The sequence below is a fragment of the Neofelis nebulosa genome, chromosome 3, assembly GCF_028018385.1.
Source record: "Neofelis nebulosa isolate mNeoNeb1 chromosome 3, mNeoNeb1.pri, whole genome shotgun sequence".
NCBI lineage: Eukaryota > Metazoa > Chordata > Mammalia > Carnivora > Felidae > Neofelis > Neofelis nebulosa.
The window spans coordinates 130847417-130991595 of NC_080784.1; the positions used below are offsets into that span (position 1 = coordinate 130847417).

At 35.5% G+C, this 144179-nt stretch overlaps 1 pseudogene; it reads right to left on the reverse strand.

The window, feature by feature from the left end:
• Positions 1–34864: 34864 nt before the first annotated feature.
• Positions 34865–92316, reverse strand: LOC131508045 (protein SET-like; annotated as a pseudogene).
• Positions 92317–144179: the final 51863 nt, after the last annotated feature.

Sequence of the window (144179 nt, forward strand, 5' to 3'; positions counted from 1 at the left end):
AATATGTGTATAATGTAGAATGATTTTTGATGTCCTATCTTTTATTCTCATTATTTGATAAGTTTTATCTTCTCTCCTCTCTCTTTTTTCAGTCAGTGTGGCTAGAGAACTATCATTATGATCATTTTAAGAAATAATGTTGCTCACATTCATTTTTTCTTATTTTTGTCTTGTCTCTCTCCCTTATTTTTAGTTTATTTATTTATTTTGAGAGACAGAGTGTGCAGGAAGGTAAGAGAGAGAGAGAGAAAATCCCAAGCAGGCTCTGCACTGTCAGCACGGAGCCCAATGAGGGGCTCGAACTCACGAACTGTGAAATCATTACCTGAGCCAAAATCAAGAGTCAGACACTTAACCAACTGAGCCACCCAGGTGCTCCTGTGTTGTCTCTTTTAATAATTCTTACTCTTATCTTTATAATTAACTTCTACTTATTTTGGTCTTAATTTGCCTTTCTTTGCTTTCTTGTTTCTTAAGTTAGAAAGTTACTTATTGGCTTTAACAATTACATGTGAGAAATTTTCCACAAAATCTCACTGTTCAACATTCAGCTGAAGACTTGAGGGAAAACCTCTGAAGTTCTTGAATATGTGTGTTGTGTTGTTGAGTGTGTGTGTGTGTGTGTGTGTGTTTGTGTGTGTGTTCATTCAGCTCTTTTCCTCTTTCCTCTTCAGTACTCTGCCCTCCACATTTTACCTGCCTTGGCCTCCCCAACTCTGACCTCTGTTTCTTCACTTAGATTGTGAAAATCTGTTTCAGTTTTTCTTTTCTATACTGCTGCCTGGAAACTCTCTCTAGACAACAAAGTATGACTTACCTCATATGTTTTTGTTCTTTCATAAATTAATGTCTGTTACCCCAAATTTGAAAACTATTGTCTTACCTATTTTGTCCAGTTTTTTATTGGTAAGGATAACATGGTTTCTATTAGCCTATCCTGGCCAAAAGCAGGATTGCTTATTAACTGTTGGATATGGCCCAACATTAAGAATTTATTTTTTTCTGTTTTAATTATTGTGCTAACAAATTTATTCAGAAATGTATCACTGCCTTAATTATCAGTCATGTTATCACAAGTATTGATAGTAGAACATAACATCTAAGTTGAACCCATAGAAATAACCCAAAAAAGAGTAAATCTTTTAGCTATCACTTTATGTTAACAAGGGCTCAGACCAAGATCAAAATACTTATTCAAAGTATAGTCTGTGCTGGTTCACATGGTGGAGTGATTAAGCCAATTATTTTCTTAGTTTTTATATTAAATAAATCTTAATTTAAACATTAAATTTAAGCATTTAAACATGGCTCTCACGATATATATATCTTAACATTTATTTTGCTTTTGTGACGTGAATACAGCTGAACTCCTTTTGCAACTTCACATTCTCTGTCCCCAGAGATTATACATCTTCCTAATAAACAGTGGTCCCCACTTTCCATCATACACTCCTACCTTAAAACATCCAGATGTTCTGAATTCTTCTGAATTCTTTTTTTTTAAATTTTTTTTAACGTTTATTTATTTTTGAGACAGAGAGAGACAGAGCACGAATGGGGGAGGGGCAGAGAGAGGGAGACACAGAATCGGAAACAGGCTCCAGGCTCGGAGCTGTCAGCACAGAGCCCGACGCGGGGCTCGAACCCACGGACCGTGAAATCATGACCTGAGCCGAAGTCGGCTGCTTAACCGACTGAGCCACCCAGGTGCCCCATGAATTCTTCTGAATTCTATGTGGCACACTGTGTAGCACCCAAAATCTGAATCCAAGAACTTTTGTCTAAGTGGCCAGGAGCATGGTATTGATCATGCTACCTTGAAAATGGTACATTGACCCCCATGACATACCATACCCTGGTATATCAACATACTGTTCCAACCATTATAGGAGGAAAGCAGAATTCATTAGTATGCACACAAAAAACTAATTATTAAAGTAAATAAATCATTCCTATGCATTTTTAAAATGTAAATGTTAATTATATTTTTAAGGAGGCTGCATAGAAATAATAAGTGTCCCTGCATTAAAAAATAATATTCTATTAATGCCATATCACAGAGAAACCTATGACTGCTATGCCATAGGTCTAATCTTTTATTCTCTTATTCATATATATTTATTCACAGACTCACATACACATATAGACACACACACACACACACACACACAACTCTTTCTCTCCGTCATTTTTGGTGACAAATGCAATAAAAAATAATATATTGAAATGTATGAACTACGAGTGTTCTAATATCCACTTATACTCAGATGCATATTTAACTAAAATGGAATTTAAATCAATAATAAAAATGCTCTATCAAAAATATTTTGGTATAATTCAGTGATGAATAAATAATCACTAAGTACATATTCTGTCTTGGAATCATTCGATATTTAAGTAACAATGATATACAGTTTGAATTTAGAATGTATGTTCATTTATGATTCTCATGACGATGCCTAAATCTTCCATATTTTGGGTATAAATCAATATTAGTGGAGAAGAAATTCCAATATAACAGAGGTACTAAAAAAATGCCCAATTTCCCTTTATCTAATCATTTGGATTGGTAATTTATAGATTAGAGATTATAGAAAAAGCTGAGCAAGAGTTCACCAGCAATAAGAAATTAAAATTATCCTTAGATTCATACATGCTGCCCAGAATTTTTAGAGCTTCCTAGAAATTGTACTAATTCCAGATAGCATAGCAATAATGTTCATTCAGTGCAAATTCTGCTAACAACTCTTGTCAGCAAGAAGAGGAAATAGATTTGATCTATTTAGTCACTAAAATTGTACTACCTGGAAAGAATTTCTGAGATACTTATAAGTCCTCAATGAAATTCTAGTAGTTCTGGTTAACATACAAATTACAGAGAAAGAATATTCCATTTTCTGGCTTGTTCTGAATTTACAGAAATTAACATTGAGTTAAGGAGATCAAACATTTAATTGTGACCTTTTCCAGTATGCGTTAAAATTATCCTACTGCAAAAAAATCAGCAGAACCATAGTTCATTGGGTTGGTTAAATGCCCCTTTTTATAAAGAAACTTTATAGAGTCTTTCCTTCTACCTAATTATAACCAGTTTTTTATCCATAAAGTGTGCTTTGTAAAGTGATCGTTTTTCATAATATGGAAGAACCACTCAGAAACAAATTTTGAAAAAACTCATAGAACTTTAGTTATGAAAGGAGCCATGGAAAATATCTACTTCAGTATCTTAGATTTTATATATAATGAAATTGTCCTCAGTTCTTATTGAAGAGATTTTTAAAATTTACCTCCTCCCTTTTTTGAAATTTCTCTCACCTAATCACATTATATATTGAAATGATAATGTGTACTTATACTGGGTTAAGAAAGATATTTAAATAGTCCCAAATTTTATCATTTATGCTCTGAATTTGAGCACTATTGCTCATCAGTTTCTATAATTTTATATTTGTGCTTTCAAAAAGTAATTGGCATTGAGTTTTTGAGTAAAATTGGTGTGTACATATAATTTTAAGTTTTAGGTATACTTCATTATAATTCAACATCTGATCACCAAAATGATCACATAGTCTAGTTACCAACCATAAACATTCAGTTGACCCCCTTCACCCATTTTGCCCACATCTCAATCCTATTCTTTTCTGCTAACCATCAATTTGTTCTCTGCATCTATGAGTTTGTTTTTATATTTGTTTGTTTGTTTGTTTGTTTAGATTCCACATGAGTGTAATTATATGATAAATATTTTTCTCTTTCTGCCTACTTCACCTAGCGTAATCTCCTTAAGTTTCATCCATATTGTCACAAATAGGAAGATTTCACTTAATTGTTTATGACTGAGGAGTATTCCATTGTATATGTAAACCACATTCTTTTTATCCATTCAATTCATTTATCAATGGGCATGTAGGCTGTTTCTATATTTTGGGTATTAAAAATCATGCTGCAATGAAAATATTTCAAATTTGTGTTTTCATAATCTTTAGATAAACACCAAGAAGTAGAATTGCTGGATCATATGGTAGATTTTTGTTGTTCTTGTTTGAGAGAGAGAGAGAGCAAGAGAGAGAGCACAAGGGAGGGGAGGAACGTGGGAGACAGAAAGAATCTTAAGCAGGCTCCATGCCCAGCACAGAGCCCTATGTGGGGTTCGATCTGATGACTGAGATTCATGTCCTGAGCCAAAATCAAGAGTCAGATGGTAACCAACTGAGCCATCCAAGCACCCTTGGTAGATCTATTCTTATTTTTTTTTAGGAATAGCCATGTTTTTTGTCATAGTTACACCAATTTATACACCAATTAGTTATACCAATTTATATTTCCACCAACAATGTGTGAGGATTCCCTTTTCCTCACATTCTCTCACATTTATTATTTCTCGTCTTATTGATAATGGCAATTCTAATAGATATGAGTATGAGGTGGTATCTCATTTTAATTTTAATTTATATTTTTCTAATACTTAGTGATGTTGAACATCTTTTCATGTGCCTGTTGGCCATTTCTATGTCTTCTTTGGAAAAAGTGTCTATTATATACACTGCCCTTTTGTTTTGTTTTTAAAGTTTTTATTTAAATCCCAGTTAGTTAACAAACAGTGTAATAATAGTTTCAGGTGTACAATATAGTAATTCAACACTTTTAGTAATTCAATACTCAGCTCAGCACAACTGTACTCCTTAATCCCCATCACCTATTGAACCCATTCTGCCACCCACCTCCCCTCTGGTAACTGTCAGTTTGTTTTTTATAGTTAAGAATCTGTTCCTTGCTTTGCTTCCCTTTCTCTTTTTTCCCCTTTACTCATTTGTTTGTTTCTTAAATTTCACATGAGTGAAATCATATGGCATTTGTCTTTCTTTGACTGATTTATTTCATTTATCATAATATTCTTCAGCTCTGTCCATGTTGTTGCAAATGGCAAGATTTCATTCATTTCTATGGCTAAGGAATATTCCATTTAAAATATATACCACATCTTCTGTATCCATTCAACAATTGATGGACACTTGGGCTGTTTCCATAATTTGGCTATTGTAGATATTGCTGCTATAATCATCAGGATATGCCTATCTCTTTGAATTAGTATTTTTGTATTCTTTGGGTAAATACTTAGTAGTGAAATTGCTGGATCATAGTATAGTTCTATTTTTAACTTTTTGAGGAATCTCTATACTATTTTCCATACTCCATATTCTGCTGTTTTAATCAGCTTGCTTGTGTTTTTTTTTTTTTTTATTGTTGAGTTGTACAAGTTCTTTACATATTTTGGATAACCCCTTACTAGATATATGATTTGCAAATACCTTCTCATTATCAGTGGGCTGTCTTTTTGTTTTAATGATGGTTTCTCTTGCTGTGAAGAATTTTTTTTTTAATTTGATATGGTTCCATTTATTTATTTTTGCTCCTATTACCCTTGCCATTGACAGCAGATGCACAAATACATCACTAAGATCAATGTCAAGGCTTCTTGCCTGTATTTTCTATTAGGAATTTTTATGGTTTCAGGTATTACATTCAAATATATAATCAGTTTTGGGTAAATTATTGTGTATAGTGTAAGATAGAGTTCTAGTTTCATTCTTTTGCATGCAGCTATCTAGTTTTCCCACCATTTATTGAAGATATATATATATCATTTCTGTATTGTGTGTTCTTGGTTTCCTTGTTACAAATTAATTATCCATATATGAGTGGATTTATTTCTGGCGTCGCTATTCTGTTCCATTGAGTATGTGTCTGTTTTTAAACCAATACCATACTCTTTTCATTACTATAGCTTTGTAGTATAGTTTGAAATCAGTAAGTGTGATACCTCCAACTTTGTTTTTCTTCCTCATGATTGCTTTGGTTATTCAGAATCATTTGTGGTTCCATACAAATTTTAGAATTATTTGCCCTAGTTTTGTGAAAAATGTCACTGGAAAGTGATAGAGGGTGCACTGAATCCATATATTGCTTTGGGTAGTATGGATATTTTAATAATATGAATTCTTCCAAAACATAAGCACTGAATATATTTCTATTTATTTGTGTCTTCAGTTTCTTTCATCAGTGTGTTACAGTTTTCAGAGTACAGGTCTTTCACCTCCTGAGTTAAATTTGTTACTATGTATTTTAATATTTTTTATGTAATTGCAAATGATATTGTTTTATTAATTACTTTTTATGGTAGCTCTTTATTACTATATAGGGATGCCACAAATATCTGTATATTGGCTGTTTCCTGCAACTTTACTGAATTTGTTTATTAGTTCTAACAGTTTTTTTTTTTTTTTGGTGTGGATTTCAGGATTTTCTATATATAGTATCATGTCATCTGCAGATAGAGACAGGTTTACTTCTTCCTTTCTGATTTGGATGCATTTTATTTATTTTTCTTGTATAACTGTTGCAGTTAGGACTTCCAATACTATGTTGAATAAAAGTGGCAAAAGTGGGCATCATTGCCTTGTTCCTGGATCTTAAAGGAAGAACTTTTAGTTTTTCACCATTAAGGATGATGGTTGTGGGTTTTTCATATATGGCCTTTATTATGTTGAGGTATAGTTTCTCTGTACCCACTTTGTTGAAAGTTTTTAATGTTTATTTATTTTTGAGAGAGAGAGAGAGAGAGAGAATGTAAATGGGGAGGGACAGGGAAAGACAGGGAGACACAGAAGCCGAAGCAGGCTCCAGGCTCTCAGGTGTCAGCACGGAGCCCAATGCAGGGCTCAAACTCACGAACTGTGAGATCATGACCTGAGTGGAAGTCAGACACTTATCCGACTAAGCCATCCAGGTGCCCCTTGAAAGTTTTTACTATAAATGCTGACTTTTGTCAAATGTATTTTCAACAACTATTGAGATGATTATATGACTTTTATTTTTAATTTTGTTAATGTGGTATATTGCATTGATTGATTTGTGGATATTGAACTATCCTTTGCATCCCTGGAATAATCCCAGTTGATCATGGTGTATGATCTTCTCAATGTGTTGTTGAATTTGGTTTGCCAATATTTTATTGAGGATTTTTGCAGTTGTATTCATCAAGAATATTGGCCTATAAATATTTTTTTGTGGAATGTTTGCCTGGTTTTGGTATTAAGGTAATGTTGGCCTCATATAATGAGTTTGGAAACATTTTCTACTTTTCTGTTTTTTAGAAGAGCTACAGAAGGATAGTTATTAAATCTTTGAATGTTTGGAGAATTCACCAGTGAAATCGTCTGATCCTGGACTTTTGTTTGTTGGGAATTTTTGCCTTACTCATTCAACCTCCCTAATAGAATGGTTCCTGCTGTATCAATTTTGTTTATTTTTTCAAGGAATCAACTCTTAGTTTCATTGATGGTTTCTATTGTCTTTTAAATCTCTAATTTATTTGTGCTCTGGTTTTTATTGTTTCTACCAAATTTGGGCTTTTTGTTTTTCTAGTTCTTTAAGTGTAAAGTTAAATTGTTAATTTGAGATTTCTCTTGTTTCTCGAGGTAGGCTTGTATTGCTATCAACTTCCTTCTTAGGATCATTTATGTTATATTCCATAACTTTGATATGTCATATTTCTGTTTTTATTTCTATCTAAGATTTGTCCCTTGGTTTCTTTGATGACCCACTGGTGTTCAGTAGCATGTTTTTTAATTCCCACATTTCTGTGTTGTTTTTTTCCCCAGTTTTCTTCCTGTAACTGATTTCTACTCTCATAGCACTATAGTCAGAAAAGATTCTTGCTATGATTTCAGTCATCTTGAATTTACTGAGACTTGTTTTGTGGGCTAACATATAATCTATCCTGGATAATGTAGAAGAATGTATAGTCTATTTTTTTTGATGGAGTGTTCTCTTTATATTTATTAAGTCCATCTGGTCTAATGTGTCATTTAAGGATGATGTATCCTCTTGATTTTCTGTCTGGATCCAATGCTTTAAGTTGGCTGTTAAAGTCCCCTGCTATTATCATATTCCTGTCAATTTCTCTCTTTAGGCTCGTTAGTATTTGCATTACACATTTGGTTCTTCTAAATTGGGTGCATGTATATTTATAAATATTATGTATCCTTACTGGGTGAACTCTTTATTGTTATGTAATTCCCTTCTTTGTCTTTTATTACAGTCTGCTTTAATGTCTCTTTTGTCTGGCCTGAGTATAGCTACACCAACTTTCTTTCTGTTTCCATTTGCATGGAATATCTTTTTCTATCTCTTTACTTTTGGTCTGTGTGTGTCTTTAATTCTTAGTAAGTCTGTTATAGGGAATATATAGATGGATCCTTTTTGAAACTTTTACCCAGTCACTTTATGTCTTTTGATTGAAGAATATAGTGCATTTATATCTAAAGTAATTATTGATAGGTACATACTGATTATCATTTTGATAATTATTTTCTGGTTTTTTTTGTAGTTTCTGTTTCTTTCTTCTGTTTCTCTTTCCCTTGTAGGTTCATGAATTTCTTTATTGTTATATTTGAATTCCTTTCTCATTTGTTTTTGTTTTTGCTTTGTGGTTATTATGAGATTTGCATATAAAACATTGGTTTTAAGTTGATAGTAAGTTAAACTTGAAAACTTTTCAAACTTATATTTTTACTACTCCTCCAATTTTATGTTTTGATGTCACATTTTGCATGTTTTTTATGGATCCATTAATTATTGTAGTTTTAGGTATTTTACTGCTTTTGTCTCTTAACCTTCATATTTGCTTTATAAATGATTGATCTACTATTTTTACTATATATTTACTTTTTCAGTTGAGATTTTTACTTTTGTAAAATCATTTATCTGTGCACTACTTTTCAGCTTAGAGAAGTCTTTTTAACATTTTTTGTAAGGCTAATTTAGTGGCAATGAACTCCTTTAAGATTTGCTTATCTGAAAAATCCTTAATCTCTGTTTCAATCTGAAACATAATATTGCAAGATAATTCTTGCTTGGAAGTTTCTTCTTTTTAACACGTTGAATATGTCATGCTACTCCATTTTAGCCTGCAATTTTTTTTTTTTTTTTTTGCTGAAAAATTAGCTGATAGTTTTATGGGGTTGCCCTTGTATGTAGCAAATTTTTCTTCCCTTGCTGCTTTTAAGATTCTTTCTTTATCTTTAATTGTTACTATTTAATTTTTAGAAAATATTTATTTTTTAGAGAGACAGAGCATGAGTGAGGGAGGGTCAGAGAGAGAAAGGGAGACACAGAATCTGAAACAGGTTCCAGGTTCTGAGCTATCAGGACAAAACTTGATGCAAGGCTTGAACTTGTGAACCTTGAGATATGACCTTAGCCAAAGTTGGACACTTAACTGACTGAGCCACTCAGGTGCCCCTAATTTTTACCATTTTAATTTTAATATGTCTTGCTGTAGCTCTCCTTGAATTCTTCTTATTTTGAACTCTCTGGGCTCCTGAACATGGATGCCTGTTTTATTCACCAGATTAGGGAAATTTTTTTTTAATTTTTTTAACGTTTATTTATTTTTGAGACAGAGAGAGAAAGAGCATGAACGGGGGAGGGTCAGAGAGAGGGAGACACAGAATCTGAAACAGGCTCCAGGCTCTGAGCTGTCAGCACAGAACCTGACGCGGGGCTTGAACTCACGGACCGCAAGATCATGACCTGAGCCCAAGTCGGACATTTAACCGACTGAGCCACCCAGGCGCCCCAGATTAGGGAAATTTTTAGCCATTAATTCTTCAAATAAGCTTTCTAGTCTTCTCTCCCTCTTCTCCTTCTGGGACCCGTATAATGTGAATGTTATTATATATGATGTTGTCCTAAAGTTCCCTTAAAATACTTTATTTTTTAATGTTTTTTTTGGTCAATCTGTGTGCATTCCATTTTTGTGTTCCACTTCACCAATCTGTTCTTCTGCTTCATCCAGTGTTCTGTTGGACCCCTCTAGTGTATTTGTCAATTAATTTATTGTGTTCTTCAGTGCTGTAACTTCTGTTTATTTGTTTGTTTGTTTATATGTATTTTCTTTCTCCTTGTTGAAGTTCACACTGTGAAACAAAGCTCTTGCCTGACCTGGTTGTGACATGCAGTTGTAGTACAAGTATAAACTGGGGATCTTGCTTGACCCAACTATGACACAAAGCTATAGTAGGGGTGTAGGCAAGGCATTCAGTGGGTACACTCTCAAGTTCTAACAGGTTAGAGGTAGAGTTCCAAATGGCTCCCACCATTGCCATTATTAGAAGCTAGAGTGAGATCATAAAAATGGCACCCTCTGGTGTCTCTGCCTCAGAGAGAACCTAACAGATTTCTTGCCTTTCTGATAGACGTTTTAAGTTTAATAAATGGGTCTCCTTCACATATAGTCTAAGTGATTTCAAACTGGTATTTCTGTCCAAGGGTCCAGTGCAAGTGAATTTGTGTGTGAGCCTTTTAAGAGCAGGTTCTCTGTTTCCTACAGTTCGTATAATTCCTGTTTATTTCCAAAGCCAGGCATTTTGGTTGCTCATCTCTCCTGTGCAGGATCTATGGGTTGAGGCACTTGGTATGGTAGACCCCTTATTTATCAGGGGAAAAGTTCCATATTTTTAAGATCCCTTTGTTTGAGGATTCATTGCCTGGTTTTCTTCCTTTCGAGTTGGTGACTTGTTCTTAATCTACTTTACTGCTTCTTCCTCATCTTACTGACATCTTAAAGTTGGTGGTTTCTGGCATTCAATCTTGATTGTCTTTTCTTCTTATAAAATTCACTCTTTGGTGTCTTAAGTCTTAAAACTTTAAATATTATCTGCTTGCAAACAACTCCCCAATATGCATCTCTGGCACAGACATCTCTTTCAGTCCTTTACAACTGCACATGGATATATACAAAATGTCACAAAATACTATAACTAATTTTTTAAAGTTAGTTTTTATTATTTTCTTGAGTTTTTCTTTTTTATTTCTTTATTCATCATATTTTTCCTTTTACTCAATATTTCTGTGTGCATGAAGTTTGATCCAAACTTTATGAGTGTTCTATAAATAAACCATAGCCTGGCTTTAAAAAAAAATGGTTTATGTAGATTCATTGCAATCACTGATATACTTCATTTTATTATTTTACATTCTTAGCTTACATCTTCTAATGCAACATATTTCTAAAATTTTTTTTAACATTTATTTATTTTTGAGACAGAGAGAGACAGAGCATGAACGGGGGAGGGGCAGAGAGAGGGAGACACAGAATCTGAAACAGGCTTCAGGCTCTGAGCTGTCAGCAGAGAGCCCGACGCGGGGCTCGAACTCACGGACCGTGAGATCATGACCTGAGCCGAAATCGGCTGCTTAACCGACTGAGCCACCCGGGCGCCCCTAATGCAACATATTTCTATTTTATTTCTTTTCAAATTTTTATTTAAATTCTAGTTAGTTAACATACAATGCAACATTGGTTTTAGGAATAGAATTCAGTGATTCATAACTTACATACAATACCCAGTGCTCATCATGACAAATGCCCTCCTTAATACCCATCACCCATGTAGCTCATTTCCCACCCACTCCCTCCCTTAACCCTCTATCTTTAATAGTTTGTTCTCTATCATTAAGTGTCTCTTTTGGTTTGTTTCCCTCTTTCTCTCATTTTTCCCCCTCCCATATGTTCATGCTTTGTTAAATTCCACATTATGAATGAAATCATATGGTATTTGTCTTTCTCTGACTGACTTATTTCACTTAACAATATACACTCTAGCTCCATTTGTGTGGTTACAGATGGCAAGATTTCATTCCTTTTGATGGTTGAGCAATATTCCATTGTGCACGCGTGCACACACACACACACACACACATGCTACTTCTTCTTTAAACATTCATCAGTTGGTGGAAATTTGGGCTCTCTCCATATTTTGGGTATTGTTCATAATGCTGCTGTAAACATCAGGATACATGTACCCCTTTGAATCTGTATTTTTTATCCTTTAGGCAAATACCTAGAAGTGCAATTGCTGGATCATAGGGTAGTTCTATTTTTGACTTTTTTTTTTTTTTTTTCAACGCTTTTTATTTATTTTTTGGGACAGAGAGAGACAGAGCATGAACGGGGGAGGGGCAGAGAGAGGGAGACACAGAATCGGAAACAGGCTCCAGGCTCCGAGCCATCAGCCCAGGGCCTGACGCGGGGCTCGAACTCACAGGCCGTGAGATCGTGACCTGGCTGAAGTCGGACGCTTAACCGACTGCGCCACCCAGGCGCCCCTATTTTTGACTTTTTGAGGAACCTTCATAATGTTCTCCAGAGTGGCTGCACCACTGCGCAGTCTACCAACAGTTGTTTCAATATACTTCTATGTCCAGCCACCATAGCAATATCCTCCTTTTGATTGTCAGAGTAATTTTTTATGTTTTTTTTTTGAGAGGGGGGGCAAGCAGGGGAGGGCAGAGAGAGAGGCAAATACAGTTCAAAGCAGGCTCCATGCTCTTAGCTGTGGGCACCAAGCCCGATGCAGGGCACAAATTCACGAACTGTAACATCATGACCTGAAACCAAGTCAGACACTTAACTGACTGAGCAACCCAGGCACTCCCAGAGTAATTTTTAATCTATATTTTTTACTAATTAGAATGTTGTACATTCTATTTGTAATCTTTGTAGTTATATTAGATATTTTATAATTAATTTTAAGTTATCAAAATCTAAAATTAGTCAATATCCTTATTAATGTCCCTTAACACAAGAACCTTAAAGTCAAACACACACCTCAACATTTTATACTGGTTTTATTATGTAAGTTATTTCCTTATTTTTGAAACCCACAGAAGAGTTAATTATATTGTTTTTATAGATCTCTCTAGATTTATTCATGAATAGTATAGCTTTCTATGTTCTTTATTATTTTTGCATCTCAGAATTTTCCTTTGATATTATTTTCTTCTGCCCACTACTTACTTAAAAATTTCCTTTGGTAGCAATTCATTTGTAATAAAATCTCTATTTTTGCTTTTGGCAAATGTCTTTTTTCACCTCATCCTTACAAAGGATATTTGCCAGTTTAGGGTAAAATATCATGCCACTACTTTCTGACTTCCATTGTTTCTTTTAGAAAGCCAGTCAGTAATTTTTGTTCCATTTAATTTTCTGTTTGATTTTTCTCTGCTACTATTACAATAAATGTTTATGCCTTTCAAAAATGTTTACTTATTCATTCTGAGAGAGAGAGAGAGAGAGAATAAGCAGGGAGGAGGCAGAGAGAGAGGAAATCCAAAACAGGCTCTGCACTGACAGTGGGGCTTGATCTTCCGAACTTTGAGACCATGACCTAAGTTGGCTGCTCAACCAACTGAGCCACTAAGGCACCCTATATGATTTTTTAATTTAAAAGCAATTTTCACAACTTTTCATATATATTTATATTCCTATATTACTAATTAACTTGGTAAGACATTGATAGATTTTTTCAACTGCTATCTAGGCTTCCAGCTTTTGATCTGATATGTAAAGAGCTTAGAAGTTGTGACTCCAGGGACACCTGGGCGGCTCAGTCAGTTAAACATCCAACTTTGGTTCAGGTCATTATCTCACAGTCCACGAGTTTTGTCCCCATGTTGGGGTCTATGCTGACAGATCAGAGCCTGGAGCCTCCTTCAGATTTGATTTCTCCTTCTCTCTGCCTGTCCCCTGCTTGTGCTCTGTCTCTCTCTGTCCCTCAAAAATAAATGTTAAAAAAAGAAAAAAAAAGAAGTTGTTATTCCAAACCTTATAATGAGAAAATATCTGAACACACATAAAGTCAACAACTCTTTTTAGGTACATCAGAGAATTGAAGATACCGATGTCCTCACAGAATCATAGCTTATCAGGAACAGAGGTCTCTGGAGTTTGAATGTGGACTAGCTTGAAAGTTAAAAACTCCTGGGTGCCCAGTCTTAGGGGACCACACATTTTTGTGAGATTTATCTCTAGGAGTCAACACTAGGAGTCTTCACCATGGTGAAAATCAGAAAAAAAGTACTCTTGTCCTTTCAAAAGCAGGGGAGTGGGAAAATAACCATTTGATGTAAGCTCAGGGGACAAGTAATCATTTGAAAAACATCCAGAGAATTTTGCTCTCCTCCCTCCCCAAAAGGAAGTTTCTTTGCCAGATGCCAGAGCTAGACCCATGTGGGAAAAAGGAAATACCTAATTTCAGCACATTTTTACCTTCCTATCTCTCTTGAGAGGGAATAAAATCTGAGAAGCATTTGTGAAAATTATAGCTCTGGGACACAAACCCAGTAAAATACCTAGACCTAGTCATAGAATTATATAATAATGTCTCCTCCTCACCATAACTTATGATCACATCAAAAGGACTCCTGTAAAATAACAGAAAATTACAGATTAAAAAGCTGCAAATTTTAGATTCCATTTAAGAATAATTTAGTAAGGAAACAAGAATAACACAGGGGAGACAAAAAACAAGGACACTAGAGAAACTGAAAGATTAGATACATATGGTTAAGACAATAAATTCAACATATCTCCTATAAGATAAAACTAAAGCCTCACATTAAAGGCCTATTTGTCTTAGTTCCTATTACCCAATATATAATGTCCCTTTCAACAAAGAATTTTAAGACATGCTAAACAAAAAGAGAAAAGACAGTCTAAACAACAAAGCAAACAAGAGGACCAGATTTGCAAATAACAGAAGTTTGGAATTGCAAGATAAGGAAGGTGAAATAACTATGATTAAATACACTAAGAGGTTCAATGGAAAAAACAGAAAACATGCAGGAACAGACAAGTAATGTAAGCAGAGCTATGGAAACTCTAAGAAAGTAGCAGAAGGAAATGATAGATATTACAAACTCTGTAACAGTAATGGAGAATATCTTGATGGGCCAATCAGTGGACTTGACACAGATGAGGAAAGAATCAGTGAGCTTTTACATATGCGAATAGAAAATTTCCAAGCTTTAATTTAAAAAGGAAAAAAAAAAAGAATGGAAAAGGAAAAAAAAAACATATCTAAGAACTGTGGGAAATTACAAAAGATGTAATATGAAAATAAAGAAGATAAGAAAAAACAAAGAGGAAAAGAAATATTTGAAGAAATAATGACTGAGAAGTCCCTCAAATTAATGCCAGACATCAAAGCACAGGCATAGGAATATGAAAACCCCAAGCAAGTTAAATTCCAACACAAATATAAAACTGGCATACTGTATTCAAACTTCAGAAAATGAAAGACAACAAAAAAATCTTGAAAGAGGTCATGATTGGGTGGGGAGATGGGGTAGAAGGTTCAGGGACTCCTGATCTACAGAGGAACAAAGAAAAAGGGTAAGAATTATGTTGGACTTCTCTTTACAAACCAGTAAATCTAGAAAAAGATGCAGTGGATTGTTTAAATCATTGAAAGAAAAAAAACCCACCAACCTACAATTCTGTATCCAGTGAAAATATTATTTAAAAATGAAGGAAAAGTAAAGAACTTCTCATAAAACGAAAACTGAGGGAAGTTTTCACCAGCATACATGACTTGCAAGAAAGGTTGAAAGTTCTATAGAGAGAGGGAAAATAATGTAGAAACTCAAATCTACATAAAGAGAAGAACATTAGAAAACAGATAAATGAAGATGAAATAAACACTTATTTTTCTTTTTCTTAATTTCTCTACTTGATAATTGTTCAAAATAATAACAATGTATTATGTGATATAGCTTATAGATAAATGAAATAAAATGATGGAAATGCTTTAAGAAACAGTAAGTAGGAATTAGGATAATCCATTAAAATGTATTGGTGTTATCCATGAAATAGTGTACTGCCATTTGAATGTTAACTTATATAGTTGTAAATGTGTATTGCAAACTCTGGACAATCCCAATAAAACATACATTTGCTTATTTATTTTTTTAATAATTATTTATTTTGGGGAGAGTGCAAAGAGGGGCAGAGAGAGAGGGGACACAAGATCTTAGGCCAACTCTGTGTTGACAGGCTGACAACAGTGAGCACGATATGGAGCTCCCACTTGAGAACCGTGAGATCATGACCTGAGCTGAAGTTGGAGGCACAAGTGATTGAGACACCCAAAATATTTAAAAATGCATATAATTCATATGTTAAGAGAGAAAATGGAACTGTATAAAGTACTCAGTTAAAATCACACAAGGTAGTTGGAGGGAAGATGGCGGCGTAGGAGGACGCTGGGCTCACCGTGCGTCCTGCTGATCACTTAGATTCCACCTACACCTGCCTAAAGAACCCAGAAAACCGCCAGAGGATAAGCAGAATGGAGTCTCCAGAGCCAAGCGCAGATGAGAGGCCCACGGAAGAGGGTAGGAAGGGCGGCGAGGTGGTGCACGCTCCACGGACTGGCAGGAGGGAGCCGGGGCGGAGGGGCGGCTCGCCGGCCAAGCAGAGCCCCCGAGTCTGGCTGGCAAAAGCGGAGGGGCCGGACGGACTGTGTTCCGACAGCAAGCGCGACTTAGTGTCTGGGAGGTCATAAGTTAACAGCTCTGCTCAGAAAGCGGGAAGGCTGGAGGACAAAGGGAGGGAGAGCTGCTGAGCTCCCGGACGACAGAGCTCAGTTTGGTGGGAAACAAAGGCGCTCTCCAACGCCATCTTCCCCGCCCATCCCCCAGCCAAAATCCCAAAGGGAACCAGTTCCTGCCAGGGAACTTGCTCGCTCCGCACAAACACCCAACTCTGTGCTTCTGCGGAGCCAAACCTCCGGCAGTGGATCTGACTCCCTCCCGCTGCCACAGGGCCCCTCCTGAAGTGGATCACCTAAGGAGAAGCAAACTAAGCCTGCCCCTCCTGCCCCTGTGCACCTTGCCTACCCACCCCAGCTAATACGCCAGATCCCCAGCACCACAAGCCTGGCAGTGTGCAAGTAGACCAGACAGGCAACGCCACCCCACAGTGAATCCCGCCCCTAGGAGAGGGGAAGAGAAGGCACACACCAGTCTGACTGTGGCCCCAGCGGTGGGCCGGGGGCAGATGTCAGGTCTGACTGCGACTCCGCCCACCAGCTCCAGTTATACACCACAGCACGGGGGAAGTGCCCTGCAGGTCCTCACCACTCCAGGGACTCTCCAAAATGACCAAACGGAAGAATTCCCCTCAGAAGAATCTCCAGGAAATAACAACAGCTAATGAACTGATCAAAAAGGATTTAAATAATATAACAGAAAGTGAATTTAGAATAATAGTCATAAAATTAATCACTGGGCTTGAAACAGTATACAGGACAGCAGAGAATCTCTTGCCACAGAGATCAAGGGACTAAGGAACAGTCACGAGGAGCTGAAAAGTGCTTTAAACGAAATGCAAAACAAAATGGAAACGACGACAGCTTGGATTGAAGAGGCAGAGGAGAGAATAGGTGAACTAGAAGATAAAGTTATGGAAAAAGAGGAAGCTGAGAGAAAGAGACATAAAAAAATCCAGGAGTATGAGGGAAAAATTAGAGAACTAAGTGATACACTAAAAAGAAATAATATACGCATAATTGGTATCCCAGAGGAGGAAGAGAGAGGGAAAGGTGCTGAAGGGGTACTTGAAGAAATAATAGCTGAGAACTTCCCTGACCTGGGGAAGGAAAAAGGCATTGAAATCCAAGAGGCACAGAGAACTCCCTTCAGACGTAACTTGAATCGATCTTCTGCACGACATATCATAGTGAAACTGGCAAAATACAAGGATAAAGAGAAAATTCTGAAAGCAGCAAGGGATAAACGTACCCTCACATATAAAGGGAGACCTATAAGACTCGTGACTGATCTCTCTTTTGAAACATGGCGGGCCAGAAAGGATTGGCACGATATCTTCAGTGTGCTAAACAGAAAAAATATGCAGCCGAGAATCCTTTATCCAGCAAGTTTGTCATTTAGAATAGGAGAGATAAAGGTCTTCCCAAACAAACACTGAAGGAATTCGTCACCATTAAACCAGCCCTACAAGAGATCCTAAGGGCGATCCTGTGAGACAAAGAACCAGAGATATCGCTACAAGCATGAAACCTACGGACATCACAATGACTCTAAACCCGTATCTTTCTATAATATCACTGAATGTAAATGGATTAAATGCGCCAACCAAAAGACATAGGGTATCAGAATGGATAAAAAAACAAGACCCATCTATTTGCTGTCTACAAGAGACTCATTTTAGATCTGAGGACACCTTTAGATTGAGAGTGAGGGGATGGAGAACTATTTATCATGCTACTGGAAGCCAAAAGAAAGCTGGAGTAGCCATACTTATATCAGACAAACTAGACTTTAAATTAAAGGCTGTAACAAGAGATGAAGAAGGGCATTATATAATAATTACAGGGTCTATCCATCAGGAAGAGCTAACAATTATAAATGTCTATGTGCCGAATACCGGAGCCCCCAGATATATAAAACAATTACTCATAAACATAAGCAACCTTATTGATAAGAATGTGGTCATTACAGGGGACTTTAACACGCCACTTACAGAAATGGATAGATCATCTAGACACACAGTCAATAAAGAAACAAGGGCCCTGAATGATACATTGGATCAGATGGACTTGACAGATATATATAGAACTCTGCATCCCAAAGCAACAGAATATACTTTCTTCTCGAGTGCACATGGAACATTCTCCAAGATAGATCATATACTGGGTCACAAAACAGCCCTTCATAAGTTTACAAGAATTGAAATTATACCATGCATACTTTCAGACCACAATGGTATGAAGCTTGAAATCAACCACAGGAAAAAGTCTGGAAAACCTCCAAAAGCATGGAGGTTAAAGAACACCCTACTAACGAATGAGCGGGTCAACCAGGCAATTAGAGAAGAAATTAAAAAATATATGGAAACAAACGAAAATGAAAATACAACAATCCAAACGCTTTGGGACGCAGCGAAGGCAGTCCTGAGAGGAAAATACATTGCAATCCAGGCCTATCTCAAGAAACAAGAAAAATCCCAAATACAAAATCTAACAGCACACCTAAAGGAAATGGAAGCAGAAAAGCAAAGGCAGCCTAAACCCAGCAGAAGAAGAGAAATAATAAAGATCAGAGCAGAAATAAACAATATAGAATCTAAAAAAACTGTAGAGCAGATCAATGAAACCAAGAGTTGGTTTTTTGAAAAAATAAACAAAATTGACAAACCTCTAGCCCAGCTACTCAAAAAGAAAAGGGAGATGACCCAAATAGATAAAATCATGAATGAAAATGGGATTATTACAACCAATCCCTCAGAGATACAAACAATTATCAGGGAATACTATGAAAAATTATATGCCAACAAATTGGACAACCTGGAAGAAATGGACAAATTCCTAAACACCCACACTCTTCCAAAACTCAATCAGGAGGAAATAGAAAGCTTGAACAGACCCATAACCAGCGAAGAAATTGAATCGGTTATCAAAAATCTCCCAACAAATAAGAGTCCAGGACCAGATGGCTTCCCAGGGGAGTTCTACCAGACGTTTAAAGCAGAGATAATACCTATCCTTCTCAAGCTATTCCAAGAAATAGAAAGGGAAGGAAAACTTCCAGACTCATTCTATGAAGCCAGTATTACTTTGATTCCTAAACCAGACAGAGACCCAGTAAAAAAAGAGAACTACAGGCCAATATCCCTGATGAATATGGATGCAAAAATTCTCAATAAGATACTAGCAAATCGAATTCAACGGCATATAAAAAGAATTATTCACCATGATCAAGTGGGATTCATTCCTGGGATGCAGGGCTGGTTCAACATTCGCAAATCGATCAACAAGATACATCACATTAACAAAAAAAAAAGAGAAGAACCATATGATCCTGTCAATCGATGCAGAAAAGGCCTTTGACAAAATCCAGCACCCTTTCTTAATAAAAACCCTGGAGAAAGTCGGGATAGAAGGAACATACTTAAAGATCATAAAAGCCATTTATGAAAAGCCCACAGCTAACATCATCCTCAACGGGGAAAAACTGAGAGCTTTTTCCCTGAGATCAGGAACACGACAGGGATGCCCACTCTCACCGCTGTTGTTTAACATAGTGCTGGAAGTTCTAGCATCAGCAATCAGACAACAAAAGGAAATCAAAGGCATCAAAATTGGCAAAGATGAAGTCAAGCTTTCGCTTTTTGCAGATGACATGATATTATACATGGAAAATCCGATAGTCTCCACCAAAAGTCTGCTAGAACTGATACATGAATTCAGCAAAGTTGCAGGATACAAAATCAATGTACAGAAATCAGTTGCATTCTTATACACTAACAATGAAGCAACAGAAAGACAAATAAAGAAACTGATCCCATTCACAATTGCACCAAGAAGCATAAAATACCTAGGGATAAATCTAACCAAAGATGTAAAAGATCTGTATGCTGAAAACTATAGAAAGCTTATGCAGGTAATTGAAGAAGATATAAAGAAATGGAAAGACATTCCGTGCTCATGGATTGGAAGAATAAATACTGTCAAAATGTCAATACTACCCAAAACTATCTACACATTCAATGCAATCCCAATCAAAATTGCACCAGCATTCTTCTCGAAACTAGAACAAGCAATCCTAAAATTCATATGGAACCACAAAAGGCCCTGAATAGCCAAAGTAATTTTGAAGAAGAAGACCAAAGCAGGAGGCATCACAATCCCAGACTTTAGCCTCTACTACAAAGGTGTCATCATCAAGACAGCATGGTATTGGCATAAAAACTGACACATAGACCAATGGAATAGAATAGAAACCCCAGAACTAGACCCACAAACGTATGGGCAACTAATCTTTGACAAAGCAGGAAAGAACATCCAATGGAAAAAAGACAGTCTCTTTAACAAATGGTGCTGGGAGAACTGGACAGCAACATGCAGAAGGTTGAAACTAGACCACTTTCTCACACCATTCACAAAAATAAACTCAAAGTGGATAAAGGACCTGAATGTGAGACAGGAAACCATCAAAACCTTAGAGGAGAAAGCAGGAAAAGACCTCTCTGACCTCAGCCGTAGCAATCTCTTACTCGGCACATCCCCAAAGGCAAGGGAATTAAAAGCAAAAGTGAATTACTGGGAACTTATGAAGATAAAAAAGCTTCTGCACAGCAAAGGAAACAACCAATAAAACTAAAAGGCAACCAACGGAATGGGAAAAGATATTTGCAAATGACATATTGGACAAAGGGCTAGTATCCAAAATCTATAAAGAGCTCGTCAAACTCCACACCCGAAAAACAAATAACCCAGTGAAGAAATGGGCAGAAAACATGAATAGACACTTCTCTAAAGAAGACATCCGGATGGCCAACAGGCACATGAAAAGATGTTCAACGTCGCTCCTTATCAGGGAAATACAAATCAAAACCACACTCAGATATCACCTCACGCCAGTCAGAGTGGCCAAAATGAAGAAATCAGGAGACTATAGATGCTGGAGAGGATGTGGAGAAACAGGAACCCTCTTGCACTGTTGGTGGGAATGCAAATTGGTGCAGCCGCTCTGGAAAGCAGTGTGGAGGTTCCTCAGAAAATTAAAAATAGACCTACCCTATGACCCAGCAATAGCACTGCTAGGAATGTATCCAAGGGATACAGGAGTACTAATGCATAGGGGCACTTGTACCCCAATGTTTATAGCAGCACTCTCAACAATAGCCAAATTATGGAAAGAGCCTAAATGTCCATCAACTGATGAATGGATAAAGAAATTGTGGTTTATATACACAATGGAATACTATGTGGCAATGAGAAAAAATGAAATATGGCCTTTTGTAGCAACGTGGATGGAACTGGAGAGTGTGATGCTAAGTGAAATAAGCCATACAGAGAAAGACAGATACCATATGGTTTCACTCTTATGTGGATCCTGAGAAACGTAACAGAAACCCATGGGGGAGGGGAAGGAAAAAAAAAAAAAGAGGTTAGAGTGGGAGAGAGCCAAAGCATAAGAGACTGTTAAAAACTGAGAACAAACAGGGTTGATGGGGGGGTGGGAGGGAGGGGAGAGTGGGTGATGGGTATTGAGGAGGGCACCTTTTGGGATGAGCACTGGGTGTTGTATGGAAACCAATTTGACAGTAAATTTCATATATTAAAAAATAAATAAATAAATAAATAAATAAATTAATTAATTAATTAAAAAAAAAGAAAAAAAAGAAAAAAAAAATAAAAAAAAAAAAAAAAAAAAAAAATAAATCTTACCTACTTGTTAATTCAAAACCTCAGATGATATTATTCTACGTGTCATTTGAGGATTTTGATCATGCTTCATTTAACATATTTTCAAATATTATATTCTCTCCATTTTTTTGAATGTTTTTTTAATCTTGGATTTACATCTCATGGCATAGATTTTCTTAATGAATTTTGTAATTTTTGTTTGAGATGCAGACTTATGAGAAGAGCTTTCTTTCCCTGTTCAATAGTCTTTATCAACTACTTCGTTTCAAGGTCTTTTCAGTTCATTTCTCCAAATTGAATCTTGTATTAACAGCTATAGGTCAGAGGCTCTTTCTGTCTCCAACCTTTAATATGTGCCTCTGATTCTTTTTTCTGCATGTAAGCAACTGTAAATTTTCTGTTGAATCTTCCTAGGTGAATGGGTGGAGACATTTTCTCTCCTGTTTATCATTCACAAGTGTAATCTGAGTACTCACCTGAAACATGGATGTCAGTATCATTTTTCTGACATTGATCATACGTACTTGACCTGACGGTTCAGGCATAAAAACACTAGTTCTTAAAGCTTGTACCTTATGTCAACTTTTATAGGACCTTGTGACTTCAATACTAACTCGGAAGCTTGGCTTTCCTTTTAATATAGGTTTATGGAAAACTTCATCTTGTTTTTACACACTGACATTTATTTTAATAGTTTTTTTTAATTACTCTCATAAGTTTGAAACAGATGGTCAAGTTTTAAAATGTGTTAATGCTACCATCTTGTCTCAAAATTCCAAGAATAAAAAAAAATTCCAATAATACGTAGGGGATTATAAATGCACTCACTATTCAGTAACCCAGCATAGAGATCTTTCTTTTAAATGTTAGCCCAACTAATTGCAGCTTTATTATTGATCCCATTTGTGACAGCTAAGCAACTCAGTTTATGTGCTTACACATGATGTGTATCTTAAATTTTGGTCCTGTGTCTATCTCCCTATTTCACCAAAGTTGAGAATGGCCATTTTATTCTTGCAGTTAGCCTAAAAATGAGGTTGTACATGTCTTCCTCCAAGGAAGATGATGAGTTTGTGAAGGCAGAAATAGAACACCTTACTTCCAAAGAAGGCAATATAGGGATGAGCAAAGTTCCTTCTTCTCTAGGTCACTTGCCAGATGGATCACCACACGCCTCCTAAATATTCCTCCTATGATTAATTAGTCACTTGGCACAACCAAACATGGCTTAGTCATACTTTCAGGGATGAAACCCGTAAGAGACTATTATATTTGGACGCCAGAAAGGTCACAGTTCAGAATGGCTCCAAGTGACTTTTCACTAAAAATTTTGTGAACTTGACAATATTACTAAGTTTATAAAAGTATTAATTTGTCCTAATTATAGGTCCTAATTATAATTCAAAAAGAGTTTCATAATTTTAGACAGTATCATAAAAAAATTAAGAAGCATGCATGTGGCTACCAGCTCTGCCGTCATACAAATATAGTTTGCCATGTAATAATTTTAATGCTTGAAATTAAATTTTATGTAAAATATGAAAAGTCTAGAATAAGTTATCCTAAAATTACATTGTAGCAAGTCAGTGGCAATATCTGCTAAGGTAATCAGAAATGTCAGGTTTAATTTTAACATGCTTGAAGCATTTATTTAACCATCTGCCTACCTCCCTTAGTAATATAGAAAAAAAATTAAGAAATCATGTGGATATCAGTGAAACACACAAGGTAAGAACAGACCTTCAATGAAATGTTATTATGCTGTTTAAAAAATATACTCTGGGGCGCCTGGGTGGCTCAGTTGGTTAAGCGTCCGACTTCAGCTCAGGTCACGATCTCGCGGTCCGTGGGTTCGAGCCCCGCGTCGGGCTCTGGGCTGATGGCTCAGAGCCTGGAGCCTGCTTCCGATTCTATGTCTCCCTCTGTCTCTGACCCTCCCCCGTTCATGCTCTGTCTCTCTCTGTCTCAAAAATAAATAAATGTTAAAAAATTTTTTTTTTTAAATATACTCTAGGCTAACCTTACTCTACATCATGGGAGTACAGAACTTTAGGAACTCATGAGCAACAAACACACTAATATTGAACTAAAGCCCATAGCACATATATCAGAATTGTTGGCTAGAAAGAAACACACAAATTCTTTTGTTTATATTTTACCCTTAAAAAAACTTGTACCTAGTTACATACTCCTGAAAATTCACATCAATCATAAAGCAAACCAAATTTTCCAGTTTCTATAAAAGCAGCCATTGTGTCAAATCTTTTATTTTTATACCAGTGTTCCCCAAAATACATTTAATGGAAAAATGGTTTTGCAGCATGTTGACAGGTGTTAGAGAAGTTCCCTTTATCTCAGTAAAACTGGTAGCAGGAAAAGTCCAATTTAACTGAATCCACTTACAGAAGGTAATTGCATGGTAAATAATTATAATACTTTGATTTGCACACATATCCTACAAAATAAGATGAAAAATAATGCAAATCAGTTAAGAGCATTACCTTTTTAACAAATTTTAGGTTATTATTATACTAATTTTAGAAATGGGATAGCATCTTGATTTTTGCACCATTTTTCAATACCATGCAATAGGATGCTATCACCTACTGGATTTCACATTTGACTTATATACAAAACCGTGATCATTTTGCAAAAATATCTGAAAATGAATTCAGTTTTCTTAAAGGCTTCTTAACATTTTGATATTCAATCAGTCATTGTGTTATTTGCAACATTTTCCTTTCATTTGCACCGATTGTGACTGTATTTGCTTTGTTTAACCATACAATACGATCAGCCACAGGCTGTGCCACTGCTGTGTTAGCTCGTTACCTGTCTTTCAGTGTCAGACTGCTGAGGATGAGAGTCTCACACTCTTTCCCAGTCTGCCTTGCTAAGGGCTTTCTCTAGGCACTGCCAACAGGAAATAGTGGTGGGAAATCACAAGGCAGAAAAAAGAGAGAAACATCTGTCTTCTTTCTCTGTAAATATGTGAGTTGCTGGAGGTCGCCTTGTGCAACAGGAGGGATAAGGTAAGTTTGGATTCCTGCAACCTGAGCAGAGGCAGAACGCATGTTGACACCCTAGCTCTGGTCACAGCTGCACTGTTTGGGCTGGATCCAAAACCAAATGTAACAAAGTGTCCAGAATATGGCAGCAGTTGCACACTTCTGAGTTCCAGAATAAGAGTGGAACAGTTTCTCAATATTACCTTTCTTTCTTTTGCTCATCTAAGGACCCTTTGTTTTTCCTTTGCTCTTGTAGCCCTTTCAACAACTTTAGAACTATTTTTTTTTAATCTGGGTTAAATTCTGCCTGTTTGAAATTAGCAAAATGACTTCTGTTTTCTTGATTGTGTCACACTGACCCAATGACTGAAATGTCAATCACATTGGGCAGGGATAAATTTTCCTTTGAAGACTGTGGGAGTAGACACTAATTTTGAAGAGACTGTTTTGAGAATATTGTAGTATAAGAACTACTTTTATTTCTCCCAAATAAAAGGTACTTTGGGAACCAATCTGATGAATTCTTAGACATCAGAGATGTCCTTTAATCTGAGTAGAGGTTACCACAGTCAAATCATTTCTGGAAAGGTGGGTGTTATGGACTGAATCATGTTTCCCTTACATTCAAATGTTGAAGCCTTAAACCCTAGTACCTCAGAATATGATTATATTTGGAGATAGGGCCTTTACAGAGGTAATTAAAGTTAAATGAGGTCATATAGGTGGCACTAATCCAAAATGCCTGGTGTCCTTATAAGAAGAAGACAATAGGACTTACAAAAAAGAGACACCAGGGAACATGAACACACAGAGAAAAGGACAGATGAGGACATAATAAGGCGGCCATCTGCAAGATGAGAGAGGCCTCAGCATCAACCAAAGCTGCCAACACTTTGATCTTGGACTTAAAGGTTCAAAAGTATAAGAGGATAAATTTCTCTTGTTTAAGCCATCCGTCCTGTCCTGTGGTATTTTGTTATTGCATTCCAAAGAGACTGACAAAGAAGGTGAAAATTAGGTAAATAAATTTCTTTACTGTGCAAATCCCCATTGTGATTTTTTCAAAGAGATTGTGCTGTATTATCAAAACATCTCACTCACCTCTTTTTCTTCCCAGAACATTTCACACATCTGGTATCAGCAGAACACTGATACAAAATCTTAGCCCCATGCCTTTTGCTCCTTGTCTCATTTCTTCTCTTTATCCCCAAGTTTTCAATTCATTGATAAGACATTTAGGTCTGTGACTCTTGAATCCAGGCAGCACTTTTTTTTCATAATTGTAGCTACAGATGTCACATTGCAAGTCCTAATACATACTTCTCAGACAGCCTCTCCATCAGTCCCTTTTCAAAGGTGAATTTCCATCTGTGAGCATGAATTTATGACTCCCTTGTCTCCTCCTCAACATACACCAGAAAAAAATAGGAAATTAACTAGAAGTCTCAAAACAAACAAAAGGATATATTTAACATAATGTCAGTAGACTTGAATCTCAAGAATATATCAATACTTTGTCCAAGTGTATAATATAAAACGCTCACATATTTGAAAGATTTATTAATTTCTTGTATTTTTTAAATAACATATTTGTTTTTATTGTTATATAACAAATTTCCCCAAAACGTACAGTGTTTATTATCTCACAGCCTCCATAAGCTGGGAACTTGGTAATTGGGGCTCAGAGTTTCTCATGAGGTTTTAGTCCAGATATTGGCCAGAGATGCAGTCCTCTGAAGGACTCAGGAAGGCTGGAGCATCTGCTTCCTAACTCATGTGGCTGCTAGTAGGATAGGATGCCTTTGTCCCTTATTAGCTTGTCTCCAGAAACCTCAGTTCCTTACCACACGGACTTCCTACTTTGTGAGAACTAGCTTTCCCAGAACCACTGATCTGACAGAGAGGAAAAAGCCACAATGTCTTTAAAGATCTATCTTAGAAGTGACATGCCATCATTTCTGGCATATTCTATTGGCTATAGAGACTAGCCATGATATAAGGTGGGAGGGGACTGACTGTAAAAGAATGTGAATACCAGGAGGTCAAGATTATTGGGGCCATCTTGGAGATTAGCTCCCACAATAGAAATATGTAAAATAAATTGTCAAATTAAATTTTGACCCAAATTACTTATGTCTTCCTTAGGTTTTTATTTTAAATATCTTGCCAATGTAATCTATTTGTCAGGATTTTTACTCTGTGATTCTTGATATTTTCATTTCATGAGCTGTTCCAATAATTTTATACCAACCACAATAAAATAAATATTAAGAAAGCTTTGCTCACACTTGTGGAAAAATAGAGTATCTGAAAAAAATGTGGGTGGTATGAACTTGTCTTGCTTCACTCAGATCCCACACATTAATTTTATATCAGACTTGTTCTTCATGTTACAAAAAGGTAATTCATAATAGACTGGAAAATGAATAATAAATTTATGTATCAGATAATGCACATTAGACTACTTCTAACAATTTAAATAATAGAAAATTCCCCCTCCCAAGACAATATTTTCCTTGTGAGTATCCCTAGGATTTTTAGTTGTCAGAGAAATTCATTGTGTCAGCCTCCATCATTATAGAACTTGATAGTATTTCCCGCAATCTTGGTGAATGTCTCATCATACATAAAATTGCTTGAGCCTGAAATCTGAGCCTTCCTTTTTGATTTCCGATTTTACCTCATTCCTCCACATTCATTTCATCAGCAAATTCTGTTGATTCGACCTCCAGATTACATGATGAATCTATCCACTTTTATCAGTCTCCGCCTCATCAATCCTACAGAATGTCATTAATATTCCTTCCTTGGTATATGTGACATTCTCTTGTCTCCTTTCCTACCATTTCTCTTCAATCCAATTTAGTCTTCACTCAGGAACCAGAGCCATTATTTTAACAGAAAACACAAAGTTTACAATTATCAATGGCTTCCCATTGCATTTAGATTAATATCCAAACTCCTTACAATGAACTTCAAGGCCTATATTATATTTGCATCCTGGACTCATTTCTCTTGAAGTTCCAGGCCCACTAGTCCTTAATTTACTCAAAATGAACACTTTTTTGTAATTCCTTAAACTCTTCACACATGCACTGTTCTCTTTTAAAAAAGTTTTTCCGTACTTTTCCTATGATTGATGTTTCTCACTCTTCAAGTTTCAACTTAAATATTATCTCCTCAGAGGTTTTCCTGAACAACTCTCTCTTGTTAGAAAGAGGTAAATTCTCTTGATAGCAACATCTTTTTCAACCAATAATCCCTAACTTCTATGATAACAATATCCACCCCATTGCTTCCCTTACTGATTTTTCTATTTTTTCATTGTCATCTAGAATGTACAAATTCTTTCATTCATCCTGAGGCTGAAATGCCTACCACCACGGCCTTGCATACTTTTGAATAAATATATGACTAAATATATAGCCAAAGATTCATGACAAATTATTACACAAATCAAATAATTGGAGCAGTTCCTCCTTAGCAGATCCATTCAGAGCCTGGCCATTTGACCTGTTAGTCTGCCCCGCTGTCTTTCTGCCCTCCACCGTGCATAGCTTTATCAAGCAGGGAAATTTTCACATCTCAACCACGTTCTTTCCAATTTCCAGTATCGCATCAGACACAGTTTTTCTATATGGAAAATAGCTTTTGAGATCTGAAAAAAAATTCAAATAATTAAAATATTTTATTGTAAGTCAAGTGTTTTTTACAAGTCAAAAACTTAAATGTTAACTGGGCTGGAGCCAAAAATAAAATATAACCTTAACTTACATTTTAAAAAAGCTGTATATAGAACTATTTCCCTGTGGTCTGGAAGTCACTCAGTACTCTTGAAAGGTTTTTACCCACTGAAACTAATGTGACATTAGAGACACTAAAAACATTTGCAGATAACAGGGAATCCAACTCGTGGAAACTAATAAAAGGTATTACCACAGTACACCATTTATAAACCTTATAAAATGTCTTGGGGTCATTCATGCTTCCTAGCAGTTCAAAAATCATGAATGCTTTCAGCATCTCAGAAGCAGCAGACACAGCAGGATAAAGAAGTGTGTACTCTATTACTTTCAGCCATGTTTTTGGATGACCTTACTCAGACAAATGTTGACATATTTAAATAAAGTGCCTATGTCATGGCTAATAGGCAGGAAATGAGTCAGACCAATAAATTCAAGACAGAAACATCCGAAGTCAGAACAAGTAGTTGATTGTTCAGATACTTAAGACACTTTTTAAGTTTTAAACATCATAAACATCATAAAAATAATTCATTTATATACCAAAATAAAGCAATTTTCACTTTTTCTTGTCCCATAGTTCAGCGAAGAAATTTTTACATTTATATTTATTATTTGACATTCTAGTCAGATATAGGATTTGGAGTGTTTTGAAATAGTTACTTAGAGTAGGTTTTTATCTCTCTTCCCTGACAAATAGTTTTACTCCGAATGTTGTCTAGTAAGTCTTTCCCTAATGATTTTCATTTTTATTGAATGTAAGAGTGTGATTATTATACTTTGGTGTATTCAGTTGGAAGATTACCTTGTTCTCAATCAATACCTAATACTAATTGAATGTCTATTATGTCTATTGTGTGTTAACTATACATTATTATGTGCCTGGCAATTTGTTACGCTTTGTATAAAACTCAGACGGATTTATGTCCTGGAGACGAATCAGGCAGAGATAAATCTGAACACCTCAAGGCTTTATTCTTTCCACTCTGGCCCCTGAAAAATCTCTAGTTTCACTTGGAAGTAATGCTGCCTTCTGAATTTGTTTCAGAGATCTCTTGGATCAAATACATGGACTCCATCTCCATTTTATTCTGAAATGTGTTCTTCAGAACAGAAGAGCACAGTGCAGATGCCATGAGAAAGACTCATGATAATCCTTCTGCATACAACAGATATTGTCTTAGCACAACTCACTTTTAGACCCTCTCAGTTGCACATGACTGAAGGCTTCCACTAGATTTTTATCGCAAGAAAAATTCAACCTGTATAGTAGAAAAGTTATAGCTATAAAAGTATGGTATCAAATTGAGCTAGACTGAAAATTTGAATCAATCTAATGTTGGCTTTCAATGAACATACTCCGTGAAATTATGATTCACATAGTATAAAGATATAAATAGCCTGCTATTAAAAACAGACACATATAAGATATTAGTTTAAAAGTTGCATTTTATATTAGTTTATAGGTAACTCACCTCACCTTAACACTGTGCATTCATAGAAAAAAATTCCTCCTCTATAACACTTTATAACCACCACTATTTCAACCATATTGTTCTGAGGTTTTGTTAGATATTTTTTCCAGGTTAATGAAACGTCTAAATATCATAAAGAAGACACTGCCTCCATCAATGTCTGAAATTCCCAGGAAGACTTGGCCCATTAATAAAAATCCGAAACTATTCAGACTTGAATACTTATCATTTCTCTAAGAGGCTTATTAAAGATAACAACACTAAGTATTTGTTTACAACTGAATTGCTAGAAACATGTTCCAACACTCCCAAGGAGGCAATCATCCAAGAAACATCTTGCACAACAAATCTCTTTGGAATGATCTGACACTATTGTTGGCCCCTTGATTTCTCTGATGACTAGAAACAGAGCATAGTGTGTGTTTTGGAGGTATTCTGTGATTTATGTGGGAATGATGATCTTACTTTCCTGGCTCAACAATTTGCTCATCATTGCTTTCCTACTTTATCTTTGTTATGCTTATCTGCTTCACACTCATGAGCCATTAATATACCTGTATGTTTTTGAAGTTATTCTCTTAGTAGAACAAATGATCTGAAAATTAGTTCTTTAAAACCGGCAATTAAATCAAGGGGAATGTTTTCTTTTTCTAAATTAAAAAGGGAAATTTATAGAAATTATGTATTTTTGTTAGCATAAATGTAAAAATTGAGGTTTTTTTCTAATGAATATGGAAGTCAGTACTCTACAAATGGCCCTCCAAGATTACCTGCACTAATACTTGAAACTGTGGACATGATCATATTTCATGACTGTGAATATGTTACACACCATAGCAAAAAGGATTTTGAAGAGGGGTTCCTGGCTGGCTCAGTCTTGATCTGTGACTGAGAAAGAAACTGTGACTCTTGATCTTGGGGTTGTAGATTTGAGTCCCAGGTTGGGTGTAGAGATTACTTATAAATAAAATCTTAAAAAAAATTTTTTAGATGACCCTGCATATATAATTATGGTCAATTTACATTACAATCAAGAGATTACTTTGGATTATCATGTGGGCCTAATCACATAAACCTTTTAAAAGAGAGTTTTCTCCAGCTACTAAGGAAAGGTGGAAGTTAGAAAAATAGAAAGCCTGAGATTGACATGCTATTGTTGACTTGAAATGCAGGGCATCATGTGGAGGGACTGGAAAGTGGTCTCTACTCGCTGAGAATGGTCCATGCTGATAGTCAATAAGGAGGGACTTCATGTCTCCAAGTCATGGAACTGAATTTAGCCAACTTAGGTGAGCCTGAAAGGGGATTCTTCCCCAAAGCCTCCAGAGAAGAGCTCATCCTTCCCAACACCTTGATTTCCACATTGTAAGACCACAATCAGAGACCCCAGTTGAGTCTACTTTTTCTGTCCTACAGGAGTTTTGAGATAATACACGAGTGTTGTCCTAAGCCACTAAAATGTAAAACAGCAAAGGATAATTAATGCAGAGATATTCTGAATTGACCTTTGGATTCCTTCTTAGAATTTTTATAAGATTTATTGTAACTATCCAAAATATCACAATATTCATTAATTTCCTTTGCAATGAATTTAATGAGAATGTTCTCTATACTGTCAAATTAGAGAATAGTTATCACTTAGGATATTTAGGATATTTCAGTCTATACATCTTCAATAATTATGTTAGGGTGTGTTATTCAAGCATAAAAGTAAGCAAAAATCCACTATGAGTGGTAGCTATAAAACATTAGGATTATATCTAGTGTCAAGGTTGCCGCAATGAATCGCTAATAAATTAATCAACATCAAGCTTTTCAAAGAACAATGAATGACAGCAGATTCATGAGAGGAAGTTTAAAAAACCCTTCATTTCAGAAAGTTGCCATGTTAACAAACATCATATTTAAAAAATAAATGTTTTTAAAATGTTAAAAAAAAAAACATTAGGATTAAACTTTAATGAAAATTTAAAATGGAAAACTTTTATTTTTAAAGTTTGTACATTTGATTTATGTCACTCCTGGCTTCTACCTTATCTCTAAGCTCAGAGAAAGTATATAGAATGGTACTTATAAAATCAGTTTTCATCAGATTTGTATTTTAAAAATTCTATTATAAAATGGAATTTCATATGAAAACTCCCTGCAGTGAATTGCATATATTTAATTTTTCTTGAGTAAATCTGTTTCAGAACCATGTACATCAGTCAGCACTGTTTATTATGTATTAACTCAATTCTACCATTATTTCCGTGCCCTCAAACTCTGAAAAAAGTTCAAATTAAGTGTAATGAAAATAATTTTACTTTGAGAAAAATCACCTATTTCATTCACAAGAAGGTTAATCTATTTCCTATCTTTTAATTGTGTTTCTCAAAGTTCCCTTATCCTTATTTTCTCAAATTCAAATCTCTTTAATATGGAGAGAATTAAAGAAATAACAGCTCAAAAAATTTAGTGAAATACATATCACCTTTTTAATCATGATTATATATTTCTGTGTCTATAAGGTGCCATTTGAGCTTTATATCCCATTGAATTAGTGTTGCTTAAAAGGGTTAGATTCATTAAATCAAAGAATTAATTTGGTACATCTCATAATTAACATATGAATTATTATTTCCTGTTCTTGTACTGTCTCTGTAGCCAAGGTAAGATTTTAGGATAAATTGAGAAGTGCTTACCTAGAGGCATAATTTGAGGGATGTTTTATAACCTAAAAATATTTTGACTCCTTCCACAGCCTCTATTCCAATCCCTCTTTCTGAAAGAGTTTCTTTTTGGGAGACACAAAATGTCATTAATTCATTCATTCATCTATTCATCTATATTCATTCTTTCAATAAATTTTTATTCAGCATTGGTATAGATTATGGAGGCTAAAATGGTGAATAAGAAGTATTTATTGCATTTCTATTCCATTTTGAAGGTAGAGAAAATGATGACAATAACATGTAATGTGTGCTAACTTGACAGATGAAAATAGTAATATGGGATCATGAATATTGTCTTAAAATATTAGGAGATGCTTCCTAAGATGTGAAATTTAAGGAGGATCCTTAAGAACAATGTAAGTTAGATAAGCAAGGTGAGAAGCAATTATATTTATTTCTGTGAACTTTCCTGGGGAAGAACAGGACAAATTCTATGTGTAGAAGGTGGGAGAGGTTAAGAAAATTACGATACCTCTAAGGAACAGCAAGACTGGTGCCTTTGGAAATATACAAAACCATGTAGTCCATATGGCTAGGAGTGTAGAGTATAAAGCCGGATTTGAAGTTAAGATGTTGAGGTTGGAAATATAAACTTATCCATACTTTAAAGGACTTTGCTCTGTTGAGAAGTTCAGAGTGCAGATGTTACCAATATAATTTAACAATGTATCTTGATATTTTGCCTCATTAGATTCTGTGTGTCTGTGCATGTGAGTACACATATGGTTTTATTGTAACAAAGAAACTTGTACACTTTTAACATTTTTTTTTAATTTTTTAACATTTATTTATTTTTGAGACAGAGAGAGACAGAGCATGAACAGGGGAGGGGCAGAGAGAGAGGGAGACACAGAATCTGAAACAGGCTCCAGGCTCTGAGCTGTCAGCACAGAGCCCGACGCGGGGCCTGAACTCACGGACCGCGAGATCGTGACCTGAGCCGAAGTCGGCCGCTTAACCGACTGAGCCACCCAGGCGCCCCCACTTTTAACATTTAAAACTGAGCATCCTTTTTCCTCTCCAGTGAAAACAAAAAGAAAATTTAAAAATAAACAGGATACTTATTTACTTAAAAATAAATAAAAATAAACATTGTCTATTACAATAGACAGTGTCAATTCCAAATAAGATCCTACAGGTTCTGCCGATTCTCCCATCGAGTGACAGGGCTCAAGTCATCATTAGGAGAGAATTTTATTTTAAAAAGTTACCTTCAACTGCAAGGATGTCTGTGAAACATCACAACCGAACATGCCAAAGGAGAAGCCATGTTGTCAAAATGCCCACTCAACCCACCCAAACATCTCAAATCCTGAACTTCTAAAACCCCATTTTTAAAAGTTTTTTTTTTCTTTTCTTTAAACAAGAGAAAGTAGACAGATACATGTTGGTGAGTGCTAACTGTCCATACTCACATAGAGACACAGTGTAATCTCTGAGCCCAATATACAAAGAAGGGAGGGAAAAGGCTAGATCTATGCCCTACTACACAGGGGCCTAGCACCCTCCAGCTTCCAACAGAGCTAGGGGAGCAGAAGGTTTTTCTTTTTTCCCCACAGAGCACGGTGGTGTTGATTCCATCAAGTTTTTGTTGAGACAGAAAGGAATATAAACAAATTTGGGTCAGAAAGGGGTAGAGATTCTTTTCCCACTGTATTCTGCTCAAGGTATCTCCTTCCCCAACCCCCCAAAATAAATTGAGAAACATGGTATAAAGGGAGAGAAAAAAGTCTTCAAAAAATAGGGCAAATGAGCACAAGAGGAGGAAAAAAAAAAAAAAAAGACTGCAACTGCCTCCCAGGGACTGGAGAAAATTAATAAAGAAGGTTGGAATCCATTAGTGTTTCATTAGTCATCTCCTTCATCCTCCTCTCCTTCCTCCCTCTCATCATCATCTTCATCTTCTTCAGCTTCATCCTCATCTCCTTCATCGATATCTTCCAATCCTTCATCATCATCATCTTCTTCTTCTCCTTCCCCTTCATCATCCATATAGGGAACCAGGTAGTACTGTAACGGATTTGGCCAAATATCACCGTTGATGACCTCTCCTAACTCATCTGCACCCACATCAGAATGGTCAGTAAACCAGGTGAAGAAGCTCTCTGGTTCCTCACGCTGTCTCTTCCTGCTGGCCTTATTCTATGTTTGACTTGAACGTTTGTCAGATCCTTTCCAGATTTCCATTTGATTTCAGTGGACTTTAAAGATAAATCATCACTCTCATTCCTACGATATTCTTTGGAGAGAACTTTATTTTCGAAGTGAGGGTTTTCATCAAAATAAAAATCTATTCTGTAAGCTGATTTAACATCTTCAAATTCTGTCACTTCAACTCTTGTCAAATAATGCAGCGCCTCTTCATCCTCCTCCCAAGCAGTGAAAGCACTTGTGGATGGTTCACAAATGTGGTTACCCCAAATTTGGGATTTGGGTGATGAATTCCAACCAATCTCTTCTGAAAAAAAAAGTTTGGTGGAGTTTGTTATATTTCTGTTCTACTTCAAAAACCTTCCCACAGGCTTCTTCATTAAGTTTGTCTATTTCATTTTGTACTTCATCAATATGCTTAGTTGTTTCTTGCTGTCCTTTTTCTTCCTTTGGCAAGTGCTGAGAGGACAACGTCTCTTCTGGCTTGGGGGCATGAGGCAGTAGCGGTTTCTTGGTTTGAGGAGGGAGTGAAGATGTGTTTGGGGCCCATGCTGCGAGGAAACTCCACAAAACAAAGGCAGGCACATGTCTTGGAGAAACTCAGATTATTTGCCTAATTAGATTCTTATCACAGTGTTAAAAGTTATCAAAATGAAATTCTCATGATGTAGAAAACCTTTGGAAGTTATGATAAATATATCCCTAAGCTGGAAGATTATTTTAATGCTTTCTTGAAATGCTTGTTTATATGTGTATTAATTAACTTATGTATTATTTCATATGTACCAATATTATCAGAATATCTTGTACTGGAATAACTATTCCAAGATAGCAATGATAAAATTGGGACAATATGTTTAAAATATACATTTCAAGGTACTTGTGGATGAATAAACAGACCTGAAGGTGAGCCAGATTTTAGAAGAGGATATTTGATCCAAGTGAGATTTACATTTATGTGGCATTTTGCCTGAGGGACTCATTAGTACTCAGGGCTCAGGATAGGTGGAACTTAAGGAAAAAGCCAGGGGGTTATTGATTTGGGGAGTCAATGGATGGAGACCAGGATTGCTTAGGTAGCTGAAACATGAAGTTGAATATGCCACAAAAGTACAGAGCTACAGAAAAGGTGACCCCAAATATCTGGGTTTCAGTTAATTTGGCTTATTTATAAATGAGGTATTCTATATAAAGTTTCTCACCTGAGGCCTGATGTTAACATTAGCTGAATAGCTGAAAAAATTCAGGTTTCAACTGTTGCCCACTGCATGGAATGACAGTTTAGAAAATGAGCCCAGTGAAGTTAACTGACTCTTTCAACATAAAGCAGTACTTTCCAGAGCAGGATAACAAAATCCACTGTCTCTGCAATATCTCCCACAATGTTCAAAAAACAATAAAAAAAGATATTAGTTATCCAAAGAAACCACAAAGTGGGACCCATAGCAGAGAGAATATGCTGCTAATAGAAATAGGTCTTCATATTTGTTGATTATTAAGGAGACAGGAACTTTAAATTGGATTAGGAGGCATGAATGTTAATTCAGCTAATATAAATATGTTCAAGAACATAGATAACCTTATCTAATGTGTTGCCAAATACTATTTATATGTCTGCATAAACCAAATAGTGTTGCTTTGTACAAATGCATTTTTAGTTATGTAAATGGAATCGCTTATGTATTTTGTTGCTTTTTGCTTTTTTTCATGGAACAAGATGTTTTTCAAGATCTATAGATGCACCATATATACATCATATTTCTCTAACCCCCATATTTTACCTCACCTTTGTCCCAGGAATGGTCACATTGATTGACCGCATTTCAACCATAATGATAAAATGAGCATTCTTGTAAGTTGCTTTTATGGCCCTGTGTGACAATTTCTTGGAGTATATATCCATGAATAGAATTTTTGTGTAATAAGGTAGGTGAATACTTAGTGGGGTAAAGTTCTATAGCTAACCCAAATGATTATACCAATCTACATTCCTGGTAGCAGCACATAAGACTTCTTATATTCTCTTATCTTCAAAAATGTTTGGATTAGCCAGCTCCCTAATTTGCATAAAGTAAAATCTCCTTATAGATATAGTTTGCCAATGAATGTGACCATCTCTTCAATATGCATATTAGCTTTCAGGATTTTCTGTTCTGTAAATTACCTGTTCATGATCTTTGCCAATTATTTTTTCTGACAGAGTTGTGTTTTTCTAGTTGTTCTGGAGAAGCAACACATACATTGTACATATTAATCAACTTTTACTTTTGGATATTGCAAATTCCATTCCCTAGTTTGCCTAATAAATTTGTCCTTGGTTAACTGTGTTGAACATAAAACCATAATTTTGATGTCATACAATTTGTTCCTGACTTTAATTTTTGCAGTTCTTCTCCACTCCAGTTCACAAAGCTATTTTCCTAAATTTTCTTCTATTTGCTTTGTAGTTTTTCCTTTCAAAATTATGTCTATAATCCATTAGAAGTCCACTTTTGTGCCTGTTTCTTAATCAAAACTGAGGAACACTGAAGACAACCTATTCTTTCTTAAGTTTAATTAATTTATAGTGCTAGTCATAGGGGTACACACTGTCCCTCAAGAACATGTGTCAGCTGTTCTCCCTTTTAGAGCTTCTAGAATGACTTCCTGATAAATTAACAATTGTCTACAACCTTGCCTTCTGTTGGGTAACTGAAATCTACAATAAGGCAATCCATTGTAGAGAGAATATCGTGTTTTAAGTTTGCTTTCAGATTGATTTTAAGCAAGTTTTCTAATGGTGAGCACTTCATGATAAGGCAGAGCCATGCTAAAACAAGCAAACACAAATGCAACCCCCCAAAACCAAAAGCTTTCTTCTAAGGACCATGGAACAATGATCTATCTCACTTTATTTTTTCCTTGCTGTCTCCAACTTTTCTCCCATGCAAACATAATGTAACATATGTGTGCTTCCCAACCAAGGAACAACTTTTACAAAACAAAAACAAACAAAACAACTTTTAGGGGTTGCCAATTTGTTAAGTTTCAACCAGAGCCTGAATTTTATGATTTCTATACCGATTTTCTATTATGTTCAAATTCTATATATCTTGTCGTAGTCACATTTTGAAAATTTATCTTTAGTCTGTCATATTTTGTTCCATCATGAAATACCAAAAATACTTTAATTTTTTAAAGTATAGTTAGATATACTATGACAAATATTACACTTAGGGTTTTTCCGTAGATGAAGATTGAATAAGTAAATGGAACAGTTTAAAACACAGAAAATATTTTGTGTTGAAAAAGACAATGCTTTTCTCACTTAGTCTTCTGTAAGCTTTTCCTTAAGGATTTGTAGAAACAGAAGAATCATAAATACTTTCATATGTACATTATCTGCACTAGCAATTTCATTTTAATATTAATGTCATCTTCATTTTTCTGTCAATGTAACTTTGCCTGAAAAGCTTTTGATTTAGTATTATATCCTTTTCTGTTTTGTTTCTCTTGATACTCACCCTCTTCTCTCACTTTCTCTGAGTTTAAAGTAAATATTTAATAGATAATATTCAGAGAAGGAAATACGGATGCATTAAAATATTGTTAGGATAGTACTCTGAGCAACCTTGCAGGAAAATATTTTAAAATAAATATTGTAATGCCATTAAAAGGTGGTTTTGTTTGTGTGTTTGTTTGTTTTACTTAGCCTTATAATTCCTGGTTGAGGGCATACAGTGGTAAAATTGTAAATCTATTTATTGAAAATAAATATTGATATTTTGACACTCATGTTATAAGGGCCAATGATAAAAGCCGTAGTACTAAAGATTCAATTTGTGGTGACAAACAATTTAGTAATGACATTAATTTATCAAGTTTTCAAAACCTTATGTAGAAAGAAAAATAGGAGGTCAAAAGGACTTAGGTATTTTGAGAATGTACAGGATTGATCCTCAGATAGTCACCCTTGAAATATGAAATTATTTTCATTGTAAAACACACACACACACACACACATACACACACTCACATATGCCATAGATATCAGAACATTATCTCTTCAAAACACATTTAAAATACATCAACAGAAATAATAATAGAACTGCATCTATTAATGAAGCTTAAGACATTTTTTCCTGATGCCATTGAATTTCAGGGGTTCTTATTATCTGTGTAAGAAAATATTATAGCTGTTTAAATTATCCCTGTTTAATCTAAAACCTATAATAATCAAAATGACTAAGAATGATTTAGACTCCATGACAGAAGTGGTGGTGATAAAATTGTGGAGTTAATGCATTGTGCAGATCAGAATGTTTTTTGGAGTTAGATGTAGGAAGGCAGATTAATAAGAAATAAGGATAATGCATTTGAATTTATACTTTCATAAATCTTTTCCCTGAACAGCAGTAGGAATTTACAGAGGATACATCTAAACTATAGACAGTGCTCCAAAGATAATCAGGGCTTAGAAAACTAATCATAGAATAGTATTCAAGTTTTTGTGTTGAGTTGGATTTCTGGGATAGGATTTAATACATTCAAATGATTATCATCATATTAAAAAACCAAAAAAGAAACAAATAAACAAAAACTTTCTTGTGTACTACTCACAAGGAAGAATGAAATTTCGCATCTCTTAACCATAAAACTGCCTTTCATACACGTAATATCCATAACTCATGTTGACTTTCACTTTCAAATTCTGACTGATCAAGCACATTGTGTTTTGATCTTTGAGTCAGTAAAATTTATTTTATAAAAATCAATCAGTTTTATATTTTGTTAAAGAGATGGAAAAGAAATGCAAAATTTGTGCTTTTCCTGTATGGAAAATATGATTAACTTGCTCAACATCCTTTCCAATCTCCTTAAAGTTTCGGTTCTGCAACCAGGTCTGCCAATTCAAAGCTGAGGCATGTGAAAAGGGAAGTGAAGTGCAGGATACATATTTTATGCACATTCATGATGGGATGGTTTTGAAACTAGAATATTTTTGATTCCGCAGCTTACTACAGCGATGTACCTTTCCGATATCACAGCTCTGATTGCAATAGTGATAGCAGTGGCCTTGTGCACAAAGTGGTAGTTGTAGCTATCTCAAATTTGGCAACGGCAGAGAGCACTTACCTGGGCTTTGCTTTAGAATTTTATTCCTGAATAATATTCCATCGTGTGTTCATCCTAGAGCTTGCTCCTCTAGCTCCCAACAATGGTTTTGTATGCACTTATCAAACCTTTTGCATAATATAAACCACACAGAGGTATGAGAAGTGTTTGTAGTCACTGAACTTCAAAGAAAGGAAAATCTGCGATTGCCTCTTTGACCTGATCTGATTAGTCTTGACACTAGTGAAAGTCAGCTTACTGTTAGTAAATGCGACACAATTCCCATAAGTGTCAAAGAGCTCAAACAGAAAAAATTATATATTTATGTTTCAATCTTCAGATCAAGACAAATTCAGAAAATCAGAGTTTTTATGACTTGCCCAAAGATGATTTCTTAAATTTTTTCATCAAAACTTGTTTTAATATTCACAATAACACCAACGACAGTGTTCCAGTTTTGGCATATTAGGAACAAGGTCATAAAAAGAAAACTTCTTCCTAAATTGTCTCTTTAATATTGATGCTAAGTATCTTATAGGCAAACTCTAATTTGAGATAATAAAATTGGGAAAATATATGATTAACTTCTTAGTGTAATTTTTATCAAAACTACCCTAAATTACTTAATATAAGCATGCTCATGTATCTCAACTCTCCTTTGGAAAACAGTGATAGGACAGTTTGGATAAACAAGGCTTCATATTTTTCTTGCTATCAGCAGTTTTCCAAAGTTTAATGAGACTTTCCCAATAAAGTATCAGAATTCCATGGCCTCCTCAACAAATTATACCTAGAAGTAGAGCTTAGTATACATTATCTATAGGATGCATACTTTTGGATAAAGTTTTGTTAGGTTATTTCTTTTATTGAGTTATCTTTTATTTAATGTAAAATTTACCATATTTACCAGTTTTACGTGTACAATTCAGTGGCAGTAACTACCTTCATAATGCAACCATCACCACAATTTATTTCCTTTTTTTGAGGGGGGAAGTCCATTTAAACCCAAACTCATGGTTATGTTTCATACAAATAGAATCACACAATAAGCGTTTCTTGTGTATCTGGCTTATTTACCTAACAATGTTTTCAAAGTAAATCCAGAATTTTATTCCTGAATAATATTCCATTGTGTGTATATGCCACATTTTCTTTATCCATTCTTCAGCTGATGGACACTTGGGTTTCATCCACTTTTGACTATAAGAGAATGGAATAAGCTTTTATGAATATTCATTTACATATAGTTGTCTGAAAATTCCTTTCCAATCATTTGGAGATATGTACATAGGAGTGGAATTGGGGGAGGTAATAAATATAGTAATTTGACATTTAAGTTTTTAAAAAGTTATTTATTCAATTTTGAATGAAAGAGCATGAGTGGCATCCAGGCAGAGAGAGAGAGGGACAGAAGATCCAAAGTGGATTCTGTGCTGACAGCAGTGAGATGATGTAGGGTTTGAACTCATGAACTGTGTGATTATGACCTGAGCTGAAGTTGGACACTCAACTGACTGAGCCAACCAGGCAACCCGACATTTAGCTTTTTGAGGAACCACCAAATTCTTTCCTATGGTGATTAAGCCATTTTATATTCTCACCATCAATTTATGAGAGTTCCAATTTCTTTCCATGTTTACCAACTTATTTTCCTTTTTTAAAAAAATAGTTATTCTAATAAGTGTGGTATGATATCTCATTATTGTTTGATATGCATTTCCCTAATGATTAGTGATGTTGAGAATCTTTTTATGTGCTTGATGGCCATTTGTATATATTTTGGGGGGAAACGTCTATAATATTTTAGCTTTTAAAAAAAATTGGGTCATTTGTCTTCTTGTTAGTGAGTTGTTTGTTTTCACATATTTTCACACTGGACCCTTATTAGATATATAACTGGTAAATATTTTCTCTCATTCTTTAAATTATCTTGTTGCTATATTGATAATATCCTTTGATCCACAAAGGTTTTTAATTTTTATGAAGTCTTATTTATCTATTTTTTCTTTTGCTGCTTATACATTTGGTGTCACATCAAAGAATTCATTGCCTGATCAGGATCATGAAGGCTTACTCTTGTGTTTTGTTCTTGAGTTTTATGGTTAGAGCTGGTATATTTATGTCATTTATTATGCCATCCATTTTGAGTTAATTTTTATGTATGATGTGAAGGAGGAATCTAACTTCATTCTTTTGCATATGAACCATACCATTGTCCCAGCAATATTCATTGAATAGATTATTTTTTTCCCTTTGAGTGATGTTGGCATGTTTGTCAAAAATAAATTGGTTGGGGCGCCTGGGTGGCTCGGTCGGTAGAGCGTCCGACTTCGGCTCAGGTCATGATCTCACAGTCTGTGAGTTCGAGCCCCGCGTTGGGCTCTGTGCTGACTGCTCAGAGCCTGGAGCCTGTTTCGGATTCTGTGTCTCCCTCTCTCTCTGCCCCTCCCCCGTTCATTCTCTGTCTCAAAAATAAATAAACGCTAAAAAAAAATTTTAAAAATAAAAAATAAAAAAAATAAATTTTTTTAAAATAACAATACATGATTGTATTGTTAGACTCTCAATTCTATTCTATTGGTAGATTTATCCATCCGTATGCCAGAGCAATACTGTTTAGATTACTGTAGTTTTGTAGTAAGTTTTGCAATCAGGAAATGTGAGTCTTGTACCTTTGCTTTTATTTTTCAGTATTTTTTTTGGCCATTTGAGATTCCTTGAAATTCCATATAAATTTGAGGATCAGCTTTACCATTTTTGAAAAAAACACCTTTGGAATTTTGATGGAGATTGTATTGATTCTATAGATTGCTTTGGATAGTCTTGACATCTTAGCAATATTAAGTCTTCCAATCCATGAACAAGGGATTTCTTCCCATTTATTTAGTTCTTTTTAATTTCTTCCAACACTGTTTTATAGTGTTTAGTGCAGAATTCTTTCATCTTCTTGGTTAAATTAATTCCTATTGATTCTATTCTTTCGGACGGTGTTGTGAATGTGATTGTTTTCTTATTTTCCTTTTTGAAATATTCATTCCTAGTGTATAGAAACCAATCCTGCAATTTTTTCAGATTTCATTTATTAGCTTTACTAGCTTTTTTTTGTGGATTCATTGGCATTTTGTATATAGTGGGTCAGATCATCTGTGAATAGAAATAGTTTTACTTCTTTCTTTCCAATTAAGATTTTTAAGAAAGTCTTTTCTTTCTTTCTTTTTGCTTTTTTTATGTAGAAAATCAATTTATTGTATTATAAGCACTTATACAGTTAGTTATGGACAATAATGGGCCTGGTGGTGAAACAGATCACCCAAATTAGAGATGGTATCAAACTGGTGGTCAATAACTAACTCCTAAAAATGTAACACTTATTCATGATTAATTTAATTTAAAAAAAATGCAAGATTTATTTTATAGACTTAACTAGACAGACCTCTTCACTAACTAAAGAGGTATAGCGATCAGGTAAAAACATACATCTTTACAAGTTGGTTAGGGTTAAAAAAAAAAATCCAGAAGGGAAATAAATACTATGAAAACAGCTTTAAAAATTCACTCCTAAGCAAAAATATATGAAGAAAGTGGAACACATAGTTTTGCCTTAACTGAAGAACAGGAGAGGAGACTGGTTTTGCCTAGGAAAATGTGCATCTTGTGAAGTAAGATATGAAGGTATTAGACTAGGAATATGTATGTCTTGAATCTTTCCTATTTGCTGTGTAAAAATAATAGTCTGCAGTGTTATACATCATACCTCATACCTCAGACACCTACCTCTCTTGGCTTTATTCTTATTCAAGCGTTTACCTACATGAGACTAAAAACTTAGAGAAATAGCATAAGAAAAATAACCACACACAATATTTCCCTTTATGTGACTACTTTAGATGTGGCTTGATTACTAGGAAGTTACTGAAGAAAATTTAAGTATAAATCTGTGGCTTTGCTGAATTAAGCCCCCCAATTAATGTCTAGAAAACATTCACTCCTCGGGCCAATACCATTGCTAGTGGTACCTGTTATAGAAGGATATTCAAACAAAACTCTGAGTGTCTCAAAACCATTGTTAAATAAATCTCAGAGTTAAGAGTGGGGGAAAGGAGAGTCTAAAATCACAAGAAATGCAGAAATATCTAGGAACTTGTCTTTCTGGATCCATACTTCCCTTCAAGGTCTTCATCACTGTAAATATTCCCTATCATTTCCACATTTGCATAATGTTGTGATGTGACACAAAACAAATTACCCAAGCCTCATTAGGATTCCAGGAGAAATCAGGTATTGGTAATGTGATCACTATGAATAAACAATTCTGGTGGCCTATCTTCTCCATTGTCATGGGATCATTCCTCTCAATTTTACTTAAGTCTTACACATTCAGTCTGTGATCAGTACTATGGGGAGAGGACCCATTGTCACAGAGAAGAAAAGAGATAAGAACACACAGGGGAATGCACAAGAAGGTTTCCCTGAAGCCACTGGCTTGCTAAACAAGACAGGCTGAATTTCCTGAGTTTTTACAGCTAGCAGTCTTAAAGCCTTGTGTTGAGTTTTTACAACTAGCAGTCTTAAAGCCTGGTGTTTAAAGGTCAGCAGGCATGACTAGGATAGAACCTGGAGAGTACCGCTTGCCTGCTCCTGGGAAGAAGGCAGGCAAACAGTACAAGGGCAGGTAGCATGGAAACAACAATCTGAAGAATGCCTGGGCCACACAGGATGGAGATTTTTCACTTTTCCCAGGGTGCATCTCTGAGAGGCTGTGTTCACTCTTCACAGAGACGCCTCTTCAGGAACAAAGGCACTGGCTGGCACCATTGCCATCCCCTGCCACTCAGCATAAGCACAGAGTCACTGCTGGAAGCAGAACAACACCACACTGGCTGCCTAACTTGCTTACATCAAGCTCTGTCCCTAAGCACTCTGGTGGGACTGGCCTTCTCAGTCAAGCTTGTGTCATTCCTAGCATGGTGCGCCTCTCTCCACAGAAGACAGGACCAAACTCCTACTCACATCGTGTCTTCCTAACAGAGAGCTCTGCAGGGACTCAGTTCCATGGATATTGGCAAGTCTCATTTCACAAGCAGACCAGAGCACACCTAGTTAAAACTCACCACATTCAGACCAGAGACCAAACACTGCCCACAGCAGGCAAGGAGAACCTCTGCAGACAACTGGCGTGAAGGATGGAGCAGCCAAACCACATCAGCAGAGCACACACAACACACGCTAAAGACACTTCCTGAAGCCCCAGGACCTGGCAATACATGACTCTTCTTCATAAAACCATTACTTTCAGTAGCAGGGGACATAACTAGCTCTTCTAACACAGAGAAGGAGCCAGAGACTTAGACAAAATGCCAAGACAGTGGCACTTATCCTAAGTAAAAGAACAAGATAAGGCCATGGCCAGAGATCTAAGTGAAACAGATATAAGTAACATACCTAATGGAGAATTTAAAGCAACAACCGTAAGAATACTCACTGGGCTTGAGAAAAGAATAGAAGACATCAGTGAGACCCTTACCACAAAGATAAAAGAATTAAAAAGGAATTAGTCATAGATTAAGAATACAATAAATGAGATTAGAAACATGCTTCATGCATGCAGGGGGCTGGAAGAAGCAGAGAAATGAATTACTGACCTAGAATGTGAATTAATACAAAGCAATAAAGCTGAACAAAGGAGAGAAAGAAGAATTATGCAACAGGAGCATTGACTTACAGAACTCAGTGATACCATCAAAATTAAAATACCATTCATATTAAAGGAGTCTTAGAAGAAGAAGAGAGGGAGCTCCTGGGTGGCTCAGTTGGTTGAGCATCTCACTTCGACTCAGGTCATGATCTTGTGGTCTGTGAGTCTGAGCCCCATGTTGGGCTCTGTGCTGACAGCTCAGATTCTGTGTCTCCCTCTCTCTCTGCCCCTCCCCCGACTCATGCTCTGTCTCTCTCTCTGTCAAAAATAAAAAAAAAAAAAAACATTTAAAAAATTTAAAAAAAAAGAAGAGAGAGCAAAGGGAGCAGAAAATTTATTTCAAGAAATAACAGCAGGAAACTTCCCTAATCTGGAAAGGAAACAGACATTCGGATCCAGGTGACATAGAGAACTCTCTTTTGAGAAAAGCAGCTCAACACCAAGACATATTGTGATTAAACTTGCAAGATACAGTGTTAAAAAAAAAATCTTAAGCAGCAAAACAAAAGAAGTCCTTAACTCGTGGGAAAAACCAATAAGAGTAGCTGGAGATTTCTCAACAGAAATTTGGCAAGCCAGAAGAGTGGCATGATATATTCAAAGTGCTGAATAGGAAAAATTCTGCAGCCAAAAATAGTCTATCCAGAAAGGCTATCATTCAGGAAAGGAGATGTAAAGTTTTCCAGACAAACGAAAACTAAATGAGTTCTTGACCACTAAACCAGCTCAGCAAGAAATTTTAAAGGGGACTCTTTGAGTGGAAACAATAACAAAAGTGACAAAGACAAGAAAAATTCAGAGGAAATCTCTAGAAACAATGGCAAAACAAGTAATAATTGGCCATAAATACATATATATTGATAATTACTTTGAATGTAAATGGACTAAACATGCCAATCAAAAGACATAGTGTGCTGGAGCGCCTGGGTGGCTCAGTCGGTTAAGCGCCAGACTTTGGCTTGGGTCATGACTTTGCAGTTCGTGGGTTTGAGCCCTGTGTCAGGCTTTGTGCTGACAGCTCGGAGCCTGGAGCCTGCCTTGTATTCTGTGTCATCCTCTCTCTCTGCCCTTCCCCTGCTCAAGCTCTCTTTCTCTGTCTCAAAAATAAATAAAATAAAAAAAAAAAAGACAGGGTGCCAAAATGGATTAAAATAATAGACTCATCTAGGGGCACCTTGGTGGTTAAGCGTTTGACTTCATCTCAGACCATGATCTCACGGTTGGTGGGTTTAAGCTACACATTAGGCTCTGTGCTGACAGCTGGGAGCCTGGAGCCAGTTTTGGATTCTGTGTCTCCCTCTCTCTTTGCCTCTCACCCACTCACGTTCTGTCTCTCTCTCTTTCTCAAAAATGAATAAACATTAAAACAAAGGCTCATCTATATGTTGCCTACAAGAGACTCGTTTTAGACCTAAAGACTCACCTGCAGATTGAAAGAAGTTAAATTAAGCCCAGAGTGATAGAAGGAAGTAAATAGCAAAGATTAGAGCACACTTAAAATCAATAGAAATATATAGTATTTTCAATACAATATCATCTTATGCTATTAACCAAAATAGGAAACAGTAGCACAAATTAATGAAATTAAGAGTTGGTGTTTGGAAAATGTTGACAAGTCTTTAGCTAGACTAAGCAAAAATAGATAAGACTCATATAAATACTTAAAAATGAAAGAGGAGACATTCTAAATAATGCCAAAGATATAAAAAGGATTAAAAGGAACTACTATGAGCAATTTTATGCCAACAAACTAGGTGATCTTGAAGAAATGGATAAATTCCCAGAAATATTCAACCCATCAAGATGAAATCATGAAAAATAGAAAGTTTGAACATATCTATAACTAAAATGGAGATAGAATAGTTAATGAAAAAAACTATCAATAAGAGACCTATTAGAGTAGCTCAGTTAGTTAAGCGTCCAGCTCTTGGTTTCAGCTCAGGTCATGATCTCACAGTTTCGTGGGTTCAAGTCCTGCATTGAGCTCTGTGCTGACAGTGTGTAGCCTGCTTGGGATTCTCTGTCTCCCTCTTTCTCTGCCCCTTCCTCATTTGCGCTGTATCTGTCTCTCTTGAAATAAATAAATAAATAAATAAATAAACAACAACAACAACAACAAAAAAGCCCTATCAGTAAAGCAAAGCTCCAGATAACTTCGTTGATGAATTACACCAAATATTTAAAGAAAAATTAATAACAGTCCTCAAACGCTTCCACAAAATTAAAGCAGAGAACATATTTATGAACACATTTTAAAATGCAAGCATTACCCTGATACTAAAGGCAAAATGCCACAAAAGAAGAAAAGTATAGGGCAATATCCGTTACAAAACAGGTGCAGAAATCCCCAACAAATTACTAGGAAATCGAATTCAAAAACACATCAAAAGGATCAAGTGAAAATTATTCCTGGCATGCAAAGATGGTTCAATATGTGAAAATTGGTTAATGTGATATATCACATTAACAAATAAATAATGCAAATCACATGATCATCTCAAAAATATTAACTAATTTCAACAAAGTTTTATGATAAAAGCTCTCAACAAACTAATAATAGAAGAAAAACATCTCAGTATACCGAAGACCACATATGAAAAGTCCACATCTAACATCATACCTAATGGTGAAAAATTGAAAACTTTTTTTCCAAGATCAGGAACAAGGCCAGGATGCAAATGATATGACTTCTACATGGAAAAATCTAAAGACTACAAAAGAAATTCTGTTAGAACTAATAAATTAGGTAAAGTTGCAGGATACAAAATGTACAAAAATCAGCTTTGTTTCACAAACTAACAACAAACTATTTGAAAAGGAGATTAGGAAAACAATCTTATTTACAATACCACCAAAAGAGAATAAAATACTTAGGAATAAATTTAGCTAATGATGCGGAAAACATATGTAATGAAAATTCCAAAACATTTATGAAATAATTTAAAGAAGACACAAATATGAACAAAGTATCTCATACACATGGATAGGAAGACTTAATAGTATTAAAATGTACATACTACACAAAGTGATCTACAAATTCAATATAATCCTTATAAAAATACCAGTGAGAATTTTTTAGTATAAATAGAAATTGCAATTCTACAATTCATATGAAACCACAAAAGACCACATAACCAACCTTGAGAAAGAACAGCATGCAAGCATCACTCTCCCTGATTTCAAAATATGTTGGAAAGCTACAATAATCAAAGTGGTATAGATGGGCATAAGAACTGATGTATCAATCAAAGGAACAGCATAGTGAGCCCAGAAATAAACAAACAAAATAAACATGCATGTTAGGTCAAGTGATCTCAAAGGTGCAAAAATTTCACAATTGGGAAAGAATAATTTCTTTAATAAATAGTGTCAAGAAAACTGGATAGCCGCATACAAAAAAATGTAACTGGATCCTCATCTTACCATAGTAAAAAATCAACTCAAAATTGATTAAGGACTTACATATAAACTTGAAACTAAAAATCTTAGGACAAAACAGGAGGAAAGTTTCAAGACATTAGTCTTGACAATGAATTCTGGGATGTGACACCAAAAGCACAGGGAATGAAAACAAAAATTAAAAAGTGGGGGACCACATCAAACTAAAACGATTCTGTGCAAAAAAGTAAACAATCAACAAAGTGAATGCCAACCCTCAAATTGGGAGAAAATATTTTCAGTCTTGGTATCTGATAAGGGGTTAATCTCCAACACATATAAAGAACCTCTAAAACCAATAGAAAATAATAACCCAATTAAAAATGGGTAAAGGACTTGAATTGGCGTTTCTCCAAAGAAGACACACAAATAGCCAACAGGTATATAAAATATGCTCAGTGTCATTAGAGAAATACACATCAAAAGCACAATTAAATATAACTTCACACCTGTCAAGATGGCTATTATTAAAAAAAGAGAAAAGCTTGGAAAAGATGCTAAAAAATTGAAACCCTGTGTGTTTTCTGACAGGAATGCAAAATGTTACAGCCACTATGGAAACAGCACAGAGGTTACTTAAAAAAATTAAAAATAGATCTCCAATATGATTGAACAAAATCTTCTGCAAATTTATCCAAAAGAATTGAAATTAGAATCTCAAAGAGAAATTGGTAACCTCATGGTCATTGCAACACTATTTGCAATAATCATTGATAAATGGAAAAAGAAAATATGGTATGACTTTTATTCCTTTATTTTCTTTCTGATCCCCAGTATCATTTCAATAGTACCATATTCGAGTACATTGATTCTTTGTTCCGTCTGCTTAATTATGCTGCTGAATACTACTAATGAATTCTTCATTTTAGTTATTTTACTTCGTAGCTGTGTAATTTCTGTCTGCTTCCTTCTGATAATTTCAGCTTCATTATTAATATTCTTATTCAGTTTATAAATCTTTTTCTTGATTTTCTTCTCCACTTTTTCCATGTTTTTTTTCAGCTCTTGGAGCATATTTGAGGCTGTTTATAGAAGTATTTGTCTAGTAAACCTAATGTTTGTGTGTTTCCTCAGAAACAGTTTCCATTAATTTCTTCTATGAATAGACTATGCTTCCTTTTTTCTTTGTATACTTAGTATTTTTTTCCTGACAGTGGCAAATTATGAATATTATAATATGGTGACTCTGGAAATCATATTCTTTCTCATCCTCAGAGTCTGTTTTTTGGTTGCTGTAGGCAGTAGTTGCTTAATGATCTTTCTAAACAACTTTTGTGAAATTTGTATTCTTCGTCATGTATGCTCTCTGAGATCTCTTATCTTTTCGATTATTGGCTAGTGGTTTGATAGGGATTTTCTTGAAAACAAAATGCCAAAAAAAGAGACAATGAAAATTAAAGCAAGAATAAAAGGAGGAAGTGAGGGGGGGGGTAGAGAGAGAGAGAGAGAGACAAGAAGGAGGAGAAGGAGGGAGAGGAGAGCAGGGGAGAGGGTAAAAAGAGGAAAGAAAGAAAGAAAGAAAGAGGAAAAGGAAAAGGAAAATGAAGGGAAAAGCAAAGAAAGGGAAAGGGAAAGAGAAAGGGAAAGGAAAGGAGAGGAGAGGAGAGGAGAGGGAAGGAAAGGAAAGAAAAGGAAGGAAAAAAAACCTCTCCTAGTTTTGGAGATGGGTTCTGTTATGTGTTCTCTTTCAATACTTGGCTAGAATTGCTCTGAGTCTGGAGATGAGCCAGAGGTGAAAGTTTAGGGTCTTCTCAGTTTTTTGCATCAACAACAGAGTTAAAATGTTGGTAAGATTTATTCATATTATCATAGTGATGTGAGGTTTTTCCTACACAATGGGGGCATAGGGTGAATGGAATTAATATTATTTCTATGCCTAATATTAAAACCTATGAAGACAACAGCAGAATAATATGGGTATATCATCAAGGATTCAGAAACATCAAAAATGAAGGTTAGGTTATACTATAAAATAACCTATCAGTTCAGCTAAAATTCTGAGAAAACAAATGCATGGAATATGTATAGAACAAAATTATGAATACAAACTATGGTCTTATGCTTGTTGTAGCAACAAAGGCTATATGAGCTACTCATATTTTTATTAGTTACATATTTATACAATTTAATTTTCTTCTGTATTTTCCTCTCTTCTTTTACAGTATTATTTTATATAGGATGGAGTAGTGGTTTTATTTCATAGGTTACTAGAAATCAAGGATGGATTGTTACTGGACTAAAAGGGATAATGAACATCACTCAGATACGGAAATGTGACAGATGAGAGTTTAATCTCTTCTTTGGGAAAAGGGTGACACCATACAATGAATTATTTGTGTTAGGTTAATTGGTAGCAGCTTGTTGCTCTAACTGTTATTCAAGAATTTAAGCTTAAGAAGAAAAATGTGTGTTTAGATGTGGCCATTGAGTATTTTGATGGTGGCAAATACTAGAATTGGCTCACTCAACATCCACTTATGTAATCTCTCAGGAGCCAATAGCAGACAAGTATAAAGTACTTGTCCCGATTTCTTTGTATCTAGACTTTGGAATATATTTCAGTTTATAGCAATTGGATGCATTTATGCAAGACTGATCAGATAAAGAAAGAGTATACGGTATTCATTTTTCTAGCATTGGTCATGGCAATGGTGGAATGGTTCAGACGCCAGCAGATTTCTTGATTAATCAATTTCTGCAATGATGAGATAACTTTCTTGATCTGGGCAGAGGCACAACAGATCTGGGTACTGAAAATATTTCCTGGAACCTCAACGTAGTCACCTCTCTCCATTTCATCAATTATATATGCACCAAATTTTCTGTATTCTTTCCGAGCTTAGACAGATTATAATGCATTCTGTTTGTAATTGATCACTCTCCAGTACAGTCTCTAAATGAAAAATTGCGTAATTTTTATCAGAACAAAAGGGTTCAAACTGTAACAAGAATAGTCAGTCAGTCACCTGACAAAAAAAAAAAAAAAAAAGAACATTGGATGTTGAAAATCCTTCCATGAACTAACAATGTATTTCCAATCTATTAAGGATAGGCTTAGGTAGGTGAAGATAAAATATATTACAATGTTAAAAGAAAAAAAAAAAGAAAATATATTACATGTTTCTCAAACTCAGCAATGGTAAGTAGAAAATGGAGATAGCATTATTGTAGTTTTCAATAAAAAAATATGGTATTTAAAAAACCTGAAACCATGCTCTGCAAGTGTAGGCAGTGGACACTTGCTAAGCAATTTGCAATTATATCTTTGGGTCTATTTTAGTTATCTATTAATCTTATAAGATTTATAACTGCCACTATGCTATATCTCACCATCAATTAGTAAAATGAACCGGAAAAACTTATGTGATTTATCTACATACATCCTAATTGTCTCAAAAGCACTATGACAAAAGAGATTATATAACATGAAGTATACAGACAGCAGCAATTGCTAAAATGAAAAAAGCAACATTCAAATATCTGAGCTTTATAGTCAGAAAGACAAAGTGAGGGGCGCCTGGGTGGCTCAGTCGGTTGAGCGTCTGACTTCGGCTCAGGTCATGATCTCACGGTTCCTGGGTTCGAGCCCCGCATCGGGTTCTGTGCTGATAGCTCAGAGCCCGGATCCTGCTTCCAATTCTGTGTCTCCCTCTCTCTCTGCCCCTCCCCCACTCACATTCTGTGTCTCTCTCCAAAAATAAACATTAAAAAAATTAAAAAAAAAAGACAAAGTGAAGATGCAGATATGTTAGTGTAAAGAAGTATGGAGTTAGCGCCAACCCCTTCAGATCTCTAGCAATCATAAATACGAGTTTCCTACAGAAAGTATTTTAAAATTCACCTTATAGCTCAATTTACACTTAAGATAGTTAGAAATGTACACATTAAATAGATACAGGTATCTTGTGATAAGCCATACTTAGAATTGAGAGTCTGTTCTATATCCAAAAAATTGAAGTAGAAGCTTAACATAGACAATACATATAGGATTTGTAAAAAAAAATAATCACAAGAATATGAAAATCACCTTGCAAAGAATAGTCTCATTTATTCTATCAGTCAGTCCAACTAATTGATACTTTGCAAAATATATTCAAATTAGTTTAAACAGTAATGTTAATATGTTTGTTAATATTTTTATAATACATTAAAATCTTTGACTTTACAAAAACATAATTTGCAATTATACAGAGATTAAAGCACTAGAGATCACTAGAAATTACATACATGTTATATATATATGATATACTTATCATACATCTACATATGCGAAATTTGATTCCAGTTTTTCATAGTAGTTATATTGTATAAAGTTGTTGTGAACACCAAAGTAGGCAATATGAAAGCATTTGAAACATTGTTCCTGGGAAAATAGGGTTAGGTTCATGCTAACAGCTCTGGTTACATTTTCATCAATTAATGAGTATGTTTCTGTTTAAATAAACCTTATTTAATATATATTGTTGATCCATACCATTGAGCTCACAGCCAGCTGCACTATAACTCATGTGTGAACAAAGTGTATATAACACATGCTTTTTTTTTTTTTTCCTGCAAGACATATCACAGCCTTCATGCATTTAGCAACATTTCAGGCACTATACTCAGGGACTACTTAGACAGTGATGAAATCACTAACAAAAAAACAAAAAATAATGTGAGAAATGTGGAACTATATAGATTATGAAAAGGACATTCGTTTAAAGTATGAGAATTGAAACAAGAAGGGACAGCATCACTTTGTTCAACCTCAAGTGGTAATGTGTATTGGGCTACTCAAATTTTTCACTGCTCTGTATATATTCTTGAATGACTGAATAAGTGCCACAACTATTGATTTAAAGGTTACAAATAAATTTTAGCAAGACCCTCACACAAACCACTCTGTATATATGTGTATATATATATGTGTGTATGTGTGTGTGTGTACGTATATATATATACACACACACGTACATACACGTATATACACATACACACACGTATATATATATATATATATACACACACACATGTGTGTATGTATATATATAACTATGTATCCATATATGTATAAATATATGTATACATATTTGCAGCATAAAGTACACAAAATATTACATACAATATACAAAATAATTCTATTAATAATGTTAAATTAATGCTACCTAAAAATAGATAAATTGCCAGAAGAAACAAGCTACCATCCATCATTTCAATGAGATTTCAGATCACTTTACTTTGTTGGACTGAAGCAAACAAAAGGGAAAATTAAAAATATGAAATTCTCAAAGAGCGCAATGAGAGTGTAGGTCCATTATTTTCACATTTAAGAAAATACTCAATTTCTTCAAAAATACATGGAACTTTATGAACACTAACCATATAATAAAGCTTGTTTTGATGGATTTTAATTTAAAGAGTCAGGTATAGGCTACATTATCTGTCATGCAATTAAATTAGAAATTGATAGAAACAATAACAGACCAATAGATTTAGAACTCAAAAAGAAAAGTTCATTTTGGAAATTTAAAATTATTTAGACATTACAAAAAATATGCCAAAACTTACACAAAACAGTGTAAGTGGTTCCTAGAATATTATTTAAATGCTATTAGAAAACAAAAAAAAAACCAAAAAATAATTTTTAAAAACCTAAAATTCTCCTTTAATGATTACATGAAAACAATAAAACAATCTCAAAAAAGAAGAAATAAAATAATAAATATAATATGTGTATAGATAAAATGTAAAATAAAGATAATAAAAAAGCAAAATCTTTGAAAAAACTAGTAATATTGGCAATTACTCATGACAAACTGAGAAAAAAAAGGAAATCAAAAATTAAAACTATTAGCAATATAGAAGAGGTAATACCAATACTGAAATATAAAAATTACAAAAGTAAAAATGAAAAACTATACCTAAATAGTTGAATACCAAAAATGGACAATTTTCTAGAAAGATACTAATTAAAAAACATTACTCAAGAAGAAATAGGAAATAAGAAGCATCTTTAATCACCAGAGAAGTTTAGACAATAATTAAAAATCTATTCACCAAAGAAAACAGTCCTAGGTTTTTAGGAGATTGATACCAAATATTTAAGTGGAAAAAATTTCAATATTATAAACATTCTTCCTGAGAAAAACCAAAAAGGGAAAACAGATCTTATGCATTTTATGATACCAACCTAATCAGGGTCACACAATCAGAAAGGCCCCTACCAAAAAAAAAAAAAAAAATACACTCTATCTCATGAACATGGGTGCAAAACTCCTAAATAAAATGTTACTAAACCAAATTAAGCATATGATCATTTTACTATTTACAGAATTAGTTTCTAAAAAAATTCAAAAACATTTTTGATAAAAACTGTTAACAAGTTAGGATGGGAGGAAATTATCCTAACCTGATTAAGGATATCTTTATCTTTTATAGCCCTACAGAAGATATACTTAATAATGAAAAAAGAAGGGTATCTATTAATATTATGCTCGTCCAGCATACTACTGAAAGTCCTAACTAGTGCTATGGGAAAAAAAATATGTATATATGCATGAAAAAGAAAAAAAAAACATAGCTTTTATTATTTGAATTGTATAATTATCTAAATAAATAGCTAGGGGCGCCTGGGTGGCTCAGTCGGTTAAGCCTCCGACTTCAGCTCAGGTCACGATCTCGTGGGCAGTGAGTTCGAGCCCCGTGTCGGGCTCTGTGCTGACTGCTCAGAGCCTGGAGCTTGTTTCAGATTCTGTGTCTCCCTCTGTCTCTGACCCTTCCCCGTTCATGCTCTGTCTCTCTCTGTCTCAAAAATAAATAAATGTTAAAAAAAATTTTCTTTTAAAATATAAATAAATAAATAGCTAAACAGAATCTATAGCAGAATTATTGGAAATTTTAAAAAGTGTAATAATTTTCCTGATTGTAAATTTTAAAATTTCAATTGTGATGCTTTATATGAATAATAATCATTTAAAATGTAAAAAAAAATGTAATACAAAATACTGTTCAGCAGTAAAAATATATAATTAGAATAATTCCAATTAAAAGCATGCATTACTTTTTAGGCATAAATTTTAACATCTTATTCAAATATATGACATACGATTTCAATAAATGGAAAGGGAAGTTTCCTGGATGGAAATATTTAACGCTACGGAAATGTCATTCTTACAAAATTAATTTATATTTTCAATACACTTTTCTATTTAAAGTTTCAACAAGGTCCTTCAAAAAACTTGCTAATATAATCCCAAAATCTATAGGGAAGAGCAAAAGACTAAGTATAACTGAAATAATTCTAAACAAAAAAGGGGGGGGAATAATTATGAGAAAATTCTCCTATCAGATATCAATATCTGTAGAGACCTACCGCATTTAAGGTAGTAAGGTGTTGGCACAGGAAGAGATAAACCAACAATGGAAGACATTATTAGAACCCCTCCCTCAATATTAGTACATATCTAATAGCTTGGTTTATGATAAGGGATTGGGGTAACAGAGGAATTGCATATGAGTGGGGAAAATAATACAGTCTAAAATAAATAATACTAGGAAAGCTTATTATACTTACATTAAGAGATTGAGTCTTACTTTAGACTACAGACACACATATAAAATCTCAGCTGCAAATGGAAAATATATCTAAACTTTAAGAATAATATTAAAGTTTCATATAACTTCAATGTAGAGATGTATGGTGACTCAGTATTTGCATCAAATGGTACAATTACTTTGATACCTTTAATTAAATGATGATATATAAGTTAGCTATTAATGTATAACAAACCACCATGAAATTAATGACTTACAATAACAACCATTTATTTTTGTGCATGAAATACAGAAGGCCGGGAAATTAATCTGGGCAGGTTTGGTGGATTTTGCTTGGGCTTGTTCAGCATCTGTTATAAACTAGTGGCCCTACTCATGTTTCACTGGTTTGGAATGGCCTTGGTGGAAATGATTGGGCTCTGCCGCATGTGGTTTCTCATCCTTCTATAGACTCACATAAACTTATATTCATGGCAGAGGTAGGTTCCAAAGTCTTTTGAGGTCTGTTATTATAACCAACACAGTGTTATTTCCTCCACACTGTATCAGTCAAAACAAGTCACAAAGACAGATATGATTCGAGGAGTAGGAAACTAGACTCTACCTCATGATGTGTGGAGCAGAAACATAGAAATGTCCAAGAAGGTAGATTCAGAGAAGGGTACAGAATTTTCTTCCACTTTTGTAATCAATGTAACTTCAGAGAGTACAATTTTCTCTTCTTTATTTAATTCCTTTTAATTAGAAGTAAGTATAATAGTAGAGATGTTTCTTAGAAGACATCTTTTATCTTTCCAATATTAGGTAGTAATGTAATTTTTTTTCTATCATTGATATGCACTAATAATATATTAAAAGGAAACAAAGTAAACTTCTCACCTAAGAAACTTCACTGGATCATCACACTTTCTCACTTCAATTTCCATCTTGCTTTTGTGGAATTTAATGAGAACCATATTATGTGTCTGGTTATAAACTATCAAATTTATTCTGGTTATACCACGTGAAATACAGATCAATCACAAACCTATGTTTTAAGGGGTGTTTGGTAATATATGGTTTTAAAAACATATACAAATGTATAATTTAGGCAAATACATTTAAGCTTCTGTTTAGATGTATTTCAGTAAACATTTACTTGTTGCCAACAGAAGACACTGAAAGAAAATTAATTTAACTCTTCGGGCAAATATTTCATGGTATTGCTGGCCCAAAAAAGTTAAAAATACAATAAGTAAATAAAACTTTTTAAAATCTAGTGAAAAATATCATGTTTGCAACAAACATTATGAGAGTATTAGGTGTTTTCTTGAATTGCATTATATTTTACTAGAAATGAATTATGAGAAGTTTGAAACGTGGTTTATCCTCTGATAAACTTCTCTTTTTTGTATTTTACTATGTCTTTAAGTAACTTAAGTAGAATTAGGAAACAATTTTCAGTGAAACAGAAAAGAAAGAAAACAATTTTCAAAATATTATTCGTAGCAAGAATTGTTCAAAGGATAAATGTTTCTAATTATTTACTTCAAAATAGGCCAGACATCCAATTCTTTTTTGGTTCTCATAAATTTTGCTACAATTTGGTACTAAAAGTATGTAAAATTCCACTTCTCCTGATAATTCATGGTTATTATTACTAAAAATCCACATTAGAAATTTCCTAAAAGTACTTTTAGACAGCAGCATAATAATGAAGTTTCAAAATAGTTACCACTTTATAAAAAATATTAATTTTGTCTACGAAGGAATTAAAAATTTATGGAATGTTTATAAATGTATGTGCTAAAATTAGGATATAAATCTCTTGAAATTATACTCTAAAAGTAGCTATTTGCTGGGTGCCTGGGTTGTTCAGTTGGCTAAGTGTCCAACTTCAGCTCAGGTCATGATCTCGCAGTTTATGAGGTTGAGCCCCACGTCAGGCTCTGTGCTGACAGCTCAGAGCCTGGAGCCTGCTTCAGATTCTGTGTGTGTGTGTGTCTCTCTCTCTCACTCTCTTTCTGCCCCTCCCCAACTCACACTCTGTCTCTCTCTCAAAAATAAACATTATAATTTTTTTAAATAAATAAAAGTAGTTATATGCTGAAAACATGAAATAAACTTTTCATGATATAAACAATTATAGATGGAGAGAAGTCTGAAATTATGTGCCAAATGAGTAATGCAAATATTTTAACAGGCTGAAATCCTTCACCAATTTGATTGCCTTGATAAAACATGGCAAAAGGTAAAATGCTAAACAACTTTTAATTAATTGTAACTTACAATGAACTTTTATTAACATTATTGCATTTTTTAAAATCCATGAAATCAGCTTTTGAAAAAGAGTAAACCAAAATGTAGAGTTTTTTGTAATTTTTTATTCATTTATTATATCTTTTTAGTAGAGATGAGGTTTATATCTGGAAAAATGTACAACCTAAGTGTATAATTTGATTAATTTAAATGAATGAATATACTCATGAAACTACTACATCAATCAAAATATGGCATATTTCCATCACACCAAAAAGGCTCATTTTGTGCTCTCCAGTCAATTCCCATTTCTCCAACACAAGCATTGTTCTGATTTTTAATATCATTATTTCGACTTCTTGATCTTCATATGAATGGATTATACATTTTAAAGCATGAATTAAATTTATCTGCATATTTTGACATTTAAAGATTTTCTCTTTCAAATTGTTTTTTTTTTTTATGTATTGAGATATAATTGACATACAATATTATGTTAGTTTCAGGTATACAACAGAGTGATTTGTCATTTCTATACATTGCAAAATGGTCACCACAGTAAGTCTAGTTACCATCTATCACATTAGAAAGTTAATAAAATATTATTGAATATTCATATGGTATATATTATATCTCCATGACTTATTTATTTTATAGCTGGCAGTTTGAACTTCCTAATCCCCTTCACCCATTCCCTCTGACTCCCCAACTCTGGCAACCACCAATCTGTTCTCTGTATTTATGAGTTTAGGTTTTATTTTATTTATTTATTCATTCATTCATTCATTCATTCATTCCACATATAAGTGAAACAATGCAGTATTTGTCTTTCTCTGACTTATTTCACTTAGGACCCTCAAGGTTCATCCATGTTGTCACAAATGGCAAGATTTCATTCTTAATGACTGAATAATGTTCCAGTGTGTGTGTGTGGGGGGGGGGGGGGGCGGGGTATCTCACATCTTCTTTATCCATTTATCCATCAGTGAAATGCCAGGTTGTTTTCATATCTGGGCTATTGTAAATAATGTTGCAATGAACACAGGGGTGTATATATCTTTTTGAATTAGTGTTTTTGTTTTCTTTGGATAGATATACAGTAGTGGAATTGCTGGATAATATGGTAGCTCTTAACTTTAATTTTAAGTTCTTTGAGGAACATCCATAGTGTTTTCCATAGTGACTGCACCAATTTACATTACCAAAATTGCACAAGTGTTCCCTTTTCTCCACATCCCTGTCAACACTTGTTTCTTATGTTTTTGATTTTGGCCATTCTGACAAGTGTAAAGTGGTAATCACATCGTGGTTTTAATTAGTGTATCCCCAATGATTAGTGATTTTGAGCATCTTTTCATGTGACTTTTGCCCAACTGTGTATCTTCTTGGGAAAAAAAATGTCTATTCAGATACTCTGTCCTTTTTCTTAATTAGATTGTTTTTTGTTATTACATTTTATGAGTTCTTTATGTATTTTCTGTATTGATCCCTTATCAGATTTACCAGTTGTAAATATTCTATTCAGTCGATTGTCTTTTCATTTTGCTGATGATTTCCTTTACTGTACTGAAGCCTTCTACTTTGACATAGTCCTATTTATTCATTTTTGCTTTTGTTTCCCTTGCCTTTGGAGTCAGATTCAGGAAAAAAAACAAAACAAAACAAAAAAAACATTGCTAAGACTCATGTCAAGTATTTAACCAACCTTGTTCTCTTTGAGGAGGTTTATGGTTTCAGGTCTTACATTCCAGTTTTTAATCCATTTTGAGTTAATTTTTGTACATTCTGTAAGGTAGAGGTCTGGTTACTTTCTTTTGCATGCAGCTGTCCAGTTTACCCAGCATCATTTATTGAAGAGAATATCCTTTCCCCATTATATATTCTTGCCTCTTTTTCCATGGATTATTTGACCTTGTATGTGTGGGTATATGTCTGAGATGTCTATTCTGTTCTATTGCTTCCTGTCCATTTGCATGTTAATACCATACTGTTTGGATTACCATAACTGTGGAAGATCTTTTCTACAAGTCTTTGGGTCATTTTGAGAGTGAGTTACATCACAGGTAGTTGTTGCCTCAGTATGTCAGTGGGAGCAGAAGAGCTAAGGATCCTCCTACTCTGCCATCTCCTGAAATATCTTCAAAACTTGTGTTTCGTTGTCCAGTAGTTCATAAATATTTTTTGAGTTACATGTTTGAGTAGTGGATAAAACAGATGGGTCACTTTTCTCATGGAACTCAATTTAACAGGGAAAACAAACTTTAAACAGCAAAATCACAGAGTAGTGAGTTCCAAGGACAGATACAGGGAATCGTTATCATAATCTATAGTCTGTCTTCTCCTATCTCAGAACTACCCCACATCTGTTCACTCCATGTAGAGTTATTCCTCCTTTGTACCTCCTTAATATAGCTAGTCAATTTTCTAATGTCAGTTTAATTACCATATTTTAAAGGAAATTTTCTCTGGTTTATCTTTTTTTTAAACAAAAATCTCTTGGGGCGCCTGGGTGGCTCAGTCAGTTGAGCGTCGGACTTCGGCTCAGGTCATGATCTCGCGGTCCATGGGTTCGAGCCCCGCGTCGGGCTCTGTGCTGATGGCTCAGAGCCTGGAGCCTGTTTCAGATTCTGTGTCTCTCTCTTTCTCTGACCCTCCCCTGTTCATGCTCTCTCTCTGTCTCAAAAATAAATAAATGTTATAAAAATACATAAATAAAAAGAAAAATAAAAACAAAAATCTCTCAAGTCTAGATTAGAAAATTTTGCTGGGCTTTATAGTACCTTAAATCCCATATCAGAGCAATTCGCATAGTCTATTATTATTGTCTGTTTGCATATTTGTAATTCCTACTAGGCCATATTCTATTATTTTCACCTTAACTGTAATCTGTTTCTCACAAAAGCTATATGTGATTGGTATATTCAGTCCCATTATATACATGAGCAAATTGAGATTCAGAGGGATTATATATTTGTCAAGATAATGAAATTTAGTGAGTAGTAGAGTCAGGATTAAACCCAAGTAAATGAAGGTTGGCTATTGTGAGTAATCACAAATAAGTCATCCTCAACAAAATCATGACTGACTACTTTTTTTTTTAAATGTTTATTTGTTTTTGAGAGAGACAGAGTGTGAGTGGGGGAGGGGCAGAGAGAGAGGGAGACACAGTTTCCTAGGCAGGCGCCAGGCTCTGAACTGTCAGCACAGTGCCCAACGTGGGGCTTGAATTCACAAACCGTGAGATCGTGACTTGAGCCAAAGTTGGATACTTAACTGACTGAGCCACCCAGGCACCCTGATGACTGACTACTTTGAAGGGAAATGCTTTCAGAAATAAATAATCAAGGAATAATAACTTAGAAACCATTATTTGTAATTGTGCTTTTCTTTAAAGATATCCAGATTCTTAAAAAAAAAAAATTATTTATTTCTGAGAGAGAGAGAGAGCATGCGTGGACAGGGGAGGGGCAGAGAGAGGGAAACAGAGACTCTGAAGCTGGCTCTGTGCTGACAGCAGAGAGCCCCATGTGGGGCTTGACTCACAAACTGTGAGATCATGAGCTGAGCTGAAGTCAGACACTCAACCAAATGAGCTCCCAAGTGCCCTATCCAAAATTTTCCCCTAATAAACTCCCCAATTTCTTCTTGTATATTCCTACATGCCAAATTTAAGATATTTTCTTTTATATTAGTTTAGAGCCAGAGTATACAAGAAAGTGCTTTGTTAAAGAATTTTCAAGAGTCTTGTAATATCCCCAACATACATTTCATAGAACTTATATATTTCCCTTATGGTTTATTTTAATCAAAAGATATAGTTTCAGTACTCCATGAAGAATCACACACAGATAATATTGCAATTTCAAGAGAGAGAGAAGTGACCCTTATGTCCATTATTTAATCATTAATTATACTCTGATCTTGATGGTTGAAAGGGATTTGGCAACGGAGGGTGAATGATGCAAAATACAATACATTGGTTTTATATTTGTAACAAGGGGTATTTTCTAAGAATATCTCTGCACAAAAAATCCAGTTATGCTATGAAGTGACTTATTCTTCATTACTCTTCTCTCTATTTTATATCTGTCAAGAGCATGATGTCTTTTCTCCAACTGCTAGCAAAACCAGATCTTAAAGGTAAAACAACTGATTGCATCCATCCTTCCATGTATAGGAGATGTAGGCTATAATATTAAATGTAACCTGTGTCCCATGGGCAGCCTCTGTTTTCTTCCAAGCCAACTTTGAAGTAGTACTCAGCACTTCTTGGCATCTTTTTAAAATAACTCACCACACAAAGGTGGTAATGACTAACAGAGATTTCAAAGGGGAAGAGTGTGTGGGCTTGCAATACTTCTTCCATGGAATAAAATTTTCTTAATCCTCTCTTAACAGGACTCCACTTCAAGTGTCTCTCTAACTGCCCACAAACATGACGTTCTTCACCTGCCTTTGTACATTCAAGAGTCAGTGTTACTTCTTCTACCCTTCTCTGTTCTTTATTTCCTCTGAGCATTTTCCTGTGCCTCTCTTTCTTCTTCTTAAAATACATTAATTTTACTGTTATATTTCTCCCAAATTCACATATTCAGACATTTTGCTCTTCTATCAAGTAAAGAACCTTCTAGATTTCTGGGGTCCACCCACCTTAGAAAGGAGTAGAGAATTATAAATATCACTTTCTTCTCAATCAGCATCATGCCATTCAAAGAGACTGTCCTTTTGACAATCAAGTCACATGGCTTTCTGGTACTCGGAAATAACATTATATTGACTTCAACTTTACCGGTTTTCAAAGATAGTACTGGCTTTGATATTTTGGGGAAAAATATACATACGGCCATTCTTAATTTTTTTAATGTTTATTCATTTTTTTAATATGAAATTTATTGTCAAATTGGTTTCCATACAACACCCAGTTCTCATCCCAACAGATGCCCTCCTCAATGCCCATCACCCACTTTCCCCTCCCTCCCACCCCCCATCAACCCTCAGTTTATTCTCAGTTTTTAAGAGTCTCTTATGGTTTGGCTCCCTCCCTCTCTAATTTATTCATTTTTTGATAGAGAGAGACAGAGCGTGAGTGGGGGAGGGGCAGAGAGAGAGGGAGACACAATCCAAAGCAAGCTCCAGGCTCTGAACTGACAGCACAGAGCCTGACACAGAGCTCGAACTCATGGACCGTGAGATCATGACCTGAGCTGAAGTCAGACACTTAACTGACTGAGCCACCCAGGTGCTCCACGTACTGCCATTCTTAAATAATAAATATGCCTACAGAAAACTCAGCTCAGTTGCCCTGAGTCATCAAAATGGACAATTATATAAAGGCAAGAGTATAAAAATAAACTCTAAACATTCTAGTGGATCGAGTGGAGTCCACCCAAAATATGTGTCCACTGAGAATTTGTGAATGTGACCTTACTTGAGAAAAATGTCTTTTATTTTTTGAAAGAGAGTGGCAGACAGAAGATCCAAAGTAGGCTCTGATCTGACAGCAGAGAGTCTGGTGTAGGGCTCAAACTAACAAACTGTGAAATCATAACCTGAGCAGAAGGTGGACGCTTAACCAACTGAGCCACCTGGGTGCTCCAATAGCAAGCTGTTCTTAAACCAGGATTTAACCAATCAAGCAACCCAGGCACCCCTAGAAAAAAAATGTCTTTTGGATGTAATTGCATTAATGATCTAGGATGAGATTATCCTGGCTTAATCAGGGGGGTCCTAAATCCTTCTATGAGTTAGAAGAGAAGACAACAGAATGACATATAAAGAGGGAAGTGATGTGAAGACTGAGGCAGAGATTTGACTGATGTGTTTACAAACTAAGTATGTCAATGCTGGCAGCCACTGGAAGCCAGGATAAAGGCATGGAATGTATTCTTCCTCAGAGTTTCTGGAAAAAATCAACCCTGGCTTTCTGACCTGTGGAAATATGAGAAAATTAATTTCTGTTATTTTAAAACACCCAATTTCCATTCCTTTTTTTTTTTTTTGTGGCAGTCCTAGGAAGCTTTCATATATACTGTTTTAAACTAACAATACTGCATAATAATATATATTATTGTTCATAATCCCTTACTTTGGTTGGAGTGTGGGGTAGGAAATCAGGGACAGACTTTGAAACCATATCAACAAATTTAAACTTGAGCCCCAACTTTACCTTTTATAAGCTTTGTCAATAATTTATGTCCTTAATATTTCATCAAAAGCATGGGATAATAATATTTATTACAATATATATAGTGAAGGGTACATGTTCTTATTTTCCTAAAACTTTAGTTTTTAATTATTTTATTTATAAAATTATATAATTACACATTTAAATAAAATTAACTAACACTATAAGATTTATTACAGAGTGAAGCAATTTTCTGCTCTATCCCCTCTCTTTCCCTGTATCCTTAGTCTTATTTACTATTATTTCTTCCTCCCTTGCTTTTTAAAGCTGTTCATGTGTTAACTCTATAATCGTAGATAATATGACTACATTGTTAACTTTTTATGTATCAATTTTAGATACATACTTGCTTTCTGTTTTACTAGTTCATGATTTGGCATATTTATTCTCTTCACCTTCCACTTTCTATTCCCCATTAATTGTAATTTTATCACACTTTGGTTGAATCAATAGCCTGAGTATTTGTATTAGCCAGGTTCTTCAGAGAAACAGAAAAAAGAAAAAAAAGATTTATAGATAGATAGATGATAGATAGAAGATAGATACATAGATAGATGATAGATTTATTATAAGAATTGGTTCAAGAGATTATGGAAGCTGAGAAATTGCAAGATCTGTCTGCCAACTGGCAAACTAGGAAAGCCGGTGGTATAATTCAGTCTGAATCTGAAGGCTCAAGAACCAGGGAAGTTTATGGTGTAAGTCCCAGTCAACTCTGAAGGCCTAAGAGTCAGTAGTGCTGGTATCTGAGGACAGGAGAAGACAGATGTGCTAGCTCAGAGAGCAAATTCACCCTTTCCTCCACCTTTTTGTTCTATTCAGGTTCTCAACAGATTGGATGATTCCCACTTAAATGAGTGAGAGCTATCTTTACTCAGGCTACTGATTCAAATGATAATCCCTTCTGGAACATACTTAAAGACACACTCAGAAATAATGTTTTACCAGCTATTTGGGAATTGCTGACAAATAGACATATAAAATTAGATATCGTAGTATTTGCACTTTTTTGACTATGTAAATAGTTGAATCAAATAATTTACTTCAATTATATCTTATTTATTTTACAATTTTCCCATATTTTTGTGTCCTTAACTTTCAATATGTATATCACAGACTTTCCCCGAATCTTCACTGTAATATTCTGACAGTAAAATTTTATTTTCTTCTTTATTTTTGAACTTTATTCTCTAGGAAGTTTATTAAAGGGTGCACTGGAAGTGTAGTTTGAAACTTGAGTATCAGAAAATGTTCTTATTCTTCCCTTACACTTAATTTAAGTTTAATATGGTTATAGAATTCTAGTTTAAAATTCTTTTCTTTTTCACAAGTTTGAAGGCATTACAGTCTTCTAATCTAGTTAACTATGAGTTCTTTTTTTATTTTTCCTATTTATTTTGGGGTCCTGTTTCCCTTGAAATTTCTTCAATGTCTGGCTATTATTGACTTCACATCTATTGATAGATGGCTACATTGACAGACAAATAAGAAAGTTGCCTTTTTGGGGGAAGACACCCAAATGCCAGTCCATCAAGTTTCTTTCTTTGGAACTGAGCAGTTTCTATAAAAAAAAAAAAATAGTCCTACAATCTCTGGCTTTATGTGTACCTCTGAGAGAAGTGTTTCTGCCATCCCAATTCTAAGTCTTGAAATTCATCCCACCTTCTACAGTTCTCAATATCCTTTTTAATGTTTATTTATTTTTGAGACAGAGAAAAAGCATGAATGGAGGAGGGTCAGAGAGAGGGAGACACAGAATCTGAAGCAGGCTCCAGTCTCTGAGCTGTCAGCACAGAGCTCGTCGCGGGGCTCAAGCTCACGGACTGTCAGATCATGACCTGAGCCGAAGTCGGATGCTTAACCAACTGAGCCACCCAGGCGCCCCATATGGTGGTCAGTAGTCTATGTATAGGGATGCTCTGGTTAAATTTCTCCAAAAATTAAATCTCAGTTCTTCAGTAGTGATGGTGAAGGGAGAAAGTGGGACCTTTAAATCCATCCTCTTTGGTACTGATTACCTCCACCTCCTTTGCCTTTCAGTTACAAGTTCCAGTACTCTGTGGGGTTGAATAAGCTCTTTATTTTTAATCATTACCTACTTCTATTGGCATGCAGAATTCATTTTATTTGGTCCTTAGTTATAATTATTTGGATTATTTTAGTCTTTCAAAAAATTGTTGACCTTTCTCATGCACCGCTATTCCCTCTCCCAACAACATTGTCCCTCTAATGGATATATTGCTTCCTAAAAAAATACTATAGGGCCACGTGAGTGGCTCAGTCAGTTAAGTGGATGACTTCTGCTCAGGTCAGGATCTCACAGCTTGTGGGTTTGAGCCCCGCATTCAGCTTCAGCTCAGGTCATGATCTCTCAGTTTACAAGGTTGAGCCCCACATCAGGCTCTGTGCTGACAGTTCAGAGCCTGGAGCGTGCTTCAGATTCTCTGTCTCCCTCTCTCTCTGCCCCTTCCTCTCTCATTCTTTTTCTTTGTCTCTTTCTCTCAAAAATAAACATGAAACAATGTTTACATACTATAAACTTAATATCTTAAAATAATATCAATTTATTATCTCACAGTTTATGTGGGACAGGAATCTAGACATGGCTTATTTGAGTCATCTACTCAGGGTCTCATAAGGCTAAAATCAAAATGTTGGGTGGGGTTACAATCTAATCTGAGGTTTGGGATCCTCTTTCAAAATTACCAGTTGTTGACAAAATTTAGTGTCTTGCATATGTAGGACTGATGACCCAGGGTTCTTCCTCTCAACAACATAACACTCTTAGCTCCTAGAAGCCATAAGAAAATCCTTGCCTCATGAACCCACTACAGGCAGCTCACAACATGGTTATTTTCTTCTTCAATGTCAACAGGAGAACTTCTCTTACTTCAAATCTTTCTGATCTTTTTGAGGGTTCTCTGCTTAGGTCCGACCCACCCAGGACAATCTCCCTTTGAATGAAATCAAAGTTAAGCAATCACGCATCTTTTTTTTTTTTTAATGTTTATTTTTGAGAGAGAGAGAGAGAGAGACAGAGACAGAGACAGAGTATGAGTGGGAGAGGGGCAGAGAGAGGGAGAGGGAGACACAGAACTTGAAACAAGCTACAGGCTCCGAGCTGTCAGCACAGAGCCCGACACAGGGCTCGAACTCATGAACCGCGAGACCATGACCTGAGCCAAAGTCAGACGTTTAACCGACTGAGCCACCCAGGCGCCCCTAGCAATCATGCATCTTAATTTCATCTGCAAAATATCTCTTCCATGTAATTTAACAGTTACAAGAGTGATATACCATCATATCTACAACATTAAAATGTGGGGATTTTATGGAGTGTGTACAGTGGCAGGTAGGGATCTGTAGCACCACCTTAGACTCTTGCCTTCCATTATCTGTATTATTTATTGGGAAAAAAGGATTAAAATATTATTTATTGAAAAAGGAATGTATATATGGTGTGTTATAGTACACACACTCACACACACATCATTTGCTGACAAGTTCCTAAAATTTTAGTGGTCATTTTAGATGGGCCAGAGATAAAAGTGTGAAGGATATGCTCAGTACTGAAAATCTATCAGGACTTAAATTTTTTATAAGAGACTTTACATAAAATTAACTAGAATCTTGAATCCTGTGTTTGGATAATCTTTCTCTTCTATAGAGAAATGACTCTGCTTTATCCATACTATCACATCATCAAGGTGAAACTGTAAGAAATCTTAATGATTGTCTTGCAAGAATATTTTGTATCTAATTATTGTGCCCCTGAAACAACATACAAAAGACTCCATAATAAATTATGGATCATTTTGTAGAATTACCACAGACCTACAGATTAACAATTTATTTACAATAGAGCATGGTCATTTTTGAACTTACCATGGCAAGCAATTCTTAAATACATCGTTAGCTCAAAGGTAAAAGCTGTCACTAAATTATGCTATGCTGTGATTCCAAATGGAGTATCAATAAACCGGAATTAGAAATTCATATGAAGAGAGTCAATGTGTCCTCTTGGCAGACCAATATTTTGATATTAATCTGCCTTTGATTTTCAGAATAGGTTCACAAGGTATAATGGGGCCAGTACTGATGCCAAGAACATCACCTGAGAAGTTGTTAAAAATGCAAAATCTAGGGCCTCATTTCAGACTTATTTAATGAAAATGTGAATGTTAACAAGATTCCCTAGGTGATTCAAAGGAACATTCAATTGCAAGAAGCACTACTCTAGTTTACAATATTCACCGTACAGTGAGGGAACTATGTGTCTCAAATGGTGGAATTTGTCTGAGACCCACAGCTGGTTAGAGGCAGAGCTGAAAGTAGTACCCAGTTCTCCGGACTCCTAGCCCATCATTCTTCCAACACCTTTATTTCTCATGTCAAAATAAGCCCTTAAATTTGGGAGAACGATGACATCAAACATGAACTGATGATGTAGGTGTTCGACTCTTTATGCAATATGAATTTATTTCAGAATCCTACTTCTACATGGTAAACTAAAGGAAATGACTACAATACAAGAGAAGCAAAAGTTCTCTCACACTGCTGATTTCTGAAAACAAAGAGTGACGAATTTCAGAAAGGCAGGCAAAAGAATAGGCTAATTTACTATGAAAATAGCATAGCCAAACCCAATGCATATAAAAATGAGGCTGAATCTCTTAACCATTGTGTATCTACTCAATGGCAAAGATTCACTTTTCTAAAAAACTATTTCTCTCAGTTCCTAATATCTATAGAGGTTACATAGTGTGGAATTAAGAAACCTTGTGATGATGATAACACAATCTCTTCAGTGAGTTTCTAAATCCAGGGAAAAATAAATCTGTAATTAAGGTGAAACGGTTTAGTTTACATTTGAATTTCTTGTTATTACGCACAATAATAACTTCCACTTGTGTGTGTGTGTACCATTTTCGCTTCTTAAAATGGGTGTAGAAGGTCAACGCTGCACCTTTTGCAAGGCTTAAAGGAGAGTGACCATAAGATAGTTTATCACTTAATGCTAGAAAACTAAATAAAAGGGGGTTAATTTTGTTCAATCTTTAGCTAAGCAATTAACAGGAGAAAAGAAGTCTCTCTCTTCTTCCATCAGTTAAAGAATATTTTACTCCAGTAACAGTACTAGCCTAAGGAATTTAAACACTTTGCTCTTTAAAACCTTCTTGCGTATCCATAACTATCTGACACTTAAAATAGGAAGTGCCTGTGTGTGTATATATACATATACACGTGCATAATATATATGTATATATATATATGTGTGTATATATACACATACACGTGTATAATATATAAGTATATATATGTGTGTGTGTGTATATATACATATACATGTGTATAATGTATATGTATATATATACATGTATATATACATACAAATGTGTATATACAGTGATGATTATAAAAGCAACATAGTAAAATGATACTTCTGCCCCAATAAACTATTTAATCACTTCTAAATTTAACATGGAGTTAACTTTCAAAGTTAACCAGGAATAGTTTCATATATCTGTATAAAAACTCCCAAGATAACAGTGATTCTCCCCATAGTCTAATATAACTAACAAATAATGTCAGAACAGGTTTTCCTGAAAACAACTTAAGAGTTTTATATAATGCCTCCATTCTATGTAAGCTTGTTTGCTGATTGGCATGAACCATATTTTTCTAGTTTCTGGAAACTTTTATTATTATTTGAACTCTATGGGGCTCCTCTGTGGCTCAGTTGGTTGACCCGCCAACTTCAGCTCAGGTCATGATCTCACAGTTCGTGAGTTCGAGCCCCACGTTATGCTCTGTGCTGACAGCTCAGAACCTGGAGCCTGCTTCGGATTCTGTGTCTCCCTCTCTCTCTGCCCCTCCCCCACTCATGCAGTCTCTCTCTGTCTCTCAAAAATAAATAAAAACATTTTAAAAAGTTTAAAAAAATAAACTCTTTTGGGATAAATACTAAATAGGAATTCAAAGAAGTGTTATGTGTAGGTTCTATTGTAGACTTCTCTTAGGTTAATAGTGTTCTGTTCCTTTTCTAGTCCTATTTATCTTCATCTTGAAATGAGCTTGGGGTATTGATTTTTATGGTACTCTATCCTGCCTTTCATTTGATATTTATTTTTATTGACTCTGTTTTCTTCTCTGTCTTTTGTTTTTTTTTGTTTTTTTGGGTTTTTTTTTGTTTTTTTTTTTTGCTTATTGTATCTTTGAGGTAAATGCTTCTTAGGTTGCTTAAAAGGAAAGATCCTTGCTGTTATTCTGGAATGAATAATTTATCTATTCTTTAGAAATGTCTTAAGGCTCTGAGGGTTTTTTTATTATATATGTAAATGGTTTAATTTTATCCTCTTTTCAAATAAGATATGAGAAAAATTTTACATTAAATTTTCTATATGTTATTTTAAATTGTTTTGTATTTGCTTACAGGAGAGAACTTATATTTTTATGTTAATTCTACTGGATCAAAAGTTAGACACAATCTATTTAATAAAGGTTATGAGGAAGATGAAATATATACTATCAAAGTGCGATATGACTAAAGTACTATCACGCACAAGGCATATGAATGGATTAGCACAGGGTTTCTTAAATTTGGCACTATTGAGATTTGCCCACATAATTCTTTCTTACAGGATGCTGTCTTGTGCATTGTAGCATATTGAGGAGCACCTGTGCCCCTACCCACGAGATGCCAGAAGCACATTCTTTTCCTGACCCACTCATGACAATCAACAATGTCTACAGTTATTGATATTGTCTCCAAAGGGGCAAAATTGCCCTTGGATGAGAAGTACTGATTCAGGAAAAGGGAACTGTTTAAAACTAAGAATATCTGGAAATCACAGTGAAAGGATTTAATAGGATAATTACAACAAAACATTCATCTCAAGATGATTAAATTTCAACTTGTAATTGGTCAAAATAGAATCTTAATTGATATCATTTTGAGGCAATTTAAATCCTTCGTAGGGTAAGTGATTCAAGAATAATAGGTATTTTTTCCTGACTAGTAGACTAAGATATAATTCAAGGTATACTGAGGGTCATAATGCTGAAATTAGGGAAGCAAAGTAGGCAAGACTGATTGTGGACAGATTCACCTCTGGAACGATGTGTGAAAAGTATCATGGACTTGTCTATGAGGGAAGCAACTATATATAACTGGTGAAAGTTACTGTAAGAACCAAACATGTATTTGTGCTCCCAGAAATTGTCCTAGAATTATACAGATGAAGTAGCATTTATTCAAAAATTCTACTAAATATCAGTAAGATCATCAATAGTCTTTGGTAATTAACCACAACCCACTTCCTCCCTCTATACATCTAACTTCATCATGACGGATGCTCGACTCTGGGCAGGTGTGGCCAAAAAAATGGGGCTTCTCATCCCCTAGCTTTCAGTCAAAGGTATTTATCTGAAAGGGGCAAGATTCATATTGTGGATGAAATAGATTTTACTAAAAAGTCCAACTCAGTCACGAAACAGATAAATGGGAAAGCAACAGCCCAATGTGGGGTATGGGGATTTAGTATCCAGAATGGCTTCAATATATTATCTGAAATTTCCAGTTTTGATATGAAATTACTAGACATGAAAAGAAATAGAAAAGTGTGACCCATAGTAGGGAAAGAAGCATATAACAGAAACTGGCTGTGAGAGGGCTCAGATATCAGCTTTAACAAAAAGTCTTCAAAGCAGCCATATATATGTTCAAAGAATTAAAAGACCTTATGCTTAAAGAAGTAAATAAATATATGATGGTAATAAACCATCAAATATAAACTATTAATACAGAGATATACATGTTTAATTGTATTTAAATGTAAGTTATTTAACATACCATGTAAAATTGTTTTCAGGAGTAGAACCCAGTGATTCATCACTTACATATAATACCCAGTGCTCACTCCAAGTGCTCTCCCTAATGCCCATCACCCATTTAGCCCATCCTCCCTCCAACAACTCCTCCAGTGACCCTCAGTTTATTCTGTATTTAAGAGTCTCTTATGGTGTACCTCCCTCTGCTTTTATCTTATTTTTCCTTCCCTACCCATATGTTCATTTGTTTTGTTTCTTAAATTCCACGTATGGATGCAATCATATGATATTTGTCTTTCTATGACTGACTTATTTTGCTTAGCATAATACACTCTAGTTCCATCCATGTCATTGCAAATGGCAAGATTTTATTCTTTTTGATTGCTGAGTAATATTCCATTGTATATACATCCCACATCTTCTTTTTCCATTTGTCAGCCAATGGATATTTAGGCTCTTTCCAAAATTTGGCTATTGTTGATAACACTGCTATAAACATTGGGGTTGATGTGCCTTTTTAAATCAGCATTTCTGTATCCTTTGGATAAATACCTACTAGTGCAAATACTGGGTAATAGGGTAGTTCTATGTTTATTTTTTTTGGAACCTCCATACTGTTTTCCAGAGTGGCTGCACCAATTAGTATTTCCACCAACAGAGCTAAAGTGTTCCCCTTTCTCCACATCCTCACCAACATTGGTTGTTTCCTGCGTTGTTAATTTTAGCCATTCTGAGAAGTGTGAGGTGGTATCTCATCTTGGTGTTGATTTGTATTTCCCCGATGATGAGTGATGTTGAGCATCTTTTTATGTGTCTCTTAGCCATCTGGACATCTTCTTTGGAAAATTGTCTATTTGTGTCTTTTACCCATATCTTCATGTGATTGTTTTTTTTTTTGGGGGGGGGTGTTGAGTTTGATAAATTCTTTATAGATTTTGGATACTAACCTTTTATCTGAAAGGTCATGTGCAAATATCTTCTCCCATTCCATTGGTTGCCTTTTAGTTCTGTTTATTTTTCCCTTCCCTGTGCAGAAGGTTTTCATCTTAATGAGGTCCCGATAGTTCATTTTTTGCTTTTATTTCCCTTGTCTTCAGAGACATGTCAAGTAAGAAGTTGTGGCTGAGATCAGAGATTGTTGCCTGTTTTCTCCTCTAGGATTTTTATGGCTTCCTGTCTTACATTTAGGTCTTTCATCCATTTTGAGTTTATTTTTGTGTATGGTGTAAGGAAGTTGTCCAGGTTCATTTTTCTGCATGTGGCTGTCCAGTTTTCTTAACACCATTTGCTGAAGAGACTGTCTTTTTTCCATTGGATATTCTGCTTAGTCAAAGATTAGTTGGCCATACATTTGTGGGTCCATTTCTGGGTTCTCTGTTCCATTGATCTGAGGGTCTATTTTTGTGCCAGTACCATACTGTCTTGATGATTACAACTTTGTAATAAAGCTTGAAGTCTGAAATTGTGATGCCTCCAGCTTTGGTTTTCTTTTTTAACATTACCTTGGCTATTCGGGATCCTTTCTCATTCCATACAAATTTTAGAATTGTTTGTTCTAGCTCTTTGAAGAATGCTAGTGTTATTTTGATAGGGATTGCATTGAATGTGTAGATCGCTTGGGGTGGTATTGACATTTTAACAATTTTTGTTCTTCCAGTCCATGAGCATGGAATGTTTTTCCATTTCTTTTTGTCTTCTTCAATTTCTTTCCTAAGCTTTCTATAGTTTTCAGCATATAGATCTTTTACCTCTTTGGTTAAGTTTATTCCTAGTTATTGTATGGTTTGTGGTGCAATTGTAAATGGGGTTGATTCCTTGATTTCTCTTTCTGCTGCTTCATTATTGGTGTATACAAAGGTCATTCTTTTTTGGTGTAGTTTTTTGGGTTTTCCACATTGAATATTATGTCATCTGTGTAGAGTGGATGTTTCACTTCTTCCTGGCCAGTTTGCATGCCTTTTATTTCTTTTTGTTGTCTTATTGCTGGGGCTAAAACATCCAGTACTATGCTGAACGACAGTGGTGGGAGTGGACACCCCTGTTGTAATTCTGACTCTAAGGGGAAAGCTCTCAGTTTTTCCCCATTAAGGGTGATATTAGCTGTGGGCCCTTTTTATATGGCCTTTATGATATTGAGGTGTGCTCCTTCTATCCTTACTTTCTTAAAAGTTTTTGTCACTAAAGGCTGTTGTATTTTGTCAAGTGTTTTTTTTTTTTTTCTGTATCTGTTGAGAGGATCATATGGTTCTTATCCTTTCATTAATGTAATGTATCATGACGGTTGATTTTTAAATACTGAACTATCCCTGCAGTCCAGGAATGAATCCCACTTGATTGTGGTGAATATTTCTTATACTGTATTGTTAGATTTGGTTGGCTAGTATCTTTTTTTAAAAATTTTTTTTAACGTTTTTATTTGTTTTTGAGACAGAGAGAGACAGAGCATGAATGGGGGAGGGTCAGAGAGAGTGAGGGAGACACGGAATCTGAAACAGGCTCCAGGCTCTGAGTTGTCAGCACAGAGCCCGACATGGGGCTTGAACTCACAAACCGCGACATCATGACCTGAGCCGCAGTTGGACGCTTAACCGACTGAGCCACCCAGGCGCCCCCCCCCCTTTTTTTTTTCCAAAAAAAGACTTAGTTTTTATTTTGCCTTTGTATCACTAGCATATTTTTAAGGCAATTTTTTCTTTTGGACTTTAAAATTAGTTTCCGGAGCCTAGACATTTGTGGTGACATGTTGATGGCCAGTCAGAATGCCTGGGAGACGTTTTAGGTCAACAATCAACATGCTCTTCCAATCTGGTTGTTTTCCAGGCCTCTTGAGTTTGGAATGCAGGTTAAAAAAGTCTGCATCCTGGTCTCATTTTTTTCATGAAAGTTTCAGAGGGATAAACAAAGACTTTGACATAAGAAAGCCTCAGGCTAGAACTTCACTCACGTTCTATCTGTATGAAAAGTTACTTGCAGAGTGCCTGAGTGGCTCAGTGGGTTGAGTGTCTGACTCTTCAGTTGTAATCATGAACCCAAGTTCATGGGATCGAGCCTGGTGTTGGGTTGCACTGAGCATGCAGCCTTCTTGGGATTCTCTCTCTCTTTCCCTCTTCCCCTCTCCCCTCCTCTCACTCTCTCTTTCCCTCAAAAACAAAAGTTGCTTGCTTTCTTTGAATCTCAATTTCCTCATGTGCAAAATGCAGATAAAACCTGCTTGATATTCTTTTGAATATTGTGATCTTGTCTATAAAATGCCCAGCTCAATGTCTGATAATAGTGCATAAGAGATGTTTGCTTGCTCCTGTTCCCTCAATCACTCCATGTCTGTCTATTGGCCCTTCTCCTTTTTTTTTTCCTGGTTTGTTTTTTTTTCAATATATGAAGTTTATTGTCAAATTGGTTTCCATACAACATCCAGTGCTCATCCCAAAAGGTGCCCTTCCCAATACCCATCACCCACCCTCCATCAACCCTCAGTTTGTTCTCAGTTTTTTAGAGTCTCTTATGCTTAACTCTCTTCCACTCTAACCTCTTTTTTTTTCCTTCCCCTCCCTCACGGGTTTCTGTTAAGTTTCTCAGGATCCACAAAGAGTGAAACCATATGGTATCTGTCTTTCTCTGTATGGTTTATTTCACTTAGCATCACACTCTCCAGTTCAATCCACGTTGCTACAAAGGGCCATATTTCATTCTTTCTCACTGCCCTGTAGTACTCCATTGTGTGTATAAACCACAATTTCTTTATCCATTCATCAGTTGATGGACATTTAGGCTCTTTCCATAATTTGGCTATTGTTGACAGGGCTGCTATAAACATTGGGGTACAAGTGCCCCTATGCATCAGTACTCCTGTATCCCTTGGGTAAATTCCTACCAGTGCTATTGCTGGGTCATAGGTAGGTCGTAGGTCTATTTTTAATTTTCTGAGGAACCTCCACACTGTTTTCCAGAGTGGCTGCATCAGTTTGCATTCCCACCAACAGTGCAAGAGTGTTCCCCTTTCTCCACATCCTCGCCAGCATCTATAGTCTCCTGATTTGTTCATTTTGGCCACTCTGACTGGCGTGAGATGGTATCTGAGTGTAGTTTTGATTTATATTTCCCTGATAAGGAGCAACGTTGAGCATCTTCTCATGGGCCTGTTGGCCATCCGGATGTCTTCTTTAGAGAAGTGTCTATTCATGTTTTCTGCCCATTTCTTCACTGGGTTATTTGTTTTTCGGGTGTGGAGTTTGGTGAGCTCTTTATAGATTTTGGATACTAGCCCTTTGTCCGATATGTCATTGGCAAATATCTTTTCCCATTCCGTTGGTTGCCTTTTAGTTTTGTTGGTTGTTTCCTTTGCTGTGCAGAAGCTTTTTATCTTCATAAGGTCCCAGTAATTCATTTTTGCTTTTAATTCCCTTGCCTTTGGGGATGTGTCGAGTAAGAGATTGCTACAGCTGAGGTCAGAGAGGTCTTTTCCTGCTTTCTCCTCTAGGGTTTTGATGGTTTCCTGTCTCACATTCAGGTCCTTTATCCATTTTGAGTTTATTTTTGTGAATGGTGTGAGAAAGTGTTCTAGTTTCAACCTTCTGCATGTTGCTGTCCAGTTCTCCCAGCACCATTTGTTAAAGAGTCTGTCTTTTTTCCATTGGATGTTCTTTCCTGCTTTGTCAAAGATGAGTTGGCCATACGTTTGTGGGTCTCGTTCTGGGGTTTCTATTCTATTCCATTGGTCTATGTGTCTGTTTTTGTGCCAATACCATGCTGTCTTGAGGATGACAGTTTTGTAGTAGAGGCTAAAGTCTGGGATTGTGATGCCTCCTGCTTTGGTCTTCTTCTTCAAAATTACTTTGGCTATTCAGGGCCTTTTGTGGTTCCATATGAATTTTAGGATTGCTTGTTCTAGTTTCGAGAAGAATGCTGGTGCAATTTTGATTGGGATTGCATTGAATGTGTAGATAGCTTTGGGTAGTATTGACATTTTGACAATATTTATTCTTCCAATCCATGAGCACGGAATGTCTTTCCATTTCTTTATATCTTCTTCAATTACCTTCATAAGCTTTCTATAGTTTTCAGCATACTGATCTTTTACATCTTTGGTTAGATTTATTCCTAGGTATTTTATGCTTCTTGGTGCAATTGTGAATGGGATCAGTTTCTTTATTTGTCTTTCTGTTGCTTCATTGTTAGTGTATAAGAATGCAACTGATTTCTGTACATTGATTTTGTATCCTGCAAATTTGCTGAATTCTTGTACCAGTTCTATCAGACTTTTGGTGGAGTCTATCGGATTTTCCATGTATAGTATCATGTCATCTGCAAAAAAGCGAAAGCTTGACTTCATCTTTGACAATTTTGATGCCTTTGATTTTCTTTTGTTGTCTGATTGCTGATGCTAGAACTTCCAACACTATGTTAAACAACAGCGGTGAGAGTGGGCATTCCTGTCGTGTTCCTGATCTCAGGGAAAAAGCTCTCAGTTTTTCCCCGTTGAGGATGATGTTAGCTGTGGGTTTTTCATAAATGGCTTTTATGATCTTTAAGTATGTTCCTTCTATCCCGACTTTCTCAAGGGTTTTTTTAAGAAACAGTGCTGAATTTCATCAAAGGCCTTTTCTGCATCAATTGACAGGATCATATGGTTCTTATCTTTTCTTTTATTAATGTAATGTATCACGTTGATTGATTTGCGAATGTTGAACCAGCCCTGCATCCCAGGAATGAATCCCACTTGATCATGGTGAATAATTCTTTTTATATGCCGTTGAATTCGATTTGCTAGTATCTTATTGAGAATTTTTGCATCCATATTCATCAGGGATATTGGCCTGTAGTTCTCTTTTTTTACTGGGTCCCTGTCTGGTTTAGGAATCAAAGTAATACTGGCTTCATAGAATCAGTCTGGAAGTTTTCCTTCCCTTTCTATTTTTTGGAATAGTTTGAGAAGGATAGGTATAATCTCTGCTTTAAATGTCTGGTAGAACTCCCCTGGGAAGCCATCTGGTCCTAGACTCTTATTTGTTGGGAGATTTTTGATGACTGATTCAATTTCTTCGCTGGTTATGGGTCTGTTCAAGCTTTCTATTTCCTCCTGATTGAGTTTTGGAAGCGTGTGGGTTTTTAGGAATTTGTCCATTTCTTCCAGGTTGTCCAATTTGTTGGCATATAATTTTTCATAGTATTCCCTGATAATTGCTTGTATCTCTGAGGGATTGGTTGTAATAATTCCATTTTCATTCATGATTTTATCTATTTGGGTCGTCTCCCTTTTCTTTTTGAGAAGCCCGGCTAGAGGTTTATCAATTTTGTTTATGTTTTCAAAAAACCAACTCTTGGTTTCATTGATCTGCTCTACAGTTTTTTTTAGATTCTATATTGTTTATTTCTGCTCTATCTTTATTATTTCTCTTCTTCTGCTGGATTTAGGCTGTCTTTGCTGTTCTGCTTCTATTTCCTTTAGGTGTGCTGTTAGATTTTGTATTTGGGATTTTTCTTGTTTCTTGAGATAGGCCTGGATTGCAATGTATTTTCCTCTCAGGACTGCCTTCGCTGCATCCCAAAGCATTTGGATTGTTGTATTTTCATTTTCATTTGTTTCCATATATTTTAAAATTTCTTCTCTAATTGCCTGGTTGACCCATTCATTCTTTAGTTGGGTTTTCTGTAACCTCCATGCTTTTGGAGGTTTTCCAGACTTTTTCCTGTGGTTGATTTCAAGCTTCATAGCATTGTGGTCTGCAAGTATGCATGGTATGATTTTAATTCTTGTATACTTATGAAGGGCTGTTTTGTGACCCAGTATGTGATCTATCTTGGAGAATGTTCCATGTGCACTCGAGAAGAAAGTATATTCTGTTGCTTTGGGATGCAGAGTTCTAAATATATCTGTCAAGTCCATCTGATCCAATGTATCATTCAGGGCCCTTGTTTCTTTATTGACTGTGTGTCTAGATGATCTATCCATTTCTGTAAGTGGGGTGTTAAAGTCCCCTGCAATGACCACATTCTTATCAATAAGGTTGCTTATGTTTGTGAGTAATTGTTTTATATATTTAGGGGCTCCTGTATTTGGTACATAGACATTTATAATTGTTAGCTCTTCCTGATGGATAGAACCTATGATTATTATATAATGCCCTTCTTCATCTCTTGTGACAGCCTTTAATTTAAAGTCTAGTTTGTCTGATATAAGTATGGCTACCCCAGCTTTCTTTTGACTTCCAGTGACATGATAAATAGTTCTCCATCCCCTCACTCTCAATCTGAAGCTGTCCTCAGGTCTAAAATGAGTCACTTGTAAACAGCAAATAGATGTGTCTTGTTTTTTTTTTTTTTTATCCATTATGATACCCTATGTCTTTTGGTTGGCGCATTTAGTCCATTTATATTCAGTGTTATTATAGAAAGATATGGGTTTAGAGTCATTGTGATGTCCGTAGGTTTCATGCTTATAGCGATGTCTCTGGTACTTTGTCTCACAGGATCCCCCTTGGGATCTCTTGTAGGGCTGGTTTAGTGGTGATGAATTCCTTCAGTTTTTGTTTGTTTGGGAAGACCTTTATCTCTCCTTCTATTCTAAATGACAGACTTGCTGGATAAAGGATTCTCGGCTGCATATTTTTTCTGTTCGTCACATTAAAGATCTCCTGCCATTCCTTTCTGGCCTGCCAAGTTTCAGTAGAGAGATCGGTCATGAGTCTTATAGGTCTCCCTTTATATGTTAGAGCACGTTTATATCTAGCTGCTTTCATAATTTTCTCTTTATCCTTGTATTTTGCCAGTTTCACTATGATATGCCGTGCAGAAGATCGATTCAAGTTACATCTGAAGGGAGTTCTCTGTGCCTCTTGGATTTCAATGTCTTTTTCCTTCCCCAGATCCAGGAAGTTCTCAGCTATTATTTCTTCAAGTACTAGTTGGCTAGTATCTTGTTGAGAATCTTTGCATCCATGTTCATCAGGGAAATTGGTCTGTTGAATAATTCTTTTAATGTAATTTTGGATTCGATTTGCAACTATGTTTTTGAGAATTTTTGCACCTAGTTTCATCAAGGATATTGTCCTGTAGTTCTTCTTTTTAGTGGGTCTTTGTCTCGTTTTGGAATCAAGGTAATCCTGGCTTTATAGAATAAGTTTGGAACCTTTCCTTGCATTTTTATTTTTTTGGAACAGCTTGAGAAGAATAAGTATTTACACCTTTAAATATCTGGTAGAATTCCCCTGGGAGGCCATCTGGGCCAGGACTCTTATTTGTTGGTAGATTTTTAATAGCTGATGCAATTTCTTTGCTGGTTATGGTCCAGTTCAAATTTTCTATTCTTACCTGTTTCAGTTTTCTTAGTGTGTGAGTTTCTAGGAATTTGTTTCTTCCAGATTGTCCAGTTTGTTGGCATATAATTTTTAATAATATTCTCTTGTAATTGTTTATATTTCAGTGGTGTTGGTTTGATCTCTCCTCTTTCACTTGCAATTTGATCTATTTGGGTTCTTTCTCTTTTCTTTTTGATAAGCCTGGCTAGAGACTTTATCAATTTTGTTTATTCTTTCAAAGAACCAGCTCTTAGTTTCATTGATCTGTTCTACTCTTTTTTTGTTTGCTTATTTGTTTCTCTATCATTTATTTCTGCTCTAATCTTCATTGTTTCCCTTCTTCTGCTGGCTTTAGGCTTTATTTTTAGGTGTAAGGTTAGAATGTTTATTAGTAACTTTCTTGCTTCTTAAGGTAGGTCTGCAATATGCTTTTCTCTTAGCACTGTCTTTGCTGACCCCAAAGGGTTTACACTGTAATGTTTTCATTTTATTGGTTTCCATGTATTTTTTTTTATTTCTTCTTTAATTTCCTTGTTAGCCCATTCAAAATTTAGTAGGATGTCTTTAACCTCCATGTAGCTGAGGGCTTTCCAAATTTTTAATGTGGTTGATTTCAAGTTTCATAGTGTTGTGATCTGAAACTATGCATGGTATGATCTCAGTGTTTTTGTACCTGTTGAGGGCTGATTTTTGATCTCAATGTTTTTGTATGTTTTGAGGGCTGAATATGTGATCTATTCTGGAGAATATTCCATGTACACTCAAGAAGAATGTGTATTCTGCTGTTTTAGGATGAAATGCTCTGAATATATCTGTTAAGTCCAACCAGTCCAGTGGTGCCTAGGTTTCTCAGTCTGTTAAGCATGCAACTTCAGCTTAGGTCATCATCTCACAGTTCATGAGATCAAACCCCACATTGGGCTCTTGGCTGTCAGCACAGAGCACACTTCAGATCCTCTGTCTCCCTTTCTGTCTGCCCTTCCCCTGTCGTGTGCTGTCTTTCTTTCTCTCTCTGTCTCTCAAAAATGAATAAATATATTTTTTAAAAAAGCCCAACCAGTCCAGTGCATCATCCAAAGCCTTGTTGATCTTCTGCTTAGATGACCTGCCCACTACTGTTAGTGGATTATTAAAGACCTCTATTATTATAGTATTATTGTTAATGAGTTTTGTATGTTTGTTACTAAATGATTTATATATTTGGTTTCCTTAAGGTTGGGGGCATAAATATTTACAATTATTAGATCTTCCTGATGCATAGACCCCTTAATTATGATATAATGCCCATCTTCACCTCTTGTTACAGTCTTTGATCTAGTTTGTCTAAGTATGGCTACTCTGACTTTTCAGTTTCACTATGATATGTTGTGTTCACCTATGTTTATTGATTTGAGAGCAGTTCTCTGTGCCCTTTGGACTTGAGTGCATGTTTCCTTCTCAAGATTAGGCAAGTTCTCAGCTATAATTTGTTCAAATAAACCTTCTGCCCCCTTTTCCCACTTTACTTCTTCTGGGATTCCCTTGATATGGATGTTCTTTCATTTTATGGAATCACTAAGTTCTCTAAGTCTCCCCTCATGATCTAATAGTTTTCTTTTACCCTTCTTTTTATCTTCATTATCTCCCACAATTTTATCTACTATTACCTTTTTAATCCTCATTGTGACCGTATCCAGTCAGTTTTGCATCTCAGTTAGAGCTTTTTTAAATTTCAGCCTAATTTTTAGGTCTTTGGTCTCTGCAGATAGAGTTTCTCTAGTGTCTTCTATGCTTTTTTTCCAAGCCCAGTTACTAGTCTTATGAGAATTTTTCTAAATATTTGTTCAAATATATTGTTTATATCTGGTTTGAGCAAGTCCCTGGCTGTAATTTCTCCTTGACCTTTCCTTTGGGGAGAATTCCTCCAACTTGTCATTTTGGCTAAGTTTCTGTCTTTAATGTATTTTAAAATCTTGTTATGTTTCCTGGACCTGAGACTGCTACTCTATTAAGAAGGACTCATGCACTGTCCAGAGCTTGGTACTTCAGAAAGTGTTTCTGGTGTATGCTGTGTGCACTCTGATGTTGTCTTTTGGATGCTCTTTCCCACTGGTCAGTCTTCTGCAGATCTCCTCCTTGCTTGCAGTGGAGAGTGCTAGCAAGTGCCTGGAACTTTAATTAGGTGTACTTCAATTTTGATGTTGTTGTTATTATTGTTGTTGTTGTTGTTGTTAAAACAAGCATGGGAAAAAGGAAGAACAAAAACCTGATTCCAAATAAAGAGAAAATGAAAGGGAACAAAGAAACCTAAACAGTCAATCAAAAAACTATAAGGCTGATTACAAAGAAAAAGGAAAAAAAAAAGAAGAGGAAAAGAAAAAAGAAAGAAAAAACAAAAAAATAAAGAAGCCTGATCCTAGAGGGAGAGAGAAAAGGAAATGAAAACAAACAAAACTATGAGTCTGATTCCAAAAGACAGAAAACAACAACAACAACAAAACCCAAAAAGTTAAGCCTGGTCCAGTTCCACCAGAGCTGTAGGTGTCATTTTGAGGCATTCAATTTTTAGTACACTTGGTGCATGAGGAGGCTGGCTGTCCTGGTCTTCTGGAGGAGAAGCCTGCCGCTTTGGGTCAGAGTCAGTCTTGCCCTGGTAAGTAAGCAGTTGCCAGGCACATGGTGGGCAGGGTTTGGTGTGAACAGGTCCTGCCTTCACTGGGAAACAACTGTGTTGCTCTCTAAAATCTCACTGTCTTGGTGTTGGGGGAAATGGTGCAACCCCAATCTCTTGTCCCAGGACAGAGGATCTCAGACCCTCTGCTGTTCACAGAATAGCGAGGACAATTGGCTTGCCCTGTGGCACAACTCTCTTGATTTTTTTTAATTTGGCACCAGGCTGGGACTCAACACTCGAAGTCTTAAAGGACCCAGCACCTTGCACACTCATCCCCCTTCTCTGGAGTAGAGCCTCTCCACACTGTGTCTGAAGTCCTTTGTTCCTGAAAAACAGTTCCATGCCTGCTCAGTGAGGAGAATCAATGGTGTAGCACTGTTAAAAGCAGAAAAGGCTATATTCCCTCTGGGTGTGCCCTGTCCCCTGCTGATGAAAGTCCTTTTGCTGGTGTCTGCATGGTGTTTCGTCCTCGGGGAGGCAAGGAAAATACCCTCTTCTAAAACTACTTCAGGAAGGAGAATGATTTCTCCCAATGTGCCCTGGGGTCTCTACACCATAGTATGCACTCTGGGCCAGCTCCTTCCTCCCCAGGAGCACATGCCACAGCTCTGCTCCAGAGAAAGTCACACCCCCCCAAAACCTCAGAGTGTGAGCCCTGAATGCCGTTTGAAACAAACAAACAAACAAACAAACAAACAAAAACAGGTGCACCTGGGTGGCTCAGTCAGTTGAGCATCTGACTTTGGCTCAGGTCATGATCTTGCATTTGTGGGTTAAAGCCCCACATCAGACTCTGTGGTGACAGGTCAGAGCCTGAAGCTTGTTTGGGATTCTGTGTTTCCCTCCCTCTCTGCCCCACTCCTGCTCATGCTCTGTCTCTCAAAAAAATATTATGTTAAAAAAATTTTAAAAAGAAAAGAAAAAGAAAAACAAAAAACTTGCAACAATCCCAGTCTGTGGTCCAGACAGGTTTTCCTTTTGTGCAAACTGATGCTACACTCTGTCAATCCCTCTGTCTTTCCTTCCTTTTGTCTCTCTACAGAAAGGGTATTCACCCCTTCACAGGACTGCCATTTTTTTCTGTCCCCCAATTCAGTCTCATGCACCTTATATCTGCCACTATCTCCCTCCAACCGTGGAGATCTTTCTGCCAGTATGCAAATTGATTTCCAAGTGATCTGACCTCAATAAAACTGTGTTTGAAGTACTAGGAAAGCCCAGGTTTCTCTACTTCACCACCATCTTAACTCCTCTTTAAAGAGATCCACATTTTTTTTACATAACCAAGTGAAAACTTGGGGCACTTGGGTGGCTCAGTCGGTTAAGGTCCAACTTCGATTCAGGTCATGATCTCATTGTTCATGGGTACGAGCCCCACCTGGGGCTCTGTGCTGACTGCTCAGAGCCTGGAGCCTGCTTCGGATTCTCTGTCTCCCTCTCTCTCTCTGCCCCTACCCCACTTGTGCTCTCTCTCTCTCAAAAATAAACACATAAATATTTTTTTAAGTTAAAATAACCAAGTGAAAACTCAAGTTAAAAGTACAATAACTCAATGAAAATTCATGAGAGGATCTCAACAGTAGATATGAAGTAGCAGAAGAAAAAATCAGCAAATGTGAAGACTGATCAATAGAAATTATGCAATCCAAAGAACGAGTGTAAGAATAAAGAAAAATGAACAGATTTGCAGAGAAGTATGCAAAATATTAACCAATTTAAAATACATGTAATATGAGGGGACCCTGGGTGGCTTAGCTGTTTGAGTGTACGACTTTGGCTCAGGTAATGATCTCACATTCTGTGAGTTTGAGCCACGCATCAGGTTCTGTGTGGACAGCTCAGAGCCTGGAACCTGCTTTGGATCCTGTGTCTCCCTCTCTCTCTGCCTCTCCCCCACTCGCACTCTTTCTCTCTCTCTCAAGAATAAAATTTAAAAAAACATTAAAAAAATAAAATAAAACACATAATATGAATAACAGAAGAGGTAAAGAAGGAGAAAAAATTCTTGAAAAAACAGTACCTGAATACTTCACAAATTTGATGATAAATATTGATCTATATATCCCAAAGTTCAGCAAAGTCCAAATAGTATAAACAAAAATATATTCACACACAGATACATCATAGTAAAACTATTGAAAGACAAATTCTTAGAAAGATACCAGCTACCAAAAACAACTCTGGGATAAATATAAAATGCCAATAGGCCAATAGTAAGTAAAGCAATTAGTTATTTAAAAAACTTTTTTTCCACAAACTAATGCTCAGAAAGCTTTACTGGTGTGGCCTACTAAATAGTTAGAAAAAATAAACCATACCAATTTTTCACAGGGTCTTCTAAAAGGATAAGAGAGAACATTTTCTAACTAATGCCATGATACCTTGATATCAAAACCAGACAAAGATGTCACAAGAAAATAAAACTACTATTTAATTTGTTTTTAGGAATATAGATACAAAATTTATGAACAAGATACTAGCAAATCATACCCATCAACAACAACAACAATAAAAAATAAGCACTATACCATGACCAAGTGAAATATATCCCAGAAAATGAGAGTTGGATTAACATTCAAAGTAAATTCATGTAATACACTACATCTATAGAATAAAAGACAAAATCATATGATCATTTCAAAAGATACAGAAAAAGTATTTGACAAAATCTGACACTCTTTTATAATAAAAACAAAACAAAACAATGAATAGTAGGTAACTTTCTCAACCTGATAAAGGGCATAAATAAAAAACCTACAGTTAATGTCATATTTAAGTTAGAAACAATGAATGCTTTTACTCTAAGATCAGGAACAAGTTAAGGACATCCACTCTTGCCATTTATACTCATCATTGTACAGCAAGTTCTATCCAGGGCAATTAGGCAAGAAAACTAAACGAACACATTAAGATTGGAAAAATAAAAATAAAATCGTTTCACAGATTATATAATGTATATCCTTAAGAATACAAAAAATATTCCTACAATAAATTTACCAAAAAAAACCAAAACACTAAGACAGATGACTATTAGCTAAAATAATACAATGCAGTCTTATTCTTACTTTTAATTACTTTTGTTAAAATACTATCACCTAAGTAAACATTGAAAAGTTATTCATAAATGAAAAAGCAAGTGGGAATTCAATATTTTTGCAGTTCTTTATTACTAAAAAACATGTATCTTTAACATAAATATGTTACTAGTTAATAAGGAAAACTTTAATAAATCGGTTGATCAAAGGAGCTAAGTAATTTGCTGAAGGAGAAACACAGATGGCCAAGTAACACTTAAGTGTTAATCTTAAATGAACACTTCACCAGTCATATCTGTCACAAAAATGTTCAATCATCTCAGCATTAGTAAATGTCTCAGGAAGGCTACTTTAAGACCACAACTTGAGATTCTGGGATTTCTATTCTAGTGATTTCTTGGGAGAGGACATAGGAAATTAGAAGTGAAGGAATGAGGATGAGACTTAAGAAAAAGCTAAGGGAGGATGCAGTTAATGCAGAAAATGAGACTAGTGTCAGCGCAGCTCTATGAGCAGCTGAGAGCATGAATTGCAACAGTCTGTTCTCTACTATGAGTCCTTTGGCCAGTTATTGGTTGTAGGCTGCCCCCACTCCTAGATTAGGATGTATAACCAGCAAAGGGAATCTGGGCAGAGTGCTAATACATCCGCTACAGCAAATGTTTAGAAAATAGTTGTTTTCAGTCTATTAATTAGAGTATATGTCAATGTTTATTGCAGGATGTGGTAGGTAGAATAATAGAACCTCCACATCCTAATCCCCAGAACCTGCGGGTTATTAGTTTGCATGGCAAAGGAAATTAAAGTAGCAGATGGAATTAAGATTGTTAATCAACTGATCTTAAAATAGAAGCAGCATGCTGGATTATCCAGGTGGTTTCAATGTAATCACGAAGTCCTTTAAAAATGGGAGAGAGGGCGCAAAAGAAAGCGCTGCAGTATGAGAAGCGTTCCATTGTTGGCTTTGAAGATTAAATGTGTGACTGAGCCAAGTAATGTTGGCAGTCTCTAAAAGCTGGAAAAAAAACAAGAATGCTGAGTCTCCCTTAGAGTCTCCAAAAACGTATGTGGTCCTGCCAACACCTTGTTTTAACCCAGGGGGATCCATTTCATACTTCTAACCTCCAAACTGTAAGGTAAGAAATACGTGCAGTTTTGTGGCAACTTGTTACAATAGTAATAGGAAGTGAATACACAGGATTGTTGAAATTATCTAGAATAAGGAATAATCATGACACTGATAATGAGAGTAAAAAAGGAGAAGAGGATAAATCAAAGATGGATCTAATAGTTGAACCTAAACATTTGGGAGATGTTGATGCTACCATTATTTTTTTAAGTGAAAAATATTGGGAAAGAATAGTTGCAGGGGTTTGTTTGGGAAAGCACTTTGTGAGCTATAATAAACTTGAAGTCTATGATATTTAGATGGGTAAACTACAGAGTTGTCATAATGAAGCTTCTCTTTTAGTACTGGTATAAAAACCACATTTGCAAGGGTTGAACAGTGAATAAATGAAAGGAAATAAATGCTGCATATAATTAGTTCTAGGTTTGCTGTGAAAAGGTGGGGAATTTGGTGGTTTTTCAAACAGGTAGAATAGAGGTTAAGTGAAGAAACCAGTACAAAGAAAGAATTTGAAATTTAAAGGAAGTATAGGTAATTAATCAAGTTCTCATAGGAAATGTGCAACTATAATATATGGGGTCTAGAGATTATTACTACAGATTTAATTTCAGTTGCTTTTATTAAAGGCATTTGTAAGTAAATGAAAATTCTGTGGAAATTAGTGGGACAATATTGGTAACTGCCTTACCATCTGTGTTGGAATGTATTTGAGGAGTTTCTAATTTAAGTAATTCCAATTTATGTAATAAAATGCTTTTATTCATTTTCCTCTTGAATACCCATGATGAATTAGACCAAACAAAAAGTCTCTTTTGGTTGGTGAAATGGTTTTTGTCTCTACTTTCTCAGTATCTTCCAATGCTAAACTGTCAGATTAAAGCACCTTGTAAATTTCTTTTTAGGATCAAATACGTTGTGATTAAGATTACTAATAGGAATAATCTAAATGTTTTAAGATCCAGATCAAGCTTCTAGAGTTTTTGTAAGACAAGACAGGATTAAACTTTCTAGTAGAAAACAATAAATATAAACATATGTAAAATATTATATGTATATATACGTGGGTATGTACATATGTAGGTGTATGCATATGTATTTATATATAATTATAAGAAGTATTTTCAGAGGACTTCTAGAATACTTCATTAATTTTTATAGGTTAATAGTTGTGGTTGGGAATAGTTCAGGAATATGGTCCATTTTTGGATCATGGAATCGTCTGAGAGACATTGCAACTAAATATATGGATGCCAAGTAATTTAATGAACTTACAAAACACACTATAAGGGATAACAAGATACTTGGTGACTTAAAATGTTTGTGAGAATATTATCTACAAAATAATTTTGATATAATGCAGATGCAAAGTGGAGCTATCTTACACAGTATAGCTTAAGTGACTAAAATTTTCTATCCTTCCAAGGCAATGGAAACATGACCAACATTGTCTCCAGCGTATATAGATAACAACTCATTATTTCCATTGATCATAGAAGACTGGATTGTAGAATGTAGTAAGAATTGACAGGATGGACTGAGAAAAATAATCCTATAAGGTCAGTGCTAAGCATGAGTCTAGACTGGTGAGCACATAGCAGCTGGAAGTATATCATTTTATACACAGTTTCCATAAGATTAAAGAGAAAAGTTTTGTCAACACCTAGCCATGAGCTTTCAACAGAGTCCCCGTAGAAAGAAAACAAGTTTAAAATATACCTGTATAAATTTTTATGTATGTATAAATATATAGTTTATATATATATAAATCTCCTTGCTGAAGTCAAGAAGATGCAGTGCATCAGCAACTTAATAGAATATTAGTCAAAACAATAGCAAAGATAGATGAGCAGCCAAAAAGAGTACTGCTCAATTTATACCCTCAAAATAAACCAAGGATGGGCAATCAAGAGGTTACTAGAACTTGCTTCAGTGAAGTCACTGTTCCTTACAGCTTCTGGACCTGAGTCAGATTAGACTAGAGCTCATTGACTATTGGATAGGCTTGATTCTGAGGAGAAAGGACTCTGCAACACCATGGTTACCATACATGGTGGTGACTGTCTCAGTCCTTCCCCCCAAAAAACTATGGTCATTTGCTTTCACAACTGTACATTTATGATTGCTATTGTGAGGATTGTTGGAAACACAGTTAAACTTGACATGGACTCCCAGAAACTCAAAGCATTCTCATGGCTTCCTTTGTGATTGGGGCCATATGGAGGCTAGATAATTAAATGGGTGTGGGTTCTTGGATCTACCTAGTGGTTATCTCCCTGGTCTCTGAATATATAATTGGAATAGACGTACATGGTATTTAGTAAAACTCTACGTTAGGTTCTCAGTGTGTGAACTAAGAATAATCATAATGGGAAAAAACAAGTGTGAGTCTCTGAAACTGCCCCCTCCCACCTTCATAAGTGTGACCCTGTACAAAAGTGGATAGTAGAGAATAGCAGGAGACGACCTCAAACTCAATTAACTCATAGCTTTAATTGGGACTGCAATACCGGCAGATTAACATAGTCTCCGGTACACTGATGCTGCCACTGATTTGAGAAATGCTTTGCTTTCTACTTCCTAAAGAATACAGGATTAGAACCAGTACAAATTGACATGGAAGTCACTACAGATACTTCACCCCTCTCTAAGGACTATCTTTGTTCCCCTGCCCAATAACATAATATAGCATGAATAAGCCTGATTTTCTTCACCTCTTTCAGCATCTATGAGAACATCATCCTAATTAGTCCAGATGAGCAAAAGCACATGCTCACACATAGATGACCAACACATTGGAAGTCTTGTTAACATGTATGTACTCCTAACACTGGGAGGTAAAGTCTATGAACTTTCTAGTTTGATACATCTGTCAAATATTTAGGAGTACAGGTGGTTGGCCTGTCAGGATATTCCATATGAAGTAAAAGACAAATGTTTAGTCTTGTACTTCCCACCGTGAGGAAGGACGCACAATACCAGAAAGACCTCTTTGGGTTTTGAAGCAGTATATTCCAAACTGGGGAAATTGCTCCAAATCATGCTTCATGATACAAAAGGCTTCCAGCAGTGAGTAGAGCTCAGGGTTAAAGACCACTGTGGCAGATACAAGCTAGCAATGGTGAGAAAGTGATGCTTTCTGAAAATTTGACAAGCTTCAGTGGGAAAATGTGCTGCCGAATCCGGGGTTTTAAAAGGTCATTCTACCTTCATGTGCTTCTAGGGTAAGTGACCATGCTTCCACAACTACCCTTCATGAAATGGGCTCTCTCAAATATACATAGTCATAACGTTGGAGGGGTCCAGAAATGGTTAATTGTAAAATGGAAGTTCTATATCCAGTATTTGGCATGAGTAAACCCAAATAGCAAAAACAATATGCATGGGTAGGTAGCCCCAACTACTAAGTCATCACAACTGTTGCACCGATGCTTATCTCTTAGCATTATATCTTACCACTCTTGCTATTATGACTTGTAAGGTGACTTTGTTATGTGAGTTCAAGATGAATATATGATGACAGCTGAAGTCTAGCTCAACTTGGGGATGGTCGGGGAAGATAATAAAAAAGGATAGCCCTAATGAACAGAACTTCATGCAATGTATTTGGTTATTGTCACGTGTTAAAAAAGGAAATCTGACGTAACCTATATATAGTACACACACACAAACATACATAGACACACATATATATGCACACACACGCATAACACATAATACACACATATAATACATACACACATATAATACATATATACACATACACCCACACACACATATACACCCCATATACATACCCCCACACATATACAGAAACCCAAACCTACATCCGCCAGTCACCTAATCCCCCACGCACCGCCCACACACCACGCACGCACCCCCCCCACCTCCATGCACACCCCCCCGCACCGGCATGCACCCAACCCCCCCCACGCACCTACACACACACACACACACACACACACATACACACACCGCACCTCCACGCGCACCCACCCCCTCCCGCACCTCCACGCGCACCTCCATGCGCACCCCCCCAGCTCCGACACCCCCCCCAGATCCGACACCCCCCCCAGCTCCGAAACCCCCCCCCCCCGCTCTGACACCCCCCCGCATCGACACACACACACCCCTCGGACACCCCCTCCCTCACCGACACACACACACCCCTCGGACACCCCCTCCCTCACCGACACACACACACCCCTCGGACACCCCCTCCCTCACCGACGTACACACACCCCTCGGACACCCCCTCCCTCACCGACGTACACACACCCCTCGGACACCCCCTCCCTCACTGACGTACACACACCCCTCGGACACCCCCTCCCTCACCGACATACTTTGCTGATGATGGTCAGAGGCCTGGGAGGAAATAGTCATCAAGGTCTAGAATAGAAAGATATTGCTAAATCTTTGGGAGTAGGTACAAAGTATGAAGACCTTCATATTACATTATAAAGACCTTTAAAGGAGACTTCAACAACCAAGCACACAATCACTCCATCAGTCTTTGTAATCAGACACCTAAATGTTGACAAGATGGGCACATGAAAGAATTGGCCATGGTGGCAGGGATGGAAGCTCTACATGGACAACAAATGATGTGTCTACTGCCAGTATTGAATGACCATCCTATCAATAACAGACCATTGCTGAGTCTCTAATACCGCATGATTTCTCAAGGAAAGAATGCAACTTTTGGTGGCAAATGAAGAACATTGATCTTTTTCTTCCTTGGAAGGACCACAATTTATTCTAAGAAAGTAGATATTTTGGGTATAAGCTTTCTTTTCTGCCTTCAGGGTTTTATCCAGCCAGCACCAGTATCTGAGAACTTATTATTTGATCCACTGACACAGAATTCATTTAGCTTCAGGTCAGACCAGCTTTCAGCAGAAAAGAGGTAAGAGAGTAGGTACCATGATTATGGTTTAGTATAGGAATGCCCTGCTGAAGGCACATCTGAAATGTCATCTCAGAAATGATATTTGACCAAGATGAAGTGAATCCTCCATGAAGAGTTATTTGTATGGCACTATGCTCCAAGCAAGGAGAATACATACATCTAGGAAGCAAGGGGCAGAAGTACAAGGGGTCCCTTTGTTCTCACTCCTAGTGATTTACTTGAGGAATTTGTACTTTCTATTCCAACAGTTTAGAACTCTGTGGGGCTAGAGACCTGTTTCCCGGAGTGGGAATAATTCTGCTAGAGGTTACAGAAAGAGTGTGATTACATTTTAAGGTATGTGTGATCTTAGCTTACCTTGGGATCCTACTGTCAAAAGGCAAGCAGGCAGGAAGAGAAATTGCTATATTAGATATAACTGATCCTAAACATGGGGAGAAGGTAGGGCTGCTATTACACAATAGCACTAGTGTAGAATGTGTTTGTCAATCAAGTCTTAGGTTTGGGTGCCTCATGGTACTCCCTCCGGCAACCAATTTTGGTAGTGAATGAAACAAGCATGGTATATCCAACAGAGAAGTATAAGCATAAAAATAATACATGTTCTAAATAACTACTATGAACCAAGGACAGTAGTAGGAACTTTGTGTGGATTATTAGAGGAACTGAAGAAGTTAAGCAATTTGCTGAAGGTCACAGTGTGAGTAGAACCATTTTTCCCCCACTCAGGTGGATTTATTCCATAGAGACAGGATGGTTTGCTGAACTACGTATCTGACAAGCGGCATTCATATTCTAATGCCAGAACAGGCGTATCTGCCAAATTTTTGCTTGGAATTTCATGAATATTCCCCATTACTGATGTTGACCACATATTCTATCACATCATCTGCATCTTCTAATTTAGAGTTCTTATAGCCCAGACAACCCTTTCCGTTTAGTATCAATTACTTAACACCCACATCAGAATTTCCTGCTTGGGATGTTGCTAACAGTGCAAATGAAGAATAGTGCAAAACATCAGAAAATAGATTTTGACCATATGTAGACATCTATCTAAGTTGATCCTCTCATTTCCACACAGTATGGGGTGTTAAATTTTGAATTTACTGAGGCTGTGACTTTGTTGGTGAAAAATCTGTTTAATTACCTAAAATGTTGCTTGGGTATGTATCCATAAATAAGCAAAACAATGCACTCTTTCTAAATGATTTCTAAAACATCAAGAATTTGAAAATGATGTTTTATCTATATTTCTTATCTAATAGTGAAATACAAGGCCCAGAGTACTGCTAGATTGTTTATCACTGCTGATGAAACACTTTAAACCCAGTTTTGAAATCTAATAGCAGAATTGCCTTTTTGGCCTCTTTTTCTTATTATTACAATATGAATTTGACCCATATCATGGAACATTTCACAATTTTAGAATGAAAGACAATGCCCCATAAATTTTCTTGTGATTATAGTGATTTTAAAATGGCACACAGTAACACATTAGGAGAGAAAATATTTACTGTTACAGTATCATGTATAATGAAAACAAATTCTATATGAGGAGAATTATGCATATAAATGATAAGTGAGAAGAAGCAAATACAAGAGATGGAAGGAAAAACATGGAGCAATGCTTGAAATAACCTTACTAAATTATCACAATTTTCACAAGTTCTTTAAGATTATTTTACAAAACCAGAGGAAAGTGGAAACCTTATGCTTTCATGTGATCATTTCAGGATTTTTTTTTCCTTTTCTTTGACTATTCATTGCAAAGAGAAATGCTCTTTAAAGACTATTTTCTCTTATCTTCCACACATTGTGGCAATCCTGGCAGTCATTTTTCTCTTTTAAACTTTGTTCCATATAATTGGATTAGTATCATTCTGTAATGCATTTAAATATCAAATTAATTCACTCCATGCTACTGGGGTTGATTTCTTGGTTTTCTTCTTAATAAACTGTCAGATGTTGCTATATTAGCAGGGAAAAGATTGGTGTCACAAACATTTGTTACTTAACATTTTTAAATATGACTATGGTATCCTAATTCTGCCTGATAACAGACTGTTTTTCTCTTGAATTTAAACCTCTGAAAATGTTGATTCTAAGAACGTATTCACAACACTGACAGCAAATACAGTGTGTCATGATAGTTGTTTAGGTTCAGTTCCACAGCTCTGAACAATGGAGGCATTAGTGTCAAAGAGCCATGTGCTTTCTTCCCTGGAAATCATTTACAAAGGGCCCTATAAAATTATTAGGGATAGGATGACCATTGTTAATGAGTTCTAAGATGTCTCCTTGATCCATTGCTGTTATGAAATGATCTACAGAAATAGTCTTAGATTTGGAGAATGTTAGGATAGCTAATCATCATGGATTTTTACGATGACAGAAAAACCTCCCAGCTTAGGTTATAAATGAATATTAATTTTAGTCCATTTCATGACTACGAATAGAAAAAATTTCTCCTGAAACAATTATAATACAAGATTCTCACTAAATGTGTAGTTGAATTAAATAGGTAGTGTTTTTTCTATATTAAACAAGCACATAGATTGTCCTCTAATATGTAAATCTAATAGAATATTTTTGAAAATATTCTTTAAAATCTGATTCTATAAAATCCCCCCACATCCAAAAGCTGATTATTTCCTTTATTAGAGTCTGTCTGAATTGTCGGGTAAGCTTATGCCAGTTGGAAAATAATAGTAAATGGAAAAATATCCTATATCTTATGGAGACTTTAGAGCTATTTATCCTTCAGCTAACTGCTTCAGCTCATAAGTATACAATTTACAATTAGTCTATTTTTTACTAGATTAAACTAGTATTAATTTAAAAGATGCTGAAGTGTTCTTTTATTTATAAACATGTTGAGTGGTAGAAATCAGATATCTGCTCACCAAACTCAATAGTTCTTGCTGCTTAATACATAGCTAGACTAAATTCCCTAGCCTTACAGTCAAATGTAGACATGTGACCGAGTGCTGGTCTTTGGAATGTGGGCAGAAGTGCTAGGCACTACATGACTGTCTGGCCCATGCAAAACTTTCCCAGGGTGTCGGTGTTCCCCACATGGTCCTTCTCCTAGGTATATTACAAATTCTAATGCCCTTGTGGTAGGTAAAATAATGCCTCCACCCACCCAAAGCTGTCCACATCCTAATCCCAGAAATCTCTATAATCTTATATAGCAAAAGGGATTTTGCAGATACGGATAAACTGAAGGTGTTAAAATAGCTTCTTCTATTATACAAATGGGCCCAATGTCATCATAAGGGTCACTGTAAGGGGTAAGCAGCAGTACCATAATCAGAAAGAGACATGACCATGGAAGAAAAGATCGGAGAGCTGCAAGGCCACAAGGCAAGAAACATGGGCCGATTCTAGAAGTTGGAAAAAGACAAGAAAATGACTATTCCCTAGATCTTACAGAAATTATAGATCCCTGCCAATCCATTTCAGATCTTTGGCCTCCAGGACTCTAATATAGTAGAGCTGTGTTGCTTTAAATCACTAAGTTTGTGGTAATTTGTTACAGCACCAATACAAACATAACCTCTGAATATTTAAATATATAAGAAAACATAAGCAGTTTATACACAAGCCATATTCATGGACAATGAATCCAAGTGTTGCTTATTAAATGTATATATTAGAAAATATTTATTGGGTACTTTTCAAATAGTTTTTATATGGATTATGCCATAAATTTTTAATGTGTATTTCAGGAGATGCAGTTATTATCCCCATTCTACAGCTAGTAAATTTTCACAGAGCATACATATGTTTTCATTGTATTCAATTATTAATACTTTTATTTTCTCACTTTATATACTGTGTTTGGATATCTTTGACACAACTCAAATATTTATTTCTAATTGAGACTTCTTTCTGGCCCTTAAACCTACCCTCCCAAATGCCTTTTGGATGAACTGTAGCCAGTTAAGACCAAATATATCTAACGTTAATTCCATCTTATATCATTGTTTTTTTTTTCTATGGTGAATTCTCCATTCTATCGGTGGCCTCACCATGCACCCAGCCATTCAAATTAGGGACCTACAATTATTTTTTTTAATCTATTCCTCACATACAGTCAAAATTTTATAGAATACAAACCCCATATTCTCACTGGTAAATTTGTTTCTTATAGGATACACATTAGAAATTATGAAACTGCATACCTAGGTTTGAACACCTATATTATAGATGATGAGGGTCCATTTTCTCACTTTCAGAGAAATAGTTACAAAGAGAATTCTGGAATGAGCTATTTGGTACCAAACTGGAGTCTGAGATGTCAATATGAGTATATATACTATACAAATATAAACCATATACATGCACATACCTACCAATAGCCAGATAGATACAAATATAATTGTTTTACATCTTGGCATATAAATATACATTCCTTACCTCTGTCCAGAGGGATGGCTTTGAAGGGACATCAAAGTAGCAACAAGTATACCCCACACTCAGATCCAGGGTTCTCAATACCATTTTGAAATAAAAGATCTCCTTGGCTGATCTTAAAATAGGAGCAGGGAGGGGCACCAGAGTGGCTCAGCCAGGTAAGCATCTGACTTTGGCTCAGGTCATGATCTCACAGTTCCTGGGTTTGAGGCCCATGTTGGGTTATGAGCTGACAGCTCAGAGCCTGGAGCCTGCTTCGGATTCTGTCTCCCTTTCTCTCCGCCCCTCCCCCACTTGTGCTCTGTCTCTCAAAAAATTAATAAACGTTAAAATTAAAAAAAATAAGAGCAGGAAAAAATAATTCTTGGACACCTTTTGTGCCAAAAGTAATACAATGCTTCAAAAAAAAAAATCGGGGGGCTTGCCAAAAGGACACAGGAGCCATTTGAAAGAACTCCAGTAGTCAAAACTAGAAGAATTTGTGAAATACATAAGATAGTATATGATTATAACCTCAATAATAAAATATAAATATGTGTGAGTCATTTCTGGTATAAATAAATAATTGAATAATATATAAATGGAGACGGATGGCTTTCTTAAAATAGCAATTACTTTAGAAATAAGGGAAACAGACCATCACTATTAGAACATAAGCGTGATAATGATTATAGGCAAGAATAGTAATTCTAATAATAGAATTAGTAGGTAAAACTTGCAGAGCCTCAAATTAGTACCCTTTGGCTATAGTCTCGTGGTTTTAATATATGTCCACAAATTTTAAGAAGTGAAGCTTAATTTCTTTCATTTTGAATAAAGGCTGTACCTAAGACTCCTTTCTAATGAATACAATGTCAAGAAAAAAACTTTCCAATTGAGAAATTTTGCAAACACCACCTTAGCCAAGTGATCAAGATCAGCATCAGTAATAAGACCTATTGACATTGTGTATCCCTTGAAATGTTACTATAAAAGACCCTTTACATCTTCAATATTCTTCCTCTAAATCCACAGCATCAGTCTAATGAGATGATGTCAGACAAACTCCTATTGAGTAAATTTCTTCAAAATATATGATCAGTGGTCTTCAAAAGTATCCATGTCACCAAGACCAAGACTAATGAACTGTCACAGACTGGGAGTGACTAAGACATAAGAAAATTAAATAGAAGGTAATAACAGGTAGTCTGGTTTAGATCCTGAAAAAGAAATGATGTTAGTGGAAAAATGGAAGAAATTAGAACAAAGCTAGTAGTTCAGTTAATAATGTTATGCCAAAGCTAATTTCTTAATTTCATGTAATCAGTTATGTAAAATGTTACATATAATATTGTCGCTGGGAGTAAGTTGGTTGAAAGGTGTTCAGGGGGCACCTGGGTGGCTCAGTCAGTTAAGCGCCTGACTTAGGCTCAGGTCATGATCTCACGGTCTGTGGATTTGAGCCCCGTGTCAGGCTCTGTGCTGACAGGTCAGAGCCTGGAGCCTACTTTGGATTCTGTGTCTCCCTCTCTCTTTGCCCCTCCCCCGCTCAAGCTCTGTCTCTGTCTTTCTCAAAAATGAACATTAAAAAAATTTTTTTAAATAAAAAAAAAGAAAGGTGTTCAGGAACTGTACTAACCTTGCAATTGCCCTTGAAGTCTAAAATTACTTGAAAATAAGAAGTTACAAATACCCTATCAAAACAATCTACTTACCACACCTTAGAGATCTCCTGTTCTCTTATTTCTACTTCCATTACATGTATTGAAGTCCTTATCAATTCTTATATAAATTATTAAAATTGACTCAAATGGTTTCCATGTCTGTTACCTTGTGCTTTACTACTTTCTATTACATCCTCCCAACACAAATGAGCTTTATCCCATGCAAAGATAATCACAAAATATTTGCATAGGGTTTTACAGTGTCCCATAGGTTTCATTACCTACCACATTTTTTAGCTTCATTTTCCTTTGCTCTCACATGTATGGCGTATTTAATTGGTAATCTTTCCAGTTCCTTGCATCTGCCGATCTCTTTCACACTTGCATTCTCTCACACCTGAGATTCCTTCTGCCAAAAATGTTCTCTTCATTTCTTTAAGTAGATAATTTCTCCTCCCCCAGATATTTTTTTTTCTCAAAAATAACAGTTCCTAGAAGACTTTCTTGACATCCCTGGTGTAAATTGTGTTTTTCTCTGGCACCATACACATATATCTATTAATGGCAAGGACACGTTGTTATCCACAACTCCTTCCCTGGAGCCTGGCAATAAATATGTGCTTAACCAAGTTTTACTTAGAATGGTGAAGTAAATATTAAGAATAAATTCAAATGGAAAGGAAAAAGCAAATCTACAGTGAATAGTAAAAATATGAAGGAAAAAAAATAAAGTCTTAAGCCATATGAGCCTAGAAAGAAAATGCCCATTTAAAAATTTCTAGTTTTGTCAGGGGTCTGGACTAAGATACCACTCAAGAATATCATCTGCTCGAATACACATTGCCGGAAAACATCATGTGAAAAAACTGACCCCAGATGTCATTGTACTGTAGAACTATAGGCATTGCCGTGACCATAGAATCAGATGTATGTGTCTGTGCATATTAGAGCTCTGTAGTCCGTGAATCAAGTGCCAGTGTTACAGCATTACCTTCCCTCTCATAGAAACAACCACACGGACTCCACAATTCAATGTGCACCTTTGTTTTCAAGGATCAGAGTCTCAGAGGACCTATTCTGAAGGCTTTTAAGGCTGCTATCGACTCTATTGGGACAACCTGGAGAAGTCATTCATCTGCAGTGACTCGGGGTCAGCAGAGAAATTCCAGGGGAATAGCATGAAAGACACTTTATCTCAGGAGCTGATGGGACTGACCCAGCTGCTTAAATCCCTTTCAGACTGGCAATTTGTAGACTGGTTTATTTCAGTCATTGTCAACAGGCGAGAGTTCATAATTTTTTAAGTTGACTTTTAAAAAGAAAACTTTATTTTTGCCCCATTGACTAAACACTGTCCTACATTCAAGTTTATAAAAGTCTTTCTATAGAGAGTTAGCACTTTGACTCGTATAGGTTTTTGATTGCTTTGAACATTGTGTTGAAGAAGGTAATGCTGAAAGTGTCAATGACCAAGGCCAAGGCAAACTTGAATTTTTTAGTGCATTTTGTTCTTAGCTTGCATGCAGAAAGGTTGCCATAGAAACTAGTAAAGGAGCTAAATTACTTGTTGATTCTGTACATGCCTTATCTTCTGTTCTTTTATTCTGATACTTAAGTGAGAAACTGAAGGAGGATTTTATATGTTCATCTCCCTTTAAATGGAGAGTATTTCCTCTTAGAGTCTAAAGTTAGAAGTACAGGTTTTGTTTTGTTTTGTTTTTACTATTTAAAGATGTATGTTGGGGCACCTGGCTGGCTCAGTTGGTTAAGCATCCAACTTCCTCTCAGGTCATGATCTTGTGGTTCATGAATTTGAGCCCCGCGTCAGGCTCTGTGCTGACAGCTCAGAGCCTGACGTCTGCTTCAGATTCTGTGTCTCCCTGTCTCTCTGCTCCTCCCCCACTCGTGCTTGGTCTCTGTCTCTTAAAAATAAGCATTTTTTAAAAAAAATAAAAATGTATGTGGGGCGCCTGGGTGGCTCAGTCGGTTGGGCGTCCGACTTCGGCTCAGGTCACGATCTCGCGGTCTGTGAGTTCGAGCCCCGCATTGGTCTCTGGGCTGATGGCTCAGAGCCTGGAGCCTGCTTCGGATTCTGTGTCTCCCTCTCTCTCTGCCCCTCCCCTGTTCATGCTCTGTCTCTCTGTCTCAAAAATAAGTAAAACGTAAAAAAAAAAATTAAAAAAAAAATAAAAATAAAAATGTATGTTACACTAGAACACATTCTTTTCAGTGGGCTGTGTCCATAATATCATTTTTTGTCACACAGTTGTCAGATTTGGAGGAGCACAGAGTAGAGCTGAGTGCCTCATTTTCCTCAAAATTTGCCAGCGGCTGTGATAATAAAATTGTAGTGTACCTGCATTCAAATCTAGATGCTCAGAGTGGACAGATATGGGATACCAGCCACGGATGATTCCCACTACCTGATCTAAGGACAATAAGCTAAAGAAAGTATAATTGATTTTTTTTTTCTCAGACTGGATGGCAGTCATTAACAAAGGCACAAAAAAGTATTATGAATTGTTTGCAGTGGCAAGCAGTTTAAATACAGCAAAGGAGTATCAGGAAGGGTTACAGATGAAAACCAAAAGGATAACCAGTCTCTTAAAGAAAAAAAAATATGATGTGATAAAATGGAGCTGATTCAGTAGCATAAATTATTCTGTCCGTTTCATTGAAAGTACTGAAGATGAATAATACTAGGGTCAGATTTTGAGAGTCTATGTTGAAGATTCATTGTCCAGTTACAATAATTTTATTTTTTTATAATTTTTTAAATGTTTTTATTTATTTTTGAGACAGAGAGAGACAGAGCATGAGCAGGGGAGGGGAAGAGACAGAGGAAGACACAGAATCCAAAGCAGGCTCCAGGCTCTGAGCTGTCAGCACAGAGCCAGATGCAGAGCTCAAACTCACAGACTGTAAGACCATGACCTGAGCTGAAGTCGGACGCTCAACCGACTGAGCCACCCAGGCCCCTAAAAATTTTAAAAGTAGATTCAAACATGGCTTCTGAGAACAGAGATCTTTGGTGGGATAGGTATATTATGGACTGTTTGTGCCTTCTCTGTTTCTCATGCATACATCCCCCAAAGGATATCTTTGAGATATGATTTTTCAGTTTGGACAGTTTTATCTCTAGAGTGAGAAAACTAACTATACTAAGAAAGTATACCTGGGGACGAAGTACTTTAAGCAGATAAAAACCACAGAGAATTAGCAAAGGCTGCAGCATAGAACACAAGAAATCCAATACTGGAAGGATAGATAAGTTAAAATAGTATACATGTAATACATAAATATGCATATATATAATAGATATAGATGTATTAAATATACGTGTGTATTAATACATACATATTATATATACGTATGTATTAATACACGCGTGTATTATATACATGCATTTCTTTTCATACCTATATAATACGTATGTATTAATACACACGTATATAATACGTATGTATTAATATATGTATATAATATGTATGTATTAAATATACATATATAATATACATATATAATATATGTATACATAATCTATATCATTACTTTTAACCGATCCAGATTTTATATACATATAAATTTTTATATAAATATAAAATCTGGATCGGTTAAAAGTAATGATCTACATGTACATATACTCACATGAATTGAGCTCAAAAACATGTTGAATATAAAAGTAAGAAAAGATTTACAGCACAAAAACAGCAACATGTATTTTTCAGGAATACGTACATTTAAATAAAATCATGGACACTGTGGAAAGATAAGAATGGAATTAGAAAATGGAGTATAAAGTGGGAAAAATCATAAATTATTTAAATACAGGGAAATGATACATTTCAGTATATGGTAGGACACTGTCCTTAAAATATAAATGCATAAATTTAAGTGAAAATTGAAAGAAAAAAAATAAAGATTTAACAAAAATGGAACGTCCTGTGCCACTCCACTGTGGAGAATTAAAGGAACCACAGAGGATAAAAATCCTCACATAAATTGAAAGGAAGGGATGGGGTTGCTGTATTTAATCTTCACAAAATAACAAGATGAGTCTACCTCAAGGAAACCCTCTACCTTTTGAGGAGTCTCCAGAGAGTTGAGGATCTTAGAAGAAAGATCTTGGAATATTTAACATACCTTTCTTCTTCCTCGTTTGTTTTTCTAGTATATTCAAATTACCTTCTACATTTCTTCAAAGAGTAAATCAGTCCTGCCATACTTATTTGAGGGAGAGGGCATGGACAGCTTTGCCTTAAGCAGATCTCCAGCATAGATGTAAGCAAGTTCATTACACTGGTACATGTGGCTGAGGAGGCTGGTATGAAAAGAAATGCAGGTGAGCTCTGCTCTCCAAGTTCTTTGCCTGAGGTGGGGCTGCTTTAATCCTGAGGTGGAGCCCTTTTCTACTTTGTGCAGAGGTGATGAGAGCTTGCCAAGCTGCATACCTACAGAGCTTTATCCGTCTGAAAGGAACAACTTATTTTTTCTAGTTGGCATAGAAGTGTGTTATAAGTATCAACCTGATCAGAAAAAGGAAAAAAAAAAGTATGCTGATGGTTCTGTGTAAATGTAATTCAGCAAGATATTACTTCATATTATTATTAGCAATTAAAGAGGAGAATGGATTCCCTGAAATGGAAGTTCAAGGAGAACTGGCCTACATGAGGGCTGGCTTTTGGTCTTGCCTATATCTGATTTATGTCGTTAGGTCTGTCATGTTGGAAAAGGAAAAATGGTTGTTTTTGGTAATTTGAGTGGAGATTCTTTCAAAATTATTTCCACATGTTTCCAGAGACTTTCTAGTATTTAGCAAAAAGGATTGGGGATAAAGTAAATTAGAAGATCACTTTTGAAGTTGAAATCAATTTCTGATTTCCATCATTATATAAATACATTTCAAACGAATTGAGAAAAAGTTAAGATCTTATAGGCAGTTAGTAATTAAAAAAAATTTTAATGTTAACTTATTTTTGAGAGAGACCAATTATGAGCAGGAAAGGGGCAGAGAGAGGGAGACACAGAATGCGAAGCAGCTCCAGGATCTGAGCTGTTAGCACAGATCCTGAGGTGGGGCTCAAAACCACAAGCCATGAGAGCATGACCTGAGCCTAAATTGGACGCTTAACCAACTGAGCCACCCAGGTGCCCCTCTATTAGTAATTTCAAAAATAATCTTGGAATCGAGAAAGCCTTCCAGAACAACATAGGAATCACCAGAACTCATAAGGGAAAGAGTGATATAACAAACGTAAAAATCTGTCTCTCACAAACGAGAAGTATATACAATCAATTTCTTAGGCCAGTAAGCACTGCAAAAATACTTAGTACATGTACAATAGGAAGGAAATAATGACCATAATGCCTGATGGTATTTTGCAAGTTGGTAAAGGAAGGCCCTACCCAAGAGAAAAATGGTGCCTTAATGCAGACTCCAATTGAAAAGGAGCCTGAGGTCGATCTTAGATGCAGTGTGCAATATTTTATTGTAAGATGCAATCTCAGGGCAGAAAGATTGAGGGAAATAAATGAGCCAGGGAGAAGAGAAGAAAACCAAAGGCAGACAATCCAAAAACCATGTCATCTGACCAAGGAATGGATAGGGAATTTATTTGTCTACACCATCCTGCTTCTTTCCCATCTGCCAAAGTTCCTCCATAGAGTTAGCCCCTTGCCAATCTAGGTTGCACGTCGTGGCCTGATTGGGAAGCCAATCCCAATTTTTGCGGCTGTGTTACCCCATCCAATTCCAAAAAATGATGGGATGAACCAGAAACTCTGGATGCATGGCAGGTGTGCCTTAAAGCAGCAAAGTCAGGGAGAGCTGCACAGATTTGTTAGCTATTGAGATGGATAACACTTGAGCATATTTTGGAGGTAAGTGAGGCTGAGAGAACCTCATGAGGGATACATGACAAAAAATGATCAAAGAAAATAAACAAAAGAATCATAAAGGTTTTATAAAGATTACAATAATCATGTGGAAATATATCTTCACTAAAATAAGGAAAATGCTATTTAAGCACAAAAAATATACACACATCAAATCAACAAAAATTAAGAGTGACCTCTACTATAGAGGGGTGCCTGGGTAGCTCAGCTGGATGAGTGTCTGACTCTTGAGTTCAGCTTAGATCATGATCCCAGGGGCCTGGGATCAAGCCCCTCTTGGGTTCCACCGTCAGCATGGAGCCTGCTTAGGATTCTTTTTCTCCCCCTTTGCCCCTCTCCCTTGCTTGCTCTCTCTCTCTCTCAAATTAAAATAATAATAATAATAATATAATAATAATAATAATTTTAAAAATTTACAAAAAGATTATAGAATAGAGTTTTCTTTACATAGTTTTAGAGGTAGTATAAATTGGTGCAGTTTCCTTGGAATGCAAAAATGTATTATATATCAAATGTTAGATATAAAACCATGGTGAATGGAAGATGTTAAAGAAGCAACACCCTTGTAAATCCAAAATCATTTCAAAATAAAAATTTAAATTTAACAATATGGAGTACCCCCAAAATCAATGCTTCATTCTACCTATAAAGTAATTGGGCAAATACCACAAATTCAAAGCTTTATGGAGATTCAGTGAAGTCGTATTTGTAATAGCAAAAAAATTAGAAACCACTAATACTCACCAATAGTGAGGTGTTTAAAGTAGATTATCCATTCTCTGGTATAGTATATCATACTTTTAAAAATAAAGTGGTGGGGCGCCTGGGTGGCGCAGTCGGTTAAGCGTCCGACTTCAGCCAGGTCATGATCTCGCAGTCGGTGAGTTCGAGCCCCGCGTCAGGCTCTGGGCTGATGGCTCAGAGCCTGGAGCCTGTTTCCGATTCTGTGTCTCCCTCTCTCTCTGCCCCTCCCCCGTTCATGCTCTGTCTCTCTCTGTCCCAAAAATAAATAAAAAATAAAAAATAAAAAAAAATAAAAATAAAGTGGTCTGTATATACTAACATGGAATTGTTTTGAGTATAGATTTTTTTAACCCTCGAAAAAAGTTGGAGAAAACTTTATACTATTTGTATACAAATTTATGTATAAGATTCATCCAAGGATGTGGATGTACCTTAAATATATATTGCAAAAGTAAAATAAGCCATTCTGAAAAGACTGTATACTGTATGCTTATGTGACATATAAAAAGGCAAAATTATGTAAAGATCAATGGCTACCAGTTTTTTGGGGGGGTTAATAAACGAAAATGGAAAACTTTAGAGCAATAAATCTATTATGAATGATACTATAATAGCGGATAAATGACACTAGGCATTTGCCAAGACCCATAGAACTTCACAGCACTGAGTGAATTTTAATGTATGTTAGTTTTAGAAAGTCATTTGGAAGGTTGTGGAATCCAAGAATGGAATGCAGACTGTAAAAATAATTGATTAAGTAAATGATGACAGTTTCTCACTGTTGGGAGTGAGTAGTTATAGGTAAACAAGGGCAGAAGGGTAGAATGATCCATGTGCTAATGGGTTAGAGGTGAAAACATCAGCATAAACCTAAGTTTACCTTAATATATATACAGATGGATACATATGGATATACTTATGGATACATGTACATACATTGGTTGCCATAGATCTGTATGTTTCCTTGCTGTATTAGCTGAGATTGCCTAGAAGCAATGATACCCCAGGAGCAATGAGCAGGCCTAGAACCAAGATCTTTGTTTCTAATATGGACCTCTAGTTAAAAAAAAAAAACAAAAAAACAAACAAACAAAAAAAAAAAACTGGGCTATTTGGAAAGATAATGGATTTTAGAACTGGGGCAAGAAGTGTACAAAATAAGTCTAGAGCATCCTGTAGTACCAGAAAGTAAGGATGTGCTAAAAAAAAAAAAAAAAAGTCCATCAACATTGATAGGGGTATGTCAAAGGGATACAGTAGTCAACTGAAAGAACACTAATATCTAAAGCTGAAACAATTTAAGCAAAACAGTAAAGTAGTATTGGAATATAACTTAATGTATAAAATAAATTTTCATACTGACATAAATTATTTAATAAATAGAGGTAGAAGTGCCAAACCTCTTGTGAAAAATAAACCTAATTGACAGAGATATTTTGCCTGGAAGGAAGTGGAGATTAACTGTACACTCTAAGCTAGGCTGTACATTCTAACCTCCTTTGAAAGAGTACAGTTGTATTTTACAGTAGAAAAACCAAATAAATATTACCTACAGGTTAATAGCAATAGTGAAATGTCATATTGATAGTAAATACCCTTGATATGTTGTGATGAGAATGGTACTTACCTCAGGTCTTCTTCACAAAAGCTAATTGAGAGGCATTCTAAAAAAATATATATGTGTGTGTGTGTGTGTATGTATATGTGTATATATGTGTGTGTGTATTTTGAAGAATAATGGCCTGATTATATATATATATATATATATATATATATATATATATATATATACACATATATACACACATACACACACACACACACACATATATATATATATATAAAATCAGGACATTATTATTCAAAGTTATCAAAATTATCAAAACAAAATAAAACAAACAAAAGCAAAGGAAGAACCTGAAAACCTGCCATGACCTAATGAGACATAATGACCAAATATAATGTGGTATCCTCAAATGGAAAAGAACATTAGGGAAAAACTAAGGAAATCTACTTTAAGTATGGACTTTACTTCATAACAGTGCATCAGTACCACTCCATTAATGTGACAACTGTAGCTTACTAATGTTAGCAGATAATAAAGAGTTTGCTAGGTATATAGGAACTCTCTGTGGTACCTTTCCATTGTTTTAATATAAAATGTTAAAAAATGGTATATTTAAAAAGTTCTATTTATAGACAGTCCTAGAAATTTATGTTACCATATCAGACCTACTCCCATCTTTCTCTTTTGTCAAGCCCTTAAAAAACTCCACTATAGGGGCACCTGGGTGGCTCAGTCAGTTGAGTGACTGACTTTGGCTCAGGTCATGATCTTGCAGTCTATGAGTTTGAGCCCTGCTTTGGCTCTGTGCTGATGGCTCAGAGCCTGGAGCCTGCCTCGGATTCTGTGTCTCCCTCTCTCTGCCCCTTTGCTGCTCATGCTCTGTCTCTCTCTGTCTCTCAAAAATGAATAAACGTTAAAAAAAATTTTTTTTTAATTTACACTATGTTTTTCTTTGCCTTTATATGTTTAGGACTTTGAATATGTTCAGTTAATTGTTACTGAGGAGTATCCCTTATATATGAGTGACTTAATTTATGAACACACATGAGTACTTAAATATCAGCACATTTGTTTTACCACACATATTTTTATTCATATAAGATATTTCTACCATGATAAATATTTTATCATTTCAACTTCAAACAAGAAGTTGAAATCTAGTTTTTATTCTGTTTGTTTCACTCATTCATCCAATGATTTTTAAACTGAACAACATATGCCCAGCAAATTTAGCAACATATGCCTTGAATATACTCAACCCCATTTTTGATCAAGTCCTCTTTATTTCCATTATTTTATTTTATGAGTTTCACCATTTTGATGGGAGATTGACATCCAGAAAATAAAATTTTAAGAGGAGAACAGCAAAATACATGCCTTCTCTAAGATCAAGGACAATGTAATGATATAAAATGCTTGATAGTTTTCTTAGTTGTAGTTCATTGACTAACAGTTAATTAAACATAGAGAATCATCAAAATACAAAATAAACTCTTAAACATTTTATGTTAACATAAACACCTGTATGTATTCATTTATCAATCTTCATATAGGCGCGTGCTTTTTTGATAAACGTATCCACTGAATAGAGTTTTTTGAGGGGAGGGGGACTTCTTCTTCTTCTTCTTCAGTTTTTTTCTTTCATTTTTGTAACTATTCCCATAAAATATCAATTATGATTTCCAATTTATTTTCTTAAAAGTGGTAGAGAAGGGGCGCCTGGGTGGCTTAGTCGGTTAAGCGGCCGACTTCAGCTCAGGTCACGATCTCACGGTCTGTGAGTCCATGAGTTCGAGCCCCGCATCGGGCTCTGGGCTGATGGCTCAGAGCCTGGAGACTGCTTCCGATTCTGTGTCTCCCTCTCTCTCTGTCCCTCCCCCGTTCGTGCTCTGTCTCTCTCTGTCTCAAAAATAAGTAAACGTTAAAAAAAAAATTAAAAAAAGTGGTAGAGAAATATCCAGAAACTTCCAAAGTAAATTGAGTGTAGAATCCTCTTGCAATTTTGTGAAGTTCCATCTAATCTCTTACATTACCTTCTCCATGCTTAATTTGTCTGCGTTCTTTTATTAACTAGCTTTTTTGAAGTCCTTCTAAAGAATTCATCTTAGATTTCAAGAAAACAAATTCTTTATTTGCATTCATTTTTAATTGTTGACATAACATTTAATTAAACATAGTGATTACAGTATAAGTGGCAAAAACTGATCTTTGGACAGTTCCAATGAGTTTTGATAAAATGCAGTTAACTGAGAAAAGCATGAAGTGACCCAGCAGACAGCAGTCTGTAAGTACAAGTGTTTAGGATAGGGATGGTAGGAGACAGAACTCTTATATTGCGTGGGAATGGTAAAATGGCGAAACCTCTTTGCGAAACGGCATGGCACTGCCTTAAAGCTAAACATCCAGTTAATTTATAACCCAATCATTGCTCTAGATTCTGCTAGAGAAATGACAGCACATGTTCATATAAAAACTTGTACATAAATGCTCATAATGGCCAAAAAGTGAAATGAATTCAAATGTCTATAAACTGACAAATAAATGTAGTATAGCCATACAGTGGAAAATTATTCACCCACAAAAAAAGATGTTATAAAAATGTAATTCACCATATTAGCAGAATAGAGGAGGAAAACCATGTGCATAGGGCCCTGGTTGCTGAAATACCATTTGACAAAAATCAATACTTATTTATAATAAAATTCTCAGCACACTAAAGATAGAAGGGAACTTCCTCATTCTGCTTAAGAGCAATCTTCAAAACCACTTTCAATGGACACAATGGGCAATGATGAAAATTTGAATGCTTTCCCATTTTAATCGGGGACAAAAAAGGAATGTCTACACTTACTACTTGTATTCATTACTGAAAATTTGTGAATGTGCAGTGAAGTGAGAAAGAAGAAATACAAGCACAGATACTTGGGAAAAAAAGTAAAATTTTATTTTTTTCTATCAGAGTAATTATCTCTATAGAGAATATTAAGGAATCCACAGAAAAAGATACCATAAGTACTGATGAATTAAGGTTGTGTTATATAGTGTTAATATGTAAATTCAAATACATTTCTGTAAATAGGCTTGAATGGCTAGAAATGGAAATTTAAAAGCCCTACTAACAATAGTGTCAAAACATACAAATTACTAAGCCAAACATTTAAGCATATGTGTGTAAGTTTGGCTCACCAAAAACTGTAAAACTAAAGAGGACCTAAACAAATGGAGAACTATATCATTTTCATCTATCAGAAGATTCAATATATTAACATATCAGTTGTCTCCTAAGTAATTATTATGGAAATCCAGGCAATAATCAGAAGTAATCAATAACAAATGCAAATTATAATATAATCTTAAATTTACGGTATTAACAAAATTTTAAATTATGTCTTCAATGCAATACAATTTATATAAATTTAAAACAAATGTATATTCACACAAAAATATTTTTTTCAAACACATGTATGACCAAAAAGATTGTATGATATTGTGGGCTGGATCAGCAGACATCAAACTATCAAACTATATCCATGAAACAAATGACTAAAAAGTTGTTTTTTTTTTTTTTTTAAGTTTTATTGGAACACAGCTATGCTCATCCATTTCTGTATTATCTATGTCTGTCTCCCTTTACCCTGAAAGGACAGGTTTAGGGCAGATGGTGTAGTCACAACAAAAACTGTAAGGCCTGCAAAGCTGAACATGTTTACTGTCTGGCCTTTCACACAAAGAGTTTGCCAATCCCTTGGCTAGACTACTGTGATATTTTGAAAAGACTCCAAAATATTGTGGCTCAAAACAAGACCATTTTTTTTTATTTTGGTTAGTTTATGTGTTTTCATTTTACTATATAGGTGGATAGGCAGTGCAGGGCCAAAATCATTGCTGTTGCAGCCACTGAAATTTCTGGTTCTTCTGATTCTTAGGTTTGGTTATCTTGTGTAGACTAAGTTGCCTTTATTATCACGATGGAAGCTGGCTGACCACTACATAGTAAAACTCACGGGGAAGACAGAAAGAGGAAACAAAGGGTCAGCATGCTTCTTTTAAGTAAATGATGTGAAAGTAGCATGCATTTCTTCCACTCCTATTTCATTGGCAAGAACTTAGTCATACAGCCATATCTACCTACAAAAAAGGCTGGTAAGTACAGACCATCTTAAACCTTGAGGAGCAGCACTGCCTTGTTAATTAGTTAATAAGAAAAAAAAAGTGAGCAAACAGATAAGGGTGAAAGTTACCTGTCACTACTACAAACATATTCAATACTTTTGTTTATTTGCCCAAAGAAAGGGAAGAGAAGTAGAAATTAATGTTGAAAATGAGAAATAATAAAATGAGACCTGAAAAACTGGGAAATTCTCAGCCCACCTATGTAATTGAAACTCAAGAATGTGTTGACACGAGTTGTACCTGATTATCAGGATGCCAGATACCTAGCCTCCCATCTCCAACATGGTTTAGTGAAGGTCAGGGAACTAGTATGATATGAAAACCTCCTTCAGTGTGGCAAATGGAGACTTTCTTTTGGGATATTTCCTCACTCATGAGCGGTTGTATGCCTTACAGAGGAACTTTGGAAAAACTGGTAAGCTTTTAACTCTCTGTGTGAGCATGCTGTGTTGTCTCCTATTCAAGTAATTATCTTTGTAACTTTCCATTTCTTTTACCGTTAAAGGAACATTACTTCCTTAACTATATCGGTTTTAGTGCCTAGCATAGTACCATTCTGTTGTGACAACCAAACAAATACTAAATTAAAGAAAAAGCTTTCTTAGAGACAATTAACATAGTTCATCAATCCTGAGGAAGTTTAAGGAAAAAAGAAGCAGCAAAAAGATACCTTTCTAGGATTGACCCAGGTGATGTAACTGCATATGTGGAAGAAATAAAAGGAGTTCTAAAAAACATTATAGTAGGAAAAAAAGTAGTTTCTGGGATACTACTTAAAAATTAAATGGACGGGGGAGCCTGGGTGGTTCAATCTGTTAAGCATCTGACTCTTGATTTAAGTCCAGATCATGATCTCAGGGTTTGGGAGATCGAGCCCCACATTGGGCTCTGTGCTCACATCGCAGACCCTGCTTGGGATTGTCTCTCTCTGCCCCTATCCCACATTCTCTGTCTCTCCCTCTCTCTCTGTCTGTCTCACGCATGCACACTCTCTCTCAAAATAAATAAACTTTTTAAAAAAGGAGAAAAAATAAGTGAACAAAGGGAAAGAATGGGTAATCCACACAAGAGCAAAATCAAAATACTGTTATTATATGGTGCTTGCCCTGATTACTATTCAGAGAAATGCAAACCACAGCAACAATTCATATATCTTTCAGATTAGAAAATCCTAAAACAATAAAAAATAAAAAAACAAAATTAGTACAATCCAATGCTAGTAAAGTTATGGTAAACATTACTTACTAGTGAGGGTGCAACAATATCCATTATACTGTAAAATATACATATGCTTTGACTATGAATTCAACTTTTGAAAAACTACCCAACTGAAACAAAAATACAGGTATATCAGGATATTTGAAAATACTGTTACAGTACCATGTATAGAGACAAAAACCGGAAATAACTATTTGTTCAGAACAAATGGATTAAATTTTGATTTACACATATTAATGTAAATGCAACTACTAAAGATATTCAAATTTATATTTCTCTATTAGAGCAATTAGGACCAGTTTTTGTCAACACAAACTAAAAACATGACCCTTAAATAAATAGAATTGTACATTTTTCCATTTAGGTTCGTATGGAAAATGGTGTGAAATTATTTCACTAATTCAACTAGCATATACTCCTTTTTTAATTAGAAACAAAAGGAAAAATTAATAACTGGTAATCATAATAAGAAGAAGTTAGAATTGAAGATGGCTAGGCAAGAGGTAAAGAGGTCAGGAAGAGATTCATACAGTTGTTTGTTAGAAATGTCTTATTGAAGTCACCTATAACCTCAATGCTAATTCCAATGGTCCATTTACATTTCTCATCATACTTGACCTATAAGCAGCATCATTATCACTCCTTTTTTGGTAGACTTTACTGAGCTTCAGACGTCACATGAAATTTTCTCTTACCTCATTGGTTATTCCTTCTCAGTCTGCTTTGGTAGTTTCTTCTTTTGTTCTTAATATTCTAATATGGAATAGTCTAATATGTAATTCAATCCATGACCATCTATTATTTTTTATCTATACTCATCCATGTTTTGACTGCATCTATGCTTGGATCTTTATATGCCATCGTGTGTATTCATTGCTAAGTTTATATCCATATCCCTGATCTTTCCTGTGATCTCCAGACATACATCCAGCTAGCTGAATCTCCACCTCACCTTTTAATGGAAGCTCAACTGCAAACTACAACTTTAATTCTCACACCTCCATCCCCCAAATTGTTTTTTCCTGCAGCCTCTCCCGTCTCATAAATCGTAACTCTATCCTTCCAGTTTCTTAATACATGACCTTGGAACCCTACTTCACCTATCAGGAACTTCCAAGAAATCCTATTGGTTTCATCACCAAATACATCCAGAGTTTGACCAGTTTACATAGCTTCTGCTTATATTAGCCTGGTGGAACCAATATAATCTCATAATTTAAGTAAGGGATAGATTGTTCCCCAGTCTGGCCCCTGATTCCCTGCAACCACATCCACAGTACACCTCCTCCGCCACGACTGGACTCCAGTCCAGTACAGGACTCCAGAGTCCTCCTACTCTTGCTTTCCTTTTAATCCCCTGCCTGCATCGGATCACCTGCATGACCCCATCAAGCCAGACGTCTCCAGGCACCAGCTCTGAGATCAGCAAGGACTTAAAGGAGAAGAAGGAAGTTGTAGACGAGGTGGAGAATGAAAAGGACGCTCCTGCTGATGGGAACACTAATGAGGCAAATGGGGAGCAGTAGGCTGATGATGAGGAATATGAAGAGGAGGAGAGGAAGGCGACGCGAGGAAGAGGATGAAGATGAGGCCGAGGCAGCTACTGGCAAATGGACGGCTGAAGATGATGAGGATGACAGTATCCACGACAAGAAGCAGAAAAGCAACACAGATGACTAGACATCAAAAAAGGGAAAGTCAAACTTGAGAAAAAGACCATCGTGACCTATTCACCCTCTACTTCCCACCTCAGCATCTAAACGTGGTCACCATGGACAGTCTCACCCGCCCATCCTGGGCAGCGCCACCCTCAAATGTCACACACAACCACGATGTGAATTTGCACCAGGGGAGAGAAAAAGAACCAAAACATCCAAGGCCTTGTTCTTTTTTTCCTTAAAAACACTTTAAAAAGGGAAATTTGTGTTTTTTATCTACATTTTATATTTTTTCTATATTGTTAGGGGTCAGTCATTTTTAATGATCTTGGATGACCAAATCGTCCTTCAGAAGGTTCCCTGTCCTATCTCTGACTTTACTTGTAGTGTGATCATGTTTATTGTGATCTTAAAGGAGGAAAATAACCTTGTTCTAAAAAGCAAAAGCAATAAAACAATCTTATTCTGAGAATTCCAGTAACTTTTTTTGTATTTGTTTTTAGTTGTACTATAAGTAGTTACTTTCTATGAGATGGCTAAAAAGACCAAAGATAAAAAGTTTATTTTTTCCCCTTTTTTTCCCTCTATGAAGTTGCTGCTTGTTTCTTTATTCATTGGCCTGTTTGAGGTATGTGTGAAACAATGTTGCTGAACAGTAAACCAGAATTTTATTTTGCTGAAAATGAAAACAAGGAATAGCCTGATTATTTGTCTCCATAGGTCTATCCTTGCCACTCCTACAATCTAGTATTAACAGAGAAACCAAAGTAATCTGTTATGGACTGAATGTTTGTGATTTCCACACTCCCTTTACTTGTTGAAGCCCTAATCTCCAATGTGATGATATTTGGAGATGGAGCCATTGGGAGGCCATTAGGTTTATATAAGGTCATGAAGGTAGAGGCCCCATGAGGGAATTAGTGTCCTTATTAGAAGAGGAAGAGACACCAGAGCTTTCTCTTTCTGCCATTTGGGTATATAGCAAGAAGGTAGTTGCTTATATGCCAGGAAGCAGGTTCTCAACAGAAATTCAATCTACTGACGCTTTCATGTTAGATTTCCCATGCTCCAGCAATGTGAGGAATAAGTGTTTAAGATACCAGTCTTTGTTGTTTTGTTCTAGCAACCCAAAACTGACAGAATCCTTCAAAAATGTAAGTTCATGTTACCCCTCTGCTAAAAACTACAATGGCTGGCCATTGCCTCACAGTAGAATCCAAAGTCCTTAAAATGTCTTCTAAGTCTTTAGGTGACTAGGCTCACATTACTTCCACCTTCATCTTCTACTTCTCTTTCCTTGGCCCTAAACACTGCAGCCATACTGACATCTAAGAACTTCCTTAAACATATCAAGCCAATGCTCACTTTCAGGACTGTGCCCCACCTCTCCTTTGTGCCTAGATGTTCTTGCCCCAAATAGCTATTTGGACAACTGACAAACCTACTTCAGGTATCTGCTCAAATTGTATCTTAATGAACCCTACCTTCCCCACATCATTTAGTACTACATTGTTCCATCTGTTTTATCACCAGAACGTGTAAATCCACTTGCCTTGCTCTACTTAAACTTTTTCCCATAGAATTTATCATCTCCTAACATATTTGTAATATTGTTATTTATTAAAGTTACTTTTGATGGTTTCTCTCTTATTAGCTAGAATATAAGCTCTACCAGGGCAGAGATCTTTGGTTCATTCTCCATATACTCCAAGCATGTGGAACTTACTCTGCCTGGCACATAGTAAATACTCAGTAATGCTGGATAGATGAGAGGGTGAGTGGATGGCTGTAAAGTAATGGATAAATTTAACAAATTTAAGTGCTGAATACTCCAAAACATGTATAGATTCAAGCCATTTATTAAGTGTGAGCTTTATGAAATGAAAATATGAATAGAGAAAATGGAAAAACTACTAGTCTTGTTGTATAACGAATTACAAGGAACAGAAAGTATTTCTCAGAATAGGTATTGAGTATTGTTTGCAGTCAATGCCAGAAAGAAGCACCTTGGCAAAATTTTGCTTGGATCCAAAAATGTAAATTTACCACACATTTACACTGCATTTTATGTCTGCATTGCTAGACAATATTTCTCTCTAGTTCCTTGAAAAGGTATAAAATTACAAAAGATGGGTTGGAGTAAAACACATTTATAAAATCAAAACCCCATGTACCTAACAATGCATATGTCTCCATTTTTCTATGTTTTGGTATGAAAAAGGAAAAGCAAATGGTGAACTTGGCTTTAGAATAAGATAATAGAACTTTATTAATTTTACATTCCTTTTATGTTAGAAATTTTTGTTCTTCATATGAAGAACTACCTTTGGTTTCTCAAAAATATAGGATCCTACAGTGACAGCTGTCATGTTGTTTCCTTAGCATTTAATGAACTATAGATACAATATAATAAAATTTTGGTTTGTATTTGGCAAAAGCTTACATTTGGTTCTTGGTTTACTTGTGCTACTTATTTAACACTTACCTTACTGATAAACCAGAGTGTAGAGAAAGGAGTGAGAATCATGTGAAGACATCATTCCCAACTGATGATACAATTGAGGATGCATATGGAACATGTAGGGGACTCTGGAACAGATGCAGCCCTGGGAACAATTTTCCCCCTCGGAGACTAGCTATGAGCCACACGTAACACTGTTTTAAGTATTCTATTAGATATTCTGATATTCTATCTGATATTCTATCAGAAATGGGCTCATTTATACCTCTTCAAAGATCTTATGGCAGTAAATATTTAGTAGAGCCTGTGTGTCCATGTGTGCGTGTTTTCAGCACATGTGGTTTATCCTATTTTGAGTGATTGTGAACATCCACACAATAAGGTTATTAAAAAATGAAAGTGCTAGTGTGCTTGCTGTAGCAAACAGTCCATCTAGTTATTCAGTACCTGCATTTTAAGGCTGATTTGTTTCTCTCATTTAATATATGATCTCATTTTCTTCTCATAACAAATGTTTGAGCTGGGTATTTTGTCTCTGTTTTAATCAAAAAGTTAAAATCTATACTGTTAAATGCAAATTTGGGCATTTTCTAGATATGAGAAGATATTCCTCTAAAATTCAACATCTTTGCCACATTTGTCATTGATGGATACCTTACCATCTTCTCTACAGAGGTAGTTCTATGTGACTATCAGTACCTTCAAACCTCGTAACATGCTCAGTACCTCCGTTTGGAGTCTGACTGAATATGCTTATGAGAGGTGTAGGGAGGTAGAGAGCCAAGATGACAAATATATTCCTGGATTTGAATGATGTCATCACTTTCCTTGAAGGAAAGAATATTACTTACATGGGTAACTGGTTCACAGATTACTTTGCTCCATAGATTAATCCAATCAGCCTAATGCCAGAACCTCAATGAAGAAATAATCAATCATGAATCTCCTATAGGCAAGAATGAAGAAGCATGTGGCTGAAGAAAACCAAGTGAAGTGGAGAGTAGTACAAGAAAGGTGAACATAAGATAGAGGAAACTGGGGCATAGAGGCTTTACACAACAACATCAGTATTTGTTTCCTTCTCAGTGCAGTGAGAAACCAAGCAGTAACTTAATTCAGATTTTTACTTATTGAATACATTGGCAGGGATTACTGGAAAATTTGAGACAAATTGTGAGCAGAAACCTAAATGCAGAGATTTAAATTCTTTCCCCATGCTAAAAACGTGAATTTATTCTCAATGGCCAATCTCAGGAATTATATGTTCCTAAACTTATTTGCAAAGTTTTACAATAACAAGTAATAATACTTACAACTAACGATTTTACCCTTGCATTTAATTATCCCTACAAACATCTACTTTGGACTTTAAAATATAAAGTGAGTTACAAATCTGGTTTTTATCTGAACAGGCTTATTAGGCTTGTATATTCATAATATATAATCAGTCATTGTGTCTGAGGGGGGATGGAAAATATATAGAAGAACCAGGCATTTCTTATATATTGGTTAAGGTGAAAAGCAAATGGTTTAAAGCATATTCACTAAATTTCTTATCTGTTAAGATTTTTCCATTAGGCTTTGTTTAAAAATTGAAGTATAATTAGCATACAATATAAAGGTAGCTTCAGGTGTAAAACATTGATTCAACAATTCTATACATTACTCAGTGCTCATTAGTTAGTGGTAAGTGTAGTCACCATATAACTACAATGTTATTACATCATTCACCATGTTCCCTGTGCTGTAATTTTCATCTTTGTGACTTACTTATTTTATAACTATAAGTTTGTTCCTCATAACTACCTTTATTTTACTCTTCTCCCACCCACCTCTGGCAACCACATTTGTTTTCTGTATTTAAGAGTCTGGTTTTTTGGTTTGTTTCTTTTTTTTCTTCATTTGTTTTGTTTTGGTTCTACATATAAGTGAAATCATATGGTATTTGTCTTTCACTGATTTATTTAACTTTGCATAATACCTTCTAGGTCCGTAGATGTCACAAATGTCAAGATCTCCTCTTTCTTTATGGCTAATACATATAGGCACATATTACCACTTCTTTATCCATTCATCTGTTGATTGGCACTTGGGTTGCTTCCATATTTTGGCTATCGTAAATAATGCTGCTATAAACATAGAAATACATAATCTTTTCAAATTAGTGTTTTTATTTTCTCTGGGTAAATCTCTAGTAGTTGGGATTACTGGATCAAATAATATCTATATTTTTAATATGTTGAGGAGCCTTCACTGTTTTCCACAGCGGCCGTACCAATTTACCTTCCCACCTACAATACATGATGGTTCCCTTTTCTCCACACCCTTACCAATATTTTTATTTCTTGTCTTTTTGATTTGACAGGTTTCTGACAGGTTTAATGTGATATTGTGATTATGATTTACATTTTCCTAATGGTTAGTAATGTTGAACATCTTTTCATGTGTCTGTTGGCCATCTGTATGTCTTCTTTGGAAAAAATGTCTATTCATATCCTCTGCCCGTTTTTTAGCTGGGTGTGTGTGTGTGTGTGTGTGTGTGTGTGTGTTTTGAGTGCAGAGGTTCTGTATATATTTTGGATATTAACCCCTTGTCAGATATATCATTTGCAAATATCTTCTGATCAGTAGGTTTCCTTTTCTTTATATTGATGGTTTCCTTTTCTTTGCAAAACGTTTTTATTTTGGTATAGTGCCAATAGTTAACTCCAAATAGCCAAATTGATCTTAAGAAAGAAGAATAAAGCTGGAGATACCACAATCCTAGATTTCAAGATATACTACAAAACTGTAGTAATCAAAACAGTATGGTACTGACACAAAAGTAGACATATGGATTGACAGAACAGAATAGAGGGCTCAGAATGAAATCCAAGTTTATGTGGTCAGTTAATCTACAATGAAGGGGGCACCTGGGTAGCTCAGTCACTTAAGCATCTGACTTTGGCTTAGGTCATGATCTCCAGGTTCATGAGTCCAAGCCCCACTGACAGTGCAGTGCCTGCTTGGGATTCTTAACCTCCGCCTCTGTCTACCCCTCCCCTACTCATGCACTCTCTAGCTCAAAATAAATTTTTAAATATTTGAAAAACCCTATGACAAAGGAAGCAAGAATATACAATGGAGAAAGATGGTCTTCTCAATAATTAATGCTGGGAAAAGTGGACAGCTACATGAAAAAGAATGAAAGTACACAACTTTCTTATGCCATACATAAAAATAAACTTAAAATTAAAGACTTAGGTATAAGATCTGAACCTATAAAATTCCTAGAAGACAAAATAGGCAGTAATCTCTTTGACATCAGCCTTTGCAGTGTTTTTCTAAAGGGATTTTTTTAAATTTTGCTTTAACATTTATTCATTTCTGAGAGACAAGACAGAGCATGAGTGGGGAAAAGGCAGAGAGAGAGGGAGACACAGAATCCAAAGCAAGCTCTAGGCTCTGAGCTGTCAGCACAGAGGCCGATGTGGGGCTCACACTCACAAGCTGTGAGATCATGACCTGAGCTGAAGTCGGATGCTTAACTGATTGAGCCACCCAGGTGCCCCGCAATATTTTTCTAGAAGTGTCTCCCAGGCTAGGGAAATAAGTTATTTTTCCCTGTTTTTTCTTTTGTTTTTCTGAAATTATCTTTATTTTGCCTTCATTATTTCTCATATAATCTTGACTGATACATAATTTATGTATCAAAAAATTCATCCTTCCAAGGTGTATGATTAAATGTTTATTTAGTATATTTACAAAATAGTACAATCACAGCCACCATCTAATTCCAAAAACATTTTCATAACCCTCTATCCATTAGCAGTCATTCCCCATCCCCAATTCCCCAGACTGTGGTACCCACTAATCTATTTTCTGCTACTACGGATTTATATATTCTGGACAATTCATGTAAAAGGAATCTTATAATATATATTCTTTTGTATCTAGAATCTTTCACTGAGCGTAATGTTTTCAATGACTGTTTATGATACAACATGTGTCAGTACATCATTCCCTTTAGTGGGTGAACAATGTTGTATACATATACCACATTTGTTTACCCATTTGTCAGTTGATGGACATTAGGGTCTATCACTGTGTTTTTTTGTTTTTTTGTTTTTGTTTGTTAGGTTTTTTTGTATGGTTGGCACAAAATGTTACATTAGTTTCAGGTTTGACAAATTTATACATTGCACTATGTGCAGCACAAGTGTAGCTGCCATTCATCCCATTACATAGCTATTAAAATATCACTGACTGTATTCCTTATGCTGTGCCTTTTATTCGTGCCTTTTATTCTCATGACTTATTCATTCCATAACTGGAAGCCTATATCTCCCACTCCCCTTCACCCATTTTTCTCAACTTCCCACCCCTTTTCCTCTGGCAACAATCAGTTCTCTATATTTATAGGTATGATTCTGCTTTATGTTTATTCACTTGTTTTTTCTTTCAGATTCTACTCATGAGAGGAATCATATGGTATTTTTCTTTCCAGGCTGATTTATTTCACTTAGAATAAGATCCTCTGGGTTCATCTATGTTGTCACAAAATAACAAGATTTCATCTTTTCTTATGGCTTATGTATGTATGTATATACATATATATATTATATATATATATGGAATATATATATATGGAATGTATATATTACATATATATACATTCCATATATATAAATTATGTATATAATTTATATATAATTGTAACATAATTATATATAATTATAATATAATTATATTATATATACATGTATATATTATATACGTATATGTACATAATTTATATATATAATTATAACATAATATATTATAATTATATATATAATAAATTTATATTTACAAACTATATATATAAATTATATATATGTGGAATATATATGGTATATATATGGAATATATATATGTATGGAATATATATATGTATGGGGTGTGTGTATACACACACACACACACACACACACACACACACACATTCCATATATATGGAACACCCACACACACCACATTTTTTATCCATTCATCCACTGGTGGGCACTTGTGTTGCTTCTCTATTTTGGCTACTGTAAATAATGTTGCTGTAAACATAGGGATGTATATATCTTTTCAAATTAGTGCTTTTTTTTTTTCCTTTGGGTAAATCCCTAGTAGTGGGATTACTGGATCATATGGTGTTTTTTATTTTTAATTTTTTTGAGGAAACTCCATACTGTTTTCCACAGTGGTGGTACCAATTTACATTCCCACAAACAGTGAATGAAGGCTCCCTTTTCTCCACATCCTTATCAATACTTTTTATTTATTATCTTCTTTGATTCTAGCCATTGTAATAGGTGCAAGGTCCCCATTGTTGATTTGACTTGCGTTTTCTTGATTAGTGATGTTGCCTCTTTTTATGTACCTGTTGGCCTTGTGAATGTTTTCTTTGGGAAAATGTCCATTCAGATCTTCTGTCGACTTCTTAATCAAGGTTTTTAAAAAAAAAATTTTTTTTGTGTGTGTTGAGTTATATAACTTCTTTATGTATTTTAGATAGTAACCTCTTATTGGATATATGATGTGCAAATGTCTTCTCTCAACAGTAGGTTGTCTTTTTGTTTTGTTGAAGGTTTTTGGGGGGACGGGGGTGTTGTTTGCTTTGTTTTTGCTATGTAGAGCTTTTTATTTTAATGAGTCCCAACATTTTATTTTTGCTTTTATTTCCTTTGCCTCAGGAGACCTATCTAGAAAAACGTGGCTAGGGGCACCTGGGTGGCTCAGCTCAACCGACTTCAGGTCAGGTCATGATCTCATGGTTCATGGGTTTGAGCCCCGCGTTGGTCTCTGTGCTGACAGCATGGAGCGTGGATCTTGCCTCGAATTCTGTGTCTCCTTCTCTCTCTGCTCCTCCCCTGATCATGCTCTCTCTCTCTCTCCTTCAAAAAATAAATTAAACATTAAAAAAATTTAAAAAAATGTGGCTATGGCTGATGTCAGCAAAATTATGGACTATGTTCTCTTCTAGGATTTTTATGGTCTCACATCTCACATTTCTGTCTTTAATCCATCTTGAGTTTATTTTCATGTATGGTGTTAGATAGTGGTCCAGTTTCATTCCTTTACGTGTGGCTGTCCAGTTTTCCAAGGACCATTTATTGAAGAGACTATCATTTCCCCCATTGTATATTCTTGCCTCCTTTGTCACATTAATTGACCATATAAATGTGGGTTTATTTAATTCCTCTTCATTCTCTTCCATTGATCTATGTGTATACTTTTCTGCCAGTACCATATTGTTTTGATTATGAGTTTTATAGTATATCTTGAAATCTGGGATTGTGATATCTCTAGCTTTGTTCCTCTTTGTCAGGATTTCTTTGGCTATTTGGAATTCTCCATGGTTCCATACAATTTTTAATATCATTTGTTTTAGTTTTGTGAAAACAATGTTGCTGATATTTTGATAGAGATTGCTTTGAGTAATATTAATTCTTTTAACCCATGAGGATGGAATATTTTTTTGTTTGTGTCATCATCAGTATCTTTCACCAGTGTTCTATACTTTCCAGAGTATGGCTTTTATCTCCTTGGTTAAGTTTATTATTAGGCATTTTATTCTTTTTGGTGCAAATTTGAATGCTTTTGTAAAATTCTTCTTTCTGCTACTTTCTTATTAGTGTGTAGGAATGTTACCAATTTCTGGGTATTAATTTTTTTCCTACAATTTAATTCATTTATTGCTTATAATAGTTTTTTGGTGGATTTACAATTTTCTATGTATAGTATCATTTTATCTGCAAATAGTTACAGTGTAACTTCTTCTTTACCAATATGGATGCCTCTTATTTCTTTTTCTTGTCTTCTTGCCATGCCTAGAAATTCCAGTACTATGGAGAATAAAAGTGGTGTGAATGGACTTCCTTGTTTTGTTCCCAATCTGGGAAAAGCTCTCAGTTTTTCCCCATTAAGGATGACGTTAGGTGTGGGTTTTCATACACAGACTTTATTATATTGAGGTATGTTCCCTCTAAACCTACTTTGTTCAGAGTTTTTATCATGAATGAACTTTGAATCTGTCAAGTGCTTTCTCTGCTTCTAAGGAGACGATCATATAAATTTATCCTTTGTTTCATTAATGTGTTTTATGATATCAATTTATTTGTAAATATTATACCACCCTTTCATTTTTAGAATAAATCCTACATAATCCTGGTGAATGATCTCTTTTGTTTTGGGTGAATGATCTTTTAAATGTTTTTTGTATGTGGTTTGCCAACATTTTGTTGAGGATTTTTATATCTGTTTTCATCAGGGATATTGTCCTGTGATTTCTTGTTTTGTGGTGTCTTTGGTTTGGTGTCAGGATAATGTTGGCCTCTTAGAAAGTATTTGGAAATTTTCCTTCACCTTCTACTTTTATTGCAATAGTTTGAAGATAGTACATATTACCTCTTCCTTAAATGTTTTGTAGAATTCACTTGTGAATCCTTCTCATCCTGGACTTTAATTTTTCAGTAGTTTTTTATAATCATTTCAATTTTGTTACTTATAATTGATCTTGTCAGATTTTCTATTTTTTCCTGGTTCAGTTTTGGAAGACTGTATGTTTCTAGGAATTTATCCATTTCTTCTAGGCTATCCAACTTGTTGACTTATAATTTTTCATAATATTCTCTTATTCGTTGTAGTGTCAGATATTCTCTTGTTTCTGACTTTATTTTTTAAGATCTTTTTTCCTCATAAGTCTGGCTAAAGATGTGTCAATTTTGTTTATCTTTTCAAAAACCAGCTCTTGGTTTCATTATTTTTTTTCTATTGTTTTTTTAGTCTCTAGTGATTTATTTCTGCTCACACTTTTATTATTTCCTTTCTTCTACTCACTTTGGGCTTTGACTTTATCCAGTTCCTTTAGGTATAAGGTTAAATTGAGATTTTTTTGTTCCTTGAGGTAGGCATGCACTGCTATATACTCCCTTCTTACAACTGCTTTCACTGTGTCCCAAAGATTTTGGACCATTTTGTTTTCTTCATTTCCATTTGTATTTATGTATTTTTTATTTCTTTGATTGTTTAATTGACCCATTGGTTGTTTAGTATCATGTTATTTAGTCTCCATGTGCTTGCACATTTTCCCGTTTTTTCTTGTGATTTATTTCTAGTTTCATTATGATTGGAAAAGATGCATGGTATGATTTCAATCTTCTTAAATATACTGAGGCTTGTTTAGCAGTTTATAATGTGATCTATCCTGGACAATGTTCCATGTGCACTTAAAAAGAATATGTATTCTGCTGTTTTAGGATGGAATGTTCTGTATATATCTGTTATGTCCATTGGTCTAATGTGTCATTCAGTGACATTGTTTCCTTATTGATTTTCTGCCTGGATGATCTATCCATTGATGTAAAGTGTTAAAGTCCCTACTGTTACTGTATTGCCATCAATTTCTCTCCTTTTGTCTGTTAATATTTACTTTATGTACTTAGGTGCTCCAGTGTTGGGTGCACAGATGTTTATAATTGTTATATCCCTTTATAGGAGCAATCTCTTTATTGTTACATAATCCCCTTCTTTGTCTCTTGTTAAAGTCTTTGTTTTAAAGTATATTTTGTCTGATACAAATATTGCTACTTTGGCTTTGTTTTTGCTTCTATTTGGATGGTGAATGTTTTTCATGTCATCACTTTCAGTCTATATGTGTCTTTAGATCTGAGGTGAGCCTCTTTAGATAGCATATGGATCAGTCTTGTTTTTTTTTTTTCATTCATTTTGCCATCCTATGTCATTTGATTGGACCATTTAGGCTATTTATATTAAAAATAATTATTGACAGGTATGTACTTATTGCCATTTTTAATTTGTTTTCTTTTTTTTGTACTTCTTTATTCCTTCTCTATTCTTTGTGATTGATGAGTTACTATAGTGTTTTGTTTGGCTTCCTTTCTCTTTTATATTTTATGTATGTATCATAGGTTTTGGATTTGTGGTTACCATGAGGTCCATATATGACATCTTAAATAAATATCAGTTGATATTAATTTGGTTATGCAAGTTCAAATACATTCTGGAAATGAAAAGGAAAAAAAAAACACCTTATTTCTCTTTTTTCTTCCCATCTCTTTTTCCTTTCTTACTTTCTGTTTTACATTTTATGTACATGTTGTCATATATTACATCTTTCTACTTATAATTTTCTTATGTCTAATTATGGCCATTTCTTTTCCACTTAAAGACATCTTGTTAACATTTCTTGTAAGACTTGCTTAGTGGTGATAAACACGTTATCTTTTGTTTGAGAAATTCTTAAAAAAAATTTTTTTTGATATTTATTTATTTTTGAAGGAGAGAGAGACAGAGCATGAGGGGGAGGGGCAGAGAAAGAGGGAGACACAGAATCTGAAGCAGGCTCCTGGCTCTGAGCTGTCAGCAAAGAGCCCGATACGGGGCTTGAACTGATAAACCATGAGATCATGACCTGAGCCGAAGTTGGAGGCTTAACCAACTGAGCCACCCAGGCACCCCTGTCTGAGAAATTCTTTATCTCTCCTTCAAATCTGAATGATAATCTGGCTGGGTGGAGTATTTCTTGCTTCTGGTTTTTTTCCTTTTCAGCACTTTGAATATATCATGCTACTTCCTTCTGGCCTTCAAGGTTTCTGCTGAAAAATCAGCTGATAGTCTTATAGGTTTTCCCTTGTAGGTAACTTTTTGTTTCTTGCTGCCTTTTTTTTTTTTTTAAATTAAGGTTTATTCATTTTGGAAAAAAATTTATATTTATTTTTGAGAAAGAGTGAGAGACAGAGAGTGAGTGGAGGAAGGGCAGAAAGAGATGGAGACAGAATTCAAAGCAGGATCCAGGCTTCAAGCTGTCAGCACAGAGCCTGACTGGGGGGCTCAAACTCACAAACTGAGATCATGACCTGAGCTGAAGTCGGATGCTCAGCCTACTGAGCCAATCAGCACCCTGAATATTTATTCATTTTTCAGAGAGAGAGAGAGAGAGAGAAAGAGAGAGAGAGAACATGAACACTAGTGGGGAAGGGGCAGAAAGAGAGGGAGACACAGAAATCGAAGCAGACTCCAGTTTTAGTTCATTTTTTATATTGCATGAGGTTTTTGTTTTTATACACCTTATATTATCTATTGAGATCTTCATTTTATTCTTCAGTAATATCATGGAGAGTCTTTGTTTCTGATCCAGTGGTAGAAACTGTTACTGACTTACTGTTTGTTCCTGTCTCCCTCCCCCAATTCATATGTTGAAGTTTTAACCTTCAGTGTTGTTTTATTTGGAAATTGAGCTTCTAAAAAGTAATTAAGAATAAATGAAGTCATAAGGGTGGGGCACTGTTCCAAAAGGATTAGTATTCTTAAAAGAGAAACATTAGCAAGCTCATTCTTTCTACAAGTGCATTGGCTAAAGGCCATAGGAGGACATAATGAGAAAGTAGCTTTCTGTAAGCCAGGGAGACTGCCTTTTCCAAGAAACAAAATCAAGCTGAACATTTACCTTAAACTTGTAGCCTTCAAAATGGCAGAAAATAAATTTCTGTTACTAAGCCATCCAGACTCGTATTTTGTTACAACAGGCTAAGGAGACTAATACAGAAGCATTGGACTGTGGGGGGGCCTGGGTGGCTCAGTAGGTTAAGCATCCAACTTCAGCTCAGGTCGTGATCTCACAATTCAGGAGTTTCAGCCTCGCATAGGGCTCTCTGCTGACAGCTCAGAGCCTGCACCCTGTTTCAGATTCTGTCTCTCTCTCTGCCCCTTTCCTGTTCATGCTCTGTCTGTCTCTCTCTCTCAAAAATAAATAAACATTAAAAAAAATAAAAAAGAAACATTGCACTGTGTTACTGGCAACATACCTGGTCCTGTTCATTTGGCTTATTCTTAGTCAAGTTACAAGTCTTCTTGTGAACGCAAGCCTTGAAAATGAAAAATAATGATTTCCTCAGAAAATAACTGACCCTACTTTTTTGAAATTACTGCATTAGACTTCCTGCACCAAACCACAAATCTGGAACTGCTGATGTTTCATAAGCTTTTGAAGCTAGAAAAGTCTCTGAAATTTTTCTCAATAATTTTATAACTTCACCAATAAGAGGTAATCCTTGGGACAAGCCACCTAAGTAGTGAAAGTTACACATGACTTGGTAGCACAAACACATATCTAGGCTAGAATTCCAGGCTTTTCTATAATATACTATTTTGACTTTCAATAATGAGGGTCCTCCATTACTATAAGCTGAGTAGGACATAGTCTATATCATTTGCTCTTGGCAGTATTTATTGTGAAGTTTCCTCATCCCCACCTTTATATTTTTTTCATGGCTATCATCTTAATTTCTGTTCTTGTTGTTCCACATTAGGATAACTGACCTGCTCACTGATCTCTCTGTCTGTTCTATATTCCCTACAATATGCAATTGTACACACCTATATTCTTAAAGCTTAACATCCATAAGGTTAGTTTATTACTTAGAAACATTCAGAGTTTTCCCGTGTTTATAAGATTTGAAAATTCCTTAACCTGATTTTATAGACCCTCCATAACTTTATCTTAACCTTGCCACATCAACATTGGTTTTCTTATCCTTTATTCCATTATGTAACTCTATCTCCATTACTCAGGGAATCTCAATCAAGGGTGATTATCTTCACATATAGGGACATTTAGCAACATCTGAAGACAGTTTTTGTTGTCGCTACAGGGAATGAAGTGTGTTACTGACACCTACAGGGATGCAACTAAACATTCTATAATGTACAAGATAGCTGCCCATAATAAGAAAATACCCAGTCCCAAATATTAATAGTGCCACGGTTGAGAAACTTACAGCCTAAGTCTTAGTATGCTTTCTTCTTTCAGGGCTGCTTTCTTATTTTCTTTATATCTTACCTATTCTTCAAGGTTAGCACAAATTCTTTAAGAGGTTGTCTTTGAAAACATCAGTTTTTTGAGATCATACTATCTTGTATATCCTCTAAACACACCTTTTATTTTTTTTGTTGTTGGATCATTTGGCACTGATCACATGTAAAACTCACACTTTTATATATGATTTGTATCTTCAAAATATATGCCACTTTCAGCAGTCATAGATTTTAAAAAGTCTTTATTTTGGGTATTCTGTAATTTCATCCTACCAAGAAATGAAAGTATGAATTTCTGACATGTCTGAGAATCAGATTTATTCTCATACTATTTAATGATTAAATGAAGTAATTTAAACTACTAATTGAAGTTAAAAAATAAAAGTAATGCCTCCGAGTTAATATATATGACAATTGGCTTTTATTTCATATTTTGTTGTAATGTAGATTATTTCTATTTATGGTTTATGAGGAAAGTATATTCTGATTCTTTCATGAGTTTTACTTTGATTTGAATGTATTAACTTTATGGGTTGAGAATAACTCAACTATTTTATACATAATTCTTAGTTTGTAGGCAGGAAGAATATTTTGCACCATTTTTTTAATGAATACAAAGAGTCTATTTTCAAACTATACCTGCTTCTATTCCTGCTGTAAAACTTATTCTTGCAACATTTAAAATTAGCTGCAGTTCTGGCTGGCAATTTTATCCTAAAGAATGTTCTTCTGTCTTTTCTCCTTCTTTAAGTGTTTGATTCTGACAAAGAAAGGCTTAGAAAAAGGAAAGTGTATAATGATGGCATTTTTCATTTGTATTGTAAAGGGAGGGTGACTCTTCGTGCAAATCTATTCAGTAAAAGTTTACATGATGGAAAATGAGGAATAAACTACTGCTTTTCTGCATCATGAAATCCATGTACTGTTTTATGCAGCTGTAAAATAGATGACTGCTTCACATAATGCACATGGATGCCAAGCAAATCTAAATAGTACCTACTTGCTCCCAAGTGCTAGGCAGCCCGATCGAGTAGGCATTGGAAGAGGAAACTGAACTAATCTATTGGGTTTTGTTTTATACTACATCTGCCCTGTATGCTCTAGAGGAATTTTATCCCAGGCATGGAAAGGTACCTGCATTGTATCCTTGATAATTAAGAGGCCCACTGATTTTTATTAAAACTATTTCTTCTCTCAATTCAAAGAAAAACTGAGTGTTTCAAAGCCTAAGCAAAGTCTTGATACTTCCTTAATTAGCTTCAGGAGAAATGTCTATATCTCTGAAATAGGAAATTACTGTCAAATTATACTATTTGGAAATATATATAATGCAAATTTTTCTCCCCCAAATCATAATCAGATGTATGTAAGTACATTTGGCTTGTTTGTTAAAGCACAAAGATTTTCTCACCTGTGCATAGATCATTTTGTATCTCATTGGCATTTGAAAGATTTCAGGTGCTATTTTCTATACTTCATATTAAGAGTGCCTGAATACATGGAGGAGAACATCATTGCATGACCCAGAAAACCTAGACATCTTAGCCTTTTAGCTTATATTATCAAGATAAAACCTAAATTACAAAGTATTCTCACTGACATACTTGATACTCTAGAGTACAGACTGAAAACCTGTAGTATGTCATGTCTTGACTTTCCCAGTGCCGTTCTCAAGTTCCATCACAGTTGGTGGAATCAGGCCCACACAGACCTCATTAATCAAAGGAAAAATGCTATCCTGAAGTTTAAAGCTTTTCACTACTTAGTACTTCCGGACTAGTCTTAATTCCTGTAATCCTTCTACTTATTTCTCTGAGAGTTAATATACATGATTATTTTACCTATTACAATTTTTTTTAGTATTCATCACCATGCATATTTACTATATTTCTTGTAGTGAAAATAAACTTTTAGCAACTTTCAAATAGACAAGATCATTAGCTACAGTCACCACGCTGCACATTAGTTACATCCCTAGGAACTATGTATCTCACAACTGGAAGTTTGTACTTTTTGACCACCTTCAGCCATTTTGCCCACCTCCTGATCCCACTTCTGGAAACTACTAATCTCTTCTTTGTATCTATGAGCTTTTTTTTTTTTCTTGATAAGATTCCACATATAAGTGATCATGTGTATTTTTCTCTGACTTATTTCAGTTAGCACAATGATCTCAAGTTCTATCTATGTTGATACAAATGACCAGATTTTTTTTTAATTTAATGGCTAAATAGTACTTCAGTGTGTGTGTGTGTGTGTGTGTGTGTGTGTGATGTTTCCTGTACACATTCATCCATCTATGGTCATGTACCCTGTTTGCAGATGTTGACTATTGTAATTATTGCTGGAGTGAACGTAGGTGTGGGTATATCTTTTAGGATTATGTTTTTTGTTTCCTTCAGATGAACATCCAGAAGTGAATTTCTGGATTGTTTTCTAGTTCCATTTTTAATTTTTTGAGGAATCTCCATGCTGTTTTCCAAAGGGTCTGTACCATGTTACATTCCCACCGATGGTGTACAGGTTCCGTTTTCTTCACATTCCTGGCAATGCTTGTTATTTCTTGTCTTTTCAGTAAGAACCATTGTGACAGGTACAAGGTGATAGCTCTTTGTGATGTTGATTGTCATTTCCCTGCTGATTACATATTTCAGCACCTTCCAGGGCTTCATTGTTTGGCTATTGAGTTCTATGTGGATATATACAGGCCACTTTTCAGATCACAATTTGTAATATTTTCTCCCTTTCAATAGGTTGTCTTTTCATTTTTATTGATGGTTTCTTTTGATGTGCAGGACATTTTAGTTTGATGTAGTCCAACTTGTTTACTTTTACATTTATTTCCTTTACTTTTGTTGTCATGCCCCCCCCCAAAAAAAATCATGGCAAAGAACGATGTCAGGATGTATTCCACCTACATTTTATTTTAGCAGTTTTATCGTTTCAGGTTTTATGTTTCCATCCTTAACACATTTTGAAGTGACTTCTGGGTGTGGTTGAAGATAGGAGTCCAGGTTCTTGTTTTTTTGTTTTTTTGTTTTTTTGTTTTTTGCACGTGGCTGTTGGTTCTCCCAGCATCATTTATTGAAGAGACCATCCTTTCCCCATTGTGTGTCCTTGGCTCCTTTGTTGTAAAATCATTAATTATATGCATGTGGGCTCATTTCTGTTCTCTCCATTCTGTTCTGTTGATCCTTGCATTTTTTTCTTTCCAAGTTTTAAAGTTTTTACTTTATAAATCTCTAGCAATCACAGAATGTGAACAGAAATTTCCACTTTGAGTCTTTCAAATAGATCAAGCATATACATGATGATTTTCATTATCAAGAAGTATTAAGAAATCTCATGTGATGTTTCAAGGCCAGTCTTCTCTACCGGAGACAAATTATTCCATTACTTAGGGTAATCATTCTTTTTTTTTTATTTTTTATTTTTTAAAATTTATATCCAAATTAGTTAGCATATGGTGCAACAGTGATTTCAGGAGTAGATTCCTTAATGTCCCTTGCCCATTTAGCCCATCCCCCCTCCCACAAGCCCTCCAGTAACCCTCTATTTGTTCTCCATATTTATGAGTCTCTTCTGTTTTGTCCCCTTCCCCGTTTTTATATTATTTTTATTTCCCTTCCCTTATGTTCATCTGTTTTGTCTCTTAAAGTCCTCATATGAGTGAAGTCATATGATTTTTGTCTTTCTCTGACTAATTTCACTTAGCCTAATACCCTCCAGTTCCATCCACGTGGTTGCAAATGGCAAGATTTCATTCTTTTTGATTGCCGAATAATACTCCATTGTATATCTATACCATGTCTTCTTTATCCATTCATCCATCAATGGACATTTGGGCTCTTTCCATACTTTGGCTATTGCTGATAGTGCTGCCATAAACATGGGGGTGCATGCGTCCCTTCGAAACAGCACACCTGTATCCTGTGGATAAATGCCTAGTAGTGCAATTGCTGGGTCGTAGAGTAGTTATGTTTTTAGTTTTTTGGGGAACCTCCATACTGTTTTCCAGAGTGGCTACATCAGTTTGCATTCCCACATATTCCAAAATTTTATTTAAAAAGCATATGAATAAGTATTTACAACTTTTATTTTATTTAAATATCATTGTAATATTGTTCTCCACTCAGGTATCAGTGTGTATAAGTGCCCATTTTTTGGATTTGTTTCAGAATTTTATTTGTTTCTGCTGACACAGCCTGACCTAAGCACCTTATAAACATTTTCTCACTTAAACCTAATACTGTCTCCATTTTACAGAGAGTGTACTGAAACAGGAAAAGGCTGTTTCTGCCTAAGCTAATAGGTGATAGAATCAGAATTAGAACCACACAATTTGATTTGACTTTGTGAAGAAGAAAACAATCGTTTCTAAATGTATTGCATGTTAAAATATTGCATTGCTTTTAAATAAGGCCACAACTCATAAACTTCAAAGCATGTTTCCGTTGGAAAAGATCTGAGTTATTTGAAGATATTAGAAGGTTTTTTTCTTTATTTGCTTAAAGTGTTACATGCAAATCACCAGTTCAAATAAATGAAAATAATAAAAATAATTTAATATGTTGACATATTTTGATGACTGGTACTAGAGGAAAAAGATATAAATATCATACTACTAACTATTAAAGTATTTCATTGTGAATAAGTAAGGCTGTTTAAGTACTATGGAGGTACTGGGAAAATCATTGGTTTCCTAATAAGAGAAGCTATTACAGTTCAAACATTTAACCTATAAACTATATAGAAATAACTTTTTTTTTGCATTTAGTAATTAAGTTAATGAAGTATCTCACTACTGAGGAATAGATTTTTAAAATATTTTTTTAAAAAACAGCATCTGTTCATTCTGTCTCAAACATATAAGCCATTTGTTCAACCTGAAACAACTTACATTCTCCTCAATATCAAAATTCTATCTCTTTGGAGCTCCTAGGTGTCTCAATGGGTTAAAAGTGTCTGACTTCAAATCAGGTCATGATCTCACTGGTAATGAGTTTGAGCCCCTCCTCAGGCTCTCTGCTGTCAGCACAGAGCCCACTTGGGGATACTCTGTCCCCGTCTGTCTGACCCTTCTCAGCTTGCGCTCTCTCAAAAATAAACATTTTTAAAAAAATTCTATCTCTTTAATTTTTGAATTTCTGAATCATATTCTTTCTTCTAATATGTATCCCTGGATTAATACTACCAAGCTATAATCAAAATAAATACAAACCTTAGCACTCATATAATGGGAAGAGATTCTGCTGAAGTTGTCAAATGTTATATAACATATTCTATGATCTATCTTTTTCAACAAACTCTAAATTCTTTTAAAACCTGAATCCAGAGTCCTATTTCCTTGAAAAATTAACTCAAGACCTGATATAGCACTTTATATAGAGCAATTAGGCATTGAAGGAAAAAAAGGTAGCATCCAGATGATGAGCTAGAAAATGGGGAAACCCTCTTTATGTCCTTAATGCTCCCTGTTTCCATTCTCTCATCCATTAAAGCCACTAAAATTCCTAAGTGAAATGTGATATTCTTTCCTACCTAGGTATTAAGCTTGCATCCTTTAAAATAGAGCTGGAAACTTACATTATCAAAAATGTTCCCATTAAACTAAACTCAAGCTCAAAATATCTCATGCATACTATCTTTTAACAGTGTGATCATTAAAATTCATTTACTGTAGGTTAATGTTAAAGACCCTCCCAATTTTAGAGAAATTAGAATGTCAAAGTGGTATGTCTTAAAAATGAAGAAAACAATTATCTGTGTTTCTGAGCATTACTACCCCATATCTTGCACGTGTATACATATATATACGTGTATACATTCTCTATATACGTGTATACATATATCTCAGATACGTATGTACCTAGCTGTATATTATCCATCAGGTCATGTGTACTATCAATTAATATTACAAATAAATGTCAAGATGTCTATGTGTTTTTTAATTAATTTCAATTTAAAAGTAAATCCATTTAACAGTAAATGAATTTTCCAACATATGAAAAAACAGTAGAAATACAAATTATGTTTTATGTGCAATCTAAAAATAAGGATTTCTCCTCTCAGAAACCTACCTGTAAAAATTGTAACAACTATTATTATTCTTGAAAAACGAAGTTTAATCAATAAATGTACTTACATGTCATAATGAGTTAGTATCGTACTTTTCCAATTAATTGTTCCTGGCTATAAAAGAAATACTTCAATAAATTACAGGTAAATACATTTTAGTTTCTGAAATCCATGTGTTATTTCAACACAAGGCATGATACTTTATCTACTTCATGCAGTTGGATAATATGGCTCAGCATTATGGAATTACATTGGTTGAGAAAACAAATTTTCTTTATGTGAAAAATGTTGTCCTTAGTATGTAGGAAATGTATACAGTACTACCAGAGAATCTTCCTTAAATTGACTGAAGTTTTTGCTTGAATGCCAACTTTTTAAAAACTCAGTCTTGTTTTAAGTGATTGTAAGTCTATTTCATAACTGAACAAAAAATGAAGAGAATTCCCTTTTTACCCTTCATCCTCCTCCCAATTTCCCCAATTATTAATATCTTGCTTTGGTGTGGTACATTTGTTATAAGTGATGAGTCCATATTTATATATTATTATTAACGAAAGTCCATGGTTTATGTTGGGGCTCACACCTTGTGCTGTGCATTCTGTGGAATTTTGGCAAATACATAATGAGATGGACCTACCACTACAGTACTGTACAGAATAGTTTCATTGCCCTAAAAATCCTGTGCTGCACCTATTGATTCCTCTCTCCCCCCAGACCACTAAACTTTTTACTGTTGCCATAGTTTTGCCTTTTCCAGAATGTCATATCATTGGAATCAGTGTGTAGTCTTTTCAGATTGGCTGCTTTCATTTAGCAAAAATATGTAAGTTTGCTTTATGTTTGTGTGAATGTGTGTGTGTGTGCGTGCGTGTGTGCGTGTGTGTGTGTGACTTAATAACTCACTTCTTTTTATCACTGAATAATGGTCCATTGTATGAATATACCATGCTTTCATTATCCATTCACTTATTGAAAGACATTTTGTTTGCTTCCAAGTTTTGGCCATTATGAATGAAGCTGCTATAAACATTCATGTGCAGGTTTTCTTTTCAACTTACTTGTATAAATGCCAAGGAACCTAATGGACGGGTCATTTGGTAAGAGTATGTTTAGTTTTGTAAGAAACTGACAAACTGTCTTCCAAAGTGGCTCTACCATTTTGCGTTCTTACCAACCAGGAATAAGAATTCCTGTTGCTCTACATCCACAGCAGCATATGATATTGTCAGTGTTTTGGATTTTTGCCATTCTCACATGGGAATAGTGATATCTCATTTCAGTTTGCAACTCTCTAATGACCTGTGATGTTGAGTGTCTTTTCACGTGCTTACTTGCCATCTGTATATGTGTTGGTAAGATCTCTGTGTCTTTTGCCCATTTTTTTTTTAACTGGGTAATTTGCTTTGTTTTGTTTGAGTTATAAGAATTCTTTGTATTTTAGAATCAGTCCTTTAGTATGTGTTTCCAGATTTCCTCCGTGTCTTTGGCTTGTCATTTCATTTTCTTAAGCAACTATTACTTGTAATACTAATATTTTAATATTTCTTATAACACTTGCAGAATTATTTTTTAACACTCTCAATTTATTTTACAACTAAGTTTAGAACCATTCATTTTATTCACTTGAGAACATTATATTAGATCTTCCCCAAATTAACAGTGACTTAAGAGATCCTGGGCTTTAGGTAAATGAATTTTTAACATTAAAGTCCTGGCAATTATAATAGTTGGACACCTGGTGACCTGTGAAAATGAAAGTGAATAATAATCTAATCAGGTTGCCATTGCAGACTGTTTATGGTCTTTATTTTTTATGCTGGTTACAGAATACACTAATTAGCTCCTATGGCAGAAAGGAACTTTAACTCTGAAGCATGACAGCATTAATTGTGGTTTTGTTATTGCTGTTCGGTATTTTTTTTGTTGTTGCTTGTTGTGTGTTTTGTTTTAAAGAAGAAAGACTGTGGCAACTTTAATCATTAACTCTGCTTCAGTCTTTACAACATGCACTTCAGAGGCTTTCAGCTTGTAACTTAAGTACAATAAGCAGCAAATGAGCTTTATAACACATCTTATGAGAACAAGAGTTGATTCAACCAATATAAAGAAGGCATGACAAACTTGGGAATAAAGTTCAATACCTTGCCTGCCAAGATTATGACCCCTGTTTAGAAGGACTCTGAACTCCATGCTTAGAAGTAACTAACTGTGGGCTCAGGCTACATATTCCCCAAGGGTATTTTCTTTCTTGCACAGTGTTTTAAATGTTACTGAATGTATTAAAACTTTTTTTTTAAATCATTAGTTTTATGTTAAAATCAACCCTTCCAGAATCGCTTATGGTCATCATTCATGGCAAAGGTCTGTGGCAAGAATAATAATAGCCATTCTCTTTTGACAGGCTTGCTTGCAATTTGCAACTGAAACTCCATTCCCAGCCCATTCTTTCACTCATTTTGTTACCTCCAGGCAACTGTAGGTACTGGATTTTGCCAACCCTGTTCTTTATACCACATTTTATAAATGGCCTTTTGAATTTTATAAATAATAGAAATATTTTTAAAATTCGAAATTTGGCCTTGAGGTATTTTTCTAGAAAGTAATTTTTTTAATTATTTTTTTTGAAATTTATTGTCATATTGGTTTCCATACAACACCCAGTGCTCATCCCAAAAGGTGCCCTCCTCACTACCCATCACCCACCCTTCCCTCCCTCCCACCCCCCATCAACCCTCAGTTTGTTCTCAGTTTTTAAGAGTCTCTTATGCTTTGGCTCTCTCCCACTCTAACCTCTTCTTTTTTTTTTTTTTCCTTCCCCTCCCCCATGGGTTTCTGTTACGTTTCTCAGGATCCACATAAGAGTGAAAACATATGGTATCTGTCTTTCTCTGTATGGCTTATTTCACTTAGCATAACACTCTCCAGTTCCATCCATGTTGCTACAAAGGGCCATATTTCATTCTTTCTCATTGCCACGTAGTACTCCACTGTGTATATAAACCACAATTTCTTTATCCATTCATCAGTTGATGGACATTTAGGCTCTTTCCATAATTTGGCTATTGTTGAGAGTGCTGCTATAACATTGGGGTACAAGTGCCCCTATGCATCAGCACTCCTGTATCCCTTGGGTAAATTCCTAGCAGTGCTATTGCTGGGTCATAGGGTAGGTCTATTTTTAAATTTTTGAGGAACCTCCACACTGTTTTCCAGAGTGGCTGCACCAGTTTGCATTCCCACCAACAGTGCAAGAGCGTTCCCCTTTCTCCACATCCTCTCCAGCATCTATAGTCTCCTGATTTGTTCATTTTGGCCACTCTGACTGGCGTGAGATGGTATCTGAGTGTAGTTTTGATTTATATTTCCCTGATAAGGAGCAACATTGAGCATCTTCTCATGTGCCTGTTGGCCATCCAGATGTCTTCTTTAGAGAAGTGTCTATTCATGTTTTCTGCCCATTTCTTCACTGGGTTATTTGTTTTTCGGGTGTGGAGTTTGGTGAGCTCTTTATAGATTTTGGATACTAGCCCTTTGTCCGATATGTCATTGGCAAATATCTTTTCCCATTCCGTTGGTTGCCTTTTAGTTTTGTTGGTTGTTTCCTTTGCTGTGCAGAAGCTTTTTATCTTCATGAGGTCCCAGTAATTCATTTTTGCTTTTAATTCCCTTGCCTTTGGGGATGTGTCAAGTAAGAGATTGCTACGGCTGAGGTCAGAGAGGTCTTTTCCTGCTCTCCTCTAGGGTTTTGATGGTTTCCTGTCTCACATTCAGGTCCTTTATCCATTTTGAGTTTATTTTTGTGAATGGTGTGAGAAAGTGGTCTAGTTTCAACCTTCTGCATGTTGCTGTCCAGTTCTCCCAGCACCATTTGTTAAAGAGTCTGTCTTTTTTCCATTGGATATTCTTTCCTGCTTTGTCAAAGATGAGTTGGCCATATGTTTGTGGGTCTCGTTCTGGGGTTTCTATTCTATTCCATTGGTCTATGTGTCTGTTTTTGTGCCAATACCATGCTGTCTTGAGGATGACAGCTTTGTAGTAGAGGCTAAAGTCTGGGATTGTGATGCCTCCTGCTTTGGTCTTCTTCTTCAAAATTACTTTGGCTATTCAGGGCCTTTTGTGGTTCCATATGAATTTTAGGATTGCTTGTTCTAGTTTCGAGAAGAATGCTGGTGCAATTTTGATTGGGATTGCATTGAATGTGTAGATAGCTTTGGGTAGTATTGACATTTTGACAATATTTATTCTTCCAATCCATGAGCATGGAGTGTTTTTCCATTTCTTTATATCTTCTTCAATGTCCTTCATAAGCTTTCTATAGTTTTCAGCATACAGATCTTTTACATCTTTGGTTAGATTTATTCCTAGGTATTTTATGCTTCTTGGTGCAATTGTGAATGGGATCAGTTTCTTTATATTTCTTTCTGTTGCTCTAGAAAGTAACTAATATGTATCAAAGACAGCCTGACTTTTTGATGACTGAATAACAGTATCTACATATGGAAATCCTACACTCTCAGATGCAATGTCAAATAAATACATATAACCTTATCAGCTATGCATATATTTTAGTAGGAGAGGGAAGATTTTTGAAAAGAAAGTAACTTCATAAAAAATTATGTTCATTTAGTAGTTTATATATAGTTTAGAATTTACAGAATGAAAATCTACATAATTATTCAATATCTGTTTATTGAAAACTTATTATAACTCAAGCACTGTTCATGGGGCTGGAATAAAGAAATGTATAGATGCTAAAAATTATCTTTTTTGTAAAGCTGTGGTGACCTTTGTAATGTTCTTAGGAACTTCTATCTCTGATTTTTTAAATGTAAAATATTAGTTGAGATTGCCATCCTAAACCTTAGGGGAATTCTCTTTATTGGGGCATTTTTTCCCTCAAACTGCATTTTTCCGTATGTGTTTATTACCTAGCAACCAAACCATAAAAAAACTAATGTTAGATCTTAGATTGATAGGGTTTTTTGCTAGCTGTAGTATAAAATATTTTTTACGATGAAATCCATAGAAATTTCCTCCACAACAACAAAGGATTTAAGAATTATTGTACCAGCTTGCTCACTTCAGGAAAGCACATTTCAGCTTTCAGGGATTTCTGATTGATATTCTTTGAAGTGCTGAAAATACCATGCTAGTAAATGATACCCTACAGACTAAAATCATCTTTTCAGTTGTAGAACTATAGGCCAACGTAGTATAAACCTTCCTGTGACAGACTGACTACATCCCACTTGGCATCAAATGACAGCATCATTTCAGATCATGGTGGAAGCCTCAACAAATGCAGACAGTGAGAGACACTTACCTTGGGCAATGCTCTCCATTTGGCTTTCCTTACATACGTGTATAATCTGTGGAACCCTTCTATTTCAAAGAATGAATACCACTCTAAAATCTGTTTTATAAACTCAAAGTTAACATCAAAATTGAGAGGCAATGTGTTCAGTAGTCAAGACCTTGGGCTCTGAAGCCACACTGGCCAAATTTGAATCATGACTTTACATCCTAGCTGTGTGACCTTTGATGGGTTGCTATGTAAACATTCTGTACCTCAGTATCTGCATTGGTCAAATGGGGATAATAGTAACATCTATTTCATACGGTTGCTTTGAGATTAAAATGAAAGTACTCAGGTAAAGCACAGTAGAGCAGAGTCAATAATCAACAGATAGTAGAATTACTGTGAAGTTTATTTAACGTTCTGAAGAGTCAAAAACCTGAATGGCACCTTGGGCATGCTTCGTAACATGTGCGTTTAATGTATAATGACTTCCTGTACCATGTCCAAGAGTGGTCCTTTGAAAACCTTTTTGATGTTTTCAAATCTCCAGCTCTACCTGTGATGCTCCTGAGTTAACCATCTGGTCTACTATATTGAAATGATTGAGGCTTTCTAAAGGGAAATCTTTCAGTGCCCTCTTTTCCATTTATAAATGACTCTGGGACTTGTGTTCCTACTCTCACTGTGCTTTGTGTTTAGGAAGAACACTCCCCTTTCTTTTTTTTTAACATATATATATTTTTGAGACAGAGAGAGACAGAGCATGAACGGGGGAGGGTCAGAGAGAGGGAGACACAGAATCTGAAACAGGTTCCAGGCTCTGAGCTGTCAGCACAGAGCCCGACGCGGGGCTCGAACTCATGGACTGCGAGATCCTGACCTGAGCCGAAGTCGGCCGCTTAACCGACTGAGCCGCCCAGGGGAGAACACTCCCCTTTCTTATCAAAACTAACCACTCTGCTGTGTTCTTAATTTTATTTTCTCTTCCCTCTGAGTTCAAGTTTTCTGTTAGCAATTAGATAGTCTATGATTGTCCCCCGACTCCCTTCTCTTATCCAGAGTGACTGAATTTCCAGTATTCCAGGGACAATCCTACTTGTGTAGCTATTGTGAATCAAATAGCATGGCTATTGTTTAGTATGTCCTTTTAATAGTGTCCCAATTCAGACAGTAAATTTGAGTCTCCTTACTCTAGGCTACAACACACCTATACCTTGCTTTGGTCTCCAAATAATTAAATGTGAAGATTTTTTTTTTTTTAACACTAAACCCTTATCTCCCTGTTGTAATTCCTCCTTCCATTCTTCTCAGTCTTTTAACTAACTTCTATTTCTCCTTTAATCCCTAAATGTAGACATTATCAAACTTGAGACATAACTTTCTTTCATTTCCTTTTCCTCTCTTTTTCATTTTATTCTTCTCAACTTATCAACTGTACTTTCTCTGCCTGGAAATCTCCATTATATTTTTATATTTCCAAACACTCTTCTGAGTCATAGTCCTGCATTCTTACTTCTTTGCAAATCTTCTGCTGTATATCATGCCTACTTTTACTTTTCAAGTCCAAATAAGGCTTTGTGTGTGTGTGTTTTTTTTTTTTTTAATGAAGAATAATCAGATAGGCTGCTACCTGGTCTCTGATGTCTTCTTTTTTGAATTCACTTTTATGTTATTGCCAGAATCATTTCTCTGAAACTCAGATTGCATAGAAAGCAAACATTTCCAAAAACTTATCCTGAAATTCAAGGCCCTTAAAAATATGGCCTAAACCAATTTTCAAACTTCATTGTGGATTCACATCTAGTAGGACTCACTTTTATTCTGTAGTATTTAAATATAGGGATTCTGTTGTTGAAACATAAATGTGTTTTGGGAAGGGGCGAACCAACTAGGAGAAGTGTTTTATAGATGCTTAAAATAAAACACTTTGGAATTTTGAGAATTTTGGATCTAGGGGATGGATGAAATCAGGGAGTCTGAACAATTAAAACCCAACAGGGTTGGGGCACTGGGAATTTACAAGTTGTAAATGGAGTGTAGATGGTGTACAATTTACAAGTTGTAGACGGAGGCTTTTTGTAATGTTGAACATTGTGAACATGCCGAAGTGTGCACGGGTGTTGCTGACTGACCTGTTAGGAACAGTCTAGCCAGAGAAGTTAATCATATCTCTTGATATTTCTGTATGATTTGACATCATGAATGCTTTCTCATTTCCTCAGTTGACTTTCAAGATACCATACAATTCTCACTTTTCTCTTAACTTACTTTCATTGTTAGTGTTTCTTCTCATAGAATTCAGTCCAGATTCTCTGTCCTTTTCCCAAATTGCCACTCCAGATAATCCCATCAAGTCTCATGGTTTAAGTGGAATCCACATGACAAGGACTCCAAGTTTAACAATGATAGCCCTGATTTCTGTCCTGAGATCCAGAGTAATAGTCAACTGATAGTCAATTACCTTCTTAACATTTCCACTTGGATATCTAATAAGGTTTTCAAAATTTACAGATGTAAAAAAGTATTACTTATGCTTCACTTGCCAAATTAGTAAACAAAAAATGTGGTGTTTCCATTTAGTAAATCTTGCCACCTTTACTGGTTTTTATAGATTAAAATCTGTGATTTGTTCTTGATTTCCCTTTCCCATAACTCCACATCCTATCCAGACTAAAGATTCCTGAAAGAGCTACTTCAAAATACAAATCAAATACCAAATACTGCTATTAGTATAAATATAAGCCATTATTCCCTTGTGAGGAGTACTGTTCCTCACTCACACTCTTATCCCCTACAGTCTATTCCTTACATACCAGCTGCAGTATTTTTTTTTAATAAAAGTAAGATTATATCCTTTCCTGTTCAAAGACTTGAAAGACTTCTCTACTCAATTAGATTAAAATCCAGTCTCCTTACTGTGCTTTTCATTAATCTTGCCCCATGACCTTTTTAATTTTTTTCCCATAGCCTCCCCCTAAATCATTTTGCTTCTCCCACACTGGTGTTATTGTCGCTCTTATTTGTTTATTTACTTGTTATTTTTCTTTCAATAAAATGTATTTTCTATGTGGAATTTTATTGATTTTAGTCCAAAAACTATCAACAGTACTGACAACCAATGCCTGGCACAGAATAGAAACCTAATAAACACCATTTGAACAAATATTAAATGACATTGGGCAGTAGAGTTTCTTTTACATGTATCTTGGCATTATCACAAAATCTGTGTTCTACAAAGGGCTGTGTCTTACTTGGAATCTCAAAAAATGCTTGTTAGAAATTTGAGTTGAGCCACCGTTTATAATTATTGTTGAACCTAGGATTTAGAAGGAGACATAAATGATTAACAACTCATACATTGCTAGAATTATTTTTTTACAACGTCTCCTAAGCCCATGTTTGAATATTTTCATTCTTGGGACCCAGTTTTCCAAAGAAGTCTTCACTACTAGGAAGTTATTTTGTATTTTTAGTTACTTATCAGTTATACATTCATACATACATAACTATCTAGGCTCTGTATCCCAATAATTTCCACATAGTGGTCTTAATTTATTTTACAAATGCTTCTCTAGTTACAGGCAATCCATTATATTTCTGTATTTTGGTTAAGAGAGCTTCTTCTTAAAAAAAAACAATTTTCCATATTTCCTGCAAGGCACAAAATGGTTAGTTAAAGCTGTTTTAGCACAGGGTACTTGACATTTTTACTCAGGTACACTTGACGTGGCCCCCAAAATAACCCACACCATCAGAATCCAGGCATTTTTTTTTTTTGGTTTATTACATGTCTCTCTTTTTAAGTAATAATGTGCAGAACAGACATCCTACGTCATCCCTGAGCGCATACTCTCCTCATCCTTACTCTTAAACTATACTGCCTCTGTCATCCCATCTCTAGGCCTCATTGTGCTTCCAACCTACCCTGGGGATAGAAGTTAGAATGAGAGTGTGTCTTGCACATGCTATTTGGTT